Here is a 137,500-nt window from a genome sequence, read left to right as displayed (position 1 = left end):
GATCCGATAAAAAGGCTGATGACTCTCACCGATTACCTCTCGCATGATCAAATGATTAATGGCCCTCTCTCTGACTTGTTGGGGATCTTGAACGGTATCTAAAGAAAGATCCACTGCAATCATCCTGTTATCCACCACCAGCTTTGATCTACTCGAGCCAAATCTAGAAACAAGAAAAAGTCCATGGAGACCGATCCACCAGTCACCGGTCTTTGGCTCCAGAGAATATGCTAATATCCTGGAGCATGTTTTGATTTCACTGTCTCCTTAAAGACTCTCTCTTTTCCTTTCACTCATCCTAACAAGCTTAGCATATGCTTCCAAATATTCCTCTCCTCCTAACCTCACCCAACACCCCCCCTCTCACGCTTTATCACTTCCCCTCCCCCCCCCCCCTTTGTTGGCTCATGCATTAGAGAAGAGGAGGTGAGAGCCATGAAGTTTGGCAAGAGGCTCAAGAAGCAGGTGGAGGAGAGCCTCCCCGAGTGGAGAGACAAGTTTCTCTCCTACAAGGACCTCAAGAAGCTGGTCCGGCTCACCTCCGCGGCGCAACCTTGTTCCAGAGTGGAGGCTGAGTTCGTCCAGATGCTGAACGCTGAGATCGACAAGTTCAACGCCTTCTTCGTCGAGCAGGAGGAGGACTTCATCATCAGGCAAAGGGTGGGAGCCAGCTCGATGCATTTTAGATGGCATGTCATGATTCATATATAGGTGCTGAAAATTTGATCCTTTTGGAGGCAGGAGCTACAGGAGAGGATCAAGAGAGTGATGGAGGACGATGGGACTGGAGGGAGCCAACCGTCGGAGATGGAGCACGCCAAAGAGATGTCAAGGATTAGGAAGGACATTGTGAACTTCCATGGGGAAATGGTGCTGCTGGAGAACTACAGTAGCATCAATTACACAGGTCATTACCTTACCAGATTCAAAGCCATTTACATCGGATAAGAGATCGAGATCTTTGTCTGCATTCCATAAACTCCTTAACCAAGTCAAAAATTTCCTTTCTCTTTTCACCTGAATAAAAAGCATTGTTCAGCAGAGAAGAAACAAAAAAGGTTTTAGAAGAGTTGGCCATTGCAGGGCTAGCAAAGATCTTGAAGAAGTACGACAAGCGAACAGGGAGAGTATTGAGATTGCCGTTCATCGAGAAGGTCTTGAAACAGCCCTTCTTCACAACAGACCTTGTCTCGGAGATGGTCAAGGAATGTGAGAGAACCATCGAGCTTGTGCTTCCGGTTGCTGATCGTGGGCAGTCCGAACAAGGAAGGAAGGGGGCGTTGGTGGCAGCAGAACAGAGCGTCTTCAGGAACACGATTGCAGCGTTGGTGACTATGCAGGAGTTGAGGAAGGGAAGCTCCACTTACGGTCACTTCTCCCTGCCTCCTTTGAGCTTGCCTGATCTCCAACTTCCTTCTCCCATTCCTATCCTCCAATAGCTTTGCTCAAGAACACCCTCTTCACTGTAAAAATCAGGCTAGAACGTGAGAGTTTAAGCATGGATACAAAATGAAAAGGATGTTTCGGAATGTTAATAAGATCTTAGTAAGTAGAGACTGTCATGATATCATCTCTATCAAATAGTTTGATCTGATTGTGTATAAAACTATCTCAGTAGCTAAATCTTAAAGCAGACAAGCATTCATAATGTGTTCCTCATGTCATGGCACAGGAAAAGTAGAACTAAAGCTTCGCAGACTGACATCAAACTATGCTCTTATTTATAAGAATTTTGTAGATGAACTTATTCCATGGATTAAAAACATGCATATGAAATATGCAGGACCTCACAAGTTCTAAAGTTTGTATAATCTATGTGGTGGTAGCTTCATTAGGATTAGATAAGCTACATATCTTTCATAAGACAAATGGTAGTGTCCCTACCAAGAACTGATTCTAAGCTAACACTACCATTATAAGAAACAAAAGTTGGCATCAGAATAAACTTCTCTTGTGAATATGCTGACTGTTTTTCACTTATTCCTAGTGAAATATTATATCACAACTGCCTTCCAATTCTAAAAGAAGAAGAAATCACATGAAGCAATTGCCTTCAAGTGGAATTTTAACAAGATTAACATAATAAGATTGTTAATCAACTTAACGTCAGCTGCATCAACTTAATTTGAATTTATTCTAAACCTTAATTCTGTACTGAATGGTTTTTCACTTGTTGACTTTCTCAGTTGCAGATCAAAACTTAGATTTGGTAACGGAATTTTCATGGGCTTTCTTGTGATCTCTTGTATTAATATTATGACACTCTGATTTATTTCTGCATTGAAAGTGGATTGGAATTTGAATTGATTTATAAGATCTATATTATTATTAATTTGAGCTTAAATGTTTCAGGTCCATATGAAATTAATAGGCTAATTATTTTATTGGATTGGATTAAATCATAACAAATAATATCAAAATCCATCAAATATTGGGCCGGATCAATTATCCCATTGGGTTCATTATCTTTTAGTAATCATCCATGATTTTCTTCCTTAACATAAATTAATTATCATAAATAATATATTATTTTATTTAAGATTCATTTCCTCAATCACGTGGATAAGTTAAGCAATTTGTTAATCAGTGATATAATATTTAGAAAGTAAATAATTTAAATTTTATTTTTTATATGAATCATAAGAAATAAGTGTTATAATTCTATCTTTGTGGATTAAATTAAAATTAAAAATTAAAATTAAAATTAAATTATTACTTACCTTTTAGAGAAAGCTCACCTTCTCTAATGTAAAAGATTCTCTCCCTTTCTTTAGTAGTGGGAGGATTGAGGAAACTATTCCTTAAGGAGAGATATGATATTCTATTTTTCTTTTCTTATAAGTTTTTATTTATATTTTAAATTCTTTGATATTATAATTATTATAATTTATATGATGCATAATAATATTTTAATTTTAAAATTTTATGATTAATAAATAATGATCATTGAATTATAATGTTAAAAATAATTAATTAATTTAATAATAGTTTTAATTCATTTAATTAGATATTTATATCTTTCAAGGAATTATGATGAATTTTATATGATTTAATCAATTTTAAATTTGGAATGAAGATTTAATTTATTAAAATAATAAATTTGAGGTTTGTAATATTTTGAATTTTTTTTTGAAAATATTAACATCTAATTTAATAAGAGGGGTCAAATGAAGGTTTGACCAGCTCACGTGGATAAGTATAGTCTAGCACATGTGATCAAGCATAACCCAACTTAGTGGTTATATATTATCTAAATAATATGGTTAGGTACAACCTAACTTATGTGGTTAGGCATGATTTAGCCCATGTGATTAGGGATGCTTTAGCCCATGTGACTAAGTATGATTCAGCCTATATGGTCAGAAATAACTCAGCCCATGTAGTAGGTATAACTAAACCAATGTGACCAAATATGACCCAACTCATATAATCAAGCACGATCTAACTCATGTGACCAAGCATAACCCAACTTATGTGGTTAAATATGATCTAAATAATATGGTTAGGTATAACTCAACCTATGTGGTTAGGCATAATCTAGCACATGTGGTTAGGGATACCCTAGCCTATGTGACTAAGTATGATTCAGCCTATGTGGTCAGGCATAACTCAGCCCACGTAGTTAGGTATAACATAATCAATGTGACTAAATATGACCCAACTCATATAACCAAGCGCGATCTAACTCATGTGACCAAGCATAACCCAACCTATGTAGTCAAGGATAGCCCAGCCCATGTAGCTAAGCACGAGCCAAACATAACTCAGTTTAGTGGTAATACTTAACCCAACTCGTGAGTGAGACTTAGCCTATCTTATAAAGCTAGGCCCGCCAAACTATGTGATTAATGCTAGACATATTATCTCCCTTCTATTCAACTTATTTTACGATCACTTAACTTGTTACTTGGGATAAGTATGTCCGACACATATAATCCATCTAGGTTTTAAGTAGTTGTTTAGTCTTAACTAGCACTATATACAATAGTTCAATTTCTTCTTTTATTAGTTTGAGCTAGTTCGTTGACTGAATCAAACAAGTTTGATTAGTTTAGGTATTTCCATACTGATTTTATAAATATTTGAAGTTGATTTTATTATGGGAGTTTGGTTCAAGTCAATTAGGCTATTCCAATTAGGATTCTAGTTGATTAAGAACTATTGAGAGATTGATATCTAGTGTCTTTATAATTTAATGAACTTAAAAATTTTATCTAAAAGTGTCATTTAGAAATAATTATTGATTTTTTAGATTAAATCGATTATATTGATATGATCGTTATCATTACTATATGGGACTATGCTTAGTGATCCATGTTGGAAGTACAACCTGTGAAATGAGTTATGGGTCTATCATAGTATAAAGCTACTAATGAACATAGTCTAGTAGGTCACACATTAAGCATGATCTCTTATAATATATTGTCATGCTACTTTTTGGATGTATGCATGAATGATGAATGTAAATAAATGATCATGCTTGACTATATATCCTTATTGAAGGTAGGTAAAATGATTCTCTTTAAGGATCGGTAGGCTATCAGATGTGATGGTTAGCTGGTTCCTCTATTTGCTATTGGGAGAAATGTAACCCTACTTGAGGAGGTGAGGGATACCAATTTATCTTCTATTAGGAAGAATCCATCCCATAAAGTATGTCTCTTCATCCGCTATTGGAATAATGTACTATCGAGTATAATATTTTTCTTTGTTACTTAGTGTCATGTGTGTCATCGAGATGTATTACATGTGATTAATATATAATTTTTATTTACTACATAAGAATTATCATTTTTTTACGTGAGTTTTATAATGAATTAATATATTTTTTATATTAAATTATTAATATTTATATAAGTTTTATGAATATTAAAGATTATTTTTATAATTTTTTGAATATTCTTAGAGTATATGTGGTTACTATTGTGTTTTTTATCTTATATTAATTTTTAAAATATTACACTATTTTGAATAGATCTTATGGTTACGTGAAGGAGACTTTTTATCGTTTGAGTAGATGTGATTTTTTTTCAATTAAAAATATTTAATACTATAAAGATAGGTATTTGAATTTAAAAATAAAAAAAATATTTTATAAATTATAAATAACGAAATAATAATTTATTTTTTATGTAAATTTGGGATGTAATAATTTAATAATACTAGAGTAATGGTTTTGAAAATATGTTGGAATATGATATCCTAGGATTATAATATTATATGACCCAATTGATTTTTAAGATTTAGATTTTGGACTGAGTAGTGTAAATGAAGCATAAAAGATTAAAATTAAGTTGTATAAAGATTTAATGTTGGTTCAACTATGTATCAATTAAATTAAGTTTGATTCAAGTCAATTTAGCTATTTTAATTAGGTTTGTGGTTGATTAAAGACTATTGAGATATTGATGCCTCATGTCTTTAAAATTTAATATAATTAAAAATTTTATGTTAATGTGTCATTTGAAGATAATTATTAAATTTTTTTTAGATTAGATTGATGATATTCATGTGATTATTACTATATAGTATATACGACTATATTGATTGACCCACATTGAAAGTATAATATGTGAAAGAAGCTACATGTCTATTATACTAAAGAGTCACCAATGGGCATATTATACTAGGTCATACATCAAATATGATTTTTTATAATATAATATTATACTATTTCTTGGATATATACATGTATGAATGGATAAATATAAATGAACGATCATCATTAATTATATATCCTTATCGAGGGTAGAAAGGGTGATTCCCCTCGAGGATTAGCGAACTGTTAGATGTGATAGTTAGATGATTTCTCGATTCACTATTGGGAGGAACTTTGTTCCACTTAATAGGTGAGAGATATCATTCTATTCGTTGTTGGGTCATTCTATCCGTTGTTGAGAGTACAATATAAGTTTTCTCCGTATGATACCAGGAGGAATTCATATATCTTTCAATTCACAGTTAGGAGAATGCATCATGAAGTGTGATATACATATTTATTATCTTACTGTTATGAATCTCATCGAAATATGTTAGTGATTGATATGATTTTATTTATTAGTATAAGAATTATCATTATTATTTTGATATATGAGTTTTATTATTAATATATATATTTTTTATAAAAATATTAAAAATTATTTTATTTTTTTTAGAGATTCCTATCCACATTAACGAGTGTGGTTAATGATATGTTTTAATCTTATATTTATTTTTAAAATATTATATTATTTTATAATAGATTTTGAAAGTGAAGTTTTTTGTGACCCTATTAAGAAGATATAATTTTTCTTAAGTTAAAAATATCTAATATTATAAACACAGATATTTGAATTCAAAGATAATTTTTGTATAAATTATAAATAATGAAATGATAATTTATTTTTTAATATAAATATAAGATATGACACTTCCATGCGGTTGTGTCAAAGAGGAGACCCTGTCTGTTTCCTTGGTTCTGTTCTCCGTGTGCTTCCATGGGAATCTTCCTTTTATATAAAATGAAGAGGAAAGAGAAAAAGAAGCATTAACTCTTTGGCGAAAGCTTAAGCTAAAAACACAACCACCACCATGACATCCTACCTGCTGCAGAGTACACACCATGTTGTTAATTTATCTTTCTTTGTGCTTGTCTCAATCTTAACGCATGTACTCAACCATTATCCGACCAATTCAACAGTGGGTGATGGAGTGGATTTGGATATATCTAATTCAATTCATCTTATTTTTTATTGAAAGAATGCTGAAAGAACAATGGAGATTCGACCCAAAACAGAGGAGGAATTGAACATAATCTAATCTAATCTTCCAACCAAAGCGTCATTCATCATGTGTTGTTTCTTGCATTTCTATCGTCATATCCTTTCAATGGTCGGGAGGAATCGAAAGGTTATCTACAACGATCACAGCAACAACACACGTCAGTGTCGGATTTTTACCTCCACCACTTGTAGCAGTAGAAAAGACAGGCGGCGTGTTGGACCGAACACCATGTCCGGTCAACAACAAGCTCACAAAGTCGTCGCCTGCGCGCCAAACTGCAAGTCCTGCGTAGACGAAGTCCGAACCGGACGCGTCGAAGATTAGTGCTGAAGAGGAGGAAGAGGAAGAAACGTTCTCGGCTCCTCTGCTTCCTTTTCCAACCCAACCGTTTGATGGCCAGACGGGGCCTCCGACCAACCGCCGCAGGAGCAGCACCATGACGCGCCTGAGCCGGACGGCGCTCGTCCGCTTCGATTTCCGGTGGGCCCGCGTCCTTGGCATCGCCTTCCTCCGCCGCTTCTTCCGCGCCGTCTGGAGTCACCTGCTGTCTTGCTCGTCGCTCGGCGGGCGCGGCCGGTACCGCCGGCTCAAGGCGGGCTTATCGTCCTCCGTCCACCTCGTGGTGGTGGGGGAGGAGAAGCCGGTCACTGCAGCCGCCGCCGCTGTGGGGCGTGCGGTGCCGTGCGCGGACGTGGAGGCGGATTCCGACTTGGTGACCTTGAAGATTAGCCTCCTTGGCGACCGCCATATAGGGAAAACAAGCTTCATGGTAAGAAATTGCAGCTGTAGTGATTGATTCATTGCCTGCTCGATCTCTAATTAGGTTTCGCTCTGATTGCCGTAGATCAAGTATGTGGGGGATGTGGAGGAGCAGAGGGGGCTGCAGATGACAGGATTGAATCTGATGGACAAAGTTTTGGTTGTTCGTGGAGCGAGGATTGCGTTTAGCATGTGGGATGTGGGAGGTGAGAATCTGAGATGTAGCTTGTCAATTTGGAAGCTTTAGACCATCTGTATGGATTGAATTGTCGATTTGGGCATTTGCTTGTAGGTGATGACCAATTTCTGGATCACGTCCCCATTGCCTGCAAAGATGCTGTGGCGATTCTTGTTATGTTTGATCTTACCAATCGTTCTACCCTAAACAAGTCAGTATTCTCTCTATCCCTAAACAAGTCGTTTAAGAATAGAATTCTATGAATCAACATGTGAACTGCAACTGATGGATTTACTGGTTTCTTCTCTTTCAGTGCCATTGACTGGTATCAAAGAGCAAGAAAATGGAACAAGGTACTGTAGCTTTTTCCCATCTGTCTTCCTTTATTACTTGCAAAATTATAGTGTTTTGGTACTTTGGATTTGTTGATTATGTGCATGATCAGTACATATTTGTTGTCATTTGACGGATCAAGCTAATTTTTCCTTTTTTTTTCCATGTAGACAGCAATTCCCATCTTGATAGGGACGAAATTTGATGACTTTGCTCAGCTTCCTCTTGAAATGCAGTGGACGATCGTGAATCAGGTGATCTACACTTAATTTTCAGTACTTTTGCTGATAATATAAATTTCTATAGATGGATTTCCCTATTGCTTGATGTGCAAATGTCTTAGATAGGTTACACCAAGCCGCTTATCTAACATGGTTTCATGGTTGAGACTAAACTACTATGAGGAATTGAGACAAGAAAGGGTAAATTACCTGAGACATTTGACAGATGGAGATCTCTTAGATATGCGGATATTATTGCTTCAGAGAAGTTGGAATACATAACCAAAAAGGACAACCAAATAATTCTGCTGAAGCAAACCTGTGAACGGGAGCTAAAGAAATGCCCTGAACATAGTGCCTTGTGTGTCTGATCTACAAATTGCAGATGATTAGCTCTTTACAGTCTTCATTCTGAAGATGGCCAATCAGATCAGTGGGTGTCTTTGGGATTGCTAAATGGGGTCATATTCTTTATGCTTCATAATTTGTTCAAGTACCATTTGTTAGCTGGCCAAAGTCCTGAAGTAGGGTCTACATGAGTCTGAACATTGAGTATGTGCAACTGGCACTCTAAAAGTTCTTGTATGATTGCTGGTGCCTCTGCAGAATACTCATGTCAAACTTAAAGAGAAGAGGGACAATGGCATCATTTGGTTGTCATGCAACCTTGTTGGAGATATTTCAAGTGCCACCTAAAACAAGATAACGACTGAAGCTAAAAAGATGAAACACAAGAACCAACTTTTTTTCCAAAGTGTTTCAGACATCCATATAAAGAGAAAAGAGAGCTTACATGGAGTTCCTTCTGATGGAGTCCTTTTCTCTCTGTTTGGATTGTGATGCTTCCACATGACCAGGTCATAAAGTGAACTTTGTGATTCAGAATGGACCATTCCTTTTCTTGTGGATGAAATGATCACATTCGCCTGTGACAATCTTGAACTAGATTACTTTTCATCAAAAATGACATCCAATCCAAATGGAATGGACACAGAAGAAGAACACTCTTATGATATGTTCCATTTGGGAAATCTGAAACTCATGCTGTTCTGATAGAATGAGTAGACTTGACTATCAGTCTGATCCTTGTTCAGATTTTTGTTTATTGTTGGATGATTAATTGTATATTTTGATGCTGGAATGAACCAAGTAAAATTCTTTTCTTGTTTTATTTTGGCAGGCCAGAGCATATGCAAGGGTGATGAGAGCATCACTGTTTTTTTCGAGTTCCACCCACAACATAAATGTGAACAAGATTTTCAAGTTTATCACAGCCAAACTCTTTAACGTGCCTTGGTCACTCGAGAGAAACCTGACCATCGGAGAACCTATTATCGACTTTTAGGGTTCTCATTTTTCCTTTGCTTTCTTTTTTTTCTTTTTGCCTTGTATGCTGCATGGCATTTTGTCTTGCGAGTGTAAGATTGTACATAGAAAATACTGCTGAGACGGGGGGAATGCTATCAAACTCAACTGCTATCAAACTCATGTTGAGTTTAACCCTTGAACTCCTCCTGCCTTTTTCATCACGAGTAGTATCGAAAAATTACTTGGATCTGACTTGATGCTGAAAAAGAAAGGACTTCTCCAATCCTTGACATAGATCAAGCATCTAAAAGACATACTGTATGTGATCCCTCTATCAATTGAAGCTTCATATCTGGCAGAGTAGGATCCTTAATTGCCTGAAACCTTAAATAGCATCAATGGAAGTCATATTACTAGATCTTGAGACTTACTAGTTTGATGTCTCTGAGGCTCTTTCACTTCATATTTTTGAGCTACAAATGTGGTAAGGGTGCTTCATTACAGGGGGAGAAGGGGGAGAACAGTATAGCTAGCAGGTGCAGCGACAGTAACATTTGTCAAAGAAATTGGTAGCAGATTGACCACAGCTTGTGTTTGTAAGGCATTGTGAAAGCATCAAAATGTGAAATGAGATGTATTAGCAGTGCTGCAACTTTCAGCATATGTATTTCAAAGTAGGAATCCATCGAACAAATAAATGAAGGTGAGATACAAAGACAGGGTGTAGACATACAAGTGCTACGTACAATAAATGCATTGAATGCTGTCTGAACTCGAACCCACCATGCGCAATAGGAGGTGAACAATCTAAGAAGACGGCATCCTGAGTCTTCCATCTTAAAATATACTCAAGAATATTCATCAACATCTTTTTCCTTCCCATCAAGACTGTTTCATATTGGCAACATACAAATGAAACTAATCTACCTAATTTACGCATTGATGGGTCTCTTAATAGAGATTCACTAGTGCTAGGATATAAATATGGTGAAAGAACGATGTTTGATTAAAAGAATAAATTGATTTTTTTTTTTTAAGTTTATGCATCAAACTGTATGGTATGATTTATCACTTTCATTTATCATATCAAAACAGATTATCCAGATTGAGATGAGAATATAGATTCAAGGAGCATCTAATATAATAAATTCTGTTTCATCGTATATATTAGTAATTAATAAGATCATTTAATCCAGGAGTATAAAAACTGAAGACTCATCCGTCTCCTTTATTCTTAAAAGATATTTTTTTAAGTTCATATGTTCTGAAAAGATAAATTATCGTACCAACCAACCAAATGATCCTTATCAATAACTAATAAAAAAATTTATGATAACTCTATGAACTATAATATAAGAGGACAGGTAATGACCTTCCCAAATATATAATATAAGAGGGCCGACTTTATGCATTCATCTTCGATCAATATACATTTATATCATAAATATATGTACACCGTCAAGAAAGGACTTGGAAAAGTGGCAAGCCAACCTACAACTAATCGATACAGCACTCACTCGTCTCTCTTTGCAATGACCTCAGGATCTCCTACCATGCCATAATAAGAGCGGATACAAACATTGTTCCCTTAGTTTTAGCGTCTCTTCACGCATAGGGCAAAATAATAATAATAATAATAAATAAATAAAAGCAAAGACAGAGGGACCGAGTTGGGCGGCGTTGGAATTGGTCGTGGTTTTTTCCGTGTCTTAATTTAAGCCTCTTAATCACTTAAATTAGCGCAAGTCCACGCGAGGCCATTACGGACCTGTCCAATCTCCTCAGCTATACGCGGGTGTCCCCTCTCCCTGCCTCCCTCCCTCCCCCTTCCCCCATATCAATCCCTCTTCCGCCCACCGCTTGATCTGGGTCCCTTCCTCGCGGCGGTGCGTGAAGCTTGAACCTTTTTGGAGTTCGATCGGTGATCGAGGGGGTTCGGGGGCGGGATCACCGGTTGGTGTTGGCTTTCGTTGGTGAAGGTCGATGATGTGGAGAGACAGCGGAGTTCCGGCGGATTCTTTCTACGAAGCTCGGACCGAGTGCGCCGAGGGTCCCAAGAGCAAGTTCAAGATTAAGGTCTGGTTTGGTTTGATCCTTCTTTCCCTTGATCTGATTGTACAAAGGAAATTTTTTTGGGTCTCTTGATTTGGGTGCTGGCTCAAGACCTCTTCCTTTTCTTTTTCGGTGTCAAATGGAATCAGGACGTTTTAGCTTTCCCGAATGGCCAGCACTTAATAACGAACATCCATCATGTTGAGCTCATCTTAGATATTCCCTTCCTTTGCGATCGAAGATAGACTTAGGGGGTTGAATGCTAAACATTGTCTGGAAGGATTTAATTTTGCCCATTAAATACTCCTCTTTAATCGGAGTATGTGATATATGAAGCCACACGTCAAAGAAATCATAACAATTTTGGTAATTTCAGAACTTGCTGAGGGAGGACATTAGGCATGTTCACTGTTTCTCTCTTTAGCGAATTCAGGTGGGTCCTGCCCTCTTTTTCCTCAAAGATTGTTTCTCTTTTTAGCATTACCAAGTCACTTGAAAGTCTGTGTGACGATCGTGTGATTCATATAGGCAGAATGAAACCTTTCCAAGAATTGTTTTCAAATGGTTAGTTTTTCAAAAAAATTAACATGAAAGACCATTTTGACTTTCATTGTTTTTATCCTCGACCATCTTTGTCTATAAATGTTACGGATGCTTCCCTTAAAGAAGTTGTTCTAATTTGTTCATGTAGGCTGGAAAGACTCTAAGTGCACGAAGATGGCATGCTGCATTCACTCCAGAAGGTTGCTTGGACATTGCTTCGGTCCTCAGTCGGATACAGCGAGGGGTATATATCGTCTTTTCCTTGTATGCCAAGCATGAATAATAGATTAGAAAAATTACTCTATGCTGTCTTACTCAATGCACCAATACCATCTCCATGATAGGCTTTTATTGGCATGATGTTTCGTATTCATGTAGCCCCCTGTAGTTCAAGGATCATTTATCCTACTTTAGCTTGTTAAATGTATTTTCAATGTTGATGTATTACTCTGCTGTTAATTGTTATTGTACAGTATGTCTTTTGGACAATAATATTATCTGATGTCTAATATTGATAGCCATCTGAAAATATATATACCAATTCTTTCAGCAGTTAGATTCATTACAAAATGCAATCTCAGGATTCTTCCAGATTTAGAAAGACAAGGTTTTCTACGATATTATTATTTTCTTCGGAGTGGCTTAATAGTAACGTAATTATATAATTTTCTGATGCTGATAAACAAAAGCATATTGAGAATATTTGCACATCTGATGTTTGAAAGGGACCATAGGATCTCCCTTTATGAGAGAAATGGTGAGCCTCCTGCTCTTTTAATCAAGGCAGTGCTTCTTCTGAAAAAAGAAAGGTTTAATGTTTCTTGATAGCCATGTGACCTATGGGTCTTCTGAACAATTAGTCTAAAGTGTTATCCTTTGAGATAGCACCTTTGAGATTGCAAAGAAATAATCTTTATCCTTTGAGGTGATATGCACAAGGAGGTTTTGTGGCCAAACAATGGAGACATGAGTTGATAGTCTAGTTCTTATCAGTTGGTTAGGGTAATTGCAGCAAGCATCTGGGCATTAACTGCCATTAAAGATAATATGCCATGATGCTGGCAGTACATAAGGCACAATCAGCAATGAAGAAAGAGGGAAAGAAAATATGGGAAGAAGAATTTTTTTCTTGCACCCTCAGAAGTTAGTACTACTACGAGACCCATCACTCTCACTATTATGTTACTTAAACAATTCTTAAATGTTAATGTCACATGACAGCTATGCTAATGGTTTAATGGATTTTGAATCTTGTAGAAGTTTATATCTAAGCTATGTTAGTGCTTCTTTAATAAGAAATATTGGTGACTTGTCTCTCTTTAAATATTGAAAACCATGTCGCTAATGTGGACCACACTATATTAACTTATAACCGGTTAAAAGCCAGCTCAATGGTTGGCTTATCAGCTGACACCATAGGCCAATATTGCTGTCTTATCTTTATCATCAACTTCACCTTGCCTTCGAAACACCTCTTGACATCATTAATAGTTCAACATGAAGACCTTTTCTAATGAACAAAGTGTGCAATCAAACCATGCAGTTCAGTGATTTGGATAGTCTAATTATTTATTTGACTTTTATTGACCTGTTTTGGTAATATCTTAGTATCAAGGGGTCAATTTGCATCCTCATTCGAAGCAAAAATAAGATACCTGCTGAGATATAAATACTTGTGTCTTTAATATAACTGACTTCGTAAAGTTCTCTTTAAAATTCTTCCTTGATTAGGGTGTTCATCCTTCAATACGAGGAGAGGTCTGGGAGTTTTTAGTTGGATGCTTTGATCCTAAAAGCACCTTTGATGAACGAGAGCAGCTGAGACAACATCGGAGGTAGCACTCGTACTTGACTGTAACTAGTTAATAAAGGAAGATAGGGATGGTTGCATGTATTATCTGTTTAATTATGCATTTAGCATACTACAAATGTCGTACGAGTTTGTTTTGATGAGCAAGTATCCTTTTGAGGATTCTGGCTTCCATCTTTTCATAAATATCTTTTCCATGCGGCTGAGACAACTAACTATAAATGTTGTACAAGTTTGTTTTATTATCTGTTGTTTCTTTTTTACAATTTGTTTACTCAATGTTTTAGTCTTCAACTATTTCCTTAGTGTAAAATAGCGTTTAGATGATTACGAAGTGCCATTCATGAGAATTATTGGTTAGATAGGCTTCATCTCTGCTCTATTGAGTGACACAATCTTACAGAAGTTGCATTGCTCTATATAAATCGTCATCAGATTTCCTTTAGCATGGCAATCTATTATCTGTATTGCAAGCATTTTTAAATTGTGAAGCACTTGACTGGTGACAGAAAAAACGAGTTCTGTCAGTACGCTGTGGTGATGCTTGTGACCTTTTAACCATTTTGAATAGCAAGTGGTGCCTTCCCAAAAGAAAAGATAGGTAGCCTCCATATGCTTATGCTATGTTATGGTTCTACTCCTGTTCAAGCTGTTCCTTAGCTTTGGCTTTACTGGGAATTAAGAAGCTTTTTTTTTATTTAATTGTCAAGCATTTCCATTCTTGTATAATAGTATATTATTGGAGTGTTAGTTTTGCCTTTGTACCAACCTAAATTGGTGACAACTCTTTTTCTTGTGATGATATGTCAGCAGCATAGCCCAATGATTATAATAGAAGAAATCTTATCATAGGCTTGTTCCTACTTGAGAGATTTTAGACCATGCAAAAGGTTTTTGGGGTGAATTTTCTGTTTTCTTTTTGGATGACACAATGCTAGTAATTGTCGTAGAAGAACTTTCACAAGTGAAAATAGAAATGCTTATCAGTAACCAGAAACAAGAATATAGTAGCCACAGCTTGCCCACCTGCTGATCAATGGATTTGGTGCATGCCATTGTCTGAGTTTCAATTCCATGCTGACACGTGGATGTTGACGGCACAAAACTGACAGAGTTTAGTATTTCTATGCTCTCCAGCTTAAAAGATTTCATTTGTCATGCAGAGTGCAATATGCTAGATGGAAGGAGGTGTGCCAAGAGTTGGATTCTCATGTTGGCAGTGGAAGAATTATCACAGCTCCAGTAATCACCGAGGATGGTCAACCTATTCAAGATCCTTTAGTTCTCCAGGAAGCCAACCCCAGCCATATTCCATCTTCTAGGGAACAAGCTACTGGTGGTTCTGAAAGCAATACACATGTTTGTTTGGATAAGCAAATAATTGAATGGAAGCTTACACTACATCAAATTGGTATGAAGTAGCACTTTCCTCAGTTTTATGTTTCTTTAAATGTTGTGTCATATTCTATTTCTAGCATGCTATTCTAGTCATTTTACAAACTTAGGTGACATCATATCTTCCCTAGTTGGGCCCGTAAATGTACAGGATGCAGATTACAAAATGAGCAGATTTGGAGAAATTTGGTTTGACAAATTCTAGAAAGATGAATTTGATCCATTATGGTGGTGGTTTACTTTAGACTAGATATTTGGCTATGGTGCCCAAGTTCAAGAACTAATTCATTTTGAAACAATAATAATAAAAATCCTTTATCTAGACACTCTTAACTGTTGTGACTTTTGCAAAAAGAAATAGAGAAAATATATACAAATTAACAAAACTTTTGAGAAGCTGTTCCATATTATTATTTAAGAAATATATTCTTCGAGAATCATTTCATATAACACAATGAAAACTTCTGCTTAACTGTTATATTAAACTTACCTGACTTGTGAATTTATACTTGTTACTACAGGTCTTGATGTGCTTCGGACAGACAGAACTCTGGTGTTTTATGAGAAGAAAGAAAACCTTGCAAAGCTTTGGGACATCCTTGCTGTTTATGCCTGGATCGACAAAGATGTTGGCTATTGTCAAGGTGGTAACACATTCAACAAAAATTTGTTTTTTTTTTCACTCTTATTTTATTCCATAGACTCTCATGAAATGTTTACACTTTTTGAATAAAAAAAAAGGAGCATGCCCTTAGTTTCATATGAGGATCATGCTGAAATGTTTCTTCTCTTCCTTTTTCTTTTTCTCAGTAGGAATTGGCATGGTGTTCTTGTCTAATAATTTTCACAAAATTGCTAATATAGTTTGTAAACTTAATATCAGGGATGAGTGATCTTTGCTCGCCAATTATAATTCTTCTTGAAGATGAAGCAGATGCATTTTGGTGCTTTGAGCGTTTGATGCGCAAACTGGTATGTGTATTGGTTCCTACCTTGCTTCTAATTTATCAGTCTTTTGAATAATGCTGCAGCATTTGAGGAATTTCTGGCAAGCACATATATCTCCCAAATATTTCTCATTATATTGAGCTGGCCTTGAAGGATAGATTGTAGTATATACTATATAGATCCTTTTTTCTATTGTTCTACAATATGCTAGAATGCGAGATACTGAAGTCTATTAAACAAATATCTAGTCTGAAATGCAGTGTTATAGACTTCCTGTTCTGCGAAGATGGTTCTGTCATCAACAGAATGTCCATACTGGAAACATAGCCGAACTGTAAACTTGGAAACCATGGATGATAACTTACTGTGCTTTCATGTTTGAATTGACAAATTAATATTCGGTGTTTATGTTTGATAACAGTGAACTTTGGGATCTAGGAAGAAAATTGTCATATGATCTTCCAATGATAGGACCAGTGATTGCAAAAGGCGCTCGGGCGCTCGCCTAGGCGCTCCGGCGAGGCGAGGCCCGAGCGCCTCGCTAATGTCCCAGGCGGCGCGCTTCAAACAGGTGCCGCCTGGGCGCTCACCCGAGCCCAGGCGCTGGGCGCTTCGGGCGAGCGCCTGGGTAAACCAAGGCGACCGAACCAGAATTTTAGGTCTGGTTCGGTCCTGGTTCGGTTGTTAGTTGGTTCAATCGAACCAACTAAACCGATATAACCCCAACCCTAACCCTAACCCAACACTAACCTGCTGCCGCTGCCGCTCTCGATCCCGATCCCGATCGCGATCTCGTCGCTCGCTGTCGCTGCTCGTGCCTCCTGCGAGCCCTCCCGCGAGCCCTCTCGCTGCTCGCGTCTCCTGCGAGCCCTCCCACGAGCCTTCCCGTTGCTCGCACCTCCCTCGAGCCCTCCCGCTGCTCGCGCCTCCCTCGAGGCCTCCTGTTGCTCGCGCCTTCCACTCCCTTTCCCTTTCTCGCTGCCGCTGCCGCCGCTCGCCGCTGCTGCTGTCGCCGCTTGCCGCCGCCGCTGCCGTCGCTTGCCGCTGCTTCGTTTCTCCATCAGGCTCAATATACTCTTAATATTAAGTTTTTTTGAATTTTGAAATGATTAATTTTCTGTTAATAGATTAATAATATATTATTTTAATTTTAATGTTGTTAATTTTTATTTATTTGAAATTATTGTTATAATTATATTTTATATTTTTATATTTTAGATAAGTTTAAATAATTATATTATATATTTTTTATAATTATATTATATAATTTTATAATTATATTATATATTTTTATAATTATATTATATATTTTTATAATTTAGCGTCTCGCTTCGCTCGGGCGAGCGCCTAGCGCCTCGGGCATTTGTGGACCTTGGCACCTTTTGGTGCCTAGCGCTTTTTAAATCACTGGATAGGACTTAATTAAACTAATGGAGGTCAGATTTTTCTCACACAGTACCTCATTTTGTGGTCATTATATGGCTTTAAAGGTCCTAGACTTGTGATCTTGCTAGTGATATGTAGCACTCTGGCTTAGTCTATCTTCTTCCAGAAGTATCTAGCATACATTCACTATTATTTATCAGGATCTGATGCACATTTGATTAATATATCCTAGAAATAAACTATTTTTGTACTGAATTAAAATGCTTCTGGATAGTAGTTTTCTTTGACACTCTTGTTAACAAGTCTTTTGATCGGTTTGCTATTTGAAATTTTAAAGCGAGGAAATTTCAGATGCACTGAGAGATCTGTTGGGGTGGAGAACCAACTTCAAAGTCTTGCATCAATAACGCAAGTTCTGGACCCAAAGCTTCATCAGCATCTAGGTATATGACACAAGTTAAAGTAGAGCATAGTTGCATTCAGAATATTGTATTATGTGCATTAAGATATTTGGATAAAAGTAAATATTTGCTTCTTCTTTTCATATTTGCTCATCTAAAACTCTCAACATCATAAAGTAAATGTTTTTCGTATGTTGTATGTTTTGGACACATCACTTTGCAGATACCGATGAAAAAGTGATTGATGAATGATTGCCAGGAAATATTAAAATGTTATATTGAATACAACACTGAAGTTTGCATTGTCCACAGTATAAAATCAACATTAAAATGGTAGCACTGAAGTTTCTTTTATTGTTTTTTTTTCTTCTAAGGTTAGCTTTTATCAGTTGTATGGTTAATCCTATGTCTTTGGTGTTATGGCTGTCTCATTGTTTCTACTTTTTCCCCAATAATGGAGGTGCTAATTCAATTTGTGTACTTGTTGAACAGAAACACTAGGTGGAGGTGATTACCTCTTTGCGGTTCGCATGTTCATGGTATTGTTCCGTCGAGAATTATCCTTTGGAGATTCTTTGTATCTTTGGGAGGTATTGAACACCATAATTAAATCTCCTTGAACTGTATTCTCATATGTCTATGTGGTTCATAACTCCATTCGCTGTTGCCAAAATTCTTTTGTGGCATTCCATGTGTTTCACATTTTCTCTGAGTCTACGTTATCTCGACAATAAGCTTCTGCTTTTATATGGGACATGTTTGTTCCTTTAATTAGAATTGGAAGTCAAACTGTTATAATTAAATACACTTGTCCAAATGTATCTCTGATTTTCCATCTTAAGCAACTATTAAATAGTTAGAGTTGCCTGTTTTTGGAACAATTACAGGTTTATTTGTTCAGAAGGTGGTTGCTGATAGATAAACTACTTATTTCTTAACACTTTATAACTTCCACTTATTTCTTAACACTTTATAACTTCCTTTGAGGTACTAGATGCTTTTTCTTATGCTATATGGATGTTATACTGTGTACAAACATGATAAGGAATTAATATAGAACACAAATCCAATAAATTCTCAGATTGAAGTTATTGATAGTAGCTCCTAAAGTTAATATATATGGCTCCTTGTGGATTGTCTTCCACCACGCTGTTGCTTATATTCGCGGATAGTTATATTCCTTTCACTAACACCTTTGTTATCTACTTGGCTACATAATATTAGCTTTCACAGAGGAGACTTTATTGCTGCAGTAAAATTTGTTGCTATCTAAATAAACTAAGAGCCCAATAACTTGCATGGAGCAAGCTTAGTCACATGGTTCAAAGCAGATGCTTTGCTAGTAATAGTCACTAGATTTATGTAGTTTATTTTTTTTGTTCCCAATGTAGGACCATAGGGTACTAGACACTTTTTTACATGTTTAATGGTATAATTTATACACTAATGATATAAATGAACTTTTTTCATACAGATGATGTGGGCTTTAGAATACTATCCTGATATGTTCTCTATGTATGAAGAGCCGGAGTTGGCCATTGAGACGAATGAGACGTCTAAAGGGAAAGTTAAGTCAATACGTCAATTTGGGAAGTTTGAAAGGGAGAATATCAAGAATGGATCTAAAGGCTCTGAAACTCCTTTGCCAATCACTGTTTTTCTTGTTGCCAGTGTTCTCAAGGAGAAAAGTGCAAAGCTATTGCAGGAAGCACGTGGTTTGGATGATGTTGTTAAGGTAAGGAATTACACATCTCTATTGATATTCAATGGCTGCTTAAAGTTAATGACCATATATATAAGCACAGCTAACTTATTATCTGGAAAGCAAAAACACACAATTTTAAAAGTATTTTTATTATCTGAAACAGGTTCTTTTCCCATTAACCAAACAGTTTAAAATTTGGTCTTCATTAATGAAGTTTAAATGGGCATTAACTAAATTTAATTGGTCATTGCGACCACCCATTCCTTGATAACAATGAATATATTTATGAAGCTATTTTCTGATGTGTGCTAAATACATAGGATTCTCCAAAGTGATTGACATATACTTTCAAGATTAGACAGTTAGTGTCAGTTTGCAATGCAAATATTGAGAACTGAAGGTTTTATCAAAGTAGAACCAGAAATAAGTAAATTGATTGTTAACTAGTGATAGAGTATAGTGAATAAACTGAGTTGCACATAAAATCAGCTGAAGAGAGAGATTTGGAACTTTAAAAAAAGGAACTCCAGTTAAATTGTTGAAAGTGATCAGTACACTCCTACGAAATAAATTATTTGGATATGGAACATCGATTTTATATAGTAACTGAAAAGTAGATCGAAGGCCCACCAATCGCTAACTAGGAATGGTGGGTTATCCAAGAGGCTTTCTTGTAGGTAAATGGTTGTGGTGCTGCTATGCACATGAAGGCTTAGTGCATCATGTAATACACATATATAAGGAACTCAAAGGAAGGGATTTGATATAAAAAACTATAAAATAGATTGAGTGAAGTATTTTGTCTTGTTCATTAACATTCTTCACATATTAAATATAGTTAAAAGTTTTGCAAGTCCTTACAATTTTTTAGGAGAGAACACTATTACTCTACTTTCCTTATTTAACCCTCAGTTGATGTTGCTTTGGTTCAGATTTTAAATGACGTAAGTGGAGATTTAGATGCAAAAAAGACTTGCAGCCATGCAATAAAGCTTCACAAGAAATATTTAAAAATGGTAAGCACATCTTTCAAGTAGATTGTATTATGTTTATTTTTGTCTTCTTGCATTTAGTTGTCCTTGATTTTCTTGGTACTGGTAACAGTAGAGTACCATATATATCTAAGAAGCATGTTCCGCTTTACATTTTATCAATGCCATGGTGACAAAGATGATAGTTAGCACATATTAGGCCTGCCTTTCAGATTAGAATGCTGGACTACTAATTTTAAAAACATGAGCATTCAGCAATTTCTTTTTGGGATAGAATTACATCTTACTAGTTGTGATTTCCTTTTGATGTCATCGAATGTACTTCATTCGTGCTCATTTTTAAGAACAACACCTTTTTCTTTGCTTCCTTTAATAGAAAAAGGAACATCAGAGGACACATTGGATCAATAATGTTTGCTAAAGGCAGTCCAGTTTTATCTGACCATGTAGCTGCCTCTATTCATGGACTTATAGGGATTAATATTTATCATCATCATGGTTTTCCATTAGATATCATTTTGTTTCATGCTTGTTCCATGAAACAAAAGAACCATTCTTGTTCCATGCTTGACTTTGTTTCTGGTAATTAATGATGGACAGATTTTCCATAATAACCTTATTTTCTTTATCTTATTTTAAAAGGCATTTTTATTCATTATAGTAGTACTATCTTGTTTATGAGTTCCAATTTATATCCTATAGAAATCATGGGAAATTTGTCAGGATAGTTTTGCATTTACATCACTATCATATCAATCTTGTTTACTCATAATTGTATGTGTTGCGATTTTAGCCTTTTCTGGGTAAAATCTTGTGATAGAAAGTGAACTTTAGAAAGCTCCTGTATTTTATATCTTTAGACATTATTCCTGAAGTTGAAAAACCCAGGTTGTTCTTGGTACTACTATACTTTTATTCATGTACAACAAACACCGTGAGAGTTTCTCAATCATCAATTTCCTCTATGAGTTTATCTTTATTAGATTGGAAATATGTTCTAATGTGACATCTGAAAATACCATTGTTCCTGTGACCTCTCACAAATGCAGGCCAAGAAAACATAGTTTTTGGTGCATATAGATTCCACAGATAGGGTTGATTCCAAGCAGCATCACCATGCGAGGTTTACTTGACTTGATGAATAATAATTGGACGGAGGCCATCTCACTTGATCTGAAGCTTTCTGGAGTTATGCTTCAACCTGTTGTTGATCCTAATACATGTAAAACCATAGTCACATGCCTCATGTGTTCATCCAAACAAACCATCATAGTTGTACCACTCTCATCGATTTACAAGAAGCAAACTTTTGATGATTTATCAACTGTAACAATATCTGATTAAAACAAGCAAAATAGGTGATTTATGGCTGCATTTCCAATCTTTGTTGTCTTCTTCATCGGACTCGTAACTTCTTCCTGTAATGGTTACAGTCATATTGCTGATCACCGATGACCAGTTTGTATGGAGGAAAACTTGTTGCAGACAAGAACTAGAAGTGCCTACTCCTTAGAGAGGTCATCTGTTATATTGCTCCCAGTGGACCATTGTCGTAATTCTTTGAAGTAAATTTGGTCAATTCGGTATAAAATTGACTCAATCTTTCGCAGCAGTCTCCCAAATTAATTAGTCTCATGCAGTGACTAATTTAGGGAAAAGAGAGATGCCGACAGTGTGTTTTCCCCATCTAAGGACACATGATAGAGCGATCGCAGCCATCCGTATTGCGATCCCACCGCCATCGAGATCGAATGTCTTGTGCCATCGTGTAGCATCTGCATCGTCCATTTCGCTTTTAAGTTCACGGAGGCGTTGATTTGAGACGATGTGGTATTGATACCGTCATGTCACGGCCATCGAGGAGGCCACATGATAAGGCGATCGCAGCCGTTCACATTGCGATCGCATCGCCATCGCGTAGCATCTGCACCATCCATTTTGTTTTTTAGTTCACGGAGATGCTGATTTGAGGCGATGTAGTATCGAGACCATCGATGTCGCGCCCATCGAGGAGGCCATATGATAAGATGATTGCAGTCGTCTATATCGCGATCCCACCGCCATCGATATTGAATACCTTGTGCCATCGCGTAGCATCTGCATCGTCCATTGGGCTTTTTAAGTCGGAGAGTTGTTGATCTGAGGCAATGCAGCATCAGACCATCTTTTCACGACCATCGAGGAGGTCACATGATAAGGCGATCGCAGCCGTCCGTATCGTGATCCCACCGCCATGGAGAGAGAGTGCCTTGTTCCGTCGCGAAGCGTATGTACCGTCCATTTAGCTTTATAGTTCGGGGAAGCGTTTGATTTTGTGAGGCGATGGCATCGAGACCATCGATGGCTTAGCGACCTAAGTACTCTTACCGCGGCGGCCGCCGCGGAATCGATTTCCGTGGTCAATATTATTATATAAAAAAATCGAATAATGTGATCCATAAATAATAGAGAAGGGGGCGAATGAGTAGCCACAAAATCTTCTTCTTCTTCTGCTTGTGATTGCAGCGACAGGCGTGTTCAATAACCTCTGCGAGGTGATATATCAAAGATCCGATCTTTTCTTCCTTGTTTTTGTCGACCAAAAATATCCCTTCTTTGATGCGTTCGATTGGCTGATTCGGTCATGAACTCAAGGGCTTTTACGGTTGTTTTGCTGATTGATTTGGATTTGTGGTGTATGTCTTGACCTTGTTGACTTTCCTTCTGGTGATCCTTTTGGTATCCGATTCGATTTATTCAGACTGGTGCCGCCTGATGGGATTCCCTGCGGATCAGCAATGGAACTTTTTATTGGGAATATAGGTTGTTTGGTGAAACCTAGCGGGTTAAAAGATACAAGAGAAAGATATTTCTTTGAATCAAAATAGATTAGTTTGTTTATTTCTTTTTTATCATGTTTATGTTTGAAGGGGAATATCACAAGCAAAAGAGACTGGTTTTAGGGACAATGAACCATTTTGAGGATCTGAAGTTTGTTTTAAGGACAAAACTAGTCATTTTACTTTGCTTATAGTTTCTGCCCATATGGCAAAGATACAAGAAAGAATATTTTGTTCTGCCTTTTGTGGTATTTTAGTTTGTGTATGTGCTGTGAGTTAGAAAGCTAGTAAAGATCCTCTCTGAGGTGTTCTTCGTTATTGCTCTGCTTTTTGTTGCATCACTTGAACCCTTTTGTTATCTGAAGCAATAGTCTGGTGCACGTTGTCAATAGTTTTGGTGGATGTTGATCAATATATTATTTGATGCCAGCATATCCGATATGTGAACTAAATTGCATGAATCTGACTTGATGGCATTCGAAATAGGGCTAAAGATGTGTATTTTTGTACGATAACATACTTCACCCTTGCATTTTTTTTTTCTTCCATTGATATTTCTGTTTTTGAGCCTTAAATAAAAAGAGAAAAGGATTTCTTTTAACCTCTTTGAAGATCTTAAAACATTAACCAAGATCGAGTGAAGCAGTTGCAAAGTTTATTTTAGATGTAGGCAATATGGACTGGACAACATTCTCTAGAAATGATGATGGATGATGGCTCTTTCACATTTTCATAAAATGCTTTATCACCCCATCACCCCCTATAAAATACATTGGATGTTAGTTTAACTCTATAGAATGTAACATTTTTTACACTGTTCTTTAGCAGCTGAAACTGTGATGGTAACCACTATTGCATCCATCTGAGAATGACTATATAATTTTTTTTTCTAACCTTTGAGTCTGCCTGATCATATGCAGCTATTTTTTATTACATAGTAACTCAGTTTTTCATCACATCTACTACCATTGTCAATGGAAGCAAAGCCTTAATAAGTTAACTTTGTTGCTTGTATGCCTGAGTTCATTTTCTCCTGCAGCTATGATTTGTATGACGAGTCATCCTTTTAGAGTGCTATTGTTACTTCTGTTGGGTCATTCTGTTAGATTTAGTTGCATTGTCTTTTCTAAGTTCTATGCTGTTGGTCATTTGATTGAACCCAAAAAAGATCTATTTTAATAAGCTCATAGTTTGTCATGATCCCCATATGCATGACTTCTTTTCAGTCCTTACAAATGCACCTGTGTACTAATAGCTGACTGAATGATCTTCTCCTGAAGCAAATGCAAAGCATTATTCTCTCATTGTCAACTGAATGTTAACAGTTTCTAAAAATTGCATGATTTTCAGGTTTGATCAAAGCCAGTTAGTTTTTGTTCGGTCATTCTCTAACCAGTTCCAGTGTTCATGTCTGATCTCGACGCCCAGATCCCAACTGCTTTTGGTATGTTCAGAAAGTCCTACCACCAGTCCTTGCAGATTCGTTGCACAAATAGGCAAATGTATTTATCATGCTACAACATCTTGGCAACCCTTTCTGTTCTGCTGTAGATCCTTTTGCTGATGCGAATGCTGACGACTCTGATGCTGGAACAAAGGAGTATGTGCATATTCGTATACAGCAACGGAACGGCCGGAAGAGTCTGACCACAGTGCAAGGATTGAAGAAAGAGTTCAGCTACAACAAGATCTTGAAGGATCTGAAGAAGGAATTCTGCTGTAATGGTACTGTGGTCCAGGACCCCGAGTTGGGCCAGGTATTGTTTTTCCACTTTTGTTTGATGTGCTAAAATTGAGGGCTAACTTTTGACTAATGGAATGTGTTTTTTATTTTTATTTTTTTCTTAAGGTCATTCAACTTCAAGGCGACCAGCGGAAGAACGTTTCCAATTTCTTAGTTCAGGTACTATTTAGATTTGGTCACTGTGGAAAAACTATATTCTGTCATATGGTGGTGAAATGATGGTATGTCTTTTGTCATTTTTATTGTGCAGGCAGGGATTGTGAAGAAAGAAAACATTAAAATTCATGGTTTCTAAGTAGCTGCACACCGGGCTCAATAGCTTTCCATCAAGACATACATATAGCTTGTTTCTTGTTGCATGCATTAAGACTTTGCTGTAACCATAGGAGCCCATCCCCGGATGGCTCTGGGCTCATCTATATAAACCTATTTGTCTTAAGAGCTTATTATGTTTGGATTGTGAAGAAAGAACACATTAAAATTGATGGTTTGTAAGTAGCTACATACTGTGTGCTCAACAGCTTTCCATCACGACATACCCATCATATAGCTTGTTTCTTGTTTCGTGCTTTAAGACTTTGCTGTAACTAGGAGATCCCTGGATGGCTCATCTCTATAAACCTATTTGTGTTAAGAGCAGATTATGTTTGGATACTGTTGTTGCAAACTTGAGTCTGATGTTTACTTATTAGTGATTGAGTGATGATGTTGAAGTATGTCTGTGTTCTTACCATCTACCTTCTTGTTGTCAGTGCATTGTGAACATGACTGCAGCTACTGAAAACATCGAGCTTTCAAGCCTTTTGGGTGTATGCATATGAATTGTTCATGGTGTTTCATTTGACTTGAACTAATGCTTCTTCATCCTTTCCTTTCGAGTCCATGAGTCGATTGTGTCACGCTAGATGACCTGCCGCCACGTATCTCGGCGACCAGCTCTTCTCCGCCATGGGCACAAGCCCGCCAACCTCTTCCTGGACTAGCTCGGTGTACCGAATGACGAGGCCGATAACTGTGTCGTGGTACGCCACGCTCTCGTTCCACCGTCACGAGCCGCTGCTTCGCCCGCCCCAACGTCAAGTTCTTCAACACGGTAGCCGCCGAGAACCGGATCGTCGAGGAAGGCCGCCTCAACATGAACGCGGCGGAGGATAACAGCGTCCGCCTCATCGGGGAGGTCGTGCCCGGTATGATCGTCGCTGGCATGGAGATCACCGAGATCGACAGAGCCCCAAGAATGGTATCAAAATCCGATCTTTCTTCATTATTTAGATGCAAGATTTGTTATTTCAATTATCTCGATAGCAAAGATTTAATCTTTAAATCATTCGTGTCAACGATTCTCTTCATCTCATTTACTTGGGGAGAAGCAGAGCTTGCAGAGACGAATAGGGGCCGCCGACCATTGGGCGATGATGATCCGGGCAGAAGGCATTGGAGCTTCATCTCCAAATAATTAGATATGCATCAAATTTTATGCACTATATACACCGCACATCTCTCTCTCTCTCCTCTCTCTCTCTCTCTCTCGTGTCTCTCTACGTATCATCCTACCAGTTTCAAACTCCTTTCTCTGTTTTCTATTCTTTTGTTTCTTGGCACAAACAAGTGGGATATGAGGGACTCAGCTGTCTTCTTCGCATCAGTTAGGATCACCAGAAGCGGTGGTGGTCATCCTGCCCATAGCCATGGTGAAATAGACTAGTATCAGTGTTCCCATGCAGGACCTGCACCCAACGCGCCGACTTGCAGTGACGATAGGGAAGCAATTTCACCGCTTAAAGCTTACAAGCATATACTGACGACACGAAGCTTACAAGGAGGCGAAGACGAACAGGACTCGCCTCGGATTGCACCACCGCGACGGCCGCAGTCGGCCGCCTGCTCTCCTGCACCGCCCTCCCGCCGCCGCGATCGCCACGTGTACCGTTCTTGGATGTTCGTCCCTCCCTGTGGGCCCACCTGCGCGGTGTTGTTTCTCTGGGTAATTTCTTGCCATGGCGAGCGAAAGACGACGTCGACCTCCGATCACTGCCATCCATGAGAACGAAAGGGACTACTCACCTACGGTTGACAACGCGACGGATTGTCTTCCTCCGCCACCGCCCGCCTCTGATCCATTTCTTGATAGATTCTTCTTCACCTCCTTTACCTTCATGATTGTAGACATCAATTAAGCTTCATGATGCATCCCTCTTCCAATCCATGATGCTGGAAGGGAAAGGAGGATGAGGAGATCATCAAGAGAGTTACAAGCGATCGCGGGCTCGCAGAAGAAGGCTCCCACCGTTCAGCTGCATTAACGATGAGTTCTTCGACGTTGAGAGCGACGAAACCATCTCCCGGTTTACTGCTATCTTCACCATCGAAATCCATGCCCGAAGCGTGCAGTTTCGACTCTTCGACAGATGCAGACGACTCCGAGAGATCCTCTTCAAATTCCTGTGGATTACTCATATCTCTGATTACAGTATCAGTATGCATGAAGCAACGAAACCAAAGGGAATCAGCAGACTCACCAACTGCAGCGTATCCATTTGTTGGATAGCTGAAGGCATGGCTTAAGACATCTTCTTAGAAGACCTCTCACTTCGTCTAGTGCACAAAAACCAGAAGAGCAAAAACCAAAGAGAAGCATTTTGATGCTCCTTCCCACGCCATCCGGTCACAATCAATCAATTTGGTGTGCCAATGACTTGGGAACTACACATGATTTCGACCAGGGCATATGACAAAATGTGATTTGATTTGAGGTGTATATTAAAGCTGTTCCTTCATAATTAAGGGAGTATAGCAACAGTAATATGATGACCGACAAAGTGAGAATCAATTGACTGACTCGTAAGTTGATAATCTCCGTGTGTTAATATTTTGATATTGGAAGGATAGTTGGTTGTCGTAGGAATAACTTTCTACCACTTCTCCTAATGAGCGCTCCAGTGAGGAGGCACTACCGATGGCCCCTAGCCCCTTCGAGTAGAGAGGATATGTACCTCTTTCAACAGAATGATGCATCAACCTCGGCCTAGATGCCAGAGCCCTATTGGCGTTTTCTTAATGACCCAAGACTTGTCCCTCTTTGGCTGGGAGTGAGCTTTCTTTCTTAAGCCTTGCTGAGCAGATCCAAACCCTCACTAACGTGATGCAAGTCATCGTCCCACTCCTCCCTCGGTTGACACAGTTAATGATTTCGGCACAACGGCCTCACTCCCCCTTCGGTCGTTGGCTGCACATCCCGCACTTGAAGCTCAACCGGAGAGTCCACGCCTCACCTTCCAAGAACCTCCTCAATAGGAAGTGACCGATAGTGCTGCACTACACCCTTTGACAATGGCACAACGCTCTCCCAAGTTGCACCCAAACTCTGCTAGAATCCGAGGCTTAGTTTGTTGATTCCTAGGAACACCTGATAAAGGCATAGCTCTAAGCCATAAACTAGAGGCTAGATGAGGTTCAGCACGAACTCTAGCACCCCCATAGCAATCCCGACATGCCCCACGTATTCTTCTTTATTCAGAGCATTCAGGAGGAGCCCATCCCGACCAGCTTTCACCTTCCGAGTTTGGAAACCTTCGATGGAGGCTCTAACCCTGTAGAACACACTACGTTCCGGGCCCAAATGTCTATATTTAACACTTTGGATGCTTTGATATGTTAAACGTTCTCGATGACACTAAGGTGGGTCGGTACAGTCGCCTCAAGCCCCTTTCAATTACTTCTTTTTTGCAACTCACCAAAGAGTTCGAGCTCCACTTCCTTACTAACGTGTGACCAAAGCCCTCAGCTAATGTCCTACTTGGGCTTAGGCAAAGGGAGGACGAGCCCATGTTCGGCTTCATCACCCAATTTGTCGGGGAGATTCAAGAGATTCAAGATGTCCACCCCTCATTAATAATCCAGGTCTTCATGATGGGCCTAAGGCTTACCCACTTTTTCCGGTTGTTGGTCGAAAGACCTCCCACGACTATCCCAGAGATGCTATAGAGGGTCAACTAGTACACATTAGCCAAGGCCATGATATCGGGACACTAGGAGGAGGGAAGCAGGAGAGCACGCCATGAACCTCGGTCTCGACCCTAGAGTTATCTCGGAGAAGGCATCCTTGAACAAATGATTGATGGGAGAGAACCAGGCCACTCCCTCACAACATGACGAGGACAGAGATTTTTCTCTAAATAAAGGAGAAGGGCCTAGTAAAGGAGCCTAGACCCATGAGAGGATCTCTAGAGTAGAGAAACAAATCCAAGTACTATCGTTTTCACCGTGACTATAGATATGACATCAAAGAGTGTCGGGATCTAAGGTATCAGATTAAGGAGCTCATCAGGAAAGATCACTTGACAAGGCACATAGGCTAGCCCCAAGAGCGTTTGCCCCATCCCCGAGGATCCGTGGAAAAGTAGATTGATGTCATCTTTGGGGGGCACACTTCTAGAGGTGAAAGCTCCTCGGGTTGGAAAGCCTACGCTCGGACCTCCTTAGAAAAAACCTCAAGGATCAAAGAAGCGCCTAGGATCATCTTCGGAGAAGAAGATGCATGCCACCTAGATCCCATCCATGACAATGCTTTGGTAATCTCTGTTTGGATGGCCAATGCTCTTATCAAGAGGGTGATGATTAATACTGGCAACTCTGTCGACGTGCTTTATCTCGACGCCTTTCGGAAGCTAGAGTTAGCTATGAGTGACCTCTCTCCAATGTTGTCCATGTTGTTAGGATTTATAGGGGACCTCATCTCCCCCTCGAGCATAATCACCTTCGACGTCACCTTTGGTAAGGAGCCTCGATCTAAGATGCTACCTGCCAAGTTTGTAATGGTAGACTTTTCTTCTACATACAACGCCATCATAGCCACCCCCTCCTCAACTAATTGGAGGACGTGGTCTCCATGTATCACATGATGATGATTAAGTTCCCCACCCGGGATATCATCGGTGGAGTACAGGGTGACTCTCAAGAATCTATACACTGCTACTTGATGATAGTTTCACTTTCCAAGAAGAAAGCAAAACCAGCGAAATCCTAGGAATCCTCTCGCCACAAAATTGCTAGTCATAGGTACCCTGCAAGCCAATCATGTGAGTGATGGCATGTGTGACATGATACACATTCTTTTTGCTTATTATATTATTTGATATTTTATCACTTTATCTTACATATTGTATATATTGTGATGTATGTGAATCCGTGCAATGATAATCGGATCGTGATGAGATCACGATAATAATACTAATTTTCCTTTAAACATAAATCCTAAATAATCTCGGTTATAGGTCACTCAAGAGGGACATTGAATGATCAGATAGACTAGTGTGTTATACACCCGTTCATATGATAGAGGCGGCTGGTCTCATAGCTGCTTGTGTGAGGATACTAGGGATACCGCATAGTTGCTTATTGGAGAATGAGTTCACTAATTGATCTGCTCACAGAATGTTGGATGATTGATGATACCTTATTGTCAGACTAGTGGTGTATCTGATTTTTAGACTTGAAACACTAAGGATATCCTGTATGAGTACTCTACTCTTTGATACCCATCGGGCAGTAATAATTGTTGCCCCTGTTTCCTTCATTTACGTCAATAAATTTGACATTGAATAACCACTCTAAAGATAATAAGATAAGGCATCTTTCATATCTAAAAACTATCACAAACGTAGCCAGTAAAACAATTCTATGTGATTAAACACAATAATTCTATGTGATACCACTATTCGAAAATTACAAATCGGCATCTCATGCACAACAAAATATAAAAACAAAATCCAGATTTTCCAAAGTCAAGTGCTTAGTCATTGTGCAACGATTAGTGCATAAGAAAATTGTAAAACTAAAAAACCGCACGTATTATGTGAGAAGTGTTACATAAGGAGATCGTATATCTCTAAAATTTTTAGATTTGATAGGTGGATGAAGGAGAACTCACGTACTCTTCTTTATCGGTGATCCATATAGCAAATGTATCGACGATGCTCCTCAGATTGTTATAGGATCCCTCTCTCCACGCATACCACAAGGCAATTAGAGCTAAGGAGAAGGAGAGGAGACTGAGGAGAAAAGAAGGGGTGACCACTTGAAGTTCTAGCCTATAAACCATGTGGTTTCCCCATAGGACAACATCAAGGCCCCAAAAGCCAAAAAAGAGGTCGCTCGAATCCCTAAATGGATCAAGCTTCCAACTTACGAATGATCTTTGCCATCATTAAAGATAGTGTATAGCGAGACTCCCAAGTGGCTCACCACCTTCCAACACCTCACCAATGGCAAGATGCCACGATAATAATGAGGCAAGCCACAAGCCTAGATCCACTCTCTCACCCAAGCGATCAAATTAAGACTCGCAATAATGAAAGTCACTAAGACAAATCCACTCTCCTATCTATGGTAGTTGAATCGAGATCCGCTATGACGAAAGTCGCTATGGTGGACTGATACTAATACTCCCGCTACGGTAATCGAATCAAGACATGTTACGATAGAAGCCACTATAGTGGACTTATACTGATACTCCTACTATGATGGTCGAATCAAGACCCACTATAACGGACTAATATTGATACTCCCGCTATGGCGATTGAATCAAGACTTGCTACAGAAGACTGATACCAATAATTTCACTACGATAGTCAAATCAAGACCCACTACAGTGGATTGATTCTAATACTCTCACTACGATAGTCGAATAAAGACTCGCTATGGTGGACTAATATTGATACTCCTACTACGATAGTTGAATCAAGACTCGCTATGATGGACTAATACCGATCCTCCTGCCTATGTAGTCAAAGCCAACACCTGCTATTGGGGACTTATACTCCTACTCAGACGTTCGAGTACTTGTCCCCAGAAGCAGAAGAAAGAGCAGGCCCAAAAGAAAACTCAACCTTCCATGTGGAAGGGGGAGGCAAAAATGGACAAAGAAACCTCCCGAAGCAGAAAGGGGAGGTCAGAAAATGAGAGAGTGAACTTTCGTACGAAAGGGGGAGAACGAAGATAGGGAAAGAGGAAAAGAGAAAAAGGTCCCTTAAGACAACACCCATTTAAAACAAAGATCGCCCCAATAAGAAAGAACAACCCATCCTAAATGGGCTTCACACCAACCACCACGATGCCAACAGTGATCACGTCACCATGCAAGAATGCAAGAAAAGTGACCCTTCGAGGCCTCAATTCAAAATTTTGAAAAATGCTTTTCCGAGGGGGGATGGGTGATAGGGATGAATCCTGGCACTCCCCAACTCCCCTTGTAAACAACACCTAAATGAAGGCCCGAAGCCACCTACTCCTTGCAACCATTGACAAGAAGTCACATCACCTACCCTGACTTCTCGAAGTAAGCCCGCAGAACCCCTCAACACCGATCACGCAACCGAGAAAATAAACCTAGCCTCACATTAATGGTCGACGGCATGGTGTGGCTTCGCCAGCCTTTTCTTCCAGACGAATGACGAGGGGACCAAGCCTTTGCCTGACCCAAAGAAGCAAGGAAGCCCGACCGGAGGCATCATCCCGATAGTCCCTAAATACTACCCCTGGGAGCATGCATTAAATGTTTTCACCACGCTGGGTAAGAGGAGCCTCAACGAAGGCTTGTTCGCTCCACCCAACACCAAAGTATGAAAGTCATGCCCGGGGCCAAGTCGGGATAGACATGCAAAAGAGACTCTTTACTCTCTTAACTCATTTATTATACTATTATCTTCTTTCCTTTTTGCTTTCTTGACTTAAGCATCAGAGGGATCAAGCCAATATATCCTTGGTGCAGGCCTGTTGTGCAGGGTCATAGCTCGGAGGTGCAGTCAGAAAGCTACCTAGTGAAGGAGATCACCCAACTCTCAAATCAAGTTTCATTGCTCGAAGACTGAGTCGCTCCTAGTGCACTACCTCTTCTTTCATCCTGCTTACTATGTCTGCCCTCCACATCATCTAGGAAAAGTCACTAGAAGAGATCTATACTTTTAGTAGAGAACCAAGGGACCAACTCACTAGTTGACAGGTTAGGTGTTTAGAGAAGGTAAAAATTATTTATTTCCTTAGACAAGAATTTGATGTGGATAGAAATTTAAGCACCACAAATAAATTTCTTGTAAATTTTTTTTCATACTTCTATAATATCCGATCAAACCATATATTATCAATCGGTTGACATTTTGATGATCATGGTGCCACGTAAGCATGCCTCAGAAAGAATTTTCAAGAATGTTTCTTATTATTTATCCTTGAACAAAGAAAAGAAAGACTACTTTTGTTGATTTAAATATCGAAGGTATTATAGTATAGTTTTAAAAGATTTTTCCACTTCAAAGAATTTCCGTGGTGATAAAAAAAAGATGAGAAAGTACAATAATCTTAGTTGCACGATATTTGATTTTTAAACATGATAGCTTTCAAAATCCGAATCATATTAGGTTACCTTTTATCATATGAGGTTGACAAATTAGTTTTTATACTAATATAACACGTGATACATTGTTCCACGCCATGATATCGTTAACAATCACCATTACAGACACTATACGATGATGACCTTCACCATCAACATTTGTATCTTGTGAACATTATAATTAATAATCAATATTATTATATATTATTAGTATTGTTGTCACCATCATCATTAATCATGATATCTACCATAGTACCATCAAGTTACGGGCTCCTAACTAAATCGTGATGATGACGATATCACTCTCTTCGAAAGAGGCATCATGTAATGTAATCGTGCTTGTATGTCGATGTAACTGATATAGGAATCATCATATTCTCAGTATCTTCATCATCATCAATCATGACATGGCTTGAATGCTAATTCTACTCAAGGTGAGATCATGGCGGAAATGCTATTTTCACGAAATTTTCTTTTCTTTCTGAAAGAAAAAATGTTAATAGTTAAGTGTTATGAATACAGACTTGCCCGCACTATCAACGTGAAGAAGTGAAACAGATTAGAGGGTCGGTCTCCTCTCCAAAAGTAAGTAAATCTAGAAATTCGAGTATGTGTGGTCAGTCAATTAATTATCTTTAAATAAATTTTTAAAGAGATTAAGAAAAATTTAAATACCATTGATAGTATTTAGGATCTATCCTAGAGTGTAATCATCCATAATTTTTCTCCTAATATAAATTAATTATCATAAATAACAGATTACTTTATTTATATTATCAATTTCTTTGTTTGTATAGTATGGTTAAGAAAATGATTAAAATTATTATTAATTAATAATTTGATTTATTAATTAAATTATTAATTGATTTATTTTATAACATGAATTTAGAAAGTAAATAGTATAAATTTTATTTTTGTGTGTGAACCATAAGAAATAAATATTATAATTCTATCTTTATATATGAAGGTAAAATAAAAATTAAATTACTGTTTATCCTTTGGGGGAGATGTTATATTCTCTTATATAAAAGAATTCCTTTGCTCTCATTTCTTATCCAGTATGGCAGTGAGAGTATCGAGAAGGGAAACCTTGTGAAAAGGTAGGATCCTTTATGTTTTTCTAATCAGTTTTAATTCATGTCTTAAAATATTTGATATTAAAATTATTAAAATTTTATACTATATAATAATATTTTAGTTTTAAATTTTTATTAATATTAAATAATAATAATTGATTTGTGATGTTAGAATGATTATTTTATTTACAATAATCTCTTAAGTTTAAATAAAATTTAAGATTGATTTAATTATCAAAATTTTGGATTGACATATTAGTTTTAATTTATTCAATTAAATATATATATTTTTTAAGAATTATGTGTGAATATGTTTGATTTAATTAGTTTTAAATTTAAGTCCATGAATGTAAATTATATAATTTATGAATTTAAATTACTTTTTAATAATTAAAAATATTAAAATCTAATAAGATGGATCAAATTAAGGATCCAACTTATGTCAAGTTGATTGATTAGATTAGCTCATGTAGCCAAGTATAACCTAACACATGTAAAATATGACCCAACTTGTGATCAGATCCCGTCCATATGACCAAGTATAATTTAAGTCATATGATTAGATATGACCCTGCTCATATGACTAGATACGATCGAACTTATGTAGTTATGCATGATCAAACTCATATGGTCAGATACGATTTAACTCATATGGCCAAATATAATGCAACTTATGTTGTCAAATATGACTTAGCTCATATAGCCAAGTATGACCTAATCATATGGTTAGGCATGACCCAACTTATGTGACTTAGCATGACCCAACCCATGAGTCAAGCATGACCTAATTCAATGATAAGACTCAGCTCAACTCATGAGTGAAGCTCAGCCTAACTATGTAACTAGTGTTAAATACATTATTGCCCCTCTATCCAACCCATTATACCTTAATTTAATATATTACCTATGACAAGCATGTGCGATGCATGTGACCCATCTAAAACTCAACCTATTTCAATGATAAGACTCGGCTCAACTCATAAGTGAAACTCAGCCTAGCCAAGTATAATCTAACACATGTAAATAGACATAACCTAACCTATGTGGTTAGGTATCAACTAACATATATGATTAGATATGGTCCTGATTAAATATGACTTAACCTTGTGATCAAATATGACTTAATTCATGTGATTAAGTGTGACCCAATCCATATGGCCAAGTTCGGGTCATATGATTAGACATGATCCAACTCATATGACTAGATATGATTGAACTTATGTAGTTAGGCATGACCAAACTCATATGATCAGGTACGGTCTAACTTATATGACCAAATATAATGCAACTTATGTTGTCAAATATGACTCAGCTCATATAGCCAAGTATGACCTAACCATATGGTTATGCATGACCCAACTTATGTGACTTAGCATGACTCAACCCACGAGCCAAGCATGACCTAATTCAATAATAAGATTCCGCTCAACTCATGAGTGAAGCCCAGCCTAACTATGTGACTAGTGTTAAACATATTATTGTCCCTCTATCCAACCCATTATACCTTAACTTAATATGTTACCTATGACATCCATGTGTGACTCATGGGTTGATTTGGTCCGGACTAGCATTACGTTAGTTTAATTTTCTTCTTTTATTGATTTGAATTTGTTATTTAATTGAATTATATTGGTACTACGAGGAAGTTGAGGTGCACACATGTTTGTAATTAAGTGCTGCACATTTTTCCCTCCTCAGACATACAAATATTATTGAAGCTTCTTTTCGTCATTTGCGTGTTCCAAGAACGGGTTACCGAAGAAGTGCAAAGCAGCACGTCAATGAGTTCATCCCACTAAAACAACAATAGAGAGAAATATTAGCAAACGCAGGCATGGCGAGAAAGCCATGTTCGTTCTCCTACGAAGATGCTTCACCTCAAAGCCCACACGCCACTTGTTTGCATTTTCCTGACGTAACCCATTGCTTATGGCGGTGGATTAATTAGGGTGAAGAAGCTTCGGTCTAACTCTACTCTCCTACTTGTCTCATACATTACTTTCCTTTGCCTATGGATTGCAAGTGCTGCTACCACTAATATATATACTATTATATTAGTTTAGCGAATGTTACTTAATTAGTTAAGATATATTATATATTTAATTATATTTTAATTATGACTATCGATCAATATAAAATTACTTATGACATGATTCTTTAGGAAATAAATTTCATATGAGGGACTCTCCAACTTTACCATTTGCTCTCGTCTATAAATAGAAAAAAATCTTTTAACAATTGCATATGACATAATATCTATTCTCAATATTCTTAAGCTTAAGCGAATTTAGTTCTTCTTACAAATCAACATCGTTATAGCTCTTGAATTCTAAGAAAGTGTGTTTATAAATCAAACAAAGATTTTTTGAATGACATAGAAAGATATGTAATCTTGATCTTGATCTATCATTATTTGATTTTAATTTTAGATTAATGCCAAATCAAAACTATTTCTACATAAATTAGATTAATGAATATTTGATGAATATTATTTGTAACTTATATATTTAAGTTTTATTTGACTAGTAACTATCAAAGTAACCTAGGATGATAAACCTATGAGATATGAATTATAATAAATATTTTATTATTTATAAGATATTATAAATTATAGTTTATATTATTATATTGGTCTTGTAGTTGATAAAGTGGTATCGATCAATAATTTATAAAATTATATTAAAAAATTAGTCTAATAATGTTGTGAAACTTAAAGCATTAGACATAAATATGGATAAGACTTTTCTCACGTAATTCATTCTTAATTCTCTTCCTCATCAATTTGGCTCATTCAAGATTTTCTATAATATAAAGAAGGATAAAAAATGAGATTTGAATGAATTGTTTAGTATATATATTCTAGAAGAATTAAGGTTAACATAGGAAAGATTTTATAATATTTAAACTACTATTCGAGGAGTTGGTAATAAGAAAGGAAAGTTGAAGTGACATCTTTCAAATAAATTTGTGAGGTTAAGAAATGCCAAGTAGACTAATAAAAAGAAAGTTTTCATAGTGAAAATATTTCTTTTGTGTGAAGAAAGAATATATATATAAAGGACTATGTTAAATGTAAGATTTGGTTCCAAAGAAAGATATAAATATGACCTTTGTATATTTTAAATCAAATATTATAAATGTTCCTTCTAATATTTAGTAAATTGATTTTAGTACTCCAACTTATATTACTAGTAATATATAGAAATTTTTTCACTTTGAAAACTAAAAAAATATGAAAGATTTGTCATTATGAAACATCTTTTCAAAGCGAAAGTGAAAACATTAGGAACCTATCACTTGCACGTAGAGATGAATTATCTTATGGATCTTTTAAACATAAGCTATATTTTTAAAAATTTAGTTTTCCTATTTAGAATGATGAGTTAGAATATTATCTTTCTTTTGAGAATGATAAACTTAGTATAGTTTATAATTCAAGAGATATTATTCTTGTATATTTTATTAGTTATCCAAAAATTTTAAGGGATATAGATTTTATTATCCTTATCATAGTTGAAATTAAGAGACCATAATAGTATTTAGAAACTCATTGAATTATCTAATATTATAAAATAATTAATTATAAATGGATCTTTAAGATAAAATATAACTCAAAGGGTAATATTAAATGATATAAGACGAAACTTATGTCTAAAATTTTTTCTGAAAACGAATGTGTTGACTATAACGAATTTTTTTTTTTTTTCAGTTTCTAAAAAGGACTCATTGAAGATTGTAATGACCTTAATAGTTTGTTATGAACTTAAGTTACATCATATGGATATAAAAATAATATTTTAAAATGATAATTTAAATAAGAAAATCTACATGGAACAATCTAAAGGATTCACAGAAAAAAAAAGAAAAGTTAAGCTTATAAATATAGAAAAACTATTTATAGCATTAAACAAGCTTCTAGACAATAATATATAAAGTTTCATAATACTATTACTTTTTTTAAATTAAAAAATGATATATATATATATATATATATATATATATATATATATATATATATATATATATATATATATATTCAAGCGAGATAAAATACTTAATAGTTAGAGAAGTAGTCCAAAAACAATAAGTGTCAATTAAGAACCTAAGTACCACTTTGATGATTGCTAATCTATTTACTAAAACTTTACAGCTTAAAGTGTTTAAGAAACATGTTCTTATAATAGGATTTATAAGCAACCCATAAAAGGTATGATCATGCATATTTAAGTAGATAATATTATTGATATTTTTTTATTTAATTAAAATTATTTAATTTTACTATCCAGTTTATATTTATGTTTAATCATTATGACTTGTATTGTTTTAAAATTCATAATTATCTATGAAATGCTTTTCAAAATCTTCAAAACAAAATTAGGCAAAATTATTTTTAAATAAATTTTATTTTATTTATTTTAATTTTAAATTTTTTATATCTTATCAATTAATGGACTGAATAAGAAAATGATAGATTATATAATTCTATTTAATTAGGTAAGATATATTATAAATTTAATTATATTTTAATTATGATTATCGGTCAATAAAAAGTAAGTATACATATGGTAAGATTCTTCGAGAGATGAAATTAATTGGAGGGATTCTCTTACTTTATTATCATAAACCTTTTATTCTCGCTTATAAATAAATAATACCTAGAGATACACATAATATGATATCTATTTTCAACTTTCATAAGTTTATGTTCCATCGCTTATAGTGGTTTGTGAAGGATAAAAATAAAGAAGAAGATGAGTTTAATTTTTATTGCAGAACTGCATTGTTCTAGCTTTTGGATCGTATCGATGATATATTTGTCGATCAAATAAAGATTTTTTGAATAATATTGAGAGGTGCGTAATAATGATCTTAATCTATTATTGTTTAATTTTGATTTTGATATTAATTTTTTACATAATAATAATATAATTATAATTTTTATACTTACACATACTGATTCGGCCATCCTCACATGACCAAAGTTTGCTTGGTCTTCCCATGACCCTTTTTCAAATGAAACTCTTAAGCAAGATGTTAGATCCTTCTCACTTTTCATGTCTTTTGATAACTTCTACCCAAAGCTTATAGTACTTAAGAACAGTGGTAAATGCATATATACTAGCAAAAACATCCCACCAATTGTAATTAAATTGAGGTTGGATTTAGGGTCTGTTAAATCAAGCCATCACATTCCTAAGATAATTGACCTGTTAATTAAACAATGGCATGTTTTATTCCAAGGGCTTCCGATTGAAACCAGTGAGGCATTCAAGACCACAGAATCACTAGGCTGTATTATCTATGTTACCTAACATGATTTGACCAACTGTGCTAAATAGTATTACTTGAGCAAACGTAGTTGACCATCCCAAATCAATTCAGCGGAATACAGCTTGAAACAAGAATTGGGCCGTGGTATGTGGCTTTAGATATAATAAATTCGACTCACAAAGGCAAAGGCATGTGATGCACAGCCATAATAGATTAACAACAAGTGGGAGGAAGACTATTCTTGAAAAAGTCAATCACAGTATAATTCTTTAGATTCATCTTTTAAGTATCATCTAGTCCATGTTTGGAAACAAGCATGTTCTTGTCGTTAATGAGCAGTAATTAACGGGCGCTTTAGATCATTCAACAAGCCTATCATGGTCGTGCATGTTGGATGCGTAGTTAATATACAGCTGAAGCCTAAAGAACATGAACGGTCATCTCTCTCTCTCTCTCTCTCTCTCTCTCTCTCTCTCTCTCTCTCTCTCTCTCTCTCTATGTATCATGCATGAACAGCCCGATTCTGTCGATCCCAATCCTTCAGAGTAAAGTCAACTGAGTGGACCAAAAGTTAATACAATCTCTCTCACCAACGGAACTTTCCAGAGACAATATCTAAGGATTAGAACTTTCCAGAGACAATATCTAAGGATTCTTCGGAAGGAATAAAAGCGAGGCGTAATCCAACCATTCCGAGGCACCCACCAGTGGCTATATAAGGGCTCGCTCTGAATCGCTCCACAGCATCACAAGAATCAAGCACGATACTTGTGCCCACAGTGATGGCTTCCAAGGCTCTCTTCGTCTTCTTCCTCCCTTTGGTTCTCTCTCCCTTCTTCTCAGGCTGTGCGGAGGCCCAAGGCGGCCTACGTGTTGGGTACTACAACCAGAAATGCCCTAAAGCCGAGGCCATCATTAATGCTGAGATGAGGAAGATCATCAAGTACGCACCAAGTCTTGGCGGTCCACTGCTGAGGTTGCACTTCCATGATTGTTTTGTAAGGGTGAGTGTTCTTGAGGCACCTGTGTGCATTTTCCAAGGATCAACGCGGCTAACCCAAGTTTTCTCTGCATGCAGGGATGCGATGCTTCAGTTCTACTGAACTCTGCTAACGGGCAGGCAGCCGAGAAGGACGGGATTCCGAATCAAAGCCTCGGAGGGTACGGCGTGATCGATGTTGTGAAGGTCAAGCTCGAGAAGGCTTGCCCAGGGGTCGTCTCCTGCGCCGATATCCTCGCCCTTGTGGCCAGGGACGTGGTAGCTTTGGTAAGCCAATCGAAACACGAAACCATATGATGATTTCAATGACTGCTTGTCTAATGGCTCTCTCTCTCTCTCTCTCCGCCTTCAGAGCAAAGGCCCTTATTGGCAGGTACCGACTGGGCGAAGAGATGGCACGGTATCGATCGCCAGTGAGGCCTTTCAGCTGCCGCGACCCACCGACGGAATCTCTCAGCTGATCCAAAATTTTGCTGGCAAGGGATTAAGTGTGCAGGACCTCGTAGTTCTATCAGGTAAGCGGACTCTGGATTTAAGTCTGAGCTATTCATGTACAGATTACTAACGATACTGTTCTTCTTTGCTGAGTAGGTGCACACACGATCGGGGTCTCTCACTGTTCCTCCTTCTCCAGCCGCATCTACGGCTCCGATCCCAGCATCGACCCCAAGTACGCAGCAACGCTAAGGATGAAGTGCAAACCCAAGGACCTGACCACCCTCGTGCAGATGGATCCTGGGAGCGTCACCACGTTCGACACGGGGTACTACAAGCAGGTGTCGGGGAATAGAGGGCTGCTCAACTCCGACGCGGCTCTGCTGCAGAACCCGCAAACGAAAGCGTACGTGCTGCGCCAGGCGACTGGATCTGCGTCGGAGTTCTTCAAGGATTTCGGCGACTCCATGGTCAAAATGGGGAACATTGGCGTGCTCACCGGCGCAGCGGGACAGATCAGGAAGAAGTGTTTTGCTGTTAATTAGCTTCGTTGATTTGCTCTAACAATAACGGAGGAGATCCACCAGTGCATTGGGTTCCTTCTTTCGAGAATAAAACTCAGCTTTTTATAATATTCCACTTGTGTCTTGTTTTGATCTTTGCATGCCGTAATATATGCATGGCAATGGCTGCATCACGAGGAGGAAGTAAGATGGAGTGGTATACGTGAGAATGGGCTTTCATATGAATCCAATTCAGGAATATAAACTACAATCTAAGAACTTAAGTTATATAGAGTGTACAAATGGAATCAAAAAATCAAATCTAATTGGAATCGACCCATCTAGAATCGATTCAATCCTATAGACCAATTTAGAGAAAAAAGAAAAATAATAAATATAGGATTGAGCGTTGATGGAGAATACAATGTCAGCTAACATGTGATTGTAACGTGGGACCCGAGTCACCCTCATTGTAATCCAAATCAGAAATATAAACTATGATTTAAGAACTTGAGTTATATAGAGTATTCAAATGGAATAAAAAAATCAAACCTAATTGTAATCGAACCTGCAATCCTTAGGTTATATAGAGTGTTCAAATGGAACTAAAAAATCAAACCTAATTGGAATCGAACCCACAATCCAATAGATCAATCTAGAGAATAAATAAATAAATAAATAAAAATACAAAGTTCAAAGTATACCAACATAAGATTTCTCATCTGTTATCTATTATGCTAAGAAAGGCAATCATAAGCTTTTTCTCATTCATTATGATGAGAAAAATAATCACAGGCTTTCTTTTCATCTATAATAATGAGGAAGGTAATCACAAACTATATTCTCATCATTTAATATATATAAAAAATATCTTAAACCTAAAACTCTTTTTGAATAACTCAAACTCATATTTAGGGATCTCGGTTTACTAATTTGAGTATGAAAGAGGCCAGGTCGAGAAATCTCTCCCGACCTCAGTTTTCATGTAGGTGATACCTTGGGAGCATGATATTCCTACCTCGGAGATACCTCGTACAATTTTATGCATATGAGTCTAAACCACATCAAGATGACAAAGATATCAATGATATTTTTCCTAATATTTTGGCACTAGAAAGGGGGCCCAAAGTCATAGAAACGTCCACATATTAACCCTTTCAATGAATTCTTGAGTGAGGGAGCCTTTTTTGTATGTGGATGTAAACATTTCAGCTCAAATGTTGACATAATATAGGCATCTATTCAATAACCCAAGCCTCTCACTCCCAGAGGTAATTTCGAGCCACCTACTCGTCCCCATTAAAGTATTTTTGAACTTCACCCAATAAGTACAAATGTTAATGGGTATAATGCAAGTTGTTATTCCACTCTTGCCCTAACTAGCGTAACGAGCAATACAACTATCTCGATTGTGGTTAGTAATTCAATTGCCACTAGTACTAGTGGCCAACAAAGAGACCCCAATAAGATAAAAGGGGATAGCAAAGCGATACCTTACCCTGGTTCATAGATAAGATATCCTTGTTCAACGATAAACCATCCCAATAGTAGAGGCCAAGGACATCGACTATGGCAACCTACTTGGCCACCATAGTGTAAGAAAATCTAAGGGTGACATCATATGCATAGCGGAAGAACAGAAACAAAAATCTTATAATTTCATAAAAGGTTTCATCATCATACGAAGATCGGTGTGTAAAAACCTACGAAACTAAAAACTACATATGAGATAATTGTGTTACTTAGGGAGATTATATATCTCTGAAATCCTACAGATCTGTGGGGGAGAGGATGAAAGAGGTCAACTATCCTCCTCTCTAGCAATGATCCACATGATAGGGGCTGTGAAGACACTCCTTGAATCCCTACCCAAATCTCCGCATGCCCCAAGTGAGGGGCTACTAGTTGAGGAGGAGAATGAGAGAAGAGAATAAGAGATGATAGCCAAAATGGTCTAGTCCATAGCTCTTTAGTTTCCTCCTATTTATTAAGGTTGTTTATCAACTTAACCTTAATGGATCCTGTCATATTGGATATTGGATCTTCATCTAACTACCTAAGCCTCTTAAATTAGTGGGCCTCTATCCAATAATCTCTAATTGGCTCTTATTAGATCTTATTCACATGATCCAATAATTCGAGGGCTTATTAAGTATCTAACAAGATAGGGGCTCTTGTAGATATCTCACATTCGAGCATCTACTTGTCATAACACCTATTATATGTATATAACCCTCTAGGTCCAATATCAAGTTGGTCATAAGTCATATCTATTAGAACTCATTTTGACTCAGTAAATTATTATTAATTCACTCAACTCATTGACTATATATATATTCTGCCACTACGTTGTAGTCCTCAAACGATATAGGAGAATCCAATCTTTTAGACATGTATGTCCTTAGTTATCATATATCTACAGTCTTTTATCCATCTAATAACCTAGAGATCACATACCAGGTATGGTGCTGTCAAACTCATATAGTTTCTACTTGAGTCTCACTCTAATCGGATTCTCTCAAAGAACTCTTTCTTTCTCAATCTGAATGACCCTAGTAAGGATTTCTTAGAGGATGCTTTTAATGGGAGGAATTCTCTTAATAATTTATCCTAGACCCTTTGCTCTCGCCTATAAATAGATATGACCTTTAGGGACTGGATGATCGATGTTACGCATCTCATAGAAGACATAGTTGAGGGATACAATCTCTCTCTCAACCCTCCCTAACCATCAATCTAAGTGATCTTATGAAAGAATAGGAAGAGAGGAAAATAATCTAGTTCTCTTTACATATTGACAACGATCTTGGATCTAAAGATGGTGCCTTTGCAGATCACACGGAGATCCCTTTTTTAGATGACATTAAAAAGTATGTATCATAAAACCAGATCTATTATTATTTGATTTCAATACTAGTATAAAAGATTATTTTTTATATTTAATATATTCTATTATAGATTTTATGCTAACAATTGGTATCAGAGCTAGGTTTTTGAGATCAAATATATTAGATCTATTATTTTTGTTTGCAATGCTTAAATGATCGATATTTTATCGATCTATATTCCTATCTATTTTGTTTTGTACTTTGCTTGCTAGTAATGTTACATTTGTTGTAAAGGTGATCTCCAATGATAGCGAGGTAGTAATGGTCGTCACCGATTTTGTTGCGTACGACCAACGAATCAGATGGCAGTAGGCAATTTATGCATCGTAGCATCCATCACACAAGTGGCAGCCACTTGTGGGCATAGGCCAAGTGCTAGGCTGATCACACAGGAAGCCGCACAAGTGGCAGCACACATATGCGATGGTCACACATGGGCAGAACCCATGTCCAAGCGACGACCACGCATCAATAGCCCTTGTAAGGTTGGTTGCCACTCCTGATAATTGGTTATGTTAGATCTGAAATTTTCAGACCTATAAATCTAGTATCATAGAGTGGAGTACTCATACATAACATCTTTGGTATCTTAGATATAAAAATCAAATACATCACTAAGATGACGGAATCATTGTATGACAATAAGAAATTATCAACTATCTAACATTTCGTGAGCAAATCAATAAATGAACTCATTCTCGAATGAGCACTTGCATTGTATCCCTAGTGTCCCTACACGAGCAGCTATGAGACCAATTACCTCCATCATATAGATAGGTATACAGTACACTAATATGTTTGGTTATCTCGATGTCCCTCTCAAGTAACATATAACCGGGAATATTTAAGATATATGTTTAAATGTGAATCGGTCTCGTTATCATGATCTCATCATGATCCAATTCCCATTGTACAAATCCATGGACATCACTATATATATATATATATATATATATATATATATTAAATAATATAATAAATAAAAAAAAGTGTATATCATGTCACACATGCATCACTCACGTGATTAGCTTGTATGACACCTATGACTAGTATATAGCTCCCGAGCTACATCAACCAGGACTCTGGAGGTGGCAGCGATGGTAGAAAGTCCTTCACCCTCAACTAGCTCTTCAAGCACATTGGTGACGCTCATGGCGATGTTGTTGAGATGGATGGCTATGCCTCCCCGAAGCACAAAGTCCTCGAGCTTGATGACTTCGCCCTTGGAGCGTGAAGAAGCATTAGAAGTTGTAGCTCTTATACAAGAATGACCTCACCATCACTCTCGCAACCAACCTTGAGCTACCAAAGGCAATCTCCAAGATCAAGATTCTATTGAATTCCATCTTTAACAAGGTGAGGGAAGGGGAGATCTTCATAGTGCTGGAGTTGAATGGCTCTAGCAAGTCCACTCTAATTGATGCCTTTGAGAACTATATCATGTGGGATAACCTATAGGGTCCCATCACTTTCAACAACGAGAAGCTTGAGGGGTGGCTTCTCGAGGTGATCTTTACTTACGTTATACAAAATGACATTCTACAGCCCATGCTCACCGTGAAAGAGACCTTGATATTCTCTATAAAGTTTCGACTACCATAGTTGAGAAAAACATGACCCACATGAAATAAAATCTATCATGATAAAGAGAGCTCCCACAATAATTGGAGCACTTGAAATCCATCGTAATAGAGGAAGGACTCGAAACCTGCCGTAATGGGAGGATCCAAAATCTATCACGGTGGAGAGAAGACTTGAAGTCCATTAACGTAGGCAATCTGGTTATGTATAACTTGTCTCTCGGATATCATATGAAAATCACATGTGATAATTAATGATATCCTCCCTATCAAATAGTAAAGTTCTTGCAAAAATGAGATACTTTCCAACAAAAAATTAAAAATAAGTGTTTTCTTAAGAATTGGCCGAATTAAGTTCATTTTTCAACGTCAGCGTAACAACCAAAGACAAGAAAATACAGCATGATGTGGAAAGTTATAATGTAATCAATGCTTATTGTTGTGTACACAGATGCACAGAATGAATGGTCAACGCCCTAAGCATCAAAGAAGGGGTACAACTCATATCTTATATTACAGCTGCCGCCTACCACCCTTCCTCCTCGCTTCCCATCGCAGCAGCTGGGAAGCTCACCAATGACGGCTTCGAGGCACTTCTTGCAGTCACCGCCAGATAGATCTTTCGTACACTGAACCAATCCGTAGAGCTCTTGCGACTCTCCGATCTCCATCTCTCCGGTGGCAAACAACAGCGGCGAGATGTACGCCTTCTGCTTCAGCCTGTTCATCAAGTTCTCCACCTTGCCATCGAACATGACAGCGTCAGAAACGTTCTCCCTGTTCCACATGTAGAACCTATGGTCAAAGTCGATCTCCCCGAAGAACTCGACGTCCGAGTACCGCAACATGCACTCATCGAACCATATGATCCCGTCCTTGTTGTTGGGGCACAAATCACGGACTCGTGCGCCGGCTGTGCGGACGCACGTCGTGCACGCTGTGCTCTTGATGTCGCCCCGACACAGTGCGAGCCCGTTCGCCCTAGCACCGCCTTGGCCGACGGAGCCAAGCGCGAAGCCGATGGGTGAGGCTTTTGTAGCAAGCATGAACATGAGTTGACGCAAGTTGTCGCCGAAGGCGTCGTTTGCCGTGTAGTTTCTAGAGGTCGAGCAAACAGCGTAGAGAGGATCGACTGCGGCGACGCCAAATGATACGTGGAGGAGAAGAGCCAAGGAGAGGAGGCGAAGACGAGACGACGACGACGACGGAAGGAGATGCATGTTGTGAGGAGAGCTGTCGAGTACTTGTTCGGAAGGGCAATTCTAAAGCGTTTTATAGGCGAATGTGTTTGAAAGCGTCATGAGGTCAAGCACAAAGATGCAGAAGCTTTCTTCGACGAAGGGGTCCAAATGCGGATAGCTAGTCAAGTTGGATATTTCTTGCATGGAAAAAGTCAATTGATTCGCTTGGATCAAAGAGTAGGTAAAGGTGGTGTTTGGAGCAATGATTATTTAATGATTTGATGATTGAGATGCTACATGTGATTGAGAATTGTATGAGAAGAAAGCTCTGTCATCCACTTCTATTCTTTCCATTGTAGACTTATTATATTCTCCATTCCTTCCATGTCCAACTGATGAACACATGCAAATAGACGATACTTCGAGAGAGAATAAGAAGAAGAGAGAATAGACCAGATTTTTTGTTTGTTGGATCACTAGAACAGACCAGAAACGAGCGACTGCTTAGAAATCTATTCTTTCTGCATTAAAGAAAATGAGATCTAGAAAGAATCAACAGACTAAATTGGTGTTTTGTGGTGACCAAACAGCAAGAAAGATGCCACAGACTAGAAGGACAAAGATAGAGGCAGGCGAGTCTGTGAGATATAGTAGAATAAGATCTTCCACGAAAGTCCAAGGTAGGTCGGTAAATACTCCCTCAGAAGATTACGGCACTAGACCCATCTCTCTCTCTCTCTCTCTCTCTCTCTCGCTGTAGGGCACTATTTTGCGTAAGCCTCATCAACTCCTGTACAGGATAAAGGACTTTGACCATCAATGGATGGATAAAGAAACAAGAAAAATGAGTACAAATGCCACGCTTCTACGGATGGAGTACATTCTTTTTACTTTTTCCTGAGGATAATTGCAGGGAGTCATGAGAGCATTAATCTCACTGAAATATGTGTATTATTGCGGTTGGGTAATTACTTCTGAGATGATAATTTTAGAAGAAACAGTAATTACTCTGTTGAACAGTCATGGATCACTTGTGCAAAAAACAAAATTAAGGATAGCATGTTTTTCGAGAATAGGAAGTTTAGCGGAAGTAAAATATATTCATGTGTACAAGATAAAAGAAGATGAATTAAGAAAATAATCTTATATTATTATGAAGAATTTAAGAAGATAGATTGTATATATTAGATGTAGCATTCAATCTATATGTTTAAGTTTTTAGATTAAAATGATATCAAATTTGAGATCATTTGGATTGGGACCCACGAGGAAAGGACGCGCAAACACTAAGCCCACGTAAGTCCGTCGTGAACACTCAAGCCGTTCCCCAAAGTCACGAAAGACGCACACCACTATTAACGGTGAACTATTACTTCCCCCTCCTTCCTTGAGTAGCTCAGCAAAACACCACCATGTCCTCCTCCTCCTTGGCTGCCTCTCTTCCATTGCTGCTGTTAGTTCTGCTTGTAGTAGCTTTGAATCCCACCAAAACCTATTCCCGGGATGAACCCATCCTCACGGACTGCGGCGACACCAACTACACCGTCCCCGGCCCCTTCGCCTCCAACCTGGCCGCCCTCCTCTCCAACCTCACCTCCTCCACCAGCGGCTTCGCCACCGCCGTCTCCGATGCCGCCTCCACCTCCGCCGCGGCCTATGGCCTCGCCCAGTGCCGCCTCGACGCCACCCCCAGCGAGTGCGCCTCCTGCCTCAACAGCTCCGCCACTGCCGCTCCTGCCCGCTGCCCCCTCCGCACCTCCGCCGCCGTCCGCTTCGACTACTGCCTCCTCCGCTACTCCGACCGCGACTTCTTCTCCCAGTTCAATGACGACAGCATCAACCGTCTGATCAACTCCGAGAACGTCACGGACCCGACGGTGTTCAACAGCCGGTTACGGGACCTGATGTACGACATCGCGTCGCAGGCGGCGGCCAAGACATCGAGGTCCGGGGTAGGGATCACCAACTACTCCGACTTTGGGAACATCTACGGCATGGTGCAGTGCACGCGCGACCTGTCGCAGGATGATTGCTCGTTGTGTCTCCAGCAAGCGTTGGCATTCCTTCCCTACGGTAGGATAGGGGGACAGGTGGTGAAGGTGAGCTGCGCTGTTAGGTTTGAGATCGCGCCTTTCTTCTCCCTCTCCGTCGTCCCTCCTCCGCCATCGCCACCGTCGCCTCCTCCGTCGTCGACATCAGCTGGCTCCAATTCTGGTAAGTCGATCAACAAGTGAAGTTTCGGAGAGGTTCCTACTTCGTCCATGTTTCCAATTTTGCCAATCAGCACCAACCAATGAAACAATCGATTTAGTTAACATGGAAAAGTTGGCATTCACGTCATGACTTTTGTTGCATCGTTGCATCTCTTTTCCATGGTCAACAAAGAAGAGCTAAAACGTGGGGAATTGCTTTTGAATAGTCTTGTCACCTTTCCACCCATGCAACAATGAAAAGTCTCATAGAACTTTCAAAGATCACTTTAATCGTAAATTAGGAAACATAAATGTCACCTATTATATGTTCATTAGCTTTACATTCTCAAGATGTTTTCTTTGCTTAAAGATCTTCACATATGAGAACTTTTAAAGATCTCAAGGGTTTAAATATGTGCACATATAACAAGACTAGTGTCTAAATTTTGATTCTTAAGCATCAGTTTACAGTTAATCACTTCCTTTTTTTTTGTAGGAAAAAGCAAAAACACCTCGAGGACAGTCCTCATCATATCCATTCCTATCGCTGCTTCAGCAGTGCTCATCGTTGCCATTTGTCTCTGGATACGACGAAGCAAACCAATTAAAAGAAAACTTCGTAAGTTGCAGAAGTCCTATTATCTCCGAACACAAAGATGATCACTGTTTTCTTCTCCGTTTAAAGCCTGTAGTCATGTTGAATCTGTCGTAGCAGGGCGCAATTACGAAGAAGTCAGAAGAGTGGAATCTCTACTATTTGATTTGGCCACACTTAGATCTGCCACAAACAACTTCTCCGATGCAAATAAGCTTGGAGAAGGTGGATTTGGACCAGTTTACAAGGTGCCCATTCGTCTCGAAGTCTCAAATTGCTGCACGAGGAAGCAGTTGACCAGTTTATGCGTTTGATTTAATCTGTCCTGTGCAGGGAACACTTGCGAATGGAGATGACATAGCTGTGAAAAGGCTTTCAAGGAGCTCAGGACAAGGGTTGGTAGAGATGAAGAACGAGGTGATTCTCGTTGCTAGATTACAGCACAGAAACCTTGTGAGATTACTGGGCTGTTGCTTAGAGGAGGAAGAAATGCTTCTCGTCTATGAGTACCTTCCCAACACAAGTCTTGACAAATGTCTATTTGGTATGTCTCTATGTAAAGGATAAGAACATCTCCTAAGCTCTCACGGCAAGTATATAGTCAACCTCTTCTTTCTAATGTCAATGGAGCAGATCCTAACAGGAGGGGGTCATTAGACTGGGCGAGGAGGTACAAGATAATTGAAGGGATCGCTCGTGGTCTCCTCTATCTTCACGAAGATTCACGACTGAGGATTGTGCATAGGGATCTCAAAGCAAGTAATATCTTGTTGGATGGAGAGATGAACCCTAAGATCTCAGACTTCGGCCTCGCGAAGCTGTTCAACATCGACGAGACGCAGGGGAATACTAGCCGAATCGCCGGTACATAGTAAGTAGCATTTCTTGTTCTCATCCTGCGAAGAACGAACTCTTCATCAAAACAATGATGTCTCGTCGATTTCATCAGTGGATATATGGCACCGGAGTACGCAATGCATGGGTTCTTCTCGGCCAAATCAGATGTGTTCAGCTACGGCGTACTAATTCTAGAGATCTTGACGGGCCAGAAGAATAGTGGTCATCAGGAATCTGGGAGATTTCTAGACCTGCTCAGCTACGTAAGAGATCATACTTCCCTTGCAGATACGATAGCTTCAATGTCTGACACAGTTGATCGATGCCATAGGTCTGGAGCCATTGGAACAGAGGGATGGCGTTGCAGGTGGTCGACCGAAGCCTGCACGAGCAGTACGGACCACAGGAAGCACTGAGATGCATGCACATCGGTCTGCTGTGTGTCCAAGAAGAGCCGGCGGAGAGGCCGGGCATGGCATCTGTGGTGCTTATGCTCAGTAGTGCCTCTGTCACTCTCCCCACCCCTTCACCACCTGCTTTTTACGTCCATGGCAGCTCGATCCAAGAGGCGGCGGATCTGCTCGAGGCAGACAGGGCGGCTCAGCTGCCTTTAAAAGAAAGATGGTCGGAAAATGAAGTCTCCATCTCTGAGATGGAGCCACGATAGTAGAAGCTGTTGAAGAAGAACATGTAACTATTATTTCCCTTTTCAAATAATGGAAACCGTCGTTCCACCGTTGTATGAATAAAAACTGGCATCAATCTCTCTATGTTTCCATAAACCACTAGTGAAGAACTATTGGAAGTTATTATGCTTCTACCATAGTTGAGTTTTTCTGACTAATATGTCTTGAGCACAGTTATTTTGTGTCTTTAATGTGACTATTTTCTTGTCATGCGGGTTGGATTATTCATTTCGAATATATTTGGCACGTGCTTCATCGTGGTATATTTCTTTTCACGCAAAACAAAATTTTCTTATTCACGTTTCTCGAGCACATTTAACATGTACCTCTATCATGATAGGATTTTTCTTATGCCAATCAAGTTTTTCTAATTCGCTCATGTCTAGCATATTTGGTCAATGTCTATATTGTAGTATATTTCTTTACACGTGGGTTATGTTATCTTCACTCATGCATCTCAGGCACGTTTGACCTGTGCCCTTATTATGGTGGGTTTCTTCTTACACGGTGAGTTATCCAGATTCGCGCATCTCAAATATATTTGTCCTATGTTTCTATTGTAATAAATTTCTTCTCATGCAGTTTATATTTCTCTGACTCACGTGTCTCAAGTACATTTTGCATGTGTCTTTACCGTGATAAATTTCTTCTCACATGGGTCAGATTTTTTCAACTCATGTATCTTGGGCATATTTGACCTGTATCTCCACCACAATGAATTTTTTATCATATGGGTCGGTTATCCTCGACTCGCACCTTAGCAGCATTTGGCATGTGGCTCGATCATGGCAAATTTCTTTTCATATGAATTAGGTTTTCTCAACTCACGCGTCTCAAACACATTTAGCCTATACTTCTACCATAGTAGATTTCTTCTCATACGGGTTAGGTTTTCCCGACTCATATATCTCAAGCATATTTACCCTATACCTCCTACATAGCGGATTTCTTCTTACATAAGTCAAAATTTTCTAACTCATGTATCTCGTGCATATTTAGCCTATATTTCCACCATGGCGGACTTCTTCTCACGCGAGTCAGGTTTTTCTACCTCACATGTCTTGAATACATTTGACCTGTGCTTGCACCATAATAAATTTCTCATCACGTGGGTCAGCTTTTCTCAACTCATGCATCTCGGGTACATTTGACCTGTGCCTCTACCGTAGTAGATTTCTTCTTACATGGGTCGAGTTTTTCCAATTCACATATCTCGACTACATTTGGCATATGCCTTTATTATAGTATATTTTTTTTCATGTGGGTTAGATTTTTCGACTCACGTGTCTCGAGCACATTTGGCACGTATTTTTACAATGCTTTTGTCATAGTGGATTTCTTCTCAGGTGAGTCAGGTTTATCCGACATGCGTCTCGGGTACATTTGGCTTACACCTTCACCATGGTGGATTTTTTCTCACATGGGTTAAGTTTTTTCGACTCACGCATCTTTGACACATTTGACCTACACCACCATCATGGTAGATTTCTTCTCATACAAGTCAAGTTTTTTGGTATCACGCATCTCAAACACATTTGGCCTATGCCTCTACCATGGTGGGTTTCTTCTCATGCAAGTCAAGTTTTCCCGACTCATAAATCTCGGTCACATTTGGCATATGCCTCCGTTATGGTAGATTTCTTCTCATACAAGTTAAGTTTTTCTAACTTACGCATCTCAGACACATTTGGCCTAAGCCTCTGCCAAAGCAAGTTTCTTCTTACGCATTTGAGACATTTGGCCTATGTCTCAAACACATTTGCCCTATGCCTCTGTCATGGTAGATTTCTTCTCATACGGGTTAAGTTTTCTTGACTCATGCATCTCGGGCACATTTGGCCTATGTCTCTGTTATGGCTGATTTCTTGTCATAAGAGTCGGGTTTTCTTTACTCATGCATCTCGAATACATTTGGCCTGTGCCTTCGTTGTGACAAATTTTATCACGTGCATTAGGTTTTCTCAACTCACGCATCTCGAACAAATTTGGTATGTTCCTCAACCATGGTAAATTTCTTCCCATGCAGGTCTAGTATTCTCGACTCTCACATCTCGAGTACATTTGGCTTATGCCTCTATCGTGATAGATTTCTTATCACTCGCTTCAGGTTTTCTTGACTCACATCTTAGGCATATTTGGCCTATGCCTCTATCATGGTGGATTTCTTCTTACACTGGTCAGGATTTTCTAACTTATGCGTCTTGAGCACATTTGACCTATACTTTTGTCGTCATGGGTTTCTTCTCAAGTGGGTCGGGTTTTCTCGACTTATGTGTCTTTGGTACATGTGGCCTATGTCTCTATCATGGTGGATTTCTTTTCATGCGGGTTTGATTTTCTCGACTCACGCGTCTTTGGCATATTTGGTATGTGCCTTCGTCATAGCGAGTTTCTTCTCACACAAGTCAAGTTTTTTTAACTCACGTATCTTGGGCACATTTGGCCTATGCCTCTGCCATGATGGGTTTATCTTCACGCGAGTTGGGTTTTCCTGACTTAGGTATCTTAGGCATATATGGCCTATGCCTCTACCGTGATGGATTTCTTCTAACGTGGGTTAGGTTTTCTTGACACATGCATCTTGGGCATATTTGGTCTGTGCCTTTATCGTGACAGATTTTTTCTCACTCTGGTTGAGTTATCTTGACTCACGTGTCTTAAGCACCTTTGGACTTTGCCCCTATTATGGCAGGTTTCTTCTCATGTAGGTTGGGTTTTTCTTATTCACACAAATTAGGCATAATTAACTTGTACCTCTATAGTGGTGGATTTCTTCTCATGCGAGTCAAGTTTTCTAACTTACGCATCTTAAGCATATTAGCTTATGCCTCCATTATGGTATGTTTTTCTCACATAGTTTGTGTTTTCCCGAGTTATATGTATTGAGTACATTTGACATGTGCCTCTATAATGACATATTTCTTTTTATATGGGTCTGGTTTTCTTGACTCGTGCATCTTAGCCACATTTGACCTATTCTTCCACCATAGTGTATTTCTTTAGTGAATCGAGCAAGAGGGCTTGAGCCCTATTATAAAGGCTTAAATCATGAGTTCTAACAAGTGTAATTCATGACCAGTTCGGTATTGGGCCTAGAGAGTCACACACATATATGGTAGATAATGCAACAAATAGAAGATCAGATATGAAATAACCCTTATTTTAATGAATCCTTAGGAGAGACTCAATAGAGCTTAGAATGGTTATTGGATGAAGATATAATATCCATTAAACTAGGGGTAATTGGATGGAGATCAATGATCTATTAGGGTTAATTAAAGGATGCTCTTTATAAATACGAGTTGAGACTAAACGAGTCATAGGCTAGACATGTATTATTGTCAACCTCCTCATCTTCTCCCCCTTCTCCCTCCAACCGATTGCTGCTTCTCTAGTGTGAGAGGATAGCAAGAGGGGCCGATCCCTCCTTATGTGCTGTTGTATAGTAGTGTGCGATCACGAGGAAAGAATGTATTATGCGAGAAGGTGCATCATTGTTGTGTCCATCATGTGGATTACCACTAGAGAGAAGCTTGCGAGAGCTCCTTTATCTATGGACTAAGATATGTATTCTTAGGAGATATACGAGTTCCTTTAAGTGAGAATGTCTCACACCTTTATGCAATTTTTGGTTTCTCGAGTTTTATGCTCTAAATCTTCGTATAATGATCACATAAGATTGCTTTAAGAAACTAATTTTTGATTTTATTTTTTACTGCACATGTGATGTACTCCAAGGTTTCCCAATAATGTCCCTATCTTCCCTTGATTGAGATCAAGCAACATCGCTATCGATGGCCTTGGGCAAACATTTCTAACAAAGTAAAGTTCGAACTCCTTTATGAGCTAAGTGAAGGAGCCAAACAAGAGTGGTTTCAAATGAGTGTACCACTTTGTATTAGGCCCCTCAATGCTTATATGACACACCAAAATATTCAAGGGATTATAGAGGGACAATAAGGCATGAAAGATGATAATGTGCACAACCAAATAGGTATTGTCCATCGCAATAGGTTCTTCTTGGATGCTCTAGGTTAATGGAGACCAAGAGGGTAACTTATGTTTTGTTATTCTACGATAGCTTTTACATTATTCCTAAATGTTTGATGATAATTAATTATTAATATATATTTTTATTATTGTATTAAGAAAATAAGATTTAGAAAGAATGTACCGACTAAATTGGTGTTTTGTGATAGTCAAACAGTAGAAAAGATGCTTCAGACTAGAAGGACAAAGATGCGGGCGAGTCAGTGAGATACAGTATAATGTCTTCCACTAAAGTCCAAAGGTACATTGGTCGACACTCGCTCAGAAATTTACGCTACTAGATCTGTCTCTCTGTCTCTCTCTCTCTCTCTCTCTCTGCATATCACTATTTTGCGTAAGCCTCGTCAACTCCTGTACTGCATGAGGGATTTTGACCATTAACGGGTGGATAAAGAAACAAGAGAAAGGAGTACGAATGCCACGCTTCTACGGATGGAGTGCATTCCTTTTCCTTTTTCCTGAGGATACTTGAGAGCATTATGGTATGGTTCAGCGGGAAGAGAATTGACATTAATCTCTCTGAAATATATGCATTATTGCGGTTGGGTAATAACTTCTGAGATGAGAATTTTAGAAGAAACAGTAATTACTCTGTTGAGTAGTCATGGATCACTTGTGCAAAAAACATAATTAAGGATAGCATGTTTTTTGAGAATAGGAAGTTTAGCGGCAGTAAAATATATTCATGTGTACAAGATAAAAGAAGATGAATTAAGAAAATAATCTTATATTATTATGAAGAATTTAAGAAGATAGATTATATATATTAGAAGTAGCATTCAATCTATATGTTTAAGTTTTTAGATTAAAATGATATCAAATTTGATGTATGTAAGTCTTGTTCTGGACTCATCTATTTTATATTTCTAACACACAATACAATTTTTTTTTAGGTGTAGCATCAGTAAGCAACATAAATAAGTCATATTAGAACAAAGACATCTGCTAAAGAAAAAATAGATATATATAGCGTTAGGGAAGAGAAGACTTTTAAACTAAAATACAAATATCATAGATCAATAATCAAATAACATGTTAGAAAACTGATGCTTGATTAACATGATTAAACCTTTTTTACTTACGTTTCAAGAAAAAAAATCAAATTCTTCATAATAATTTTCTCATATCTTTTTCCCTAATAAAATCTAGAAATATTTCTCTAATTAATCGTTTATTAAATTATTGAAAAGATGGATTCGTTATTTATAGAGATATTTAAGAAATTTTTAGTGTTTGACCGATTTGGAATCATACCCGTCATAACTCGATTTGGGTATGGTTTCATACCATCGAACCGTTGATTAATTTGAATATAGTTCGATTCGATTATTATTCTTATTATTATTTGATTTCAGTTCGAATCTAATCATATTTCATCGAGATCTAAGATGGAAAACAACGTAACAAGTTCCAACCGTCAGTCAACTCACTCGCCCATCACCGTGTTATTGACTCAGCCCGACAACCGCGTCGCAACGAAGCCGCAGTACCTCCGCCCTCTCCGTTAAGCTCCATTTAGATTGGGACGCACAAGGAAAGACCGAGCATCCACAAAGTCCACGTCAACACTCAAGCCTCTCCCCGAAGTCACGAAGACGCACACCAATATGTACGGTGAACTATTAATTCCCTCTCCTTCCTGGAGTAGTTCAGCAAAGCACCACCATGTCCTCCTCCTCCTTGGCTGCCTCTCTTCCATTGCTGCTGTTAGTGCTGCTTGTAGTAGCTTTGAATCCCACTAAAATCTATTCCCAGGCTGATCCCATCCGCACGGACTGCGGCGACACCAACTACACCGTCCCCGGCCCCTTCGCCTCCAACCTGGCCGCCCTCCTCTCCAACCTCACCTCCTCCACCAGCGGATTCGCCACCGCCGTCTCCGACGCCGCATCCCCCTCCGCCGCGGCCTACGGCCTCGCCCAGTGCCGTCTCGACGCCGCCCCCAGCGAGTGCGCCTCCTGCCTCAACCGCTCCGCCACTGCCGCTCCCGCCCGCTGTCCCCTCCGCACCTCCGCCGCCGTCCGCTTCGACTACTGCCTCCTCCGCTACTCCGACCGCGACTTCTTCTCCCAGCTCGATGACGACAGCCCCGAGTTTCTGATCAACTCCCAGAACGCCACGGATCCGACGGTGTTCAACAGCCGTTTGCGGGACCTGATGTACGAAATCGCACCGCAGGCGGCGGCCAGGGCGTCGAGGTTCGGGGTGGGGATCACCAACTATTCCAACTTACGGGACATATACGGCATGGTGCAGTGCACGCGCGACCTGTCGCAGTATGATTGCTTGCTGTGTCTCCAGGAGGCGCTGGCTTTCCTTCCCAACACCTACGGTAAGATAGGGGGACAGGTGATGAAGGTGAGCTGCGCTGTTAGGTTTGAGATCGCGCCTTTCTTCTCCCTCTCCGTCGTCCCTCCTCCGCCATCGCCACCGTCGCCTCCTCCGTCGTCGACATCAGCTGGCTCCAATTCTGGTAAGTCGATCAACAAGTGAAGTTTCGGAGAGGTTCCTACTTCGTCCATGTTTCCAATTTTGCCAATCAGCACCAACCAATGAAACAATCGATTTAGTTAACATGGAAAAGTTGGCATTCACGTCATGACTTTTGTTGCATCGTTGCATCTCTTTTCCATGGTCAACAAAGAAGAGCTAAAACGTGGGGAATTGCTTTTGAATAGTCTTGTCACCTTTCCACCCATGCAACAATGAAAAGTCTCATAGAACTTTCAAAGATCACTTTAATCGTAAATTAGGAAACATAAATGTCACCTATTATATGTTTATTAGCTTTACATTCTCAAGATGTTTTCTTTGCTTAAAGATCTTCACATATGAGAACTTTTAAAGATCTCAAGGGTTTAAATATGTGCACATATAACAAGACTAGTGTCTAAATTTTGATTCTTAAGCATCAGTTTACAGTTAATCACTTCCCTTTTTTTTGTAGGAAAAAGCAAAAACACCTCGAGAACAGTTCTCATCATCTCCATTCCTATCGCTGCTTCAGCAGTGCTCATCGTTGCCATTTGTCTCTGCATACGACGAAGCAAACCAATTAAAAGAAGACTTCGTAAGTTGCAGCAGTACTATTATCTCTGAACACAGAGATGATCACTGTTTTCTTCTCCGTTTAAAGCCTGTAGTCATGTTGAATCTGTCCTAGCAGGGCGCAATTACGAAGAAGTCAGAAGTGTGGAATCTCTACTATTTGATTTGGCCACACTTAGATCTGCCACAAACAACTTCTCTGATGCAAATAAGCTTGGAGAAGGTGGATTTGGACCAGTTTACAAGGTGCCCATTCGTCTCGAAGCCTAAAATTGCTGCACGAGGAAGCAGTTGACCAGTTTATGCGTTTGATTTCATCTGTCCTGTGCAGGGAACACTTGCGAATGGAGATGACATAGCTGTGAAAAGGCTTTCAAGGAGCTCAGGACAAGGGTTGGTAGAGATGAAGAACGAAGTGATTCTCGTTGCTAGATTACAGCACAGAAACCTTGTGAGATTACTGGGCTGTTGCTTAGAGGAGGAAGAAATGCTTCTCGTCTATGAGTACCTCCCCAACACAAGTCTTGACAAATGGCTATTTGGTATGTCTCTATGTAAAGGATAAGAACATCTCCTAAGCTCTCACGGCAAGTATATAGTCAACCTCTTCTTTCTAATGTCAATGGAGCAGATCCTAACCGGAGGGGGTTATTAGACTGGGCGAGGAGGTACAAGATAATTGAAGGGATCGCTCGTGGTCTCCTCTATCTTCACGAAGATTCACGACTGAGGATCGTGCATAGGGATCTCAAAGCAAGTAATATCTTGTTGGACGGGGAGATGAACCCTAAGATCTCAGACTTCGGCCTCGCAAAGCTGTTCAACATCGACGAGACGAAGGGAAGAACTAGCCGAATTGCCGGTACATAGTAAGTAGCATTTCTTGTTCTCATCCTGCGAAGAACGAACTCTTCATCAAAACAATGATGTCTCGTCCACTTCATCAGTGGATATATGGCACCGGAGTACGCAATTCATGGGTTCTTCTCGGCCAAATCAGATGTGTTCAGCTACGGCGTGCTAATTCTAGAGATCGTGACGGGCAAGAAGAATAGTGGTAATCAGGGATCTGGGAGATTTCTAGACCTGCTCGGCTACGTAAGAGATCATACTTCCCTTACAAATTACGATAGCTTCAGTGTCTGACACTGTTGATTGATGCCATAGGTCTGGAGACATTGGAACGGAGGGATGGCGTTGCAGGTGGTCGACCAAAGCCTGCAGGAGCAGTACGAACCACAGGAAGCACTAAGATGCATGCACATCGGTCTGCTGTGTGTCCAAGAAGAGCCGGCGGCCAGGCCGGGCATGGCGTCTGTGGTGCTTATGCTCGGTAGTGCCTCTGTCACTCTCCCCACCCCTTCACCGCCTGCTTTTTACGTCCATGGCAGCTCGATCCAAGAGGCGGCGGCGGATCTTCTCGAGGCAGATAGGGTGGCTCAGATGCCTTTAAAAGAAAGATCGTCGGAAAATGAAATCTCCATCTCTGAGATGGAGCCACGATAGCAGAAGCTGTAGAAGAAGAAGATGTAACTATTATTTCCCTTTTCAAATAGTGGAAACCGTTGTTCCACCGTTGTATGAATAAAAACTCGGCATTAATCTCTCTATGTTTACATAAACCACTGGTGAAGAACTGAACTGTTGAAAGTTATGTGATTTCTTAGGTCTTGATGAGTCATATAAAGCTGGATAGGAATGAAGAGATCTGCCAACAAAGTTACCGCAGGCCGAGAGCATTAATGCTGGTGACTGATAAGAAGAGACAAAAGTGAACATTATTACCCTCTTGGGACTGTTCATCCCAAATCATTGTTGCCTGTGTGTGGGTCATATAGGCTTCGTAAAGATCTCTCTCTATAGGACAGCTTGGATGGAAGTATGAGGTTGAGACTGTGCAGCGCACATGCCAAGAAATCAGTGCTCAACGAGGAGGCAGACCACATAGAAGTGCACGTGTCAGTCGTCTATTGGTTTCAGCGCTATCCAAAACCGTGCCTGGGTGGATAAGGTTGCCCTGTCCGCCGCCAGTTTCCACAATCTGCAGCAAATAAAATCCCATTACCGTCGCTGATTCCGCAAAGGAAGAAGACTACACACAGGGGCAGGTGAGGTGAGCAAATGGCGCAGTCTCTGGCTTCCGTGGCTGGCTTACGCGGCGCCTCTCAGGCGGTGCTGGAGGGAAGCCTTCAGCTCAACGGCTCCAGCCGGCTTCCTGCGCCCGCGCCCCACCACCGCGTTGCCGTTTCCCGGCCCGGCCTGGCCGTCAGAGCCCAGCAGGCTCCGGCCGAGGGCGAGGCCACGGCTCAGAGCGGCCGCCGGGCCGTGCTCGGGCTCGTGGCCGCTGGGCTCGCCGGCGGGTCCTTCGCTCAAGCCGTGCTCGCCGAGGCCAAGTCGATCAAGGTCGGTCCCCCGCCTCCGCCCTCCGGTGGACTCCGTAAGTTCTCCGGACCTCGTCATTCCTCTTCTCATATACTGCTTCGGAAACACTTATGCACTGACTCGATCTGCGCATGTATATCCAATAGCTGGGACACTAAACTCTGATGAACCGAGAGACCTTGACCTGCCACTGAAGGAGCGGTTCTTCCTGCAGCCACTCGGGCCGGCGGAGGCCGCGGCGAGGGCCAAGGAGTCAGCCAAGGATATCATCGGCGTTAAAGAGTTCATAGACCAGAAGGCATGGCCGTACGTCATGAACAACCTCCGGCTCAAGGCGGAGTATCTTCGCTACGACCTCAACACCGTCATCTCCGCCAAGCCGAAGGAGGAGAAGAAGCCACTCAAGGAACTCAGCGGGAAGCTCTTCGCTACCATCAGTGAGGTAACTTAATCTTGTTTGGTCGTGTATACTCTAACGTAGCCCTAATTCCCTGGTGTCTACGTGCAGCTTGATCATGCAGCGAAGATAAAGAGCAGCTCAGAGGCGGCAAAGTACTACGCAGCGACCAAATCCATACTGGATGATGTCATTGCCAAACTGGGCTAGAGAGAGAGAGAGAGAGAGAGAGAGAACTCAGTTTCTGCTGTGTTTTGTGTTTCTGCTGTCTGTCATCCACATATGTAACTTCTCGTAAATGGACATTCTAATTATGCGTTGTGTCGCTCTGGAACAGCGTGGAAGAAGAATAATTAAACTCTTGTGTCCTTTAATGCTTGTCTTAAATAAACAAAACACATTAAGGAAAAGGATTATAACCTCGCATGAACTTTTAATCTCCGACAAAGATGGGCCGGTTTGATATTGACGCTTACGGGCCGGGCCAAACCGGACCGAGCCGACCTATTCTGACCGACTTCGTCCCCACCGCTTCACACTCAGCAACTTTCGATCTTGGCCGTCACTTTTATCAAAATCTGACGGTAGCCCGTGTCGATCCGTGTGCTCCCACGTCATTGGCTTCCGTCCCGCGTCTGGTGCATTATATGGACGAGCTCATCGAAGGAACTTCTCACCGTACTCGCTCGGCTGTAGCTCGCGCGATCGCTTCTTTACTCGTCGTCGGGATTGTTCTTTCTTCTCGGGAAGCTGCGGAGAGCAATGGCGGGGAGAGGGAAGACGCTGGCGTCGGCGGCCGGGAAGAAGGGGGCGTCGAGGAGTAGCAAGGCCGGTCTCCAGTTCCCGGTCGGCCGGATCGCGCGGTTCTTGAAGGCCGGCAAGTACGCCGAGCGGGTCGGTGCCGGCGCCCCGGTCTACCTTGCCGCCGTACTCGAGTACCTTGCTGCTGAGGTTCGTTCCTTCTTCTTCCTCTCGTCATTCAATCTTGGGTCGCTTTGTTTAGGGTTCGAAAGGGGAAAAGTTCCTCTGCTGGGAGTTGATTTCGTCTGAAGTAAATTAAGTTCATCGATCATTATGGCATGAAATTTTAGGTCAAAGTTGAGCGGTTAATACGTAGTCGAGCACTTAAAACCCTCTCTTCTCCATGATTTCTTACCCAAAAATCTCTTTTTTATGACCGACTGATTTGATCTGGGCAGGTGTTGGAGTTGGCAGGCAACGCGGCGCGGGACAACAAGAAGACTCGGATCGTTCCCCGCCACATCCAGCTGGCGGTGAGGAACGACGACGAGTTGACGAAGCTGCTGGGCTCCGTCACCATCGCCAGCGGTGGCGTGATGCCCAACATCCACAACCTCCTCCTCCCCAAGAAGGCTTCCAAGGCGTCCGCCGCCGCCGGCGAGGACGAGAGCTGAGCCGGCCTCCGCGATCAAGAAAATCGAACTGCTCCGGCGTCGTGCTCTCTCTAATTAGGTGTCGTAGCTTTGGACCATTGTGTAGGACCCAGGTAAATTATTAGCGATGTGAACTAGCCGTAGTAGTAGGTGAATGATGTGCAAATAGAGTTGACTGATGGTGTGACTGTACATTCGAGGTAGCCGTTCGTGAGAAATGTCTCTGCTTCGTGGCATGTGAATTCTTGCCGTGTAGATGATGATTGCCATTGTGGTTGAGCCCGCTCTGCGTTTCGTCTCTGTGATACCAGCCTCAGTTTGCTTCTTCCCCTGCTGTTGCCACTGGAAGCAGTGTCTTCTCCCGATGCCTTGTGCCATCCCTAGCTTTCACGACTTGCGATAAAGCTTGAACCACGAAGCTCATGGATGGCCGTGGCCCGGAGTCTGGGTTGATGCACTTGTGTGCCACTGCTCCTATGTTGTGCAGTTCTTCCGCGTTGTATGCTCCACTCAGCCGAGGGTCCACGATTTCCTCCCAACGTGCGGTTCCCTCCACATCCATGGCTGCCTGATTCATCCACACGAGTATTAGCACTCGGGGAGGAAGAAGACTTCATTTGATGCTATAATTTCCATGTAAGGGGGAGAAAAACCCATATTTCTTCCATTGCAGCAAATTTTGGTGTGGTTGATGAGAATAAGAATCTAAATGGAGGCGTCTTACGAGCTCGACGTAGTCCATAAGACCTTGTTGTGGACTCCTGCCAGCAATCATTTCCAGAAGCAAAACTCCGAAGCTGTAGACATCACTTTTTTTTGTGAAGATCTTTGATGATATGTACTCAGGATCAAGATATCCAAATGTTCCCTTGACATTAGATTTCTGGTGGTTGACTATTGCTTCTCTAGATAGTCCAAAATCTGCAACCTGTTCGTGGAAACAAGTTCATTAGATTCGTCAAGAAGAAAGAGAGAGGGTAATGGGCATATATGGATGTCCAGCATATCACAAAGCATGGATTGGATGATTCAGAAGAAATAAGGAGATCAAATAAGAAATCACGATAATTACATATGTGAGACAAGATCAACACGAGCTGTGAATGTGCAGTGCTTTTCCATCTCCAAGAGACAGGATTGTTTCAAATGTATCTTGAACCCTCCCATCTTTTGCAAGATGTTTGTCAGCTCAGCTGCACAAACATTAAAAACTTAGTAGATTTCATGTTAAAGGCATGTTCTTTTTTCCTCCCTTACTGTCCCATCTAAATTTTATTAACAGAAGAAACTTCCATGATTTGTCAATCAATTATATTTCTCATCAACAGCTGAAGGAAATAAGTTGGAGATTAACGTAAAGAATAAATATGGCAAAAGTTTTGAAAGACAAGTATAAAGTCATGCAAGAGTTGATTTCGTATTAACACAAAATGCAAATCCAGAAATTCACTGCTAAATATATCTAAATATCAGAAAATCATTTTTCATGCATGAAATAGGTACCCAAGAGCCATGAGATGTCTACATACTCTTGCTCTCATGGACTGATCCAAAAGTACATTCGACGGCTTGATATCACGATGCACAACCGGTGGAACTGCCTGCATCAAGTAGTGGTATAACCAAGAACATAGTTACAATTTCTTAGGGAAAGTGAGTTTTGTAGTTCTAGTATGTCAAAGAATTAGGGACTATTTCATATTTGCTGGTGGCATAAACAGTTAAAGACATGTTAGAGGACAGGGCAAGATGGTATCGAACAGGACTGCTGCATATATGAAGCTTACACCATAATGAAGATACTCCAAGCCTCTTGCAACATCTAGTGCTATATCAACCCTCAAAGTCCAGTTCAGTGGATCATGTTCTTCACCTGCAAATATTGTGGAATATTAACTAACATGCCAACATAGACGAAAAAAGGTTTTTGTACTGTATCACAATATGTATCAATGCAATCAAAGGATCAATGACTAATGAATTTGCTGGATGATGCCATGTGTCCATGGATTTGGATGAATGGATTCCGTAAACCTGCATTTTCCTGTTTTTGATGATTCAGTTCATACCAGTCTCTTTTGCATCTCAAGAAACATGCCTCATAGTCAGAAATAGTTATAATTTTCTGAAAACTCATTTTATTATGCATATAGACGTTTGGTACCATATCACTATTGACTGATTGAGAGTTCAGTAGATTTTAATGTTTGGCGATAAATAATCTAGAACATAGTTTCATTATCCACTAACAATAGGGAGTTTATAAAGAAAGTTGAAATTCAACAAGTGAAAAATATTAGATAACAGAGAATCTCCAATTTGTTTTGTCATACAAAAATTTGTGATCAATGATATAAGGATATAATCTACAACATTAGAGGCTTCACTACTATCTAGTAAAAAAGTTAATGTAATACTCACAATACAAATGAGAAGCAAGACTGCCATTAGTCATGTACATGTATACTAGCATAAGCTGGCCTTTGTCAGCACAATAACCTAGCAAATTCACCAGATTACGATGATGCAATCTCCCAAGTAGCAAGACCTGCATCAGATGCAAGAAAAATGAGAAAAAAATTGACACTGTTACAGCCTGGGTATGACAATTTATTCCTCAAAAGAGTTCTCCCGTTAAAGAAACAAAGAAAATTTTTAAGATGTCTGTCCATACAAAATTTTAGGATTCAAGATAACTGGGTCATATAAATATGAATATGCATTGCCAACAGTTTTTGGTTCTTTTTTTCATGGATTCCTTGCTAGTTGACAATAACTCTTAGGATTGATGTTTTAAATAACTTGACCATTTATTGTTGTAAAATGGAATTGTACCTCGCATGTTATTTCATCAAATTTTCAAAGATGCCAGGACTGAGGCATGACCAAAATTCATGAGGAAGTAGAATTTGAATATGACAAGCAAAAACAAAACAAAAAATGACAACACAGTTATATTTATTAGCAAATGTATTTTTTAATGATCTCATGATTCTCATTATATGAGAGAAAATGTTGAGCAAAGTTTGCACATGCTGACAAACATGCATTAGAACTTTTGAAGTTAAAACAACTATCAAGTTGCTTATGGTTAACCATAGAAACTGAAAGGAAAAGGGAGGAAGAAAGATACTATGATGCAAAACTACCTCTGTTTGAAATTCCTGCTCCCCTTGTTTTGAATTGGTATCAAGCACTTTAACAGCAACTGTCTCCCCAGTAGACACTGTAGCTTTGAAAACTGGACCAAATGCTCCCTGACCTATCACTGATGTGAACTCACATGTTGCCTTCTGCAAGTCTCTGTGAAAATATGAGAATAATGATGTGAAACTACAACAAAGAGGGCTTAAATAGAGAACAGCTTGGTACAGCTTGTGTAATATCCATTGTAGAGAAATAACATGCATAATTAAACATTTCAGCAATATTATTTGCTAAAGCATTAGTCATTCAGCTTTTCTGTTAAAAAACATTGCTAATTTTCTCACACTCTGCAATGTTAACAATGTGAAAGAAGAAACACCGATAAAGTTGTCAATCGTTGCTTGGAAATTGGCTACATAAGTTTAAAAGCATTCATGTGGTATTGAAATTAAGTACTCCTCTTCCATGAAAATACGTGCAAATTACATCACCACCCCAGGATTACCTACTTGTGCATGCAGAATATGTGCCAAAATTGAGTAGCAACTGAAATTAAAGGGGAAATTAGAAGGCCTCATAATATTAAAAAGGCATGTACTTATTAGCTAGGATGTTATAAAGGAGCCAGGTAAAAGACCTGCCATTGTGGATTCTCAAATGGCATTTCAGACACCTGTTTCCATATTACCCTGTGGAAAGGTGTCCAAAATTTTCAACATCTTTCAAGATGCTTCAAAAAGAGAAATAATGCCACAGCTATATGTTTGGTTTTTAAATAATGATAGTCAAGAAACAGCTATTCCATTTTATTAGTACTCAAGAATGACTGGCAGAAAGATGATTGATGAGCAGCCACTAGTAACAGCAACAGTAGACATACTTGATTAAGGTTTAAGCAGAAGGCTGCTAGCATATTTAAACCAATCTGAGAACTAAATGTTTATTATAGCAAACTAACATACGAAGAGAAGCTACCTGATTATCTATCAGCTAGTTAGCTGAAAAATTCCAATGTCTGAATTCCAAATGTTCAATGTATCCATGCTTGTTATGTAATAGAAGAGCTTTTAAAATCAAACTATTTTCAAGGAACAGATGGAATTTCCAGTCAAGATATTGTGAGACACAGGCAGAGCACCGTTGGACACATTGCATGTAACTACAGGATCAGATACCATATTCAGAACTAAGTAGCATTCAAACATTAAGAATGTTGACTTGCAGACGGTGTTCAGTGAACCAGTCGACTGATCTGCAAGGCATCACATTCAGATTTGTTGAAGAACCTAAACGATAACAAATGGACTGAAAGATGAAAGTACCTGTATGTGTACTTGGGTATTCCAGGAAGCAAAGATGCAGGATTCTTCTTGCACGTGCCATCCAGCCACACAGACGTGCAATTTGCGTGAGGGACAACCGGTGATTCTTGACCAACAGTGGAGTCTGAGAGTATCACAGCATCGACACCATTCGTGCGGATGGGAATGGTGGATGCCCTCCGCGGATTGTCCTCCAACAATAGCAGATACCTACAGCGACACTTGATGCAGATAAAAGCAACCAAAGCCAACATCAAACTGATGAGGACTCCCATAAGCATCCCCATGATCAGTTCTCGTGACGCTTCTTTCATCTTCCCCACTCGCTTCTAGTTGAGCAATGTGTAGAAGAAAAGCTCCGGTCTCTATCGGTATCGGAAAAAACAAATGCGAGACAGATAAATCCAGCCCATATTAGCTTTTCCATAAGCAGCCACAAAGCAGCTCAAGAACCAAAATTTAATTTCGTGTTTTGATAAAAATGATTGCGAAAACGATGGGTTTTGATGGACTAAACGAGTAAAGAAGCAGATTTTCACCTCCCCTCTTTAGGAGCGAGAAGAAACCGATGAAGCGGTGAGGAAATCGGAGAGATGGAGTGGGAATGGAGAAAGATTAGGAAGAAATAAGTCCGCAGAGAAAGCGAACCAACCAAACCCAGACGGCGGGGGATCGGCGTCCTTTGCTTTGTTTATTTACGTCAAAAGCCACTGTTATATCTGTTGTTTGACGAGACTGCCGTCGCCGCCTTGGCGTCTCTTCGGTGTCTGTTTCAACGAAGAGAGGGGTGTTTTAGGCAGATGATGGAAAAAGATCAGTCCGGATAGGTGAACGGCGGATAGCACGTGCAGGACATTTAAAGCTCGGCCTGCACGAATCACCCCCCCATCTCCTGCCGTCGATTACGCCTCGAGATCCGCACACGCATCCTATGGCAGTGATTTAGTTTCCCTATGATCGGAAGGTAAGGAGGCAATGATACGATGATACCTGAGAAAGGTTCCACAGCATTCGATCCATCCATCGCAAGCATAGGAGATGCCGGTGGCCGATCATTTCACTATGATACAACAAGAAAAAGTCAGTCCAAGAAGGAAAGGAAACCAATGCAAATGCGTCCACAGTAATGAGAGAACTGTATGTTTTTTTCTGTAGAGTAGAAAACATAATGATATGAACAGTATCGAACTCACACTGTCATACAGCTACATTAGCAGGCGTTCGATCAACTGCAGCAGCATCGTGCCAATCTCCACCAGATTCAGTCACCTGATTAAGTGCTTTTAGATCAAAAAGAGGATCAACAGTAAAGCTTTGACAAGAAGACCAATTTCAATTAAAAAACACTTGTATGAGAAACGGATAGATGTGTTTAAGTTATATAAGGTCCACAGCAGAGGAAAAAACTGAAACATCTCAACCCAAGAAATAAATGTCATCATAACTTGCATTTGAATGCATTCCAATCCTAGACAAACCACAAAACTAATTTGCAGAAAGAAGAAACCATCAAAGTCATATAATCTGAGGCCAAGAAACACTAATTCATCCTATGAAGAAATCTGAGAACCATTCATTAGCTTTCTCATAATCAGTAGACTGACTTTAGGATATGTTAAGTGTGTAGTTAGAGAAAGTCGTGTCCTTCATAAAATGCACTAATTGGATGACCTCTCATTAGCAGACCACAGGATTACCCATAAAATAAATAAACCAAATCAATATCCTGCGCTACATTACATGTTTTAACATAATTACATCAGTACACCATATAGGACACCAGACGGCGTTGGATGTCTAAAAGCATTGTCACAATTCTGGAGGCCCAGATGGGAATTGACCCCAACACATGGCTGGATGAGAGTGTCTGGAGCTGAGAAAACCTGCAGGAAAATGAAAGCAAGCACTCAGATCAAAATATATAATCTCTTCAACTAAAAGCATGAATGAAATTATTCAGTCAAAAGACCTGGTATACAATAAATGTAAACATTCAAACAAAAGATGTCAATAACTTTAATTGGCTGTTTACAAACTCTTGTCACATTATATCAAATCTTTTTATTAGAGAAACACTATAACAAATCTTATTATCAAAGCAGGTTTGGAGTAAAACAGGATAAACATGAAGGAGCTTAAAATGAAGAGAATTAAGTATAATTTAAGAATCTGATGCAATGACCAGTCTGGTGATCTAGGTACTGAAAGATGAATAAATGAATGGCTCACGATGCAGCTAAGTGTGATAAATCTACACACTAAAAACAACAATCTCAAATATTTTAATAAACAATTTGCTTGTGTATCTGTACCATGGGCTGGATTTTCCACAAAGATTGCTTGATTGGGTTTAACGTACTGCAGACTTTCAGCTACTACACTTTCAACTGGATTTTGTAGTCGATCACATGGTGCAGGAATCATAGCAGCTGTCTCAAGGGGTCTTGTCTGCAAAACTTGCTCTAACTGATTACTTAGAATATCTGACTGGCTTTCAAGGAATGCATATGAATCCAAAGATTTGGCTGCATGTGCTGCAGTTATACTGAAAATGCGGCATAGAAAGCTATTACGTTTTGCTAGTGATGATTGAGGATCACCATCAAATGAGACTGCAAATTTTTCACTTAAACATCGCGTCTTAGCATCCTTCCTCCACCTCTTCAGAATGTACTGTGGGGGAAAATCTTTGATGTTCCGGGAATCTAGTACTTTTAAAACATGACAACATTGTATCCCAAGACACTCAAACTTCTTGCAACTGCAAGTCACAGTACCATCTACAGAATCGAATTTCACCAAATGTTCTCTGGGTTTCTCCTCAGATGTTACCTTGTATTCAGATATTGTCCCAACCTGGCCACAACTATATAAAACACAATCCATGTATAATTCAAATTCCCTTTCAAACATTTTGTATGCAGCTGAAGTGTAAGCATTTGCAGCTTGCCTCAGCATGCGCAAAGAAGGTGATTTTTTGGTACTCATACTGGCACTAATATCAGCCTGTAGCTCGGCACATCTTCTTTCAGATAACATTCTCTCATAACTTTCAAAAAAGCTTGGAAGTTCTGTTTCGATGACCAAAATTTTCTTTAGCTCAGTACCCATGCTCTCCTTCTGTTGGACGCTTTTCATATCTGCATAAAATGCTTCTCGTCCATACACCAATGCCCATTTCTCTCTTTCATCGAATAGCTTATGCAACCACTGATTGTCTTTAAGTTCATACTTGACACACATTGTTTCCCATTCTTTTAAGAACTCTTCCTCTTCTTCACAATCAAAGAGGCATCTGCAAAAATCATACACCAGAGTTCTTGATCCATGGAATGCTTGACTTAGTTGCACGGCAGCATTTTGGTAAATATGCCAAACACAGAAGCGATGATGTGTGCCTGGCCAAATTGCAGCTATTGCCTCGCTCATCATTGAACAACGGTTTGTTAGAATTGTCCTTGGCTGTTTACCACTCATTGCTGTCTTAAAACTCTCAAACAGCCACTTGAAAGATTCTATGCTTTCATCATAAATCAATGAAGCACCAAATATAACAGTTTGTTTATGATGATTAATGCCAGTAAACAGTGCAAATGGCCTGCCATACCCAAGTATCTTGTACGTAGTATCAAAGCATACAATATCACCAAAGTAATAAAAGTCCATCATAGACTTTGCATCAGCCCAGAAGAAGTTTGTCAAATTATCATCCTTGTCAACTTGTACAGCATAGTAGAATGATGGGTTATTTTCTTGCATCTTTTGCAGATACTCCAATGTAGCACCTGCATCACCTACTTGAATAGCCTTCAAACGCTTGGGTTGTGGATAATTTATCTTATCTGAAGGAAGCACAGTGCTACTATGATGAGTTTGTACTTGCTTGACGTGTGCATCATCTGCAGATTCATCAGCTGTATCTGAAACATGATCTTCACCATTTTCTATAGTCTGAGATGTCAAAATCTCAGTAGATAGAGAAGCTTCTAGCTGATGGTTATGGTATGTGACAAATTCAGTTACTTGATATTTGCCAGTAGGTGTTATTCTAATCACCATACAGGCAGGACAACCAGTTCTGAATTCTGGACGTGGTTTCTTCACCCTCTTTGCTCCTTTCTTTTGCTCACGGAATCCTTCTCTTGAACAAACAAACATCCTTCTAGTGATCACATTTTCTGCATTAACTGTCACACTTGCTCTTCGAACACTAAATCCTATCCTTCCAGCATACATGCTGTAGAATTCATAGGCCTCATCTTCGGTTTCAAACTCTGGTGTTCTTACAGTGTCATCCACCAAATCAGCTCTTGCAACACGAGCCTTTCGTCTCAGCTTCTTGGCCCTCAATGTGTGAATAGTAGACACAGTTGCAATTTGATGGTTGTGGTTGGGAACAAATTCTGTCACACGATATTTGCCATTAGCTGTGAGCCTGATGGTCATGCATGCTGGACAACCAATTCTTGTTTCCGGTCGTGGACACTTAGCCTCTTTTGCTCCTTTCTTCTTCTCTCGAAAGCCTTCCCTTGAGCACACAAATGTCCTCCTAGTGATGATATTTTTTGATGTCCACAATGTTGATCTTCGGACAATAAAACCCACATTTTCAGCATATGTATTATAGAAGTCATATGCATCATTTTCACTGTCAAACAGCATATCAACCCTAGGCACATATTTCGCATTACTAGCATCCCCAATTATCATAGGCTCAGCACCTGCCATGTCCATCATCTTTTCCTGTCCATCCATATAACAGAATTCCTGTTAAGATGGGGAAGTACTTGGTACATACAAATAATGCCTCCTTCTAGGAAGCAACGTAAGGTATAATAACAGAGGTTTTCTGACAAACTCCAACAAAGAATGCATTTCCAGGAACAACTATATTTTCCTTGAAAAAAAAAGAAGCCATAAACAGTTGTGTGGTTTTCCCCATAAGTAAAAGGCTCATCCTATGAATGTTTAGGTCAGACAGCACATAAACTGAAGTTTGAAAAAGAAATATTTAAGAACCAATCAATGCCTCCTCTACAATAAATATTTTTCTTTCTACTTGGGAATTAGCACTATTTAATTTTAAAAGGTACAACTGCAAATGAAGCAATTGAATGAGAGAAAACAACTATCTCTTATTGTAGCATCAAAGATCTGTAACTCCAAAATTATGATGATCATGTTTTTCAGCCAGAAATATTTCCAGAAGCAGCACTAAGAAAATGTTTTTCACGCTTTCCAGCTCAAAATATAATCAAGTAGAAGATTACTCATAAATTGGATCCTGAAAATTTATATTTTATAAATCAATGGCATGTTCATCATCATGTTTCTTTTCTGTCACTGTCAATAACTCTATTATCTAACTCCAAGTTTGATTAAATATCTCTACAAGAACTTCTCAAATTGCAAGTTAAACAACTCTGCCAACACATGCTACCAATTATGTTTGTCAATCCTAACTTACCTAGCATCTGTGAAATCATTTGTTGAATAAATGTAAAATTATTTCTCTGTGACCCCTGTAAGGAAAAATAAGATAATCAAACAAGGAAGGAAGGGCAAGTACCCCATGACAATTGTTTTGCACTGACGAAAGTTCTGAAGCTGATGGAATAGGCGGTCGAGCAGCCCATGGTGTAGCCTGAGACAATATGACAAGAGGCCTTGGCCATGTATGCACCAATGGTTGTCCTGTAGTTGGATGGCCACCACCCTGTGCAGGTGTAACAGACTGCAAAGGAGTAAAAACTATGGCAGGGGCAACAAAAGTTTTTTTATCGCTCTTCATGTTGTATGCCTGTAACCATCAATCATGTAGATCTGCTGTTTCTGCCTTTCCTGCAAGTAGTACTTCCAATCAGAACAATATTTCTGCTCACAGTTCAGTTTTTTTTTTTTCATTATTGACTACACAGTACTCGTTGACAAAATGATTATGAATATCTAAGAATACTCTCAAAGTATGATATTGTGACATTGAATATAAGGTCCATTGTCAAAAGACATGGTTTCTATAACCTAAATCATATAAACCACAATGGATGACTGGTTATTGTTTATAACAACAATTGTGCATATGACAGTGAGATTCACACCTTCAAGATGCTTAGGAGGTAGGAACCAATATGATATTACCTGTGAACAAGTTATAATTTATAATTCTAACTTGCATCCATCTCATGTCTCATTGGTGAAGCCCCTATTATCCCATAAGACACCTACGATGTCTAGGTATCAATTTTGCTAATCTAGACCGGCCATACTTTTTTATCCAATCAATGAATAAGAATTTTCAGGCATCAACTTGCTTCTGCTACTTGTTGAAGTCTACTCAAGCATGATGACATGACAGAAAAGCTCCTGACTAAATTAAGGGATATAATGCCATTTTGAACCTTGCTCTTTTGCTGTTTTGCATTTCTAATATTTCCATGTATGATTAACCCATCACATACAAAATGCGGCTTCATCTTGCAATTATATCCCACCTCTACCCCTCATCTTCACTTTCCACATGAACGTTGATTTGCTGATAGCAACCTCCCGTGACAGTCTTGGGCATGTGTCCTGACAGCAACAACTGAAACATATTATACACTGATTATTTTTCATGCAATATGCCTCTGCTTCAAATTTTAATCTCTGTGGAAGAATGTATTGAGATTCAAATGCTGATATTCTAAAATTTCTGCTTTAACATTTATCTAGTAGATGAATAACAGAGCTATTAAATAATGCAAATTTTTTCCTGCTATCTCTTTGTGAATGTTAGTCAAGATTAGGCCTATAAACTTCTACAATTACTTCTGCTCATGCAGACCCAACCCTTGAAGATAGTATAAAAATTTGTCAATGTACGCATTCACTCAATTGTCTTTGTTCTAAACAACCAATTTGATAAACAAGAATTGTTGGTGGTTCATAGATAAGACTTTACTCTTCAAAAGGGCTTTAATCACTTCACAATGCCATATGTTCCATTTCCCAATTATTCTTATATATAATAAACTCAATTGACCCCAATTAAGAGCAACATAGGTGAATTAGATCAATCCCAACCAATAATGGTTCCAATAGCCTATCTAATATCATCAGAGGAATCTAGGACATTGAAGGTTTAGGAGTGACAGAGTATAGGTTCATGGAAGGCCAAAACAAATAGCAAGATTCTAGAAGACAAAATTTGATGGCTGATAAAAAAGAAACTTCACTGTTGTACATGAACTTGCAAAAAACCAAGTTATTGCACAGAACAGGGCAGTCAGAAGATGGCATCATACTGCTAGATGAGAAAGAGGGAACAAATGAAAAGACAACCAACTTTTGATGCAACCTTTTACAATTTCATATCTTTTTTCAACTGACAATTTTCAAGACTCTAGTTATTAGAATCACTCAGAATAGTGAAGGAAAAAGAAGGAGAAAGGAAAAGGAGGGTGGTTTTTGTTTTTGGGGGTTTCCTGCTCCATTACATGATCAAGCAGTCACAATCAGGGATAGAATGACTACTAACATTATGTTTTCCACATATATTCAATGAGGCACCCTATGTAACAAAAACTGCAGCATAGTATAAAAAGGAACAAGGACCTATAAACACAAATGAAAGTTAAATATTTCTTCGAAATTTATATTACTAAAATAGACAGTCGTAAAAAAAATTGACTCACAACAAGAACAATTCTGAATAATTTGAAAATAAGTAAACCTAGATTTAGGTATCACTCAATTGACTAGCGTTTGGCTTGTCCAATCCGAACTGATTTTGTACTTTATATGTTGATCTAATTAAAATCCTCCTCAACATTACTATCGACACTATTTTTTTCTAACTGGTTGGACATTCATGAGATTATATTATAGGAATAAAGAACAAAATATATGCTGAAGACTATAAAATATGAACTATCTGCTGCATTAAAGTGTATCCCAAAGAAAGTGATGCACTAATGGTACTGATTGGCATGTTCATGATAGCAAATACACGTTCTTTTTTATTCAACCTTGATTCCTCCACTATAAACAATGAATTAGCCAATTTCACCATGGCAGGGGAAACTTCTAATAACGAAGTGCTCCTACAGTTTAACCAAGTTAAGCATCACCGGCTGACAAGCCAGCTGGATGCATGATGGCTTAACACTAAAAAGCCAAAACTCTACTTCTCCATGAAACTCTTATTCGAGTGCTTATCTTCTTCACCCTTCCATACCATAAACCTTATTCTTTTTTTTTTTTTATCATTTTCCCAATATGTGCATTGCATTGATTTTTCTTTGTTTCCATTGACTGACGTACCAACTGAGGAGGGCGTATGCTTCCTTGATCTAAAAATTGATAAGCACAGAAAAATGGCACGTCCATGTTCCAGCTCTCGTGTGTTAGGCACTGATTCTCTTTCAGGCCAGCAAGGACAACGACATGGATTGAGATTTTATAGTGGGAAGAGACGATCAGATCCTCGCATTCAATGAATTAAATACCTCAAAAGTTCAGTTTTACGCATCTCCAAGTCTGTTTCTGCACTCCAAGAGCCTTAGCGCACCGCTGCAGAACGAACACCCGCAGGACTTATGTTCTTCTATTGACAACAGCAATAACGACGGTAGAACTTCCAGAAAACCCAGCTATCTCGAAGGATCCAAAGATGAACGAGAACCCTAGAATCCAGAAAGAGGGAAAATAGGAAAAGAATGACAGAACGGAGCTATTCACGCGGGTTGGAGGTACCTTGGATCGTCGCCGAATTGGGGGCGGCCGGAGGCGTCGGTGTCCGTCGCCGACCGCAGGTGCGCCGCCGCAGCGGCGGCGGGACCGGAGGGTGGGGAACTCGAAGGAGGCGGGTTTAGATGGGAGGCAGCGGCCCTCCCCCTCTCTGGATCTTGTCTCGGGGTTAGTTTGGGAAGAGAGAGAGCTCGGGTTGGATACGGTGTAGGGATTGGGGTGGCGGATTTGGCTATACCTTATTCACACCCACCCACCCATCCGCATTTGGCTGTTTCGAAAACGGGTCGGATCTGTCTCGAACCCGTGCTTCATCAGCATCCGAACTCGGCCCATCTGAAGCCCATTTAAATGGAAAAGCATCTTCCCACCATCCATGGTCCTTCTCCCCATCAACCACCGTACACCTACCGGCGTCACCCGATCATGCATCGTCCATCGTCATCATCCGCAGAATAAAGAATCCCTCTCTTCTCTCTCGCCTCCAATTTGTATCGGAGAGGACCCAATCGGGAAGAAAGAGGAAGAAGAAGCAGAGAGGAGGGTCGGAGGAAGGGGGAGGAGAGAAGCAGAGCAAGATGTCGAAGAAGAAGTCTTCTTTCAGCGGATCGACGACGATGACGCTCAAGGACTTTCATGGCGGCTCCATCCCGTCCCAGCTCCCCCTCCCCTCCGCCCCCGGCAGTAGCGCGTACTGTTTCTTCGATCACCTCTCTTCTCTTTCGCCTCTATTTAGCACTGACACTACTCTTTTCTTTTCTGATCCTATGAATCTGAACCCTAATCATTTTCTTCTGTTGTCTTCCTTGTTCCTTTTCCCTCTGCAGCTCCGCAAGGCCGCTCGATCGGCCTGCTGCATGGGGCACCACAGCAGCTGCAGCCTCTGGCAGGTCTGACCACCACCATCACCTCCTCCGCCCCCGTCCCGGATCTGCGGGCGCCGCCTCCGCCTCCGCCCGCGGCCTTGACGAGCGGCCTTCGGCCCTCCTGCCCCATCCACCCCACATCGGCCGTCACTTCGACGAGGACGAGCGAAAGCCCTTCGATGCCTCCTCCGCCCCGCGCCGCACCCCCGTCTCACCTGACAACACCCTTCGCTCCCCACCGCCCTCCAGATCTGACCCTAAACGCCCCATCTCGAGCCCGGTGTCCACCCTTCCGGCCCCCGCCCCCGCCCCCTCCTCCGCCTCCGCCTTCGCCCCTGTCTCCTCGCTTCCTTCTCCGTCCGGCAACATTGGCTCAACTGCTTGGGGTATGAGGAAAGAGGTAGGAAGTGAGCCGCTGCCTCCGTTGCCGGCCCAACCCACCGCCCCGATGTGGTCTGCTTCAAAGCTAGCACAAGCCAGCGCGGTTGAGAAGGTGTCATCAGGCAGGTGGCAGTTGAGGACCCCCGAGGTGGAGATTATCAGATCCCAGGAAACTGAAAATTTGGATAGGAGATTTGAAGAGACGGCTCGAATTGTGGTTGGTATCGATCCGGATCGTGAGACGGAGAGGCCGAGATCAGTCTCCTCTGTGGTGGCCTATGCGGACGTCAAGGAGAGGATTATACAAGGATCTTATACGGATAGGGCTTGGGATCAGGAGAGAGTAAGATCTCCAATACATCCTGAGATGAAGGAGAGGAATGTGGCAGGTTTCTCTTATGAAGGGACACGGCCAGCATCCAGTGATGGGAGATTTGGTGGATCAAAGTTATATCAGCAAGGTGGTGTGGAGGTTTCGGAGCGTCCTAAGTTGAACCTTCTTCCGAGGAGAAAACCACAGGAATCTCCAGACATTCAGGCTAGGGATTTTGATGACAAGCAGGTACACTTTGATCTTGTGCTTTTTGAGCTTAGCAAGTATCATCCATGTGGTTACTATTTGAACATTCTTGTAGGTATATCAAGCTCCTGTGAGCTTAGTGCAAGTGCAGAATATACATGAAACTCATGTGAGTATGAATCTGCCAACACAAGGATCAGTTGGAGCAGATGAGGGGAGTCGAGTAATTGAGCGTCCGAAATTGATATTAAAGCCTCGTACCCAGCCTATCGAGCTGTCAGATGGAAATGCTGATAAGGAGAGGTCAAAAATCTCATTTTTTGTCAATCTTCTGATTTCATTCTTTACGTTATCTACCAGGATGACTTACTAATGGCGACTAATCTGTTTGAGAAGCCAACATTTGCTTTATATTTGGTTTGTGTTGTCCTGTAACCAGCTGATTGACTTACTTTGCCATCATTAGATACTTTATTCATGGATGTCTTTCCTTGGTTAGCTTTATGCACTTTTTATATGAATGATTAGTTGATAAAGATATTTAGCCAAGGAACTGGGAAAGCTTAAAAGAATATGACAAAAGCTGTTTTGTGCAGCTGTATTCCATAATCTGAATGTCATAACCTTATTATTATTTTTATATATTTGAGAGACCAGGTATCGACATGTTAATCTTGTAACTTGGAGATGATGTTATTCATGTCATTTTTCGCTCATGCATTTGTGTTAAGTAGATTATTTGATGGTCTTTGTGTATTCTTCATGCTGGTTTCATAATCATCTATTGTCAATTTCAACTTAAAAATATTTTTGTTTCTTTATATTTACCATTTTATTGTTGTTGTTTCGTGTTCCTTTTATTTTTCATTTTCTTTATCTACAATCCCATTAATGTATTATGAAGTCAAGTTTCTCTAGACAGTTCCCATGAAACTCATCTAACTTCCAAGGAAGAAAAGAGTTTTTTATGTTGATTACACTTTTGATCACACTTATAATTAATTATATATTCATCTTTAAAAAATATGTGAAAATGTTTATGGTTCAAGAGGATATGGGAAAATGTTGAATAATGTCTCCTTTTTATCTTTCATGTTTCTGTAATCCCTATATGTCCTTTTGTTCTTCTCTTTTACCTTTGTGATCACTTGTCACCTCTAAATTATTTTACCTTGATGTTGATTCTTGAATTACTTTGTTTAAGGTCTTCAAAGTTTTTGCTCGATCTTAGAAGCTATTCTCATTGGCTTGAGTGTAGGCACACAGTACCGGACACATTTTTCCTTGAAACAATTTTTATATTGTTAATTTTGTTGGTTAATTTAACCTCTATTCGAATTCTCTTAATATTTACCAGTTGCAGTTTCTATCTCACTCTTTTATTTTTCTTCTTATATACAAAGTGAACCTCAGGTGCTCCTATATTTTCTAAATTGTGTCCCTATTTATCAATTTTACCAATTTGACATGTATTTCATTTGAAAGAATGAAAGAAGAATAAAAGAATAAAAGGTCGAGAAGGTAAAAAAGAGAAGAGAAAGAGAGAGTGGAGGACATCGGATGGGATGGGTGGTAGGAGGTACCGAGGAGTAGTAAGTGGAAGAGATAACCTGCACTTCTATTCTCTGTTGTCACCACCATTAGCTGATGTCATTGTTGTTTGCTATCATTTCCACCATCTCCACCGCTCACTATTGCCCATAGCTGGTCTATGGAGCAAAGATCCTTGTGCATAACCTTTTGATGGAGTCAAAGAGACTTATTATGTATGATTGACATAATATAATACATTATATAATTTAGAATGTAATGATAAACATAATAGATAACTTTTAAATTGAAGTTGTATTTAATAATTGTATATAATCATATAAAAACATAAAAAATTAAAAAAAAGTAAAAAGTAAATTATATGGGAAAAATTAAAATTATGTGCTACTTTATTTGTTTGTTTTAATTCTAAGTTATATTCTTGAAATATGTCAGCTTGTTGATGTCAATCTTATTGCTACTAGCCGATTCCAACTATGAAAATTTCCAAATTGGCTTTGGTACACAATATGGGGCAATGCAGAAACTAGAGTATTAGTCATATTAGAATCTTGAGCTTTTATTAGATGTTTTTACCACTAAATTTAGAAGACTGAGAATTCTAAGTCTGGAAGCAGGTGAATTATCGTAAGATCTATCTTTACTGAAGATGAGCTTGGTTATAAAATGTTTGTAATAGCTGTCAGTATCATAGAGCTTCGATGTTGTATTAGCTTGCTTTGTTGGTTTATTTTTTTATCTATGTTAGTTTTCCTAAAATTCAGCAAGCATGATGCTGACATTTGTCAAATTGTTAACTATTCATTTCTGCGGTCTTAAATGTTTTTTATTCTATTCTGGATTATGAATATTGTAGTAGGAGTTTTGCCCTAAGAAAATTACACCTCATGAAATGTCAGAGAAAAATCTGGACTGTGTTTCACTATTTGTGCATGTCACTGCTTCATCTCTATTTATTCCTGTGCATCCATTGTTCCTATTTCTTTCTAACTGTACTGATTCCTATGTTTAAAATCCTTATTTCATGAGGACTATGGAATAGGATTTCTTTTCTCCAACTCCAACAGCAATATAATGAGTAAGAGAGACATAGGGGAATTTGTCTATGCTATCTAATTGTATCTCTTCTTGTCCTAATTTGCTTTGAGAAGCTACATAATCGTCCTCTAAAATAAAGGTGGCCTAGCGCACGAGGCTTCCCTCAATACAAGGTTGGTGGAGAGTTAGTTGCTAAACTAGAAATCTTATTGGACTGCTTAATTTAAAAACTTAACTGTATATACAGGCACTTAATAGGTCCTAGCATCTGTAAGTTCTGCTATTTTTGTTGATCCAATTTCTTAGACACACACATGTCTAACTCAGCTGTGCCCTGTGTATCAGGATCAATTTCTTCTACATTTCAAGTATTTGATCTTAAGGAACTGTTAAAAAGGAAATCTTAATGAACTGTTGTCTTCTTTTCTTTTGAAGTTGTGCTTACGCATATGTGTATATATGTACAAATATATATCATAGATCTTTATCTCACAACTGCCTGAGTTTAAAAGAAATGTTTCTCTTTTATATTATCTAATTGCTCAATGCAGCACATGGGTCTCTAGGGTGTTGGGATATATGTACTGCCTGTAAGAAAAGACAGAGATGCAAAGGAAAAGTTCTGTTGTACTTTAGATTCATAAATACGTGCCTTTTTGTTTCTTGTTGCATTTTTTAATCTATCCAGACCCCTTGATGCAGAGGCAAAGCATCGCTGTATCTGTACATGCCTTTTGTGTCACTCTTGTTTCACAAACTTAAATTTTCTAACTGCTATGGATGGTGCAGTGATCTGATTAGCAGTCTTGCATTTTGTTTTCTGCTGCAGGCAAACTGTGTTTGGCGGAGCTCGACCACGAGAATTGGTAAGTTACTGTCTTGGCCTTTGTTCAGTTTGGTGACACTCTTTTTGGCTCCAGTGCACTAGTGATTCCTCATTTTTAGTACTTTGAGATCCTTTTTTGGAAACATAGCTGGTGTTGAAAATTTTACAGGTCTTGAAGGAGCGTGGAATCAATGTTGCAGCTAATGATGTTGACATGAACACACCACCCAACAGGTAGCATTTGTTTCTGATGAATTTCTATCTAGTTGCTTGTTTCATCAAATTTAATGAAAAAGTAATGGCTTGTCTAGAGAATGAAGAAAATTTTCATTGGCTTATTGCCACTCTTAGCTTCAGTCTCGCCATGGAGTGGGTCTTCTGTTATAAACCAAGGAACAATACATCTTTATGAATGAGGGGGATTGACATGCTCAACTTTTTTTGTAATGTTTTCTAATGATTTGCTCCAATCTCTTTCCTTATATTTTGGGAATTGGGCAAAATCATGAAATTGTCAATATTCAGAATGTTTTGCTAAGGCATAGCACAGAAATTTCATTATGTTAGCTACTTGCAGGAAAATCAGTGTGCTTCAACTCCATGGATACCATAACAACAACAATAAAGCCGTAAATCTCAACTATTTGGGTTCGGCTACATGAATCTTTCGCTGTCATCGAAATCTATAAAAAACCATATGTTTAGGATCTGTAAAAAGTCATATATTTTGTATCTATAGATCCGTTACATCTAATATATCTAATTTGTTGTTTTGTGTCGTGGTTACTTCAACTGGTGGTTGCATATAAGCTTTTAATTTCATCTTAATTCTAGTATTCTGTCGAGTGGTTTTACTGTCCTTTATTTTGTATTTTTTTCTGTTGGTTTTTGCTAAATAGTCTATGCTTGGTTTTAGACCATGGTTCATGGTATTTTGATTGTTTCGCTATACTTGTGTAATTTTCTTGCACATTCGATAAGTGTTCTTTCATATTTACCAAGTATGATATGTTGGTTTATTAAATTAAGTAGCTTTTTCAAGTTCATTTATCTTGTTTTCTGCTGGCTACTGTAGGGCTAGGAATGACCTTCCAAGGACTGATTTAAAGATTGAACCTAATGCGACCATCCAGCTTGGAGATAGAGCTGAGAGGCTCCCTGTTGAACAAAGGACTGGCAAGGATCTCGAGAGAAAAGGCTATCAGCCAGACACTGAGAAAGTAGATCTGCAGAAGGCTTCATGGAGAAATGATAACCGGAAGAATACCCGAGGGAACGAGAAACCACTTGAACAACCTCGTGCAGATACTGACACCTGGCGCAAACCTATCGAGCAACCAAAACCTGATATCCCGGCACCTCGCTTTGGGAAGGCAGCCTCTGCACTGGAGCTTGCACAAGCATTTTCAAGGTCTGTATCTGATGCCAGGCCAGAAAATCGCTTTACAAGCCAGAGGAGCATTTCTGGTCAGTCTCTGCGTCCATTTTCTCGGTTGACGGATACCAGGGAGGTCTACTCAGGGCCATCCCAAAGGCAGATCAATGGCTATTGATCACTTCTTTAGCTCGAACTGTTGAAAGAGAAGTGATCATCTTCGAAATGGTTCCAGTCTAATCCACTGTGGTCTCTGCTCTCACATTATTCAGTCTCTTTGTTACACCTATCATTTTACTCGGCAACTAGATGGCATGCCATCTTGATTGATAGTGAGCGATGGTTTAAGAAGTCATCCTGCTGGAATCTTTGATTTTTTTTTTTCGGATTAAAGACTTGCATGACAAGTGCAGAAAGTGTAGTTCTACCGATGCAGAAATTTTACACATTCCTTGGAACTTGACTGTAGGTTCATCCCCATAATTTTCAGGTGCTTAAGCAGTACATATGGGAAATGATCTAAAGGCTTGTTGCAACCTGAAACTTTTGTCAAAATCATCCTCCTGCTCTCTCTCTGTTGATTGCTACTCAATTGAGTCTATCAAGCAATTGTTCTGTTTCCAACTTGTTTTGATTTCAGAGATATCCTTTTTTTATTTCCATTTCTCGACCCGATGTGAGAAATCATAATTGTTTTGTTTTCAATTCTCCTACCATGTCCTATTTGTCAACTGGAGATTGCTTCCTTTTTCTCTCTCTTTTTTCCTGTATGAGTTATGCTTATTCAAGAACTGCTACTCTCTGCTAAGTTACTAGATATTCCACCTGAAGTGCAGGATGGTGGCGTTGACGCAGATGTTCATGTTGACATCCATGTCAGAGTCAATTCAGTCTCCGTGTCAGCAATCTCATTGTGGACTCACGACGACAAATCTCATCACCACAGTATGGCCTTCTATCGCATCACTTAAACCCAAGCACGATTCTTTTTGGGAAGATCTCTCCTTAAATACGAGAACCAACACTCATATATGTGGCTTGCTAAAGAGGAAAAGATTGCAGATTAAAACCAGCCCAGGAATGTATATACAAAGTGGCTTTTTGCAGGGAATTGGAACGCACAGAAAGGGAAACGAGAAAACGGTGAGGAGAAAAAGGATCGATCGATCGGTCGGCATCATCTTCCATCTTCTTCTTCTTCGCCATCAAAGCTTTCAGAATATGAAGGCAGTCGGAGCAAACGCGGGCACAGCCGTCGTAGGTACTCCATAGTGCCTGAACACATCAATTACATGGATTTTACTTGAGACGTTCTTCAGAGAACAAGATTGCAACAAACATTTTTCTCATGGATCATTCATGGAAGAACCAAAACACATGCACATTTACACCCTCATTCCAGATGAATACAAAAAGTAAAGGACATATCTCGTGATCCATCAATGAAGTTGAAAAGTCCCAAAGGGGGGAAAAGCAGGGAACATAGTGACCCAACCTAACTTGCAATAGAATGTTTTACCAAGATTTGTTTTGTTGCTGTGTCTAGTGAATGCTATTGAGGGATGGTGGTGGTGGTGGTGGTGGTGGAGGTGGTTGTAGTATTAAAGAGCGGACAGCCCAACCACCATTCATGTTCACGACTTTTTTCTTTCCACCAGGTTGTAGGTGATAACCCCACACTTTTTCTTGTCCGATCCTTCGTCTTTAATTAACTTTTTTAATGGTAAAAATTTACCCCATTTTTTAAATTTAAATTGATTATTGTTAGTCATAAGAGTCCTTTTGGATATATATAAATATATATATATATATATATATATATTCTATATTAAATATGAAGTGGTGAAAATGTTAGTTCCAACTTTACATAACATGAATATTAAAGAATAATGAACATTTTCTAAAAGGCAACCTTTTATTTAGTGGAAGGAATGTTACTTGCGGGCATTAATGAGAAAAAGGTATCTCATTTACATTACCATTTCTATAATTTTTAGTATTATCTGTGTGCACTGTGACCGGAAGAGGAAGGAGGAGGAGGAGGAGGAGGTATCTCTACTACAAGGCTTCGAAGAAGGTGGAGACTACTGCAACAGGGTTATGTGTAACTATGGGAAACGATGTCTTCTTCCTACATCCTTCCATCAATTCAGAGAGAGAGAGAGTACCCGTAGTCGTTCTTGAAGGGGCTGGGGATGACCCTGCTCGGGGATTTGGCTGTGGCCTTCCGTGGCCCGCCGCGGCCCTCGGCCGACCCATCTCGCACAACGAGAGCCCGGTCCTCCGAGATCGCCACCAGCGAAGGCCGCCACGGCGACGCCCTCCTGCGGCGCTTCCCCTCCCAGTCCTTCGCGGCCGCCCTTTCCCTCGGCTGCGCCGCCGCCGCCGCCGCGTCCTGCCGCAGGGCTCTCCGGCCGCAGGGGAATTCCAGGAGCCTCATCCCCCACCCTTTCAGATCAATACATCACCGCTTACTCTTTCTCCCTATATATATTATGGACGGGACAGCTCCTCATTGCTTGGAATGACTAAAAGACCCTTTCTAAGTAGGATTCTCTTTTCTCCGTATCTGCGGCTGAGATCCACCGTACTGGCCGAATCTCTGTTCCCGACCCTCCGATCACGATCCTACATCGGTAGCTCTCCTTAGATGATGATTGCGTCAGCTGTAGACACACACAGCAGACGCTTGACCCCGTGAACCATCCCGATTCATGCACACGCGCCCACAGCACAAATCAACAGCGCGAGCACATGGACGAAAGCAGGTCCAGTTTCAAGGTCACGGCGATGGCTGGGGTTGGATAAGCAAGAAGACGGGCTTCGTTGGCTGTGAGGAAAAGCAAAGTGGCACAGCTCATGCTTCGGAGACGTGAAAAGGCTTCTGCACTTCACCATGGCTGTAGCTTTTGGGAGGTACACGAGAGAGGCAAAGGGCAATGGAGGAGGAGGTCATGCTCCACGCTCTACAGCGAAGAGATGTACTGATGACACCCTTAGCTCCCAGCAAATGAATTAAAATACAACCTGAAACAGCAGCAACTACTGCTAAGTGTATGTGTTCTTGTTGTTCATGCATGTGACGAGTTCTAATGAGCCACCAATGTAATGGATTCCACACGGTGCTGCGACATGGTCACCTGGCCGAGCTGTCGACGGGGCTCGGCATGTTTCCACTGTATGACCATCTCGTATTAATTAGTCTTGAGAGGAAGACACTTTTTATCTCTTCATTAAAGATGTTCAAACTTCAAACATGATTAGCATACGATCTACTTCTGCTAGCAATATTACAGGTGTGCAAACATCTATCATGGACCCAATATTCTCCTTCGAGTTTGTCATAAGCTTGATACTAAGTGATGACTAGATTTGGTACGGGTTTATGATGCTTAAGTTAGTGCTGAAACAATAGAGGATTCAGAGTTAGAAGAATGAAGTATCTTCTCCTGTTATTGGCATCTTAAGCACACTAAATGCATGCGAGAATAGTTATTGGCCTTCAAAGGAGCTCCATTAGTGAATGATCGACCTAAGGCTTGGTTGGTTGCTATCTATAATTGCCAAAAGCGAGCCTCAACTTCTTCACATGCACATTAGGACTGAATAGATAGAAGAAGATGGCTGACATTACAATGTTATTCTTCCCACTTGAAAAGGCTGTTTTATTTTCCCAAAACACAGACACGGAGAGAGAGATAGAGAGATACAAGTCCAAGAAAGGGTGACCAATATCCAATCGAACACAACATAAAGCTTATGCAAGTTGGGTTTGAAAAGGAAGGCAAAGTACCCACTATCTTCTCCATGATTAAAAAGGTGACACAGGAAATATTCATCCAGTCATGTCTGATATAATCAGCCAACAGAAATGAGTCCAATCAATAATTCAATTACATACATATCAATTTTATATAAAATTTTGAAGGAATGTTATTTTCATACTACAAAATAATTTTCTACCCAAAACCTCCTCCTTTCTATCTTGAAATTAAATTGAGCTTCGGAAGGACTTCGTCGGAATTAAATCGAATGGATCTAAACATCACCGGTGTCCATACACCACGTCAAAAGGAAAAATATGTGGTATAGAAAGACATTCGGAAGATGTTGCACAAGTCGGCGATGGGGGATTCCACTCACAATACTATTCATCTCAATCGCCGTGTCTCTTAACGTCTTCAACACCTGTCTCATCGACTTCGGGAATCTCCTCATTGAAGACCTTTAGATTTCACTGCCTATACATCACGAACACATTATTTGTTGGGTTCATGCATGCATGCATGCAAATGGAGGGTGAGTAATCCACCGAGAGTGTATGTCATATTCATAGGTCTATTTTACGCACACAAAACCTGGGATTGGGGGCTCTGAATCTGTCACGTTTGATTCACTTAGTGGACGTATCTTGCTTTAGAGTATTTGACAGTAAAAGCTGTAGGTGAAACCTTATCATCCCTCCTCCGAAATGGACTGGCAAAGATCTGCCACCCACTCGACTTCTGCTTTTGTTCCAGATGTACCACGAGATGCAGCAACAAGTTGTGCCAGTGGAACTCTGCCGACAGGACCTTTACTGGATCTTTGCGAACGCAATTTGTGGAGCATCCGAACCAGTTTCGAGAAGAGCAAACTGGATGATACATAAGATAGATTCTTCGCTTCTAGGGCTTCTCTAGGGTTACTCACCACACTCTTGTTCGTCGCTGCATGGCTACAACTGCACTCTTTCTTCTCTTGTCACGGAGTCATGGACAAAGGGACTGTATTAATCCTTTGTTCTTGTGCGTTGGGGACTTGTGGGATATGATTTGGCCACTAGCGTCTTCCTTTAAAATATCTCGACCAGCAGTCAGCTATATAAAAGGCTTATAGCGCCTTGTTTGTGGCTGACGAATCCTTTGATAGATTCTGCACCAAGAAAGGATAAAAGAAGACAAAACATCAACATGGTTTATTCCCGAGTAGATCTGAACATTTGAACTTTCCCAATTGGCATAAACTACTGTGATGGTGATTAATCACCCAACTAATCTTTTTAGTATGGTTTCGGGGCAGCGTAGTGTTTGAATCATGAGAAACTCTGCCCATACGAGTCAAGGGTTTTTGAGTTTGGAGGTATCTCAGCGTGAAAGATGGATGGCCGATGTGGGAGGCTCAATCGGTCAGATTCGATCCCAGCACGATTTATGCAAGGACATTCATCTGATGTGCTCTCCGAGTCCAGATTTGAGGGCCGACATGAGTTAGATTCAATGTGAATCAAACGATGTTTAGGATGAGAAAGGTCAAACCTCGAATTATCTTTTATAATACGTCCCCATTTTCAAATAAAAAAATATTTCACTTAATAAAAAAATAATATTTCTCGAATATTTTCATTTTAATGGAGGGCATGACGGCTGAGAATTTTTGGCTTGGCTAGGAAGCCATACGTCAAATTATGATTCTGATTAAAGGTAAATATTTCTCATAAGAAAATCCTCATTTGTTAGAATTATTGCATCATCACCTCCAATATGGACACATAAATTAAGATTAGGATGCACATATCGAAGGTTGTTTGATGTGTTGTTCTCCTCAACATCGACTCAAAAAATGAGAACTTCTGTACCATCGTCCCTTTGCCTTGCATGTGATATTGAACAAGCTGTGGCCATTGCTCGCACCTTTTTGTGGTGCATGTGTCTCTTGAAGAGAGAGAGAGAGAGAGAGAGAGATGCAGCTTTGGCAAATGACTTCACATCTGGACTAGGAAGAAACAACTGAAAGCTGATGAACACCATAGAAGGGCTGCTTCTTCTCCTTCTGCTTGGCAATTCTTATTACGTGACGGTCGCATTGGGATGTGGAGTCTGTGGAAAGAAGTAAAGACTTGGAACGAGTTGATGGATCATTTGGTCGATTGCTTCCTGTAATCTAAGGTGTCGAAGTGCACATAAAGATATTGGCTTTTTCGGTGTCCAGGAGCCACCAGCCGACACACCAACGATGCCTCCATTGACATTAACGTCAGAGCGAAAGCGTTCTCTTTTGGGATCCTGTATGACCGGGTTTTGTGCCCACAAGGAAAACATAATACTCATCCGATAAATGACGTGTCACGCACTTGGATCAATCTACGTAGCGTGTTGACTTTAATCCTCCTCATCCCTTCCCTTTGGATCAATCTTCGCAATGAAAAGGAAAAGGTTTTGATAGTGATTTTATTAGATGCTCGATATAAATCTTATGTTCCACGTTGTTGCTCATTTTCCTAGAGCAAATGTTTTAGGAGGAAACTAAATCTCAATACACGAAAGAGTTTCATGAAAAAAAAAATTCTAATAATTATGTTTGATTCTTTTATAAATATTTTATATATTTTATTTTTATGTTTATGTGAGAGAAAAATGTATAATTACTTCAGGATTTATAGAATTTGTGCCTAAGTAGAAAGAATTCGATGGTCTCATAATTGATCACATGACAAAGAACTTAGCTTTTTTGTATAGATGTATGAATAAGAGTTATCGAACTACTTATTAGAGTTTCTTTGATCCTCATTTGGTCAATCTCGTCTCTAGTCTTGAGCATAAAATCATTCGCGCATGTACCATTTTGATCTCTCTCTTAAGATTTGATTTTTAAAATTTTCTTTTGGTTTTCTTTGATCTATTTTTATTTGAAGAACATATTCTAAAGTTTCATCTGAATATCTATTTATTTTTTTATTTATAGAATAAAAGCGAGTGCATTAATTTATCAATAGACAATATACGTGTATACTTAGCTTCCTATATAGCAGTATAAATCATATCAAATTTTAGATATAAACTTGGTAAAAGTTTTTCTACTATAATTTAACCTTTTATATATTTACCATAAGATTTTATTTTGTTTACAAGAGACTTTTGAGAAAAAATAGATTCATAATCAAAATTTAAAGTTTTGCATCTTTTACTTTGTTTATGCATCTAAGCACACTTTTTAATATTTTTCAACCTTCTATCAATGTTGATGCCATCAAGATTCAAGAAAATAAGGACTCTTTGTATCTTTTTATATATTTGTATTCATTTGATCTTTTTAATCTTCAGTCTTCTAGATCATACTCAATAATTTTTTTATCAAATTTTATAATCATTATGAAATAAATAGAGTTTTTATTTTAATAATCCAAAACTGATCATTTTCACCATTAATGATTGAAAAAAAAAAACTGATCATGGATACTTACTCCAATACTTACCATTTTTCTTTTTTTATTAAATATACTTTTTTTTTTAATCAACATACTCCTATTAGTCTTTTTCGAACCAAGCTCGGAAACCACACTTATTGAATTTCTTTTTTTTATACAACTTTAGATAGAAGGGAAAGAAAATAGTAAAAAAAAATCTTAAGTACTTTCAATCTATAGTGCTTTGGATTGATAGAAGAATATATATTTATATTAGCTAAAAATAAAATATAAGTTTTTTAAATAATAAAAAATCTATTATATCTCAATAAATCTTTTTATCCTCATATATTTATTTTAATCTAATTTTTTTTATTTTATTTAATTTTAATTAATCTTATCAAAAAAAACTTTTATCTTTTACATTGTATATCCATTATTTCATAGTTTTGACTATAATTATAATATTTATTTAGATATGGAGTCGATGGAAAGAAGGTTAGTGGATGGGTCAATGAAGCGGTCGTCACTTTGTGTGGCCAAAGTCATGAGATGCACAAAGGTGGGACCTTCGTGCGTTCAAGAGCGACAAGAAGACAGACCAACATTGTCATCGGTGGTGGTGGTGATAGTAGGCGATGACAGTGCTCTCTTGCCGTAACTAAGACAACCAACTTTTGCTATGGCAAGAGTGTTGGGAAGCAAGATTGAAAAAGGAGTGGAGAGAAAAAAAATAGCATAATTTAAAGTATAAAAAAATTTATTAAGAAAATCTTATTACAGTCTCTTAATTTGACTTGGTGGTCTATGAGAAGAGATCACAACCCCTCTTATGGACTCATTACAATCTTATCTAAAATACATATCTTAAATCAATTAATTTTTTATTTAAGCATCTCCTAAATCAATAAGACTTATATCTTAAAGACTCTCACACAATGCTAATATATCTAATTATAAGTTTGTCCTTTCAAAATAAAAAATTCTCCAATGACGTAAAAATATTTGTAGCCTGATAGATCAATACTATAGGCTTGTTAGAAAATTTTCAATCTATTGCTTGAGTGTTTATCGGATCTATTAATATATTATTTCAAAAAATATAAATTCTTCATCTTTGGTCTCTCTTAATCAATTCTTATCTGATTTTGTTTTCAAAATTTACAAGTTCTTTGACTTCAGCAAACTTACGTCCAAGAACTAATCCCCCTCTCAATTTTGAAATATCTTATATAATGAGTGACCTTCACGAGTTATTTTTAGATTGACAGTAACCATATAAATTTGTTTTTCTTGTATAAAAAAAAAATATATTGACTACACAAGAACATAAAATAATGCCGTAGCAAATCATGCATCTGCTTCGACGACTTTGTCGACGTAATTCCACAGTTAACATGTCAACGTGATCATCACTCATATTTCATGTACCAAAACGTTCGAGACTCTTTCTATTGGACACGAGGTTGATTTAAAAATTTTAATTCATTTGAAGTCGACCTCTCGGTTAAAGTCAAACGTTTGAATTGACCGAGTGAGACTCCAAAAAGTCAAAGTCGTAAATAAACAATAATGTCCGACAAATAGGGGGGGCCTTCGAATGTGTCTAAACTTAGCACTAGTGATTGGCGATGGCCAGGAGGATGACGAAGGCCTCGGTGCTTCTCTACCTTCTCACTGCTTCCATCCTCTGTTCCCCCGCCATTGGAGGCGACACTGTCACACCCAACCGACCTCTCGTCGACGACGGAGGAACCAGCTTAATTTCCGCTGGTGGCAGCTTCGAATTGGGCTTCTTTAGCCCCGTCGGTTCTACCAACAGCTACATCGGCATATGGTACCACCGCATCCCGGTCCAGACCGTGGTCTGGGTTGCCAACGGCCAGCGGCCGGTCACCGGCACCGGCCGTTCCGGAAAGTTGTACACGGACGGAGCACTCGTGATCACCGACAGCAGGAGTCAAATTCGAGATTTCGTTGGGAGTTCGAGGGTTTGTCGCAAGTTTGTATATTCGTCAGAAGTTCTGTCGGAATTGACCGAGAAGTCCAGAAGCTTGCCAAAGAAGCTCATCGGAACTCGCTAAGAAGATCGTCGTAAAGTCCAAGAACTTGCCGGGAGTCCATTGGAACATTACCGAAAGATCGTCGGAAGTTCACCGGAAGATTACCGGAAGCTCGTCGGAAGAACAATTGACATACCGGACCAAGATTGCTTAGTTAATATCTTAAATTATCATAGTTAGACCTTAAGTTGAGTTATGATTGGAATGTAATCCCATTAACTCAGTTATAGGCCAACTGGGCCCTTAACAATGCTGAATTGGACCGGTTGAAATAGCCCATTTAGCACCTGAAGTCACAACCGACGGTGGCACCGCCATAGCACGGTTGAGCTCTGTCAAGCAGTGGTACCGCCCAGACTGAGTGGTAGTATCACCCAGTGTCAATCTATAAGCGACCAATAATGACGGTGGTACCGTTAGTACCTCGAAATCTGAGTATATGATATTTTTTTTGCTCCAATTCTGAAATCATTGGGGCCTATAAATATCCTACCATTTTCTACATGAAAAGGTATAAAAGTGTGAACAAAATATTGAAGTCTTGTGACTATCCGAGCAGCTTTGGAAGAGCTTTGATTTCCTGACGGACACACTTCTGCCAAGCATGAAGATCGGATGGAACCTGACGAGCGGGCTGAACCGCAACCTCACGGCATGGACGAGCGTCAGCGATCCGGCGCCGAGTGAGTACGACACCGGTTTCGACGTGCACAGGGTTCTGCAGATATTTCTGTGGTCCGAGAGCCGGCGGTACTAGCGCGGGGGATCATGCAACGACCGCCAGTCCAGTGGCAACCAAGAGATAAGACCGACAACTTTTTCGACGTGTTGTTCGTGATAACTGTTAGTGTAAATAACTTTATGCCGTGGCCTCGGGGCCGACACGGCTTGGTTCGGGTCCGAATGCACGGGGATCTTGCACGGCGTTCCTCGGGACAGCTAAGGTGGCCTGAGGGCGGTGGTCCGACCGGGACGTTGCGTCGGGAGCGAAGCTTTTCCGCGGTGCCGGGAAGATGCAACCCCACCCTTGTACCTGCACGCAGGTCGGGTCGGAAGCTCGGCCCGACCCCTCCGACGATCAAGTTAGATGATGTGAAGGGAGTTTGTTAGTCAAGAAGTGTCCCCCCCTGCTCGTTAAGAGTGCGAGGGTATTTATAGGGAAGCTTGTCGTGGTTTGATGTGCCCGCTTGCCGGGGCAAATGGTGGCGTCTGACACAGCCGTTGCGCGGGTGTTAATGCGCCTCGGGCAGTGTTTTGACTGGGTACCATCGCGCCGACCGAGGTGTGAGGCGAGGATGACGTCAGTCGAGTCTTATCGTAATTACTATCCTCATCATATTCCCCCCCCCCCCCCCCCGGAAAGAAGCTATGCGTCGGTCATTGTAACGGGAGTCCGAGGCATGGCTTTAGCTTTCCGACGGTTGGCCGCGTGGGCGCGGTCTCGGGGGCACGAAGCCGAGGAGCACGACGTAGGCGGGTTGGCCGCGCAGGTGTGTCTCGGGAGGAATGGAGCCGAGGAGCACGACGTAGGCGGGCTGGCCGCGTAGGTGTGTCTCGAAGGCATGAAGCCGAGGAGCACGACGCAGGCGGGCAGGCCGCGCAGGTGTGTCTCGGGGAGCATAGAGCCGGCCGGCGAGTCGGGCTATGGTTTGGGTCGTGCTGGTCATCTGTGGGGCTGGTTGGGCCGGCGAGTCGCAAGTCGGAGGTTGAACTAGAGCGACTCGGGCTATGGTCTGGGCCGGCGAGTCGCAAGTCGAAGATCGAACTGGAGCGACTCGGGCTATGGTTTGGGCCGGCGAGTCCCAAGTCGGAGATCGAACTTGAGCGACTCGGGCTATGGTCTGGGCCGGCGAGTCGTAAGTCGGAGATCGAACTGGAGCGACTCGAGCTATGGTATGGGCCGGCGAGTCGCAAGTGGGAGATCGAATTGGAGTGACTCGGGCCATGGTCTGGGCCGACGAGTCGCAAGTCGGAGATCGAACTGGAGCGACTCGGGCTATGGTCTGGGCCAGCACAGCTATGCGTCGGTCATTGCAATAGGGGGGAGTCCGAGGCATGGCTTTGTCCATTAGTGCTGCAGTAGTCTCAGGCGACACGAGGTCGAGCACGTTCTCGAGCAGGCAGGCCGCGGCGAGGGAGGCGGTCTCGGGGAGCATAGAGCCGAGGGGCACGACGCAGGCGAGCTGGCCGCGCAGGCGTGTCTCGGGAGCATGAGGCCGAGGAGCATGACGCAGGCGGGTTGGTCGCGCAGGCGTGTCTCGGGGGCATAAGGCTGAGGAGCACGACGCAGGCGGACTGACCGCGCAGGTGTGTCTCGGGAGCATGAGGCCAAGGAGCACGACGCAGGCGGGCTGGCCGCGTAGGTGTGTCTCGGGAGCATGAGGCCGAGGAGCACAACGCAGGCAAGCTGGCCGCGCAGGTGTGTCTCGGGAGCATGATGCCGAGGAGCACGACGCAGGTGGGCTGGCCGCGTGGGCGCAGTCTCAGGGGCACGAAGCCGAGGAGCACGACGCAGGCGAGCTGGCTGCACGGGTGTGTCTCGAGGGCATGAAGCCGAGGAGCACGACGCAGGCGGGCTGGCCGCGCAAGTGTGTCTCGAGAGCAAGAGGCCCAGGAGCATGACGCAGGTGGGCTGGCCGCGCAGGTGTGTCTCGGGAGCATGAGGCCGAGGAGCACGACACAGGCGGGCTGGTCGCACAGGCGTGTCTCGGGAGGAATGGAGCCGAGGAGCACGATGTAGGCGGGATGGCCGCGCAGGTGTGTCTCGGGAGCATGAGGCCGAGGAGCACGATGCAGGCGGGCTGGCCGCGCAGGCGTGACTCGGGAGCATGAGGCCGAGGAGCACGACGCAGGCGGGCTGACCGCGCAGGTGTGTCTCGGGAGCATGAGGCCGAGGAGCACGACGCAGGCGGGCTGGCCGCGCAGGCGTGTCTCGGGAGGAATGAAGCCGAGGAGCACGACGTAGGCGGGATGGCCGCGCAGGTGTGTCTCGGGAGCATTAGGCCGAGGAGCTCGGCGCCGGCGGGCTGCGGCCGAGGGATGCAACTCAGGTGGCTAAGCCACCCTGAGGTTGGCTCGGTAGGCTGCGGCCGAGCCATGTAGATTAAGAAGATTTTAAGCCACGAGCTGAGAGGGGGTCAGGTTGATACTGGACCTTGGCTCGAAAAAGGCTATAGGGCTTGGATTTCTTTTCATGAGGACTACATGGGGTAGCCACCGCGGGTGCTTGACCTCTATCATGGAGCCCGCGGTCGGGGGCCGTCCCTTCTCCTCACGGTCGCCCAGGCCTCCGCGGCGATGTAGCGGTTAGCGTGTTGGAGCATCTTTGGCATCGTGGTGGGAGGTTGCTCCGCGAGAGACCAGAGGAATCTGGAAGGTCGCATGCCTTTGATGAACTCCTGCACTAAGAGAGAGAGGGGTGAGTGTCCGGCTGACCCTGGATTTGCGTGGCAAATCGATCCACATAATGTGAGAGGGGCTCGTCCTCCCTTTGTTTGAGTCCGAGGAGTAGTGTCGCGGAAGGCTTCGGCCGTGCATAGGCCACAAAGTGGAGCTCGAAGTCTTCGACGAGCTGGTCGAAGGTAGCTATTGTTCCGGTCTTCAAGCCGCCATACCACGAGTGGGCAGGCCCTCTCAAGGTGGTAGGGAACGCTCTGACAGGCGAGGTCCTGGAAGGCCTCAGATGACACGGGTGTCGAGTCGGCTGGGGTGCCATCGGGCGACGACAAGCCCGGGTCGCTGAATATTTGCCAGTATCGTTCGGAGGTCGTGGCGGGGTGTTCGTCACGATGGCCTCCGTGCAGGGGATGGTCCCTCGAGGCTTCGGTCGGGAGCGACCTGTCAGCCGTGGGCTCGTCTGAGTCGCTCGGGTGATGACCCGACATTCCGGGCCCTCCTTCTAGCGCCAATCTGTTAGTGTAAACAACTTTATGCCGTGGCCTCGGGGCCGACGCGGCTTGATTCGGGTCCGAATGCATGGGGATCTTGCACGGCATTCCTCGGGACAGCTGAGGTGGCCTGAGGGCGATGGTCCGGCCGGGACGTTGCGTCGGGAGCGAAGCTTTTCCGCAGCGCCGGGAAGATGCAACCCCGCCCTTGTACCTGCACGCAGGTCGGGTCGAAAGCTCGACCCAACCCCTCCGACGATCAAGTTAGATGATGTGGAGGGAGTTTGTTAGTCAAGAAGTGTCCCCCCTTGCTCGTTGAGAGTGTGAGGATATTTATAGGGAAGCTTGCCGTGGTTTGATGTGCCCGCTTACCGGGGCAAATGGTGGCGTCTGACACAGTCGTTACGTGGCGTGTAGAACTGAGCCTGCGCGGGTGTTAATACGCCTCGGGCAGTGTTTTGACCGGGTACCATTGCGCCGATCGAGGTGTGAGGCGAGGACGACGTCAGCCGAGTCTTATCGTAATTACAATCCTCATCAATAATAGTTAAGATCTCCCGATAACAACCTAACAACAGTTAGATCTCCCCAACTCTGCCGAAGAGATGTCGTAAATCTGTTAGGAAAATCTTAAGGAGGATTCTTTTTTCTATTATGTATAAATAAAGAGTATTGTAGTGTTTCAACTCAATGCATTCTTCTCATTTGTATTTTATTTCTATCGGTTCGTGGGGGACGCCCGCGAGATCGTGTACGCGTTCTACATGCGCGACCCCTCGGTCGTCTCGAGGCTGGTCATGAACCAGTCGGGCATCCTGCAGAGCTGTGGAGCGTCTTCTGGTCCGCGCCCAAGGACCAATGCGACAACATGTTGTCGCCCTGCGGTCCCTACGGCGTCTGCTACCCCAGCGAGTCGCCGATATGCAAGTGCTTGCAGGGGTTTCACCCCAAGAATCCCAGGAGCTGGAATCTAAGGGACGGGACGGACGGCTGCGTGAGGAACACGGCGTTGGACTGCCGGAACGGGACTGACGGGTTCATCACGCTCAGCAGCGTAAAGATACCGGAAACGTCGACGTCGTTGGTAGACAGGAGCATGAGCCTGGAGCAGTGCGAGGCTTTGTGCCGGACGAACTGCTCCTGCAAGGCCTACGCCAGTGCCAACATCAGTGGAAGTGAGAGCAGCAGCAGGTGCATCATATGGACGACGGAGCTCACCGATATCAAAATGTACGACAGTGGTTCAGGACAAGGTATCTATGTCAGGCTGGCGGCTGCCGACCTTGGTGCGTTCGATCACTCTGGATCGCAGTCTGCATGAGGAATTGATCTTTTATTGACTTCACGAGATGACGTTTATCTTTCAGGCTCTGAATCAAGCCAGTCTCACCGGAATCATGTGGTCGTGATCGTCATCGTAGTCTCTGCTCTGGCAACCTTTTTCCTACTTTCTGTTGCTTGCTTCGTTTGGAGAAGGAAGAAGAGAAGAAGTACCATCAACACTTGTCTTCTTCTTCTAATTAATTTGTGAGATATACTTTATACCGGTTCAATTTGCTTCACAGATCCCTACATTGACGAAGAAACACACGAACAGGACATGGACCTACCACTATATGATTTGGACACAATAGCCGGCGCCACCGGCAACTTCTCCATGGACAACAAGCTTGGTGAGGGCGGTTTTGGTCCAGTATACAAGGTATAAACGAGCTCAACAGGGTGAAGGTTCGCCAAATTCTCTACTATTGGCAGTCGATGTGCGTCAAGTTAATTGGCCATTGAATGCGATGATTACAGGGTAAGCTGCGGGAGCTACAAGAGATAGCTGTGAAGAGACTATCCGAGACATCCACGCAGGGCCTGGCTGAGTTCAAGAACGAGGTAACGCTAATTGCCAAGCTACAGCACCGTAACCTCGTCCGGCTTCTCGGTTGTTGCATCCAAGCAGGGGAGAGGATGCTGATCTACGAGTACATGCCCCACGGAAGCTTGGATTCCTTCTTGTTTGGTTAGTTAATCTTTCATTCACTACTTCCACTTTCAATCGGAGCTCTCTCGGCTAAAGAATGAATGATGCTGAGACAAGGATAAAGGTGCATTGTTGGACTGGCAAACACGGTAAAACATCATCGTGGGGATTGCTCGAGGCCTTCTGTGCCTCCACCATGATTCTAGATTCAGAATCATTCACAGGGATCTGAAATCTATCAACATCCTTCTTGACAAGGATCTGAACCCCAAGATATCGGACTTTGGCATGGCAAGGATGTTTGGAGGGGACGTAACAGACGCAAGAACCAGGAGAGTCGTCGGGCCGTAGTATGTGCCAACTCTACATCTTACCTCAAGCTGCACATAATGCGAATCTCTCTTATCAGCTTCCCTAACAATGCAGTGGATACATGTCTCCCGAGTACGCCATGGACGGAATCTTCTCGGGCAAATCTGACGTCTTCAGCTTCGGTGTTTTGGTGCTGGAAATCGTAAGTGGCAGAAAGAACAGAGGAATCTATCAATCTTCACACCACCTAAATCTTCTAGCACATGTAAGTGCACCAAAATGTCATCTTTTACATTATACTTCCACTTCAATGCGTACATAATTCTGAACCATAAATACGAAATCGATTTCAGATATGGAGTCTTTGGAATGAAGGTAAAGGGTTGGAATTAGCGGATGCGTCAATGGGGCAGTCGTCGCTTCCCGTGACCGAAGTCATGAAGTGTATAAAGGTGGGACTTTTGTGCGTTCAGGATCGACCAGAAGACAGACCAACGATGTCTTCGGTGGTGGTGATGTAGGGCGGTGACAGTGATCTCCTACCGCAACCAAGACAACCAAGTTTTATCGTTGCAAAAGATCCATCTGAAACCAATTCATCTACAAGAAAGCAAGACTCGTCCACAAACCACGTATCGATGACGATGTTGGAAGGTCGATGAGATGGATGTAAGGGTAGAAACTTACTCACACACTCCCGAGTGCACGATGACCTTGGCGGAGAAGCAGAGCAAAGTAGCTGCTGCTTTTGTTGATGTATGAATGTGATTTAGCCAACGCAATATCCAACCCCAACTATCTCCTGCCATATGAGAAGGCTTCCCAGACTCTCCTTGGAGTTGGTGACATGTTGTTGCAGATGACGACGCCATGATCGGCTGTCGAGCTCTCAGTTTTCTGCACTAGCGAGCGTCATAACCCTCCAATGTTGACTCAGAGGATGCTGTTGCATCCGAGAAGGAACGAGATCGTCGTCGTCGTCGTCGTCATCGTCATCACTGTTCCAAACCACCTAAATTGACATGGTGAGCGTGATGGAATCCCGTCCATGGACGACCGACTTGAAGGAACACTACGCATCCACTCCATCTAGAAGGTCACCCCACGGCCAGGAGTTGGTTGATGCATGCGATTACGTCATCCGAACATTGCTGGACTCCATTTCGTGCCCCAGAAAGAGCTAAACAGAATCAACTGTGTTGACTGTTTTTACTGATCGCGTATCCAATCAGTTGACTTCGACTTGAACGAAAGAAAGCTTCCTTGTAATGTTTTCCAGACGATACTGGATTCATAAGAGTTAGCCTCCAAGAATGTGTAGTAGAGTGTTGAGTCCATCACGTTATCTACGATAAGCACTCCATCAGTTGGCTTTACTTCAGACCTTTAATTTAACCCTGCGTGGCTTTAAGAAATGCTTGGCCGGAGTCTACTTTTAACCAGTCAAAGAACAAGAACGAAGGATCGCCAAGTGAGTCCACCGTAGCCATTTGCCAAGGTGTGTGAATGGATGTCTTGGTGGATGTTGCACGCTGATGAAGACATGTCAGCTATAGTTTTCTCTCTTCAATGCGCATTAGACATCTGTCACGGCCGGTAGACAGAATTTAAGGGACCTTCCATAAAGCTAAGCATTCTGCAACCAAATGGTTTTCGTTGCACGTCACTTGGCTATGGACACCAACATCTTCTCTCTTCCGGTCCTTCTTCTTCTTTCCCTTCTCTTCTCTCAACCTATCCATCGCTCTTCGGCAAGTGATACCATTTCTATCGGTCAATCTCTCTCTGGAAGCCAGACGATGATCGCCAAGGAAGGCAACTTTGAGCTTGGTTTCTTCACTCCAGGTAACTCCGGCAACTCCTACATAGGCATATGGTACAAGAAACTCCCGGGGCAAACTGTTGTTTGGGTGGCAAACAGAGGCAACCCCGTCTCCAACGCCTCCGGTGCAGAGTTGCGTCTCTCCGATAATGGCAATTTAGTCGTCCTCAACAGCTTCAAAGTCCCCGTCTGGTCTTCCAACTCCACCATATCAACCTCGAACGCCAGCGTGGCGGTCCTTCTCGACACCGGAAATCTTGTGCTGAAAGATGGGTCGAACTCGTCCACTCTACTCTGGCAGAGCTTCGATCATCCCACCGACACATGGATGCCAGGTGGATGGCTTGGAGTGAACAAGATCACAGGGGAGTACCAGAGAATCACCTCGTGGGAGAACCCGGAGAACCCTGCGCCCGGGCCTTTCGCTCATAGCATGGACCCTGACGGCTCCAACCAGTATGTTCTCCTGTGGAATAGATCTGAAATCTATTGGAGTGGCGGGCTCTGGAACGGCCAGTACTTCACCGGAGTCCCTGCAACCAAAGAAAGCACTGTGTTCAACTTCACCTTCGTCGACAATCGTGACCGGAAGTTCGCTACGTACACGATCACCGATAGTGCTTTCATAACTCGCTTCGTGATCGACTCCGCCGGGCAGGCCATGCAGTGGTTCTGGCTCAACACGACCCAGGAATGGCAGACAGTCTTCACGCAACCAGTAGCTCACTGCGATGTCTATTCTCTCTGCGGGCCCTTTGGTATCTGCAACCAGAAGAGCTCCCAACTCTGCCAGTGTCTGGTTGGATTTGTGCCGACTTCGATCCATGAGTGGCAGCTGAATGACTGGAACTCAGGATGTAAAAGAAGAACTGGATTACAGTGCGGGAATCGAACCTCGGACAACGGAGAGAAAGATGGATTTCTGTTGATGACCAACGTGGGATTGCCTGCCAACCCAAGGAGATTGACGGCTGGAAGTGATAAAGAATGCAAAGCAGCTTGCTTCAGCAACTGCTCGTGCACCGCATACTCCTTCCAAAATGGATGCTCGATTTGGAGCGGGGCTCTTCGGAACCTTCGGCAGCTTGATGACGGTGACAGCGAGGGTGGCGGTCCTCTTTACATCCGCCTTGCCTCCACCGATCTCCCCAGTTCGAGCGGTAGTTCTCATAAGCTGACTACAGGAATCGTTATAGGAATAGCTGCTGGAGGAGTCGTCATCTCTTTTTTCGTCGTCTTCGTCCTAATTTGGGCTCGTCGAAGAAGGAAAATAACCCAAACGCCAAAGCAAGCAGATGCTTCTTTGGTCCCATTTCCATACAGCGATTTGCAGCGTGCCACCAAGAATTTCTCTGAGAAGCTCGGAGGTGGAGGCTTTGGCGCTGTCTACAAAGGTACTCTGCCAGATTCGGCCGCGGTAGCCGTGAAGAAGCTCGAAGGGCTCAGGCAGGGCGAGAAGCAATTCCGAGCCGAAGTGAGCACACTGGGTGCGGTTCAGCACGTCAATCTTGTTCGTCTTCGTGGCTTCTGCTGTGACAGAGACGAAAGGCTTCTGGTCTACGAGTACATGCCCGGCGGTTCTTTGGACTCGTATCTCTCGGGAGACAACACTGCGGTTCTAGGCTGGAAGCAGAGGTACCAACTACTTCTCGGGATCGCAAGGGGATTGGCCTACCTCCATGAGAGCTGCAGGGAGCGCATCATCCACTGCGACGTGAAGCCGGACAACATACTTCTCGACGCAAACTTCTGCCCCAAAGTAGCAGACTTCGGCATGGCGAAGCTGATGGGGCGCGACTTCAGTCGGGTGCTGACCACCATACGCGGAACCGTAGGCTACCTCGCGCCGGAGTGGCTCTCAGGCCTACCCATCACCCCCAAGGTTGACGTTTACAGCTTCGGCATGATGGTCCTCGAACTGGTGTCGGGAAAGCGGAACTCGTCGCACTCTGATGGGGATAGCGGCGCAGCATTCTATCCTTACTGGGCCGCGAAGCAGATCACGGAGGAGAACACACTGAGCTTGCTGGACTCCAGACTGGAAGAAGCTCCTCCTGATGAGGAAGAACTAACCAGAGTGTGTAGAGTCGCCTGCTGGTGCATTCAAGACGCGGAGTCGAAGAGGCCTACGATGGGGCAGGTTGTGCAGATTCTGGACGGAAGCTTGGAGGTGAACAAGCCTCCGCTGCCGCTGGGACTGAAGATTCTAATGGAAGAGGAGGGCAAGATCGCGTACCAGTTGCCCTCCACCGACCCATCGACCTCCGTAGCTACCGATACGTCCGAGGATTCCGTACCCCTCCATGGAAGATGACCTACTACAGACCAACACTAGTTCTCAAGCTGAAGAAGCTTCATGGTTAAAGACGAACACCTTTTATGGTAAGCTTTATGCTGTACTCTTCCATTCCAATCGTTATAGACCTAATTAAATGTTTGTCCTTTTATCAAACTATATACAGAGAGAGACAGAGTTATCCCTATCTAAGTTCCACCTCTCTCTCTCTCTCTTCGTATCAAATTGGGATGAAAGATATGGTTGAAATAACCAGCAATTTTCAACCTAACCTGTTTCTAAAAATATTTTGTTTAAGATTTTGGTTTCTGATTTCGACTATGATAGTTTTAACATTTTTCTTTACAATTATCTATGGTAAGAAAAGGCTAGGAATTTGACGAGCTAAATAATTATTAACTCCTTTGTGTCATTGTTTTATTGTGATATTTATTTTTTTATCAGTAATTATGTTGGTGATATATTATAATACCCATTACTTTTATATGATTATTATTTTTAAGCAATGGTTAGGAATAGCACATTCATTAAACTTTGTAAGGAAAGATATTGAAGTGTAAATCACTAGCTTAGATTATTTAAATTAAAATTAATGATATTATACTTATCAAATCCTTATAAATCAATTTTTATCTACTTTTAATGTAGATTAAATTAAAAAATCATAATAAATCATTAATCTCATTCAAAATTTCATCATTAATGACTATACAAATCTCATATATATATATATATATATATATATATATATATATATATATATATATATATATATATATATATATATATATATATATATATATATATATATATGACAATAACTTGAATGTTAATTGGCATGTCAAATCATACTTTAACATCGAAAATATATATCAAATTAGACGAATAGACTCCTTAATGTTGAAAGTCCTTGGAATTGTAATGCCACGGCCAATGGAAAAGTCAGGAATATTACAACACTATAATCCTATAGGTGAAAGGCCAAAACCATAATAAAATCTTTTTCAGACCATTTATCACATAAGCCAATCATAATTACTTCACCCATAAAATATTCGTAATTTATTTAATAAATTAATTATATAATTTAGTCAATAATTGATCCATTATGCATTTTCTGTATAGCTCTAAAAAATTGAGAGATAAATGATATGAGCAATTACGACTTAGTAAACATCGTTATTCGCATACCAATCAAAATTTATCATAAATATGTATTTTTAAAAACATATAAACTCTTTATATGTTTTTAAAATATGTATTGATATCAAATATTTTCTTTATGCCCATATAATTTATAAAAAACCTTAAATTTTATATGTATTTTAGAATCATAAGCATTTTAGAACCGTAACTTGTTGAAATAAAATGCATAAATACTTTTCAGAATGACATACATATATTTTAAATCACATAAAATACTTATGATACTTTTCTGATTGAGACACAAGTAAATATATTTTTATAATAAAATATATATGTATAGCTATTGTCATATATCAAAGCATAAAATATTACATTACAAAGACTATAATTTATATAAATGTAGTTAATAGTTTATAAACATAAATATAGTTAGGGTATACATATTATTAGAATAGAAGTCATAGTAAAATCAATAGCTACGATAATGAAATAGTGCTTAGAATTATGCTTAACTCGCATGATATAGGTAACATATTGGTAAGGTCTAAAAGAAATTAGTTCCTAACATATATTCTAATGTATAAACCCTATAAGCAGGGTCCAGATTATAATCATGCTAGTTAGACAACTATCATGTCACAAAAAATAAAAAATATTATATCAATTATTTTTTTAAATAAAGTTTAATTTTTTTAATATTATTTCAAAACTGATGCAATCATATAATATTAGAAATACACACACACACACACACACACACACACACACACACACACATATATATAATCTAAAAATTTATAAAATAATAAATAGCAGTTCAATTTATATACTTTCTCAAATTATAAAAAGTTAAATTCCTTTGCAATAATTTTAAATAACAAAGATTTGTAAACCACGTCAAGCATAAAGCATTTATTGATTCCAAACATATGTATTAATACTTACCCAAATTAGATACTTACCCGAGTTACATAACAACGACACAAGCATATAATTTTGTTTTATGTTCTTATTTTTTCATCATCTATCATTTTTTTTTATTTTTATTCACGATTTAATTATCAAATTAAATAAGAATATCAGGATTCATCAATCGGTAATCCAAAATGCAAATCTAATATATTTTTTCTGAACTTAACTGAATTCATCTTATACCTAATCGAATCCTCTATATATTTTCTCTAATTGTTTATTTTCTTTTCTTTTTCATCTTTTTCTCTTCTCTTCTATTTCTCAAACCTCTCTCTGTCTCTCTCTCTCTCTCTCTCTCTCTTTTTCGTTGCTTCTTCTCTCTCTATCGTCTCCCGTCTCTTCTCTTTTTTGTTCTTCTCTTCCTTCTCTTCCCCCTGTTCCAAATTTTCTTTCTTTCACAACTCTGTCATCAGAAAAGGCCAAGAAATTACCAAATGCTTCTATTATTATTTTGAACCGTTGACCTCGGATGATAAATCCCTGTGATCTCCCGTTGACATTCTCATAGTTTCAAAGTCGTCGAGCACAATGCACGGCTGTGCATGTGAGGGCCACACGTACGGGTCCTCCAAGACACGCATGCATCTTCGCCATGGCGTGCAGTGTGATATATAGAACACCCGCACTTTGATCTGTTTCATATTATATGGCACCGGCCACAGTTTAGCCAACATCTCATCTTCTTATTTCCTCCTCCAACATCATCAGCATTGCTCTCACCTCTTACTTATCCTTAAAGCTAGTGACTAAGATAAGGCTGATGAGACGGAAGAAGAAACAAACAATTATAATAGCTTTGTGCCTCCCCCACAAATGTCCTCTCCTAATTCACATATTCTCCACCACCATATTAAGCTTCGTGGGTTTTGTGCCCGCGAAGGGAAACATACTACTCATTGATAAATGACGTGTCACGCACTTGGATCAATCTACGTAGCGTGTTGATCTTAGTCCTCCTCATCCCTTCCCTTTGGATCAATCTTCCCAATGAAAAGGAAAAGGTTTTGATAGTGGTTTTATAAGATGCTCGATATAAATCTTATGTTGCACGTTGTTGCATGTTCGTAGAGCAAATGTATTAGGAGGAAACTAAATCTCAATAAACGAAAGAGTATCTATCACGAAGAAAAAAAATTTCTAATAATTATGTTTGATTATTTTATAAATATTTTATATATTTTTAATTTTATATCTATGTGAGAGAAAAATACATAATTACTTTATGATTTATATGATAGGATATATAAGAGAATTTGTAATTCAATGATTTCATAATTGATCATATGATGATGAATTTAGCTTTTTTGTATAGATGTATGAATAAGAGTTGCCGAACTACTTATTAAAGTTACTTTGTCTCTCATTTGATCAATTTTGTCTCCCGCCTTGAGCATAAGATCATTGGTGCCTTAAGCACACTTTTTAATATTTTTCAACCTTCATCAAGATTCAAGGAAATAAGAACTTAGTAGTATATAGAAGGCTCTTACATCTTTCTATATATTTTCATTCATTTGATCTTTTTGATCTTCAGTAATATTAGGATCTTGTAAATCATACTCGAGAAATTTTTTTATCAAATTTTATAATCATTATGAAATAAATAAAGTTTTCATTTTAATAATCCAAAAATAATAAATTTTACCTTTGATGATAGGAAGAAATTGATTATGGACACTTACTCCAATACTTGTCATTTTTATTTTTTTTAATATACTGATTTTTTTTTAAATCACGTACTCCTATTAATCTTTTTTTCAAACCAAGCTTGGAAATCACACTTATTGGTTTTTTTTTTTACGGAACTTTAGGTAGTAGGAGAAGAAAACAGTAAAAGAAATTGAAGAATACCTATTTATATAGATTGATGGAAGAATACCTATTTATATTAGCCAAAAGATAGAATATAAATTTTTTAAATGATAAAAAAATCTACTATATCCCAATAAATCATTTTATCCTCGTCTATTTATTTTAATCTAATTTTTATTTATTGAATTATAATTATTTAAATTAATCTTATCAAGAAAACACTTTTATCTAGTTAATCTTCCATTCACTACTTCCTCTTTCAATCGGACCTCTCTCAGCTGAAGAATGAATAATTCTGAATCTGTAATCAGACAAGGCTAAAGGTGCATTGTTGGACTGGAAAATACGGTACAACATCATCGTGGGGATTGCTCGAGGCCTTCTGTACCTCCACCATGATTCTAGATTCAGAATCATTCACAGGGATCTGAAAGCTAGCAACATCCTTCTTGACAAGGATATGAACCCCAAGATATCGGACTTTGGCATGGCAAGGATGTTTGGAGGGGACGAAACAGACGCAAGAACCAGGAGAGTCGTCGGGACGTAGTACGTGCCAACTCTAGATCTTACCTCAAGGTGCACGTAATGCGAATCTCTCTTATCATCTTCCCTAACAATGCAGCGGATACATGTCTCCCGAGTACGCCATGGACGGAATCTTCTCGGTGAAATCTGACGTCTTCAGCTTCGGTGTTTTGGTGCTGGAAATCTTAAGTGGCAAAAAGAACAGAGGAGTCAATCAATCTTCTAGCACATGTAAGTGCACCGAAATGTCATCTTTTACATTATACTTCCACTTCAATGCATACATAATTCTGAACCTTAATTACGAAATCGATTTCAGATATGGAGTCTTTGGAACGAAGGTAAAGGGTTGGAATTAGCGGATGGGTCAATGGGGCAGTCGTCGCTTTCCGTGGCAGAAGTCATGAGGTGTATAAAAGTGGGACTTTTGTGCGTTCAAGCGCGACCAGAAGACAGACCAACGATGTCGTCGGTGGTGGTGATGTTGGGCGGTGACAGTGTTCTCCTACCGCAACCAAGACAACCATCTTTTATCATTACATCTGAAACCGATTCATCTACGAGCAAGCAAGACTCGTCCACAAACCACGTATCGATGACGACGATGTTGGAAGGCCGATGATAGTGAGCTGGAAAGCGTATGCGAGGGTCAGAAAACGTTTGTGTACACTAAGCATTTTGGTTTTGGCTTGGGATTGATGTGAAGACTAATCCGAAGAATGCAAAAGCTCTATGAGTTCGGAGTCATGGGAATTAGAGAATAGTTTATGGTGAATATAATAATCGAAACATATCAAGACTTCTTCCTGCCTCCATTCGACCCACCCACCTTAATTAAGCGGTTGGAACATATCAAGACGTCATTGAAGTACTTTGTTTAGCTTGACGATGAAAAACTGTTAAAATAGTGACAATCATGGAGTTCCTACCTCATTGTGGAGTTCGTAAAATTTTTTATCGCCTTCTCTTCTGGCTGCTTTATAGAATTTGGTCTTTGCCTTCAGAAAATTCTGTCTTCTTCTTCTTCTTCTTCTGCTCCCTCCCCGCTAGAAGGAGATCAATCCGTAGTGGTTGAATCTCAATTGAGGATGGATTCTTTAGAAGACAATGAAGAATCAAATGTTGATCCTTGGATTTGAACACAGTATTTTAACCTGATTAGAAAAAGTCATCGGTTAACCGACGCCGAAGACGAAGGCGGCTGACCCCGTCGTGTCAACACATGCCAGCTTGAAGTGATGCGTCCACCATCACGTCTACTTAGAATCGACGGTCACGATGCTTCAACAAATGTCCTCAAGCCCTAATGGTGTGTCGTTTAGTCTAATGATTGTCTTGGAAAGATTGAGAACAATTTGACTAAGTTTCATCTTGGCACAAATAATTCATCTAATGTTGCCATTACACATTTAACGACTCTCTATAACCTTCAAATTATATTACTTAAATAAATTAACTACAGATATGTTATGCAATCACTAGTATTTTTTATCTTCTTGTACTCGGCAAAATTTATCCTCTTTTCCTAGATTACCTATGGAGGTCCCCATTAATTAAATAAACCTTTCGCTTTATTCCAGTAAACTATTTAGAATTTGGTGTGGTTTACCTAAAAACAAAGTCAGGTTATGGAAGAAAGATGAAAATATTGATCATTCTAGACATATAGCCACAAATGAACAAGTAAATGGAAAACGTGTATTTTGATGTTATGTCAAAATGTTACGAAAGTGATGCATGATGGTGGGTGGAGGAAACTAATAGTTTCAAAGGGAATGAGTAGATATTTTGATAAACATGTTATGTGAGAGTTTGAGCTGCCTATATTGTTGATTGCTATTGCATTGAAGGGTTGTGGTAATAGGAGAATAGCAAAACTAAAGTGAAGGGGGCTTCTTGATGGAGCGATCTTTCTCTGCATAAGAGTATATCAATAATTGGAAGCAGTGATAACGAACGGATCTTATATAGTACCAATAAGTACTTAATTTCTTACCGTATTTATTTCTTACATATCTAGATATCTTATTTACAACAACAAATTATCATAATTTATGCATTGGCTTTTCACTATGCATTGGTCTATAATAAAACGAGTCTTGCGATATCTAAAAAGCTCTCGGTCGTAAGATTTTTTTTCATAAACACTCATTACTTCATCTTTATGCCTTCATCGATACTGATTAGGCAAACAATATTGATGATAGTTAATCTACATCAGTCTACATTATCTTATTTAGAGCAAATCCAATCAATTATAGTTTCAAGAAATAAAAAATAATTATAAGATCTACCACTAAAGTTTAATACTGAACCATCGCTAACATTGCTGTATAACTCAACTAGGTCATCAATCGACTACAGGAACTTGACATCACTTTCCAATCTACTCCTATAATATACTATAATAATGTCAATACCACCTACCTACGTACCAATCCATTATTTGACTCATATACGAAATACATTGTTATCGATTTCCACCTTGTAAAAGATCAAGTTATCATATATCAATTATATGTTTCTTACGTATATACTTTCAAGTAATAAACTCTCTCATAAAACCTTTCACTCGTACAATATTTCAATTACATCGCTGTAAGATTGACATTATTGATAAAAACTTAATTTTACGAAGGTTATGATAAAAGATCATGAAGATAATGACATCCTTATATTCCTTGTGTCCTCAAATCAATTAATGATTTAAGAATCAATCATAAATTTGAGTACTTCATCTAATTGCATGATTTGAATATATAATTAAATAAAATCTATTACTCAAAATTTATATAAATATTTATTATCTTAATAAATAAAACAGATTCTTTTCGTAATATATTTCTCAATTGAAAAATGATGCATTGCTTCGACAACTATGTCTAGGTAATTTCATAGTTAACATCTCAATGTCATGACTCATATTTGATGGATCAAAGAAGTTGGAGACTTTTTTTATTGGATAAGAGATTGATTTAAATTTTTTAATTAATTTGAAGTCGTCGCTCAGAGAAAGTCAAAATTTTGAAATGACCGAGTGGTAATCTAAGAGAGAAAAGTCAAAGTGTGATTGGTGATGGCCAATTTGTCTGACGGATAGCGCTGCCTTCAAAATTTGTCTGAAACTTAGGACTAGTGATTGGTGATGGCCAGGCGGATGAGGAAGGGCTCGGCGCTTCTCTACCTTCTCACTGCTTCTATCCTCTGTTCCCCCACCATTGGAGACGACACTGTCACACCCGCCCGACCTCTCGTCGACGACGGAGGAACCACCTTAATTTCCGCTAGTGGCAGCTTCGAGTTGGGCTTCTTTAGCCCCGCAGGTTCCAGCAACCGCTATATCGGCATATGGTACCACCGCATCCCGGTCCAGACAGTGGTGTGGGTTGCCAACCGCCAGCGGCCGGTCACCGGCAGTTCCGGAAAGCTGTCCTTGGAGACGGACGGAGCACTCGTGATCACCGATGGCAAGAACTCCACCGTCATCTGGTCCTCGGGCTCGCTGGTCCTTGGGAACCCAGTGGCGCGGCTCCTCGACAACGGGAACTTCGTCGTGGAGGAGGAGGGCAGTGACGACGACCAGAGCAGCTTTGCTTGGCAGAGCTTCGACTTCCTGACGGACACGCTTCTGCCGGGCATGAAGATTGGGTGGAACCTAACGAGCGGGCTGGACCGCAACCTCACGGCTTGGAGGAGCGTCAGCGATCCGGCGCCGGGCGTGTATGCCAACGGCATCGACAAGAACGGGAATCCCCAAATATTTCTGTGGTCCAGGAGCCATCCGTACTGGCGTGGGGGGTCATGGAACGGCCGCCAGTTCGGTGGCGTCCAACAGATGATGACCGGCAACGTGTTCGACAAGAAGTTCGTGGTGGACGCCCGCGAGATCGTGTACTCGTTCTACATGCGCGACCCCTCGGTCGTCTCAAGGCTGGTCATGAACCAGTCGGGCATCCTGCAGCGCCTCGTGTGGCACGAAGACAGCGAGATGTGGAGCGTCTTCTGGTCCGCGCCCCAGGACCAGTGCGACTACAGGTTGTCGCCCTGCGGCCCCTACGGCGTCTGCTATCCCAACGAATTCGCGATGTGCAAGTGCTTGCAGGGGTTTCACCCCAAGAATCCCAGCAGATGGAGTCAGAGGGATGGGACGGATGGATGCGTGAGGAACACGGCGTTGGACTGCCGGAACGGGACCGATGGGTTTATCACACTCAGCAGCGTGAAGATACCGGACACGTCGACGTCGATGGTGGTCAGGAGCATGAGCCTGGAGGAGTGCGAGGTTTTGTGCCGGAGGAACTGCTCCTGCAAAGCCTATGCCAGCGCCAACATCAGTGGGACCGGGAGCGGCAGCGGGTGCATCATATGGACGACGGAGCTCACCGATATCAAAATGTACGACAGTGGTTCAGGACAAGATATCTATGTCAGGCTGGCGGCTGCCGACCTTGGTACGTTCGATCACTTATCATGGTAGTCTGCGTGAGGAACTGATCTGTTTTTTACTTAACGAGATGACGTTTATCTTTCAGGCTCTGAATCAAACCAGTCTCACCGGAATCATGTGGTCGTGATCATCATCGTAGTCTCTGCTCTGGCAACCTTTATCCTGCTTTCTGTTCCTTGCTTCGTTTGGAAAAGGAAGAAGAGAAGAAGTACCATCAACGCTTGTCATCTCCTTCTACTTAATTTGTGAGATATACTTTTTACCGGTTCAATTTGCTTCACAGATCGCTACATTGACGAAGAAACGCACGAACAGGACATGGACCTACCACTATATGATTTGGACACAATAGCAGACGCCACCGGCAACTTCTCCACGGACAACAAGCTTGGTGAGGGCGGTTTTGGTCCAGTATACAAGGTATAAACGAGCTCAACAGGGTGAAGCTTCGCCAAATTCTCTACTATTGACAATCGATGTGCGTCAAGTTAACTGGCCATTGTATGCGATGATTACAGGGTAAGCTGCGGGAGCTAAAAGAGATAGCTGTGAAGAGGTTATCCGAGACATCGACGCAGGGCCTGGCTGAGTTCAAGAACGAGGTAACGCTAATTGCCAAGCTACAGCACCGTAACCTTGTCCGGCTTCTCGGTTGCTGCATTCAAGCAGGGGAGAGGATGCTGATCTACGAGTACATGCCCCACGGAAGCTTGGATTCCGTCTTGTTTGGTTAGTTAATCTTCCATTCAATACTTACATTTTCAATCTGAGCTCGCTCAGCTGAAGAATGATTGATGCTGAATCTGTAATCAGACACGACTAAAGGTGCAATGTTGGACTGGCAAACACGGTACAACATCATCGTGGGGATTGCTCGAGGCCTTCTGTACCTCCACCGTGATTCTAGATTCAGAATCATTCACAGGGATCTGAAAGCTAGCAACATCCTTCTTGACAAGGATATGAACCCCAAGATATCGGACTTTGGCATGGCAAGGATGTTTGGAGGGGACGAAACAGACGCAAGAACCAGGAGAGTCGTCGGGACGTAGTACGTGCCAACTCTAGATCTTATCTCACGGTGCACGTACTGCGAAGCTCTCTTATAATCTTCCCTAACAATGCAGTGGATACATGTCTCCCGAGTACGCCATGGACGGAATCTTCTCGGTGAAATCTGACGTCTTCAGCTTCGGTGTTTTGGTGCTGGAAATCGTAAGTGGCAAAAAGAACAGAGGAGTCTATCAATCTTCACACCACCTAAATCTTCTAGCACATGTAAGTGCACCAAAATGTCATCTTTTACATTATGCTTCCACTTCAATACATACATAATTCTGAACCTTAATTACGTAATCGATTTCAGGTATGGAGTCTTTGGAATGAAGGTAAAGGGCTGGAATTAGCGGATGCGTCAATGGGGCCGTCGTCGCTTCCCGTGGCCGAAGTCATGAAGTGTATAAAGGTGGGACTTTTGTGCGTTCAAGATCGACCAGAATACAGACCAACGATGTCGTCGGTGGTGGAGATGTTGGGCGGTGACAGTGCTCTCCTACCGCAGCCAAGACAACCAGGTTTTATCGTTGCAAAAGATTCATCTGAAACCAATTCATCTACAAGCAAGCAAGACTCGTCCACAAACCACGTATCGATGACGATGTTGGAAGGTCGATGAGATGGATGTAATAGTAGAAAGTTATTCACACACGATGTCCTTTGTGGAGAAGCAGAGCAAAGTAGCTGCTGCTTTTGTTGATGTATAAATGTGATTTAGTCAACGCAGTATCCAACCCCAACTATCTCTGATCGTATGAGAAGGCTTCCCCGACTCTCCTTCGAGTTGGCGGCATTTTCCAGATGACGACGCCATGATCTGCTGTCGAGCTCTCACAAGAAGACGAATACTAGCGAGCGTCATTGCCGTCCATTGTTGACTCAGAGGATGCTGTTGCATCCGAGAAGGATCGCGGTTGTCGTCGTCGTCTTCATCGTCATCACTATTCGAAACCACCTAAATTGACATGGTGAGCGTGATGGAATCCCGTCCATGGACGACCGAATTTAAGGAACACTACGCATCCACTCCAACTAGAAGGTCACCACACCACGGCCAGGTGTTGGTTGATGCATGCGATTACGTCATCCGAACACTGCTGGACTCAATTTCCTGCCCCAGAAAGAGCTAAATAGAATCTTCCTTGTAATGTTTTCCATACGATAATGCATTCATAAGAGTTAGCCGTCAGGAATGTGTAGTAGAGTTCTTAGTCTATCACGTTATCTACGATAAGCACTTCATCAGTTGGCTTTACTTCAGACCTTTAATTTAACCCTGCGTGGCCTTAAGAAATGCTTGGCCGGAGTCTAGAAGATTGATCTTTTAACCAGTCAAAGAACAAGAACGAAGGATCGCCAAGTGAGTCCACCGTAGCCATTTGCCAAGGTGTGTGATTGGATGTCTTGTTGGATGTTGCATGCTGATGAAGACATGTAAGCTATAGTTTTCTCTCTTGAATGCGCATTAGACATCTGTCACGGTAGATAGAAAGACTTTAAGGGACCGTCCATAAAGCTAAGCGTTCTGCAACCAAAGGGTTTTCGTCGCACGTCACTTGGCTATGGACACCAACATCTTCTCTCTTCCGGTCCTTCTTTCCCTTCTCTTCTTCTCTCAACCTATCCATCGCTCTTCGGCAAGCGATACCATTTCTATCGGTCAATCTCTCTCTGGAAGCCAGACGATGATCGCCAAGGAAGGCAACTTTGAGCTGGGCTTCTTCGCTCCAGGTAACTCCGGCAACTACTACGTAGGCATATGGTACAAGAAACTCCCGGGGCAGACTGTTGTTTGGGTGGCAAACAGAGGCAACCCCGTCTCCAACGCCTCCGGTGCAGAGTTGCGTCTCTCCGATGATGGCAATTTAGTCGTCCTCAACAGCTTCAAAGTCCCCGTCTGGTCTTCCAACTCTACCATATCAACCTCGAACGCCACCGTGGCGGTCCTTCTCGACACCGGAAATCTTTTGCTGAAAGATGGGTCGAACTCGTCCACTCTATTCTGGCAGAGCTTCGATCATCCCACCGACACATGGATGCCGGGAGGATGGCTTGGAGTGAACAAGATCACAGGCGAGTACCAGAGCATCACCTCGTGGGAGAACCCGGAGAACCCTGCGCCCGGGCCGTTCGCTTAGTGCATGGACCCTGACGGTTCCAACCAGTATGTTATCCTGTGGAATGGATCTGAAATCTATTGGATTTGCGGGCTCTGGAACGGCCAGCACTTTACCGGAGTCCCTGGAACCACAGAAAGCACTGCGTTCAACTTCACCTTCGTCGACAACAGTGACCGGAAGTTCGCTACGTACACGATCACCGATAGTGCTTTCATAACTCACTACGTGATCGACTCAGCCGGGCAGAGCAGGCAGTGGTACTGGCTCAACACGACCCAGGAATGGCAGACAGTCTTCACGCAACCATTAGCTCACTGCGATGTCTATTCTCTCTGCGGTGCCTTTGGCATCTGCAACCAGAAGAGCTCCCAACTCTGCCAGTGTCTGGTTGGATTTGTGCCGACTTCGATCCATGAGTAGCAGCTGAATGACTGGAACTCAGGATGTAAAAGAAGAACTGGATTACAGTGCGGGAATCGAACCTCGGACAACGGAGAGAAAGATGGATTTCTGTTTATGCCCAACGTGGGATTGCCTCCCAACCCAAGGAGATTGACGGCTGGAAGTGATAAAGAATGCAAAGCAGCTTGCTTGAGCAATTGCTCGTGCACCGCATACTCCTTCCAAAATGGATGCACGATTTGGAGCGGGGCTCTTCGGATCCTTCGGCAGCTTGATGATGGTGACAAAGAGGGTGGTGGTCCACTTTACATCCGCCTTGCCACCACCGATCTCCCCAGTTCGAGCGGTAGTTCTCATAAGCTGACTACAGGAATCGTCATAGGAATAGCTGCTGCAGGAGTCGTCATCTCTTTTTTCGCCGTCTTCGTCCTAATTTGGGCTTGTCGAAGAAGGAAAATAACCCAAACGTCAAAGCAAGCAGATGCTTCTTTGATCCCATTTCCATACAGCGATTTGCAGCGTGCCACCAAGAACTTCTCTGAGAAGCTGGGAGGTGGAGGCTTTGGCGTTGTCTACAAAGGCACTCTGCCAGACTCGGCCGTGGTAGCCGTGAAGAAGCTCGAAGTGTGCTCAGGCAGTGCGAGAAGCAATTCTGAGCAGAAGTGAGCACACTGGGTGCGGTTCAGCATGTCAATCTTGTTCGTCTTCGTGGCTTCTGCTGCGACAGAGACGAAAGGCTTCTGGTCTACGAGTACATGCCCTACTACAGACTTCGGCATGGCGAGGATTCGATACCCCTCCAAGGAAGATGACCTACTGCAGACCAACACTAGTTCTCAAGCTGAAGCTTCACGGTTAAAGACGAACACCTTTTATGGTAGCTTTATGCTGCACTCTTCCATTCCAATGCTTACATACTTCAAATCGTAATAGACGTAATTAAATGTTTGTCTATTGATCAAACTATATACAGAGAGAGAGAGAGAGAGTACTCTAGAGAGAGAGGGACTCTCTCTCTCTCTGTCTCTCTTTCTCTTTCTCTTCGTATCAAATTGGCATGAAAGATATGGTTGAAATAACCAGCAATTTTCAACCTAAAGTTTGTCATGTCAAATTATTCAAGGCCTCAATCAAGCTGTGGATTTCTGATATCTTACTGCATTTTGGTCCGAACTTGACCTAAGACATATCATCTGGAGCTACTGTAGTAACTTTGTTTAGTCTGAATCGTTGACTTATAATATTAAAATTAAAATTAATAATAATATACACATCAAATATGTATATATATATATATATATATATATATATATATATATATACACGTCAAATAATTTTTATAAACAAAACTTATAATAGATAAGTAGGCCCATTCCTTGATTACCACTATCTCATCGTCAAGCAAGCCTCTTTCTAAAAATAATTTTTTTAAAACTCTGATTTCTAATTTCCACCATGATGGTTTTAATATGCTTTCATTTTTCTTTGACAATTATCTATTGGTAAGAAAAGGATAAGAATTTGACGAGCTAAATAATTATTAACTCCTTTTTGTCATTGTTTTTTTGTGATATTTATTTTATCAGTGATTATGTTCGATCATGCAAGTGTTGTGATATATTATAATACTCATTACTTTTATATTATTATTATTATCAAGCGATAGTTTTGAATAGTATATTCATTAAACTCTTGTAACGAAAGATGTTGAAGTGTAAATCACTAGCTTAAAATATTTAAGTTAAAATTAATGATATTATACTTATCAAATCCTGATAAATCAATCTTTATCTACTTTTAATATAGATTAAATTTAAAAAATCATAATAAATCATTAATCTCATTCAATCAGATCACCCAAAATTTCATCATGAATGACTATACAAATCTTATAGATATATTATAGTCATGGATATATATATATATATATATATATATATATATATATATATATATATATATATATATATATATATATATATATATATATATATATCCATGACTATAATATATATATATATCCATGACTATATATCCATGACTATACAAATCTCATGGATATATTATAGTCATGGATATATATATATATATATATATATATATATATATATATATATATATATATATATATATATATATATATATATATATATATATATATATATATATATATATATATATACAAATCTCATAGATTTTATATATATATATATATATATATATATATACAAATCTCATAGATTATATATATATATATATATATATGACAATAACTTGAATGTTAATTGGCATGCCAAATCATACTTTAATATCCAAAACATATATCAAATTGCTTGTAGATGAATAGACTCCTTAATGTTGAAAGTCCTTGGAATTGTAATGCCACGGCCAATGGAAAAGTAAGGAATAGTACAACACTATAATCCAATAGGTGAAAGGCCAAAACCATAATAAAATCTTCTTCAGACCATTTACCACATAAGCCAATCAATAATTACTTCACCCATAAAATATTCGTAATTTATTTAATAAATTAATTATATAATTTAGTCAATAATTGATCCATTATGCATTTTCTGTATAACTCTAAAAAATTGAGAGATAATGATATGAGCAATTAAGACTTAGTAAACATCGCATACCAATCAAAATTTATCATAAATATATTTTTAAAAACATATAAACTCTTTATATGTTTTTAAATTATGTATTGATATCAAATATTTTCTTTATGCCCATATAGTTTATAACAAAACTTAAATTTTATATGTATTTTAGAATCATAAGCATTTTAGAATCGTAACTTGTTGAAATAAAATGCATGAATACTTTTCATAATGACATACATATATTTTAAATCGCATAAAATACTTATAATACTTTTCTGATTAAGACACAAGTAAATATATTTTTATAATAAAAAATATATGTATAGCTATTGTCATATATCAAAGCATAAAATATTATGTTACAAAAACTATAATTTATATAAATGTAGTTAACGGTTTATAAACATAAATATGGTTAGGGTGTACATATTAGAATAGAAGTCATAGTAAAATCAATAGCTACGATAATGAAATATTGCTTAGAATTATGCTTAACTCCCATGATATAGGTAACATGTTGGTAAGGTCTAAAAGAAATTAGTTCCTAAAATATATTCTAATGTATAAACCCTATTAGCAGGGTCCAGATTATAATCATGCTAGTTAGGCAACTATCATGTCACAAAAAATAAAAATATTATATTAATTATTTTTTTTAAAAAAAATAAAGTTTAAATATTTTTTTAATATTATTTCAAAACTGATGCAATCATATATCATTTTTAAAAAAAATATAATATTAGATATATATATATATATATAAATTTAAATAAAAATTGTCTAAAAATTTATAAAATAATAAATAGCAGTTCAAGTTATATACTTTCTCGAATTATCAAAAGTTAAATTCCTTTGCAATAATTTTAAATAACATAGATTTGTAAGACACGTCAAGCGTAAGCATTTATTGATTCCAAACATATGTATTAATACTTACCCAAATTAGATACTTACCCGAGTTACATAACAACGACACAAGCATATAATTTTGTTTTATGTTCTTATTTTTTCATCATATATCATTTTTTTTTAATTTTATTCACGATTTAAATATCAAATTAAATAAGAATATCAGGATTCATCAATCGGGAATCCAAAATGAAAATCTAATTTATTTTTTGAACTTATCTGAATTCATCTTTATACCTAATCGAATCCTCTATATATTTTCTCTAATTGTTTATTTTCTTTTCTTTTTCACCTTTTTCTCTTTTCTCTCTCTCTCTCTTTCTCTCTTTTCTTCCTTGCTTCTTCTCTCTCTACCGTCCCGTCTCTTCTCCTTTTTCTTTTTCTCTTCCTTCTCTTCCCCCCGCTCCAAATTTTCTTTCTTTCACAACTCTGTTATCAGAAAAGGCCAAGAAATTTCCAAATGCTTCCATTATTATTTTGAACCGTTGACTTCGGATGATAAATCCCTATGATCCCCCGTTGACATTCTCATAGTTTCAAAGTCGTCGAGCACAATGCACGGCTACGCGTGTGAGGGCCACACGTACGGGTGCTCCAAGACACGCATACATCTTCGCCATGGCGTGCAGTGTTATATATAGAACACCCGCACTTTGATCTGTTTCACATTATATGGCACCGGCCACAGTTTAGCCAACATCTCAACTTCTTATTTCCTCCTCCAACGTCATTAGCATTGCTCTCACCTCTTACTTATCCTTAAAGCTAGTGACTAAGATAAGGCTGATGAGACGGAAGAAGAAACAAACAATTATAATAGCTTTGTGCCTCCCCCACAAAAGTCCTCTCCTAATTCACATATTCTCCACCACCATATTAAGCTTCGTGGGTTTTGTTGCCCATGAAGGAAAACATACTACTCATTGATAAATGAAGTGTCACGCACTTGGATCAATCTACGTAGCATGTTGACCTTAGTCCTCCTCATCCCTTCCCTTTGGATCAATCTTCCCAATGAAAAGGAAAAGGTTTTGATAATGATTTTATAAGATGCTCGATATAAATGTATTAGGAGGAAACTAAATCTCAATAAACGAAAGAGTATCTTGAAGAAAAAAATTTCTAATAATTATGTTTGATTCAAGATCATTCGCGGTATGTATCATTTTGATTTTTCCCTTGAGATCTGATTTTAAAATTTTTCTTTTGATTTTCTTCTAATCTATTTTCATTTCAAGAATATGTTCTAAAGTTTCATTTAAATATATGTTTATTTTTTATTCATAAATAAAAAATGAGTTCATTAATTCATCAAACAATATACTTGTATACTTAGCTTCTTCTATAGTAGTAGAAATCATATCAAATTTTAGAGATAAACTTTGTAAAAAAAAAAATTTATTATAATTTAATCTTTTATATTTCATTTGATTTATAATATAAGAGACTTTTGAGAAAAAAAATCAGTGATAGATTTAGAATCTTTCATCATAAAAGTTTTGAATTTATGTCAAAAAATTTGAAGCTTTATATCATAAAAGTTTGTTCCTCTTAGCATACTTTTTAATATTTTTCAACCTTCCGTTGATGTTGATGCCATCAAGATTCAAGAAAATAAGGACTTATATAGTATATAGAAGGTTCTTGCATCTTTTTGTTTGTTCTCATTCATTTGATATTTTTGATCTTTAGTAAGTAATATTAGGATCTTGTAAATCATACTCAATAAAATTTTTTATCAAATTTTATAATCATTATGAAATAAATAGTTTTTATTTTAATAATCTAAAATAATAATTTTCACCTTTGATGATAGGAAGAAATTGATTATGGACACTTACTCCAATACTTGTCATTTTCCTTTTTTGTAATATATTAATTTTTTTTAATCACATACTCCTATTAGTCTTTTTTCAAACCAAGAAATCACACTTACTGGTTTTTTTTTTTTACATAACTTTAGGTAGAAGGGGAAGAAAGAATAAAAGAAATCGAAGTACTTTCAAACTATAGTGCTTTGGATTGATGGAAGAATACATATTTATATTAGTTAAAAGATAGAATATAAGTTTTTAAAATAATAAAAAGAATATACTATATCCCAATAAATCTTTTTTTATCATCATCTATTTATTTTAATCTATTTTTTTATTTTTATTTAATTCTAATTATTTAAATTAATCTTATCAAGAAAAAACTTGTATCTTTTATATTGTATATCAATTACTTTATAGTTTTGATCATAATTGTAACATTTCTTTTAGATATGGAGTCGATGGAAAGAAGGTTAAGGGCCGGAAGCAGTGGATGGGTCAACGAAGCAATCGTCACTTCTTGTGGCCAAAGTCACGAGACGCACAAAGTTGGGACCTTCGTGCATTCAAGAGCGACCAGAAGACAGACCAACGTTGTCGTCGTCGATCGTGGTGATTGATGGTGGGCGATGAGAGTGCTCTCTTGTCGTAACCAAGACAATCAACTTTTGTTACGGCAAGAGTGTTGGCAAAATTTAAAATATAAAAAATTATTAAGAAAATCTTATGACAATCCTGTCTTAATTTGACTTGGTGGGCTATTAGAAGAGACCACACTGTTTGGACTCATTGCAATCTTATCTAAAATACATATCTTAAATCAATTAAATTCTTATTAAAATATCTCCTAAATCAATAAGACTTATCTTAAAGACTCTCACACAATGCTAACATATCTAAGTATAAGTTTGTCCTTTCAAAATAAAAAATTCTCCAATGACATAAAAATATTTGCAGCATTCGAACTTGCTCTGATAGATCAAGTTCTTCGGCATGATAACTGTAGGTTTGTTAGAAAAAATTTTTTGTCTGAGTCTATTGCTTGAGTGTTTATCGGATCTATCAATATATTTTTTAAAAATATATAAATTCTTCATCTTTGATCTCTCTTAATTAATTTTTTTGTCTGATTTTGGTTTCAAAATTTATAGGTTCTTCAACTTCAGCAAACTTACATCTTTCAAAAGTTTCAAATAAACATGCTACCTTTCTTGTTGTAACTTTCTCTAAAAATCTGATGCATCACTAGCATTAGATTTCAACTGAACATTGGTTTTAAGCGGATTCAATCGTCGATTAATAACTACTCCATACAACTCATTGTCATCATCCAATACTATAATATCATCGTCTTCATCAATATAAGTCAGGCCAATATCAACCTCTGAACTAAACTTGAAAAGATCAAAAATATTATTATTTTTATCTAATTTGTCATGATTTGTAATATCTTTATAAGCATCGAACCATTTAAGTTTATTCTCGTACCTCACCTTGATCACATAATCACATTTGTTTGGTGCATCACTGATATAGATTGACATGCAAAAGGTAAATTCTCAGATTTAGTATCTCCGCCTACTAATAATTAGCTTGTTGATGCTGCCTTTTTAAATAGAAAAATCTTATAATAATAACATCGAAAATTCCTCTTACAATAACCTTCAGTGTTACCTTCGATGTTTCTTTGATTCTGATCATCTGGTTTATTGTTTGATCTATCATGTTTTCTTTTCTTTTTCAGTTTAGTTAGAGATATGGATTCATGGAAATCATCTATGGAACAAACCGGAGGGTTGCCTCCCAGCTTCTCATTTACATAAAGGATTGTACTGAAATCACCTTTAATCGAACACATTGCGTAAACAAAAGGATAACACAGCCTGAAGATACTCTTTGAAAATATTTAATTTACTTTGTAAGGCATTCCCAATATAAGTATTTTTGAGATTTTTTAATTTATCCTCATGTGATTCTAAAGAACCAAATAATTTACTAACATATAAATTAGATAGATCTTTTTTTTTATTGTTCAATAGAGCAACTACATTGATTAGAAATTAATTTACTATATCTTTTCATTTGATTTACTTTCTTTCTTGCTTCAAGATCTCCCAAAACCTCCTTAAAATTTATTATAACAGAAATTTAAAAAATATATTATCTTATCAACTACTACTCGAAGGGAATAATCCGTTCTTTAATCTTCCTGAGAAGTTTTAGTTACATCATAATCTTCTTCGATGGTCTATAGTATATTTTATTACATAAATTAAAAAAAAATTTACTCTATATCAAATAATTGTCTCAATCGAAATCGATAAAAGTCCCATAAGAATATCACATAGTGTGGATGAAGATCGCTGACTTTACGTGATTTAGTCATATATATAATGATCTCACGAAGACCTTAAGTCTCGAACTAATCTTGCCGGAGCAAATGATGCGTCTGCTTCGACGACTTAGTCGAGTAATTCCACAGTAAACATCTCAACAACGTGATCATGTCAAGCTTCAAAAGTCATATTCCGTGTGCCAAAACGTTGACCGTAACCTACAATTTGAGGGTCTAATCCATCTATCTTAAAGAGCGATTTAATATAATTAGAGACTTCTTTTTTTTAGATAAGAGAATGATTTAAATTTTTTAATTAATTTGAAGTCGACGTCTACTTCAACAGTTGAATTGGCGTCTACTCGGCAGACGTCTCAGACAAAGAAAGTCAAACTTTTGAATTGACCGAGTGAGAAACAAAGAGAGAAAAGTCAGTGGTAAATAAATAATAATGCTAATACATAATACATGTTAGTCTCCTACAAATTAAAACATTATTTCAGGAAACACAATCGAGCAGCCAACTGCTTGAGCAGAAAATAATTATATTTTATGAAAACATTTTTTCCCCTTATGAATTTTGAAATTTCCTATATAATGAATGACCATCACGAGTCATTTTTAGACTGACAGTAACCAAATAAATTTGTTTTTCTTGTAAAAAAAAAAAGATATTGACAACACAAGAACATAAAATAATGCTGTGGACGAAGATTATTGTCCTTTTCCATAATGATTTCACGAATAAGTCTGACAATGATCTTGCCGTAGCAAATCATGCATCTGCTTCGACGACTTTGTCGACGTAATTCCACAGTTAACATCTCAACGTGAAGATGACTAACGTAATTCCACAGTTAACATCTCAACGTGAAGATGACTATTATTTCATTTACCAAAACGTTCGAGACTCTTTCTATTGGACACGAGGTTGATTTTAAATTTTTTAATTCATTTGAAGTCGACCTCTCAAGTTAAAGTCAAACGTTTGAATTGACCGAGTGAGAATCCAAGAGTAAAAAGTCAAAGTCGTAAATAAATAATAATGTCCGACAAATAGGGGGCCTTCGAATGTGTCTGAAACTTAGCACTAGTGATTGGTGATGCCCAGGAGGATGACCAAGGCCTCGGTGCTTCTCTACCTTCTCACTGCTTCTATCCTCTGTTCCCCCGCCATTGGAGGCGACACTGTCACACCCAACCGACCTCTCGTCGACGACGGAGAAACCAGCTTAATTTCCGCTGGTGGCAGCTTCGAGTTGGGCTTCTTTAGCCCCGTCGGTTCTACCAACCGCTACATCGGCATATGGTACCACCGCATCCCGATCCAGACCGTGGTCTGGGTTGCCAACCGCCAGCGGCCGGTCACCGGCCGTTCCGGAAAGCTGTCCTTGGAGACGGACGGAGCACTCGTGATCACCGACGGCAAGAACTCCACCGTCATCTGGTCCTCGGGCCCGCTGGCCCTTGGGAACCCAGTGGCCCGGCTCCTCGACAACGGGAACTTCGTCGTGGAGGAGGAGGGCAGTGACGACGATCCGAGCAGCTTTGCGTGGCAGAGCTTCGATTTCCTGACGGACACACTTCTGCCGAGCATGAAGATCGGGTGGAACCTGACGAGCGGGCTGAACCGCAACCTCACGGCATGGAGGAGCGTCAGCGATCCGGCGCCGAGCAAATACGGCACCGGCTTCGACGTGCACGGGGTTCCGCAGATATTTCTGTGGTCCGGGAGCCGGCGGTACTGGCGCGGGGGTTCATGGAACGGCCGCCAGTTCAGTGGCATCCAGGAGATGAAGACCGACAACGTGTTCGACATGGTGTTCGTGGGGGACGCCCGCGAGGTCGTGTACTCGTTCTACATGCGACAATCCTCGGTCGTCTCGAGGTTGGTCATGAGCCAGTCGGGCATGCTGCAGCGTTTGGTGTGGATCGAAGAAAGTGAGATGTGGAGCGTCTTCTGGTTCGCGCCCAACGACCATTGCGACAACATGTTGTCGCCCTGCGGCCCCTACGGCGTCTGCTACCCCAACGAGTCGCCGAAGTGCAAGTGCTTGCAGGGGTTTCACCCCAAGAATCCCAGGAGCTGGGATCTCAGGGACGGGACGGACGGCTGCGTAAGGAACACGGCGTTGGACTGCCGGAACGGGACCGACGGGTTCATCACGCTCAGCAGCGTAAAGATACCGCACACGTCGACGTCGATGGTGGACACGAGCATGAGCCTGGAGGAGTGCGAGGATTTGTGCCGGAGGAACTGCTCCTGCAAAGCGTATGCCAGTGCCAACATCAGTGGAAGTGAGAGCAGCAGCGGGTGCATCATATGGACGACGGAGCTCACCGATATCAAAATGTACGACAGTGGTTCAGGACAAGATATCTATGTCAGGCTGGCGGCTGCCGACCTTGGTACGTTCGATCACTTTAGATCGCAGTCTGCGTGACGAATTGATCTGTTATTGACTTCACGAGACGACGTTTATCTTTCAGGATCTGAATCAAGCCAGTCTCACCGGAATCATGTGGTCGTGATCATCATCGTAGTCTCTGCTCTGGCAACCTTTTTCCTGCTTTCTGTTGCTTGCTTCGTTTGGCGAAGGAAGAAGAGAAGAAGTACCATCAACGCTTGTCATCTCCTTCTACTTAATTTGTGCGAGATACTTATTACCGGTTCAATTTGCTTCACAGATCGCTACATTGACGAAGAAACACACGAACAAGACTTGGACCTACCACTATATGATTTGGACACGATATCAGGCGCCACCGGCAACTTCTCCAAGGACAACAAGCTTGGTGAGGGCGGTTTTGGTCTAGTATACAAGGTATAAACGAGCTCAACAGGGTGAAGCTTCGCCAAATTCTCTACTATTGACAATCGATGTGCTTCAAGTTAACTGGCCACTGAATGCGATGACTACAGGGTAAGCTGCGGGAGCTACAAGAGATAGCTGTGAAGAGGTTATCCGAGACATCGACGCAGGGCCTGGCTGAGTTCAAGAACGAGGTAACGCTAATTGCCAAGCTACAGCACCGTAACCTCGTCCGGCTTCTCGGTTGCTGCATCCAAGCAGGGGAGAGGATGCTGATCTACGAGTACATGCCCCACGGAAGCTTGGATTCCTTCTTGTTTGGTTAGTTAATCTTCCATTCACTACTTCCATTTTCAATCTTAGCTCGCTTAGCTGAAGAATGATTGATGCTGAATCTGTAATCAGACAAGACTAAAGGGGCATTGTTGGACTGGCAAACACGGTACAACATCATCGTGGGGATTGCTCGAGGCCTTCTGTACCTCCACCGTGATTCTAGATTCAGAATTATTCACAGGGATCTGAAAGCTAGCAACATCCTTCTTGACAAGGATATGAACCCCAAGATATCGGACTTTGGCATGGCAAGGATGTTTGGAGGGGACGAAACAGACGCAAGAACCAGGAGAGTCGTCGGGACGTAGTACGTGCCAACTCTACATCTTATCTCACGGTGCACATGATGTGAAGCTCTCTTATCATCTTTCCTAACAATGCAGTGGATACATGTCTCCCGAGTACGCCATGGACGGAATCTTCTCGGCGAAATCTGACGTCTTCAGCTTCGGTGTTTTGGTGCTGGAAATCGTAAGTGGCAAAAAGAACAGAGGAGTCTATCAATCTGCACACCACCTAAATCTTCTAGCACATGTAAGTGCACCAAAATGTCATCTTTTACATTATACTTCCACTTCAATGCATTCATAATTCTGAACCTTAATTACGAAATCGATTTCAGATATGGAGTCTTTGGAACGAAGGTAAAGGGTTGGAATTAGCGGATGGGTCAATGGGGCAGTCGTCTCTTTCCGTGGCAGAAGTCATGAGGTGTATAAAGGTGGGACTTTTGTGCGTTCAAGCGCGACCAGAAGACAGACCAACGATGTCGTCGGTGGTGGTGATGTTGGGCGGCGACAGTGCTCTCCTACCACAACCAAGACAACCAGGTTTTATCATTGCATCTGAAACCGATTCATCTACGAGCAAACAAGACTCGTCCACAAACCACGCATCGATGACGACGATGTTGGAAGGCCGATAGTGAGCTGGAAAGCTTTTGCGAGGGTCAGAAAACGTTTGTGTACACTAAGCATTTTGGTTTTGGCTTAGGATTGATGTGAAGACTACTCCGAATGCAAAAGCTCTATGAGTTCAGATTCATGGGAATTAGAGAAGAGTTTATAGTGAATATAATAATAATTGGAACATATCAAGACTTCTTCCTGCCTCCATTCGTCCCACCCCCATCAAGCGGTTGGAACATATCAAGACTTCATTGAAGTACTTTGTTTAGCTTGACGATGAAAGACTATTAATATAGTGACAATCATGGAGTTCTTACCTCATTAGTAATTTTTTTTTATCGCCTTCTCCGCTGGCTACTTTGTAGAATTTTCTTACTAGAATTTGGTCTTTGCCTTCAGAAAATTCTCTGTCTTCTTCTGCTTCCTCTCCTCTAGAAGGAGATCAATCCTTAGTGGTTGAGTCTCAATTGAGGATGGATTCTCTAGAAGACAATGGAGGATCAAATGTTGACCCTTGGATTTGAATACAGTATTAACCTGACTAGAAAAAGTCGTCAGTTAACCGATGCCGAAGACGAAGGTGGCTGACCACGTCGTGTCAACACATGCCAAGCACGTGATGGACGCGGTGATGTGTCCACCATCGCATCTACTTAGAATCGACGGTCACGATGCTTCAACAAATGTCGTCAAGCCCTAATGGTGTGTCGTTTAGTCTAATGATTGTCTTGGAAAGATTGAGAACAATTTGGCTAAGTTTCATCTTGGCACAAATAATTCATCTAATGTTGCCATTACACATTTAACGACTCTCTATAACCTTCAAATTATATTACTTAAATAAAGTAACTACAATGGTAGGCTAAGGCTAAATGTAGACGTAGGAGAAATTTTATCAAAGGAATTTATTTAAGATACTAAAACCATCATGGATATGTTATGCAATCACTAGTATTTTTTATCTTCTTGTACTCGGCAAAATTTATCCTCTTTTCCTAGATTACCTATGGAAGTCCCCATTAATTAAATAAACCTTTCACTTTAGAGGGAATCCCGTATGCTGTGAAGTCCATGAGAATGGGCAAAAGCCTTCGGCTTCATTGATTCACAAGCGAATTTTATAAATCCTACTAGTCTTCTTTTTCCAATCATTTTTCAAATGTTTTTTTAATACTTTTACGAAAATGTTACTTACTTTTAGATTAGACTAAGACAATCGTAACCTTCGTCTAGTTAAAGAAATCTATCAAAATTATAAACTATCGTCCTATCGCTTTATCAAATATTAATTTTTTTTTTAATTATTAACTATTTTTTTATTTATCTAATTTAGATAGATATATGATCTTTTTAGTAATTTATATTTTTCACTAATTATTTTAAATTTATCATATAAATCATCAAATGTATTAAGTAATTCATTATAAGATAAAGATATTTTGGATAGATTATATACAAGACCATCAATAAAAACCATCGATGTATAGCTCGTCATGTCATCTTCGTCACGAACTTTTACTCAAATAATCTTATTTGGTTCTAAATATAATATTCTTCCTTAAAAAAATATATATATAATATATTTTATATATTATTTCATAAGTCATTAAAGATCCTATAAATTATTCAAGAGGATAATCATTCAAATCCTTTATTTTTTGGATATCCATTATTTTTGAATCATAGTTTTTAGAAAAAAAATTTAAAATCTTATTTATCGATTCATGATTAGTATAACTTTTACTAAGAACTTTTAAACCATTGACAACATTCGTAAAATGAGTGTACATATAACCAATTGTTTCGTTTGATTTTATTTTAAATAATTCATAACTATGTGCTAAAAAAATAATCTTAGATTCTTTTACTCTATTTATGTTTTCATTAGTAACTTTTACCGAATATCATGCAATTTCACATGTACAAACACAATTAAACTCGTTTTTAACTAAAGCATAAAATAAAGCTTTAGCATTTAAAGAAAACGTTTTCTTTTCAAAATCATTTCAGTTTAGAAGAGTTTTAAAAATCATGACATTCCATAAATCAAAATCCATAGAAATAAAAAAAATCATTTAATCTCTCTTGATTATTAAAAAATGACCCTCTTGATTATTAAAAAATATCATTTAATCTCTCTTGGGTGCTAAATCAACTGAGTGAATCTGATACCAATTATTAAGGTTATAAAAATGTTAAGAGGGGGTGAATTGGTATTTTCGAAATAAAGTTTCGATTTGAAAATTTTTGATCGAAAAATAAGTATCGAAAATGCATATAACTTAAAATGTGAGTAGGGATAGTGAGCAACTAAATCAGTTAGTAATAGTAAGGAAAAGTATAAAGGGAAATACTAACCAGATTTATAATGGTTCAATCGTCCTGACCTGCGTCTACTCATAATTCCTCTTCTCTCGAGGCCATCGGCTTTTACTACTAATCTTTTTTTCAATGGACGAAGATCAACTACTCTTGTTACAACCGTTCTTCTTTTTAAAGGCTTATGAGAGAAACTTTACGCCTCTCTTCTCCTTTTATTAGGCTTAGGAAAAAACATTTATATATCTCATATATATAAGACCTCACATCTCTTTAGTATAACCTCTACACTCAAAGAGGAAGAGAGGTTATAACACTTTTATGTTCAAGAGAGTCTATAACTCATCAATTGATTTCATCGTCAAAATCTAGGATTCAACATAATGCTTTCTGGTACTATAATCCTCAAACTTAAAAGGCCTTTATATTACATCATGTTATTTTTATCGAGTCTACCTTTTCCTTTCAAAACCATGAGCCTTTAGTAATGTAAGTCACTCTAATAATTATACACCTCAGACCCTTAGACACACCTATCACAATGTCAATCAGTAGTTCTCCTCAAGACATACACTCCCTTATCACTCTAGTTTAGCAATACTTTATCCCCTTTGTAACTTCTCCACATACTTCTCCTCAAATTCACCTCATAATGCTTGATAAAGTAATACTCTTGGTACCACAAATGATATATTTGTTCTCTCCTCGCCCAAGTGACACCAAAGTGCATCGACCTGATCATGTACATGTCAATAACTCTCCACCAATTTTCATACCTTCAACATAATCCAATAATATCAATATTGGGAAACCTTATGGAGCATCATATCGTCTTGTGATGACGAGGAGCATAAAACTCAAAATGATAGAACCCACATCTAAGTGGTTGAGACGTTCTCACCTAAGGGCGATTGTTTATCCCCTAAATCACATATCTCAGTCCGTGGGATGAAAGAGCTCTCACAAACTCCTCTCTATGAGTGATACATATTATGGACGTAACGACGATACACCTTCTTATGCAACGGGTTCTCTGCTCGTGATTGCATACCACCAAACAGTAGTAATTAAAAGAGGGGCTGGGACCTCTTACTATCCTCTTACACCATAGAGGGACTCATGGTTGAGAGAAAGATTGGAAGGAGAAGATAGGAGGACGATGACTATATAGTCTAACCTATGACTCATGAAGCCTTATCTCATATTTATAGAGAGCTCTTGTTGCTAAGCCTAATGAATTTGTCTTATAGAGTATTTGATCTGCATCTAATAACCACTAGCTTAATGGATATTAAATTTCCATCCAATAACCACTCTAAGTTTTATTGGATCTCATCAAATAGATCCATTAAAATAGGGGTTTATTGAATATCTAATATTCAATTTTTTATTTATCGCGTTGTCCATCATATGTGACTCAATAATACTCTAGGCCCAATACCAAGTTGGTCATGAGTTGCACCTAAACGTACTAAGCCACTACACCATAGTCCTTAAATGATATAGGATAATCAAATCATTTTGTCGCGTTGTTCAACTTATCGTGTATCTATAATTCCTTATCCATCTAATATCCTAGAGATTGTATATCGGGCATTGCCTTGTTAGGCCCATATGAAATCCATTGGGGTCTCACTTTTATCGGATTCTCGCGAAAAACTATTTCTCTCTTAATTCGACTTTTACTCTTATTAGATTCTCTCAATCTAATCAACCCTGACCAGCGATTTGCCTAAGTGAGAACATACGAGATATTTCTCTTATAATACCAATAGTAGATGATCTTCTATTGACACCTAATACCTTCGGTATCAAAGAATGGAGTACTCAAGTAAGACATCCTTGATGTCTAAAGTCTAGTGACCAGATACACTACTAGGACTACAGAATTGCTATCGAACAATGAGGTATCATTCTCTAATGAGCACCTACACTATATCCCTAGTGTCCTCGCACAAGTAGTTATGAGACTAGTTACCTCCATGGATGGGTATATAATATAATGATTTGTCCGATTACCTCGATGTCTTTCTCGAGTAACATATACTAGTCATAAGTGCACTACAAGCCAATCAAGTGAGTGATAACACGTGTGACATGACGCACACTTTCTTATTTGTTATTTTTTTCTCACTATATTATATATATATATATATATATATATATATATATATATATATATATATATGAATCCGTGCAATTAGAATTAGATCACGATGAAATCACAATAATGAGATCGATTTGTCTTTAAATACAGAACCTAAATAATCCCGATCATAGGTGACTCAAGAGGGACATCGAGATAACCACACAGACTAGTATACTATATACCCGTCCATATGATAGAGGTGGCTGGTCTTATAGCTGCTCATGTGGGGACACTAAAGATACAGTGTAGATACTTATCGGAGAATGAGTTCACCGATCGATCCGCTCATGTAATACTGGATGATTTAAGATACCTCATTATCAAACAATAATTCGTCGTCCCAATGGTGTATATGGTCTTTAGACTTGAGACATAAAAAATGTTCTATATGAGTACTACACTTTTTGATACCGAACTAATATGCTTGAAAGTTTCAAATCTAATACAATCGGTTATGATAGCCGAGTTATTGAGTGTCGATAGATAATCATCCGATGTCACGAGAGGGCTATTTCGTGATTTGAATATATAATTGAATAAAATCTCTTTCTCAAAATTTATATAAATATTTATTATCTTAATAAATAAAACAGATTCTTTTCGTAATATATTTCTGAAAAATGATGCATCGTTTAAACAAAGTTGGAGATTGTTTTTATTGGACACGAGATTGATTTAAAATTTTATTGACATCTCAACGTCATGACTCATATTTGATAGACCAAAAAAGTTGGAGACTGTTTTTATTGGATACGAGATTGATTTAAAATTTTTAATTCATTTGAAGTCGTCGCTGAGTTAAAGTCAAAATTTTGAATTGACCGAGTGATAATCTAACCGAGAAAAGTCAATGTCGTAAAAAAATAATAGTCCGACGGATAGCGCTTAAAATATGTCTGAAACTTAGAACTAGTGATTGGTGTTGGCCAGGCGGATGACGAAGGCCTCGGTGCTTCTCTGCCTTCTCACTGCTTCTATCCTCTGTTCCCCCGCCATTGGAGGCGACACTGTCACACCCAACCGACCTCTCGTCGACGACGGAGAAACCAGCTTAATTTCCGCTGGTGGCAGCTTCGAGTTGGGCTTCTTTAGCCCCGTCGGTTCTACCAACCGCTACATCGGCATATGGTACCACCGCATCCCGATCCAGACCGTGGTCTGGGTTGCCAACCGCCAGCGGCCGGTCACCGGCCGTTCCGGAAAGCTGTCCTTGGAGACGGACGGAGCACTCGTGATCACCGATGGCAAGAACTCCACCGTCATCTGGTCCTCGGGTTCGCTGGCCCTTGGGAACCCAGTGGCGCGGCTACTCGACAACGGGAACTTCGTCGTGGAGGAGGAGGGCAGTGACGACGACCCGAGAGGCTTTGCGTGGCAGAGCTTCGACTTCCTGACGGACACGCTTTTGCCGGGCATGAAGATTGGGTGGAACCTAACGAGCCGGCTGGACCGCAACCTCACGGCTTGGAGGAGCGTCAGCGATCCGGCGCCGGGCGAGTATGCCAACGGCATCGACGAGCACGGGAATCCCCAAATATTTCTGTGGTCCAGGAGCCGGCCGTACTGGCGTGGGGGTTCATGGAACGGCCGCCAGTTCAGTGGCATCCAGGACATGAAGACCGACAACGTGATCCACATGGTGTTCGTGGTGGACGCCCGCGAGATCGTGTACTCGTTCTACACGCGCGACCCCTCGGTCGTCTCAAGGCTGGTCATGAACCAGTCGGGCATCCTGCAGCGCCTGGTGTGGCTCGAAGACAGAGAGAGGTGGAGCGTCTTCTGGTCCGCGCCCCAGGACCAGTGCGACTACATGTTGTCGCCCTGCGGCCCCTACGGCGTCTGCCACCCCAACGAATTCGCGATGTGTAAGTGCTTGCAGGGGTTTCACCCCAAGAATCGCAGCAGATGGAGTCCGAGGGAGGGGACGGACGGATGCGTGCGGAACACGGAGTTGGACTGCCGGAACGGGACCGATGGGTTTATCACACTCAGCAGCGTGAAGATACCGGACACGTCGACGTCGATGGTGGTCAGGAGCATGAGCCTGGAGGAGTGCGAGGTTTTGTGCCGGAGGAATTGCTCCTGCAAAGCCTATGCCAGCGCCAACATCAGTGGGACCGGGAGCGGCAGCGGGTGCATCATATGGACGACGGAGCTCACCGATATCAAAATGTACGACAGTGGTTCAGGACAAGATATCTATGTCAGGCTGGCGGCTGCCGACCTTGGTACGTTCGATCACTTATCATGGTAGTCTGCGTGAGGAACTGATCTGTTTTTTACTTAACGAGATGACGTTTATCTTTCAGGCTCTGAATCAAACCAGTCTCACCGGAATCATGTGGTCGTGATCATCATCGTAGTCTCTGCTCTGGCAACCTTTTTCCTGCTTTCTGTTGCTTGCTTCGTTTGGAGAAGGAAGAAGAGAAGAAGTATCATCAACGCTTGTCATCTCCTTCTACTAAATTTGTGAGATATACTTTTTACCGGTCAATTTGCTTCACAGATCGCTACATTGACGAAGAAACACACGAACAGGACTTGGACCTCCCACTATATGATTTAGACACAATAGCAGGCGCCACCGGCAACTTCTCCATGGACAACAAGCTTGGTGAGGGCGGTTTTGGTCTAGTATACAAGGTGTAAACGAGCTCAACAGGCTGAAGCTTCGCCAAATTCTCTACTATTGACAATCGATGTGCTTCGAGTTAACTGGCCTTTGAATGCGATGATTACAGGGTAAGCTGCGGGAGCTACAAGAGATAGCTGTGAAGAGGTTATCCGAGACATCGACGCAGGGCCTGGCTGAGTTAAAGAACGAGGTAACGCTAATTGCGAAGCTACAGCACCGTAACCTCGTCCGGCTTCTGGGTTGCTGCATCCAAGCAGGGGAGAGGATGCTGATCTACGAGTACATGCCCCACGGAAGCTTGGATTCCATCTTGTTTGGTTAGTTAATCTTCCATTCACTACTTCCATTTTCAATCTTAGCTCGCTTAGCTGAAGAATGATTGATGCTGAATCTGTAATCAGACAAGACTAAAGGGGCATTGTTGGACTGGCAAACACGGTACAACATCATCGTGGGGATTGCTCGAGGCCTTCTGTACCTCCACCGTGATTCTAGATTCAGAATCATTCACAGGGATCTGAAAGCTAGCAACATCCTTCTTGACAAGGATATGAACCCCAAGATATCGGACTTTGGCATGGCAAGGATGTTTGGAGGGGACGAAACAGACGCAAGAACCAGGAGAGTCGTCGGGACGTAGTACGTGCCAACTCTAGATCCTATCTCACGGTGCTCGTACTGCGAAGGTCTCTTATCATCTTCCCTAACAATGCAGTGGATACATGTCTCCCGAGTACGCCATGGACGGAATCTTCTCGGCGAAATCTGACGTCTTCAGCTTCGGTGTTTTGGTGCTGGAAATCGTAAGTGGCAGAAAGAACAGAGGAGTCTATCAATCTTCACACCACCTAAATCTTCTAGCACATGTAAGTGCACCAAAATGTCATCTTTTACATTATACTTCCACTTCAATGCATACATAATTCTGAACCTTAATTAAGAAATCGATTTCAGATATGGAGTCTTTGGAATGAAGGTAAAGGGCTGGAATTAGCGGATGCGTCAATGGGGCCGTCGTCGCTTCCCGTGGCCGAAGTCATGAAGTGTATAAAGGTGGGACTTTTGTGCGTTCAAGATCGACCAGAATACAGACCAACGATGTCGTCGGTGGTGGAGATGTTGGGCGGTGACAGTGCTCTCCTACCGCAGCCAAGACAACCAGGTTTTATCGTTGCAAAAGATCCATCTGAAACCAATTCATCTACAAGCAAGCAAGACTCGTCCACAAACCACGTATCGATGACGATGTTGGAAGGTCGATGAGATGGATGTAATAGTAGAAAGTTATTCACACACGATGTCCTTTGTGGAGAAGCTGAGCAAAGTAGCTGCTGCTTTTGTTGATGTATAAATGTGATTTAGTCAACGCAGTATCCAACCCCAACTATCTCTGATTGTATGAGAAGGCTTTCCAGACTCTCCTTGGAGTTGGTGACATTTTGCAGCTGACGTCGCCATGATCGGCTGTCGAGCTCTCACAAGAAGACGAATACTAGCGAGCGTCATAGCCGTCCATTGTTGACTCAGAGGATCCTGTTGCATCCGAGAAGGATCGCGGTTGTCGTCGTCGTCTTCATCGTCATCACTATTCGAAACCACCTAAATTGACATGGTGAGCGTGATGGAATCCCGTCCATGGACGACCGAATTTAAGGAACACTACGCATCCACTCCATCTAGAAGGTCACCACACCACGGCCAGGTGTTGGTTGATGCATGCGATTACGTCATCCGAACACTGCTGGACTCAATTTCCTGCCCCAGAAAGAGCTAAATAGAATCTTCCTTGGAATGTTTTCCATACGATAATGCATTCATAAGAGTTAGCCGCCAGGAATGTGTAGTAGAGTGCTTAGTCTATCACGTTATCTACGATAAGCACTCCATCAGTTGGCTTTACTTCAGACCTTTAATTTAACCCTGCGTGGCTTTAAGAAATGCTTGGCCGGAGTCTAGAATATTGATCTTTAAACCAGTCAAAGAACAAGAACGAAGGATCGCCAAGTGAGTCCACCGTAGCCATTTGCCAAGGTGTGTGATTGGATGTCTTGGTGGATGTTGCATGCTGATCAAGACATGTAAGCTATAGTTTTCTCTCTTGAATGCGAATTAGACATCTGTCACGGTAGGTAGAAAGAATTGAAGGGACCGTCCATAAAGCTAAGCATTCTGCGACCAAATGGTTTTCGTCGCACGTCACTTGGCTATGGACACCAACATCTTCTCTCTTCCGGTCCTTCTTTCCCTTCTCTTCTTCTCTCAACCTATCCATCGCTCTTCGGCAAGCGATACCATTTCTATCGGTCAATCTCTCTCTGGAAGGCAGACGATGATCGCCAAGGAAGGCAACTTTGAGCTGGGCTTCTTCACTCCAGGTAACTCCGGCAACTACTACGTAGGCATATGGTACAAGAAACTCCCGGGGCAGACTGTTGTTTGGGTGGCAAACAGAGGCAACCCCGTCTCCAACGCCACCGATGCAGAGTTGCGTCTCTCCGATGATGGCAATTTAGTCGTCCTCAACAGCTTCAAAGTCCCCATCTGGTCTTCCAACTCCACCATATCAACCTCGAACGCCAGCGTGGCGGTCCTTCTCGACACTGGAAATCTTGTGCTGAAAGATGGGTCGAACTCGTCCACTCTACTCTGGCAGAGCTTCGATCATCCCACCGACACATGGATGCCGGGAGGATGGCTTGGAGTGAACAAGATCACAGGGGAGTACCAGAGCATCACCTCGTGGGAAAACCCGGAGAACCCTGCGCCCGGGCCTTTCGCTCAGAGCATGGACCCTGACGGCTCCAACCAGTATGTTATCCTGTGGAATGGATCTGAAATATATTGGAGTAGCGGGCTCTGGAATGGCCAGTACTTCACCGGAGTCCCTGGAACCAAAGAAAGCACTGCGTTCAACTTCACCTTCGTCGACAACCGTGACCGGAAGTTCGCTACGTACACGATCGCCGATAGTGCTTTCATAACTCGCTACGTGATCGACTCAGCCGGACAGGGCAGGCAGTGGTACTGGCTCAACACGACCCAGGAATGGCAGACAGTCTTCACGCAACCATTAGCTCACTGCGATGTCTATTCTCTCTGCGGGCCCTTTGGCATCTGCAACCAGAAGAACTCCCAACTCTGCCAGTGTCTGGTTGGATTTGTGCCGACTTCGATCCATGAGTGGCAGCTGAATGACTGGAACTCAGGATGTAAAAGAAGAACTGGATTACAGTGCGGGAATCGAACCTCGGACAACGGAGAGAAAGATGGATTTCTGTTTATGCCCAACGTGGGATTGCCTGCCAACCCAAGGAGATTGACGGCTGGAAGTGATAAAGAATGCAAAGCTGCTTGCTTGAGCAATTGCTCGTGCACCGCATACTCCTTCCAAAATGGATGCTCGATTTGGAGCGGGGCTCTTCGGAGCCTTCGGCAGCTTGATGATGGTGACAACGAGGGTGGTGATCCTCTTTACATCCGCCTTGCCACCACCGATCTCCCCAGTTCGAGCGGTAGTTCTCATAAGCTGACTACAGGAATCGTTATAGGAATAGCTGCTGCAGGAGTCGTCATCTCTTTTTCCGCCGTCTTCGTCCTAATTTGGGCTTGTCGAAGAAGGAAAATAACCCAAACGTCAGAGCAAGCAGATGTTTCTTTGATCCC

General features: G+C 40.3%; 23 protein-coding genes and 2 pseudogenes across 36 annotated transcripts in view; 20 read left to right on the top strand and 5 right to left on the bottom strand.

The window, feature by feature from the left end:
- The first annotated feature begins 377 nt into the window (after nt 1–377).
- LOC103982854 (SPX domain-containing protein 3) lies at nt 378–1,570 on the top strand. Of its 2 annotated transcripts, none has more exons than XM_065102320.1 (3): nt 378–660; nt 742–907; nt 1,030–1,570. In XM_065102320.1, the coding sequence occupies exons 1-3, from the start codon at nt 436–438 to the stop codon at nt 1,437–1,439; spliced, it is 801 nt and encodes a 266-aa protein (XP_064958392.1). In that variant the 5' UTR covers nt 378–435; the 3' UTR covers nt 1,440–1,570. The 2 variants fall into 2 exon arrangements, with proteins under 2 accessions (XP_064958392.1, XP_009398179.2); XM_009399904.3 differs by having other exon boundaries at nt 379–660; nt 1,084–1,570.
- Nucleotides 1,571–6,948: 5,378 nt separating this feature from the next.
- On the top strand, nt 6,949–9,813 carry LOC103982855 (septum-promoting GTP-binding protein 1). Its single transcript, XM_009399905.3, has 6 exons — nt 6,949–7,531; nt 7,607–7,727; nt 7,814–7,910; nt 8,013–8,052; nt 8,203–8,286; nt 9,434–9,813. Exons 1-6 carry the CDS (start codon nt 7,199–7,201, stop codon nt 9,596–9,598), a joined length of 840 nt encoding a protein of 279 aa, XP_009398180.2. The 5' UTR covers nt 6,949–7,198; the 3' UTR covers nt 9,599–9,813.
- Nucleotides 9,814–11,331: 1,518 nt separating this feature from the next.
- LOC135610958 (rab GTPase-activating protein 22-like) lies at nt 11,332–22,174 on the top strand. The gene is made up of 11 exons (XM_065106093.1): nt 11,332–11,637; nt 12,305–12,400; nt 13,888–13,991; nt 15,130–15,377; nt 15,883–16,005; nt 16,245–16,333; nt 18,033–18,138; nt 18,589–18,686; nt 19,571–19,831; nt 20,734–20,817; nt 21,843–22,174. The coding sequence occupies exons 1-11, from the start codon at nt 11,545–11,547 to the stop codon at nt 21,855–21,857; spliced, it is 1,317 nt and encodes a 438-aa protein (XP_064962165.1). The 5' UTR covers nt 11,332–11,544; the 3' UTR covers nt 21,858–22,174.
- Nucleotides 22,175–23,170: 996 nt separating this feature from the next.
- LOC103982858 (protein translation factor SUI1 homolog 2) lies at nt 23,171–26,008 on the top strand. 2 transcript variants are annotated; one of them, XM_009399908.3, is made up of 5 exons: nt 23,171–23,327; nt 24,963–25,056; nt 25,164–25,369; nt 25,462–25,515; nt 25,607–26,008. In XM_009399908.3, the coding sequence occupies exons 2-5, from the start codon at nt 25,020–25,022 to the stop codon at nt 25,649–25,651; spliced, it is 342 nt and encodes a 113-aa protein (XP_009398183.1). In that variant the 5' UTR covers nt 23,171–23,327; nt 24,963–25,019; the 3' UTR covers nt 25,652–26,008. The 2 variants fall into 2 exon arrangements, with proteins under 2 accessions (XP_009398183.1, XP_018680385.1); XM_018824840.2 differs by lacking the exon at nt 23,171–23,327 and adding an exon at nt 23,347–23,468.
- A 775-nt stretch (nt 26,009–26,783) lies between these two features.
- LOC103982857 (uncharacterized) lies at nt 26,784–28,057 on the bottom strand. Of its 2 annotated transcripts, none has more exons than XM_065106092.1 (5): nt 27,876–28,057; nt 27,610–27,817; nt 27,421–27,508; nt 27,174–27,318; nt 26,784–27,083 (listed from the first exon to the last, which is right to left on the bottom strand). In XM_065106092.1, the coding sequence occupies exons 2-5, from the start codon at nt 27,811–27,813 to the stop codon at nt 26,999–27,001; spliced, it is 522 nt and encodes a 173-aa protein (XP_064962164.1). In that variant the 5' UTR covers nt 27,814–27,817; nt 27,876–28,057; the 3' UTR covers nt 26,784–26,998. The 2 variants fall into 2 exon arrangements, with proteins under 2 accessions (XP_064962164.1, XP_018680384.2); XM_018824839.2 differs by having other exon boundaries at nt 27,610–27,798.
- Nucleotides 28,058–40,804: 12,747 nt separating this feature from the next.
- On the top strand, nt 40,805–42,172 carry LOC103982859 (peroxidase 1-like). The gene is made up of 4 exons (XM_009399910.3): nt 40,805–41,093; nt 41,168–41,356; nt 41,442–41,604; nt 41,681–42,172. Exons 1-4 carry the CDS (start codon nt 40,872–40,874, stop codon nt 42,067–42,069), a joined length of 963 nt encoding a protein of 320 aa, XP_009398185.2. The 5' UTR covers nt 40,805–40,871; the 3' UTR covers nt 42,070–42,172.
- A 4,729-nt stretch (nt 42,173–46,901) lies between these two features.
- LOC135609217 (antimicrobial ginkbilobin-2-like protein) lies at nt 46,902–47,743 on the bottom strand. Its single transcript, XM_065102319.1, has one exon. It carries the CDS (start codon nt 47,713–47,715, stop codon nt 46,972–46,974), a length of 744 nt encoding a protein of 247 aa, XP_064958391.1. The 5' UTR covers nt 47,716–47,743; the 3' UTR covers nt 46,902–46,971.
- Nucleotides 47,744–49,041: 1,298 nt separating this feature from the next.
- Nucleotides 49,042–52,144, top strand: LOC103983462 (cysteine-rich receptor-like protein kinase 44). The gene is made up of 7 exons (XM_018824835.2): nt 49,042–49,890; nt 50,365–50,487; nt 50,584–50,711; nt 50,797–51,007; nt 51,097–51,334; nt 51,413–51,563; nt 51,632–52,144. Exons 1-7 carry the CDS (start codon nt 49,089–49,091, stop codon nt 51,965–51,967), a joined length of 1,989 nt encoding a protein of 662 aa, XP_018680380.2. The 5' UTR covers nt 49,042–49,088; the 3' UTR covers nt 51,968–52,144.
- A 5,463-nt stretch (nt 52,145–57,607) lies between these two features.
- On the top strand, nt 57,608–60,694 carry LOC135585321 (cysteine-rich receptor-like protein kinase 44). The gene is made up of 7 exons (XM_018824833.2): nt 57,608–58,509; nt 58,984–59,106; nt 59,203–59,330; nt 59,416–59,626; nt 59,716–59,953; nt 60,032–60,182; nt 60,252–60,694. Exons 1-7 carry the CDS (start codon nt 57,702–57,704, stop codon nt 60,588–60,590), a joined length of 1,998 nt encoding a protein of 665 aa, XP_018680378.2. The 5' UTR covers nt 57,608–57,701; the 3' UTR covers nt 60,591–60,694.
- Nucleotides 60,695–61,158: 464 nt separating this feature from the next.
- On the top strand, nt 61,159–62,192 carry LOC135610956 (oxygen-evolving enhancer protein 3-2, chloroplastic-like). The gene is made up of 3 exons (XM_065106087.1): nt 61,159–61,521; nt 61,613–61,908; nt 61,975–62,192. Exons 1-3 carry the CDS (start codon nt 61,206–61,208, stop codon nt 62,071–62,073), a joined length of 711 nt encoding a protein of 236 aa, XP_064962159.1. The 5' UTR covers nt 61,159–61,205; the 3' UTR covers nt 62,074–62,192.
- A 299-nt stretch (nt 62,193–62,491) lies between these two features.
- Nucleotides 62,492–63,536, top strand: LOC103982869 (probable histone H2A.3). The gene is made up of 2 exons (XM_009399928.2): nt 62,492–62,814; nt 63,063–63,536. The coding sequence occupies exons 1-2, from the start codon at nt 62,626–62,628 to the stop codon at nt 63,276–63,278; spliced, it is 405 nt and encodes a 134-aa protein (XP_009398203.1). The 5' UTR covers nt 62,492–62,625; the 3' UTR covers nt 63,279–63,536.
- On the bottom strand, nt 63,402–69,133 carry LOC135610954 (calcium/calmodulin-regulated receptor-like kinase 1). Its single transcript, XM_065106086.1, has 9 exons — nt 68,920–69,133; nt 68,266–68,786; nt 67,727–68,091; nt 66,407–66,560; nt 65,679–65,805; nt 65,045–65,130; nt 64,787–64,858; nt 63,982–64,185; nt 63,402–63,825 (listed from the first exon to the last, which is right to left on the bottom strand). The coding sequence occupies exons 3-9, from the start codon at nt 68,038–68,040 to the stop codon at nt 63,571–63,573; spliced, it is 1,212 nt and encodes a 403-aa protein (XP_064962158.1). The 5' UTR covers nt 68,041–68,091; nt 68,266–68,786; nt 68,920–69,133; the 3' UTR covers nt 63,402–63,570.
- Nucleotides 69,134–69,279: 146 nt separating this feature from the next.
- Nucleotides 69,280–76,668, bottom strand: LOC135610949 (protein FAR1-RELATED SEQUENCE 12-like). Of its 10 annotated transcripts, none has more exons than XM_065106072.1 (6): nt 76,460–76,668; nt 76,213–76,389; nt 74,218–74,309; nt 73,296–73,567; nt 70,039–72,469; nt 69,280–69,609 (listed from the first exon to the last, which is right to left on the bottom strand). In XM_065106072.1, the coding sequence occupies exons 4-6, from the start codon at nt 73,515–73,517 to the stop codon at nt 69,536–69,538; spliced, it is 2,727 nt and encodes a 908-aa protein (XP_064962144.1). In that variant the 5' UTR covers nt 73,518–73,567; nt 74,218–74,309; nt 76,213–76,389; nt 76,460–76,668; the 3' UTR covers nt 69,280–69,535. The 10 variants fall into 10 exon arrangements, with proteins under 10 accessions (XP_064962144.1, XP_064962145.1, XP_064962143.1 ...); XM_065106073.1 differs by having other exon boundaries at nt 74,125–74,296; XM_065106071.1 differs by having other exon boundaries at nt 74,218–74,296.
- Nucleotides 76,669–76,858: 190 nt separating this feature from the next.
- On the top strand, nt 76,859–83,473 carry LOC135610952 (uncharacterized). Its single transcript, XM_065106085.1, has 6 exons — nt 76,859–77,144; nt 77,281–78,262; nt 78,336–78,523; nt 81,639–81,675; nt 81,805–81,869; nt 82,711–83,473. Exons 1-6 carry the CDS (start codon nt 77,032–77,034, stop codon nt 83,186–83,188), a joined length of 1,863 nt encoding a protein of 620 aa, XP_064962157.1. The 5' UTR covers nt 76,859–77,031; the 3' UTR covers nt 83,189–83,473.
- Nucleotides 83,474–84,044: 571 nt separating this feature from the next.
- On the bottom strand, nt 84,045–85,480 carry LOC135610957 (uncharacterized). Its single transcript, XM_065106091.1, has 2 exons — nt 85,179–85,480; nt 84,045–84,285 (listed from the first exon to the last, which is right to left on the bottom strand). Exons 1-2 carry the CDS (start codon nt 85,448–85,450, stop codon nt 84,225–84,227), a joined length of 333 nt encoding a protein of 110 aa, XP_064962163.1. The 5' UTR covers nt 85,451–85,480; the 3' UTR covers nt 84,045–84,224.
- Nucleotides 85,481–91,806: 6,326 nt separating this feature from the next.
- On the top strand, nt 91,807–92,995 carry LOC135608803 (S-locus-specific glycoprotein S13-like). Its single transcript, XM_065101845.1, has 2 exons — nt 91,807–92,166; nt 92,798–92,995. Exons 1-2 carry the CDS (start codon nt 91,807–91,809, stop codon nt 92,993–92,995), a joined length of 558 nt encoding a protein of 185 aa, XP_064957917.1.
- A 3,998-nt stretch (nt 92,996–96,993) lies between these two features.
- On the top strand, nt 96,994–97,446 carry LOC135608802 (S-locus-specific glycoprotein S13). The gene has a single exon (XM_065101844.1). It carries the CDS (start codon nt 96,994–96,996, stop codon nt 97,444–97,446), a length of 453 nt encoding a protein of 150 aa, XP_064957916.1.
- Nucleotides 97,447–97,712: 266 nt separating this feature from the next.
- Nucleotides 97,713–99,326, top strand: LOC135610955 (receptor-like serine/threonine-protein kinase SD1-8; annotated as a pseudogene).
- A 747-nt stretch (nt 99,327–100,073) lies between these two features.
- Nucleotides 100,074–102,797, top strand: LOC108952566 (G-type lectin S-receptor-like serine/threonine-protein kinase At2g19130). The gene has a single exon (XM_065106084.1). It carries the CDS (start codon nt 100,083–100,085, stop codon nt 102,543–102,545), a length of 2,463 nt encoding a protein of 820 aa, XP_064962156.1. The 5' UTR covers nt 100,074–100,082; the 3' UTR covers nt 102,546–102,797.
- A 2,440-nt stretch (nt 102,798–105,237) lies between these two features.
- LOC135608801 (receptor-like serine/threonine-protein kinase SD1-8) lies at nt 105,238–107,607 on the top strand (annotated as a pseudogene).
- A 2,505-nt stretch (nt 107,608–110,112) lies between these two features.
- LOC135610951 (receptor-like serine/threonine-protein kinase SD1-8) lies at nt 110,113–113,249 on the top strand. Of its 2 annotated transcripts, none has more exons than XM_065106083.1 (7): nt 110,113–111,436; nt 111,518–111,640; nt 111,716–111,852; nt 111,951–112,161; nt 112,258–112,483; nt 112,560–112,710; nt 112,799–113,249. In XM_065106083.1, the coding sequence occupies exons 1-7, from the start codon at nt 110,131–110,133 to the stop codon at nt 113,105–113,107; spliced, it is 2,463 nt and encodes an 820-aa protein (XP_064962155.1). In that variant the 5' UTR covers nt 110,113–110,130; the 3' UTR covers nt 113,108–113,249. The 2 variants fall into 2 exon arrangements, with proteins under 2 accessions (XP_064962155.1, XP_064962154.1); XM_065106082.1 differs by having other exon boundaries at nt 112,246–112,483; nt 112,799–113,247.
- Nucleotides 113,250–114,629: 1,380 nt separating this feature from the next.
- LOC135608800 (G-type lectin S-receptor-like serine/threonine-protein kinase At2g19130) lies at nt 114,630–115,676 on the top strand. The gene is made up of 2 exons (XM_065101843.1): nt 114,630–114,995; nt 115,077–115,676. Exons 1-2 carry the CDS (start codon nt 114,630–114,632, stop codon nt 115,674–115,676), a joined length of 966 nt encoding a protein of 321 aa, XP_064957915.1.
- An 8,090-nt stretch (nt 115,677–123,766) lies between these two features.
- Nucleotides 123,767–127,080, top strand: LOC135585302 (receptor-like serine/threonine-protein kinase SD1-8). Its single transcript, XM_065106069.1, has 7 exons — nt 123,767–125,086; nt 125,168–125,290; nt 125,366–125,502; nt 125,601–125,811; nt 125,896–126,133; nt 126,210–126,360; nt 126,449–127,080. Exons 1-7 carry the CDS (start codon nt 123,781–123,783, stop codon nt 126,749–126,751), a joined length of 2,469 nt encoding a protein of 822 aa, XP_064962141.1. The 5' UTR covers nt 123,767–123,780; the 3' UTR covers nt 126,752–127,080.
- Nucleotides 127,081–132,131: 5,051 nt separating this feature from the next.
- LOC103982862 (receptor-like serine/threonine-protein kinase SD1-8) lies at nt 132,132–135,236 on the top strand. Its single transcript, XM_065106070.1, has 7 exons — nt 132,132–133,430; nt 133,512–133,634; nt 133,709–133,845; nt 133,944–134,154; nt 134,239–134,476; nt 134,553–134,703; nt 134,792–135,236. Exons 1-7 carry the CDS (start codon nt 132,137–132,139, stop codon nt 135,098–135,100), a joined length of 2,463 nt encoding a protein of 820 aa, XP_064962142.1. The 5' UTR covers nt 132,132–132,136; the 3' UTR covers nt 135,101–135,236.
- Nucleotides 135,237–136,018: 782 nt separating this feature from the next.
- Nucleotides 136,019–137,500, top strand: part of LOC135586317 (G-type lectin S-receptor-like serine/threonine-protein kinase At2g19130) — a 2,678-nt gene continuing 1,196 nt past the window's right edge. Inside the window, exon 1 of the mRNA XM_065106068.1 lies at nt 136,019–137,500. This exon is cut by the window's right edge and continues 1,196 nt beyond it. Within this exon, the coding sequence (XP_064962140.1) occupies nt 136,044–137,500 (1,457 nt within the window). The 5' untranslated portion in view covers nt 136,019–136,043.

The sequence above is a fragment of the Musa acuminata genome, chromosome BXJ2-4 (assembly GCF_036884655.1).
Source record: "Musa acuminata AAA Group cultivar baxijiao chromosome BXJ2-4, Cavendish_Baxijiao_AAA, whole genome shotgun sequence".
Lineage (NCBI taxonomy): Eukaryota > Viridiplantae > Streptophyta > Magnoliopsida > Zingiberales > Musaceae > Musa > Musa acuminata.
This window is presented reverse-complemented; position numbering and strand designations above follow the sequence as displayed.

Coding starts and splice junctions, on each gene's coding strand:
- LOC135610958 (XM_065106093.1), top strand. CDS start 11,545: ATGATGTGGAGAGACAGCGGAGTTCCGGCGGATTCTTTCTACGAAGCT. Junction 16,334..18,032: donor AGCGTTTGATGCGCAAACTG/GTATGTGTATTG, acceptor GAAATTTTAAAG/CGAGGAAATTTCAGATGCAC. Junction 19,832..20,733: donor GTTTGGATGATGTTGTTAAG/GTAAGGAATTAC, acceptor GCTTTGGTTCAG/ATTTTAAATGACGTAAGTGG.
- LOC103983462 (XM_018824835.2), top strand. CDS start 49,089: ATGTCCTCCTCCTCCTTGGCTGCCTCTCTTCCATTGCTGCTGTTAGTT. Junction 50,488..50,583: donor ACCAATTAAAAGAAAACTTC/GTAAGTTGCAGA, acceptor CTGTCGTAGCAG/GGCGCAATTACGAAGAAGTC. Junction 51,008..51,096: donor TCTTGACAAATGTCTATTTG/GTATGTCTCTAT, acceptor TCAATGGAGCAG/ATCCTAACAGGAGGGGGTCA.
- LOC135610949 (XM_065106072.1), bottom strand. CDS start 73,517: ATGAAGAGCGATAAAAAAACTTTTGTTGCCCCTGCCATAGTTTTTACT. Junction 72,470..73,295: donor TGCAAAACAATTGTCATGGG/GTACTTGCCCTT, acceptor ATGGATGGACAG/GAAAAGATGATGGACATGGC. Junction 69,610..70,038: donor TGTGGAAAATCCAGCCCATG/GTACAGATACAC, acceptor ATTTTCCTGCAG/GTTTTCTCAGCTCCAGACAC.
- LOC135585321 (XM_018824833.2), top strand. CDS start 57,702: ATGTCCTCCTCCTCCTTGGCTGCCTCTCTTCCATTGCTGCTGTTAGTG. Junction 59,954..60,031: donor AGCCGAATTGCCGGTACATA/GTAAGTAGCATT, acceptor CCACTTCATCAG/TGGATATATGGCACCGGAGT. Junction 60,183..60,251: donor TTCTAGACCTGCTCGGCTAC/GTAAGAGATCAT, acceptor TTGATGCCATAG/GTCTGGAGACATTGGAACGG.
- LOC103982858 (XM_009399908.3), top strand. CDS start 25,020: ATGTCTGATCTCGACGCCCAGATCCCAACTGCTTTTG. Junction 25,057..25,163: donor CCAGATCCCAACTGCTTTTG/GTATGTTCAGAA, acceptor GTTCTGCTGTAG/ATCCTTTTGCTGATGCGAAT. Junction 25,516..25,606: donor TTTCCAATTTCTTAGTTCAG/GTACTATTTAGA, acceptor TTTATTGTGCAG/GCAGGGATTGTGAAGAAAGA.
- LOC103982857 (XM_018824839.2), bottom strand. CDS start 27,914: ATGCCTTCAGCTATCCAACAAATGGATACGCTGCAGTTG. Junction 27,799..27,875: donor AAATGGATACGCTGCAGTTG/GTGAGTCTGCTG, acceptor AGTAATCCACAG/GAATTTGAAGAGGATCTCTC. Junction 27,084..27,173: donor CTGTTCGTCTTCGCCTCCTT/GTAAGCTTCGTG, acceptor CGTTGGGTGCAG/GTCCTGCATGGGAACACTGA.
- LOC103982869 (XM_009399928.2), top strand. CDS start 62,626: ATGGCGGGGAGAGGGAAGACGCTGGCGTCGGCGGCCGGGAAGAAGGGG. Junction 62,815..63,062: donor TCGAGTACCTTGCTGCTGAG/GTTCGTTCCTTC, acceptor TGATCTGGGCAG/GTGTTGGAGTTGGCAGGCAA.
- LOC135609217 (XM_065102319.1), bottom strand. CDS start 47,715: ATGCATCTCCTTCCGTCGTCGTCGTCGTCTCGTCTTCGCCTCCTCTCC.
- LOC103982862 (XM_065106070.1), top strand. CDS start 132,137: ATGACGAAGGCCTCGGTGCTTCTCTGCCTTCTCACTGCTTCTATCCTC. Junction 133,635..133,708: donor GAGAAGGAAGAAGAGAAGAA/GTATCATCAACG, acceptor TTTGCTTCACAG/ATCGCTACATTGACGAAGAA. Junction 133,846..133,943: donor GTTTTGGTCTAGTATACAAG/GTGTAAACGAGC, acceptor CGATGATTACAG/GGTAAGCTGCGGGAGCTACA.
- LOC135610956 (XM_065106087.1), top strand. CDS start 61,206: ATGGCGCAGTCTCTGGCTTCCGTGGCTGGCTTACGCGGCGCCTCTCAG. Junction 61,522..61,612: donor TCCGCCCTCCGGTGGACTCC/GTAAGTTCTCCG, acceptor TATATCCAATAG/CTGGGACACTAAACTCTGAT. Junction 61,909..61,974: donor TCTTCGCTACCATCAGTGAG/GTAACTTAATCT, acceptor GTCTACGTGCAG/CTTGATCATGCAGCGAAGAT.
- LOC135610951 (XM_065106082.1), top strand. CDS start 110,131: ATGGCCAGGCGGATGAGGAAGGGCTCGGCGCTTCTCTACCTTCTCACT. Junction 111,853..111,950: donor GTTTTGGTCCAGTATACAAG/GTATAAACGAGC, acceptor CGATGATTACAG/GGTAAGCTGCGGGAGCTAAA. Junction 112,162..112,245: donor CTTGGATTCCGTCTTGTTTG/GTTAGTTAATCT, acceptor ATCTGTAATCAG/ACACGACTAAAGGTGCAATG.
- LOC135610954 (XM_065106086.1), bottom strand. CDS start 68,040: ATGAAAGAAGCGTCACGAGAACTGATCATGGGGATGCTTATGGGAGTC. Junction 65,806..66,406: donor AGCAGGAATTTCAAACAGAG/GTAGTTTTGCAT, acceptor CATCTGATGCAG/GTCTTGCTACTTGGGAGATT. Junction 65,131..65,678: donor TCTTGCTTCTCATTTGTATT/GTGAGTATTACA, acceptor CAATATTTGCAG/GTGAAGAACATGATCCACTG.
- LOC135585302 (XM_065106069.1), top strand. CDS start 123,781: ATGCCCAGGAGGATGACCAAGGCCTCGGTGCTTCTCTACCTTCTCACT. Junction 125,291..125,365: donor GCGAAGGAAGAAGAGAAGAA/GTACCATCAACG, acceptor TTTGCTTCACAG/ATCGCTACATTGACGAAGAA. Junction 126,361..126,448: donor ACCTAAATCTTCTAGCACAT/GTAAGTGCACCA, acceptor AATCGATTTCAG/ATATGGAGTCTTTGGAACGA.
- LOC135610952 (XM_065106085.1), top strand. CDS start 77,032: ATGTCGAAGAAGAAGTCTTCTTTCAGCGGATCGACGACGATGACGCTC. Junction 78,263..78,335: donor GGGATTTTGATGACAAGCAG/GTACACTTTGAT, acceptor ACATTCTTGTAG/GTATATCAAGCTCCTGTGAG. Junction 81,870..82,710: donor ATGAACACACCACCCAACAG/GTAGCATTTGTT, acceptor TGGCTACTGTAG/GGCTAGGAATGACCTTCCAA.
- LOC135608803 (XM_065101845.1), top strand. CDS start 91,807: ATGGCCAGGAGGATGACGAAGGCCTCGGTGCTTCTCTACCTTCTCACT. Junction 92,167..92,797: donor ATTTCGTTGGGAGTTCGAGG/GTTTGTCGCAAG, acceptor CTATCCGAGCAG/CTTTGGAAGAGCTTTGATTT.
- LOC135610957 (XM_065106091.1), bottom strand. CDS start 85,450: ATGAGGCTCCTGGAATTCCCCTGCGGCCGGAGAGCCCTGCGGCAGGAC. Junction 84,286..85,178: donor CCCTTCAAGAACGACTACGG/GTACTCTCTCTC, acceptor TGATGTGTTCAG/GCACTATGGAGTACCTACGA.
- LOC103982854 (XM_065102320.1), top strand. CDS start 436: ATGAAGTTTGGCAAGAGGCTCAAGAAGCAGGTGGAGGAGAGCCTCCCC. Junction 661..741: donor ACTTCATCATCAGGCAAAGG/GTGGGAGCCAGC, acceptor TTTTGGAGGCAG/GAGCTACAGGAGAGGATCAA. Junction 908..1,029: donor CAGTAGCATCAATTACACAG/GTCATTACCTTA, acceptor CTGAATAAAAAG/CATTGTTCAGCAGAGAAGAA.
- LOC135608802 (XM_065101844.1), top strand. CDS start 96,994: ATGTTGTCGCCCTGCGGTCCCTACGGCGTCTGCTACCCCAGCGAGTCG.
- LOC135608800 (XM_065101843.1), top strand. CDS start 114,630: ATGGACCCTGACGGTTCCAACCAGTATGTTATCCTGTGGAATGGATCT. Junction 114,996..115,076: donor CCCAACTCTGCCAGTGTCTG/GTTGGATTTGTG, acceptor ACTGGATTACAG/TGCGGGAATCGAACCTCGGA.
- LOC103982859 (XM_009399910.3), top strand. CDS start 40,872: ATGGCTTCCAAGGCTCTCTTCGTCTTCTTCCTCCCTTTGGTTCTCTCT. Junction 41,094..41,167: donor TCCATGATTGTTTTGTAAGG/GTGAGTGTTCTT, acceptor CTCTGCATGCAG/GGATGCGATGCTTCAGTTCT. Junction 41,605..41,680: donor GGACCTCGTAGTTCTATCAG/GTAAGCGGACTC, acceptor TTTGCTGAGTAG/GTGCACACACGATCGGGGTC.
- LOC103982855 (XM_009399905.3), top strand. CDS start 7,199: ATGACGCGCCTGAGCCGGACGGCGCTCGTCCGCTTCGATTTCCGGTGG. Junction 7,728..7,813: donor TAGCATGTGGGATGTGGGAG/GTGAGAATCTGA, acceptor ATTTGCTTGTAG/GTGATGACCAATTTCTGGAT. Junction 7,911..8,012: donor AATCGTTCTACCCTAAACAA/GTCAGTATTCTC, acceptor CTTCTCTTTCAG/TGCCATTGACTGGTATCAAA.
- LOC108952566 (XM_065106084.1), top strand. CDS start 100,083: ATGGACACCAACATCTTCTCTCTTCCGGTCCTTCTTCTTCTTTCCCTT.